The sequence below is a fragment of the Schistocerca piceifrons genome, chromosome 9, assembly GCF_021461385.2.
Source record: "Schistocerca piceifrons isolate TAMUIC-IGC-003096 chromosome 9, iqSchPice1.1, whole genome shotgun sequence".
Taxonomy (NCBI): Eukaryota; Metazoa; Arthropoda; class Insecta; order Orthoptera; family Acrididae; genus Schistocerca; species Schistocerca piceifrons.
In genome coordinates this window covers 193,786,104-193,930,282 of record NC_060146.1, presented here as the reverse complement: position 1 = coordinate 193,930,282, position 144,179 = coordinate 193,786,104, and the positions used below count along the sequence as shown (strand labels likewise).

The 144,179-nt window shown below is 42.7% G+C and overlaps 1 protein-coding gene across 1 annotated transcript; it reads left to right on the top strand.

Annotated features, from left to right (window-relative positions):
* The first annotated feature begins 38,479 nt into the window (after positions 1-38,479).
* LOC124716841 lies at positions 38,480-112,898 on the top strand. The gene is made up of 7 exons (XM_047243394.1): positions 38,480-38,651; positions 56,926-57,163; positions 79,076-79,248; positions 89,215-89,342; positions 96,150-96,325; positions 104,669-104,919; positions 111,344-112,898. The coding sequence occupies exons 1-7, from the start codon at positions 38,501-38,503 to the stop codon at positions 112,828-112,830; spliced, it is 2,604 nt and encodes an 867-aa protein (XP_047099350.1). The 5' UTR covers positions 38,480-38,500; the 3' UTR covers positions 112,831-112,898.
* The last annotated feature ends 31,281 nt before the right edge of the window (positions 112,899-144,179 follow it).

The window sequence follows — 144,179 nt, the reverse complement described above, 5'->3', positions numbered from 1 at the left end:
AAAAAGCCGCCAGACAAGCCGAATTTAGGATCAAAGCCGGATGGTTTTCTCTGGAATGACCTGGATATAGACGAGGATTTACTGTGGGAAAATAATGAAACAGTCGAGGACAAGTGTAGACAGATAGTAGTGTCTGTTAATATGCACGACCTACAACTAAACGTGTTGATTGACGCCGGTGCAGAATTGAGTGCTGTATCTGGGAAAATATTTGAGTTACTGAAAGACAGACCCGGCATCGTAGTTATGCCAGTAACAGGAGTGAAAATTATCGGTGCTACTGGGAAGGCCAGTAAACCGGTCACAAAACAGATTTTTGTCAACTTCGAGATATGTGGGGCACGATTTGAGCAAGAGTTTGTCGTCGTGCCAGACTTAACTACGGAAGTAATTATTGGGTTAGATTGGCTATTAAAGTACCGTGCAGTGATTAATTGCGAAAGCAAAACTTTGACATGTACGTCCCAAGATAAAACAATAGTAGTTAGTTTTGACGAGGCAGGAGACGGTGTGCATAGGCAATACCAGCCTATACACATTGTTAACTGGCCGAATGGTATTGACGTAGGTATGAATTTGAACTACTGTAATGTGAGGAATCTCGGCATTGACAATAGTGTAGAAAGTGAATTGGAAAGTATTGTAGACGGTGTGTCAAACGTAACACACGAACAAAGACGAGGCCTGTATGAAGTAATAACGAGGAATAAGAGTGTGTTTTCAGACAAACCGGGACTTGTGGAAGGATATAAATGCAAGTTGCATGTAATTCCGCACGAACCATTCTTCGTGAGACCATATGCTATACCGCTGTCCAAAAAGGAAGCAGTGCAACGGGAGATAGATAAGATGATCGAATGGGGAGTGATTGAAAGAAGTACGAGTCCATACAATAACGGTTTGGTCATTGTAGCAAAACGGGATGGTTGTGTGCGTATTGTGATTGACGCACGCACGTTGAATAGGGTCGTTCAACGCGAAACAGACAGACCAGAGAGTATGGAGGAGATTTTGCAACGTTTTCATGACGTTAAGTTCATGACTAGCCTCGATCTGACGGCTAGTTACTGGCAAATAGAACTCGAAGAAGAATCTAGGCCATACACCGCCTTCTTGTTTGCGGGCAGGTGTTATCAGTATAGAGTACTGCCGTTTGGACTTAATATATCTGTGTCCGTATTCATCAGGGCCCTAGATAAAGTGCTAGGACCGGCTTTGAGTTCAAGATTAACTGTATATGTTGACGACCTATTGTTGGCCAATGCCACTTGGCATGACCATTGTGACCTGTTAGATGAAGTTTTTAGAGCATTGCGCCGTGGCGGAATGACTCTAAAGCTAAAGAAATGCGAATTTGTGAAGCAGGAACTGAAATTTTTAGGGCATGTAATTACCACTGCTGGTATTACGAAAGACCCAGAGAAACTAGAAGCAATAAGGAATTGTCCTCCACCCAAGTCTAGGAAACAGTTAAAAAGTTTTCTAGGGCTCACAGGATTTTACCGTAAATTTGTAAAAGGACAAGTGTTTAATGATGAAAATTTGAATAACCTCTTACGCAAAAATGTTCCGTTTGTGTGGACTGACGGGTGTCAGACCGCTTTCAAGAGATTAAAAGACGAGTTGTTAAGATCTAACATACTATTTCATCCTGATTTATCGCTACCCTTCCATCTGGGAACGGATTCGTCGAATTACGGGGTGGGGGTAGAACTGTTCCAAGAAGTTGGTAAAGGAGAGGATAAGGAACACCGGACGATAGCGTTCGCGAGTCGAACTTTATCAAAAAGTGAGCGAAACTACACGATTTCTGAGAAAGAGTGTCTCGCTATCGTGTGGGGATTCAAGAAGTTCAAGGGTTACCTATGGGACCGTAAGGCGATTGTTCATACGGACCATAAGGCGCTCACTTATCTGAAGGATTGTAAACTACTTCACGAAAGACTGACTAGGTGGTCGTTGTATTTACAGCAATTTAACTATGACATCTGTTACGTAAAAGGGACCGACAATTGCGTAGCGGATGCGCTGTCGCGGTTGCCCGAGTCTAATCAAGGTCTATTGAAAGATGAGGCAGATGGAGTGGTCAAATTGTACTATTTTAAAGAAGTTGAGGGACGTAAATTAATAATGAACATCTGTAAGAATCTACGTCGTCATCAGAACGAGGATGGTTGTTTAAATATGATGAAAACCCGATATGATGAAAAGAGTCCAGAAGGAGAGAAATTAAGGAAGTATTACAAGATATACGATCATATCTTGTACATACGTAAGGGTGAAGATAGTAATATTTGGCGGGTATGCTGGCCCACCAAATACGTCACGGAAATAATAGACTACTACCATTTGGCGTATGGTCACTGTGGACCAAAGAAATGTGCGGAAAAGCTGAGTGAAGTAGTGCATTTTAACAACATGTTAAAACGAGGTACTGACAGAGTGAAAACTTGCGATTTATGTCAGAAGGTAAAGGTTACCAACTGTACGAGTCGTGGTCCTATGCAAAGTATAATGCCTAACGACACCTTTGAGTTACTGTGCGTGGACTTGTACGGACCTTTGCCCAAGTCATCAGGAAACTTTGCCTACATTTTAGTAGTGCTAGAAGCTTTTTCCAAGTTCATCAAACTATACCCGATTAGGAAAGCTACAGCCAAAGCGGTCTATAGCAAGCTTGTGAACGATTATTTTGTTCATATTGGTAAGCCCAAGGCGATTCTATCAGACAATGGGGCACAATTTACTTCTAAGTTGTGGAATGAAGGCATGGAAAGTAATGGGGTCGAGGTGATCCATATTTCAGCTTATTGTCCGACTGGGAATCCCGCTGAGAGGTATATGCGCGAGCTAGGCCGACTGTGCCGTACCTATTGCCATCACAACCATAGGGCATGGGGCAAATATGTAGCAGTATTTGAGAGAATTATGAACACCTTGAGACATGAATCTACGGGATTTTCTCCAGAGGAAATCCTGTTGGATGACAGAAGTAAAAGTTTAGTGGAAGAGATAATCAAATTCCCTCCACGGATTGACATTAGTATTGGTGTGAAAAAGGATCGTTTGCGAGAAGTAATGAAGCTAAAAGCCGATGCTCGCATACGTCGTCATGACGCTAAAGCGCGTTTTGCTAAGTTTGCAATCGGAGTCTTAGTACTTGTAAAAGCTCATGAGAAATCGAGCGAGTTAGACCATGAAATCTCTAAATTTAAGTTTGTTTATAATGGACCATATAAAGTCATTGGTATACCTCACACAAATGCTTATTGCTTAGAGTATCCAAGCTCTGGAAAACTATTAGGTATACGGAACATTGTAGACTTGAAATTGTACCAACCTAGGATCAATTAATACCACACAATGGGTAATTTATACAGTATGTAAAATAGAGTGTAAGATTTAACGATTTGCTAGATTGCCATGCTTTTGACTGACCAAGGTCATTAAAGAAGTTGTAATTAATAAGTAATTAATTTTGATTAATCAATTTAATTTTAATCAATTTAATCATGATCTAATCAACTGAAAAATCCCAGCTGCTAGTTTAAGTTTTCAGCTGAGTCACAGTAGATTAAGGAATGTAAATATGATTTTGTAAATAGCTGTAAGATTCCATAAATATGTGATTTACTAGTCATTGCCGATGTACTTAGACGCTGTTTTAAGTTTCAGGCTAGTACATGCGTGTGATGATGGACAGTGTTGAGTTATCCACTGTGATAGTGTTTATGGACTCCTTGAGATTACTCGGGAGTGAGTTTTTCCGAAAGAATTCAGTGAAACGGACGTTCTGGAAACGCCGTCACAAGGGCGAGTGAGATCAAGCGTGCCGGACACGCGGGCGCAACAATACTGGCGAGGCGAGCCGCTGTCGGCTCTTGTGCCCCTGTCGGCTCTTGTGCCGCTGTCGGCATTCTTTGTACTTGCGAGTACGGAAGGAGGAATTGTTTTTCTTCCTGGACAGCTGAAAGAACTCTGCTGTTAATATTTATGTTTTTGTCGAACTGCTGTACATTATTTTCTTGTTTAGCGTTAAATAGATTCTCGTGACGAGAATATTAATTATGAAAAGGTTATATAAAATGTGTAGTCTATTTAATTATTTATTTGCGTATTTTGATCTACCTGTTTTTATGACCATGCACACTAATTAATTTTGCAAATAGTATTTCATTTCTCATAGTGTTACGAATTTTAATGATTTTGGAATAGCTAAACCATTTCCTATATTTTCTATGAATTTTAATATGTTGTCAACCTGTTTTATTTTGTGCAAGATGACAGAGTGGAATAAGATTAGGAGTGTCTCCACTCAATTATTATGGTCTAAAAATTGATTTATGGTTAATTAGACGAATGCTAAATTTTGTTGATGTTTTGAGCATATGCATTTCCACTGTTTCTTTTTTGGGACATTTTCTGAGTCTGTTTACGTTACACGATCATCCTCAGACAATGTGGGGCACGTGTAACGCCGGAAATGCATATCCTCCTATTTCCATCTATTGTACTATTATTTTTTTTCCTTGTTTTGTTACCTCAAGATATGACATTTCTGTCTCTTTATATATTGTAATTGTTTTACTGTTTGTATATATATATTTATGCACTTATGTCGATGTATAATTGGTTTGTTTCGTAAATATTATTTGTATTTTTACGCTGGGTTTTGCCTAGGGAAAACTGCTATCGAACGATTACATCGATGGGTCGTGTGAAGAATCAAAGTGTAGTGTTAACTCTGCCGCGTGGAGCGCGGGCAGAGCAATAGAGAGTCTGGCTGGAGTAGCGAGTGGAGCTGGTGTGTTGTGTGACGCTCCCGCGAGTTGCCGCGCTTTCGGGGTTTGGCAGCATGTAACTGCGCTCGACTTGCGATAATAGTTTCAGACATGGTGTCGCGGACGGGAAGCATTGGCTGGCGCACATCAAGAGCCCGTTTCGTCTGGTGACCGTGTTGAGAAGAAGGCGCGGCAACATCCAGCTTCTGCAACAGCGACGGCCGACAATGAGTGACTGTCGCCACCTCCTCGATCGACGGCTTCAAACCTTCAATCAACCAACAAGGAAGACTGGAAGCACGTAAAGTTTTAGAACTGTATGGCAGACCTCAGCTTTTCAAATTGTTCCATTTGCATCGCAAAATTACAGCAACTTAGCATGAACCTTCGTTGCTCATTGTCTCAATTGCATTACCAAGCAGGGTCCCTTCCTTTTCCGAAATCAACCCGAGTGTCGTTGAAATTCAGATGCCAGCATTAAAGTACAATCATTCCATTTCACTGCTTTAATTTCAAAGTTCAGTTTAAGTATTCATAGCTGGCTACAGTATTTAGATTACGCAAGCACAAATTAAGAGTGCGAGTTTAGTTACCGTATTTTAGCTTACCTGTGACTGTAGCTCAGCTTGGTACGTACTAAATCTTACTATTGTTAATTGTTCAGAATCATTTAATTCAAGTTCAAAGCTAAATCTCTTATTTCTAAATTGCGTAGATTCAAGTAGCTTTTGAAATGATTGTTGAGGTAGTCCAAGACTAACCGTATTTTACTGAATTTCGATGTGCTTAAGAAAGAAAGCTTCTTATTAATTTCAGTCACTAAATTAACTTTCAGTTTTCCGGTTTTATTAATTCTTTTGCTAAATTAAGTCAGAGTGCAGCGAAAGTTATTACTTCTGACAAACTTTCAGTTTTCACACTACACGTGTCAACCTTCAGTTGCCACGCTCATAGTGCTAATTATATGTGTAATTACCTTTCTTTTTCAGTTACTATAGTAATTGTCCTTAGGACTGGCGACCGTAATTTCCCCCAAATCTCAAATATCTAATTACCGCTAGTTAATTGTTAACGTAACGGCCGCACATTTACTTTCTTCATTAACTTTACCCCTTTTCAAAATTAATTTCCACCAGTTTCATTTGCATTTTTCCTTTCATTTAGATGTAACCCTTTCCTACCTCTTTACCGACAGATTAACTTCGTTGACGATTGCTTTTTCCCAAATTTCCATTAGGTACACGCGGTTTAATTTTTCACTGTCGTTAAGGTCGATAAGTGAGGGGGAGGTTACATGTGGCGACCTGGTGACAGGACAATCTTCAGTTTTGAGGTTGTTCTGGACACGAATTTTGTATGGTGAAAATCTCGTAACAAAGTACTGGTTCCGTACAGGCCGTTACGTCAGCGAGAATAAGTAGTGGGAATAATCCTAATTATATTTGAGATTTGGCATTTATATTGAAAATTATTAAAATGAGTGAAGGCAACAATTGCCAAAACTTGGTAGACTTGGATACGGAACAATCGGTCGAACAGTGGGAAACGCGCACCGCGGTACCCATTGTTCAGGGGCAGGCGGCTAGCATGAAAGACGCGACCGCCGAAACGCAACATAGAGCAGAAATGGAATTCCAAACTTTAGAAAATGTTTCGGAATCGAAAGTGAAAATCAAATCTGAATCCCTTGATGACGAATACGGGGGGACAATTAAAGAGGAAGCCGCTACGGAAGTAAAACCGGTAGTTTCCGGGAATTTAACTGATTTATTGAATGTTTTGATTAACGAAATCAAGAGTCAATCGGCCAAGCAAGAAGATCAGGCTGCCAAGCAAGAAGCTCAGGCTGCCAAACAAGAAGCTCAGGCTGCCAAGCAAGAAGCTCAGTCTGAAAAATTTGAACGGATGCTAGACGATCAGAACAAAGCTATTAACGTTGTTATCAACAATGTTGGAGTTGTTAACACAAAAGTTGATAAAATCAAAGAAGATATTGTTGTAATTAATACCGAAATCGGTAATCTTAAACAGGAAATGATAGGCGTTCGGGCGGAAATTGCGAGCATAAACACTCGTTTTAATTCCGAAATTAGCAGAATCGAAAAAAGTGTAGGAGAATCAGTTGCTCCGATCATCGAGAATAAGGTGCCGGAACAAATTCAATTAGTGAAAAAAGAGGATCAAAAGGAGGTGGAAACTTTAAAGGCTTTAGTATCCGAAGTAGATACCAAAGTGACGAAGCAGGCTAATACCTGCGAAGAGAAAAAAGGGAAGTAGAACCGCTTGCGACAACCACTTGCCAAGTAATTACGAGAGTGTCGGAATTAGAAAAGAGACTTGACGAAAAACAGAGCTATGTGCCAATCTATGCACATAGTTCGGAATTGTTGACGAAAGAGGAGCGGTTCGACCCCTTGAAAAAAGGCGGTATACACGCGACGGATTTCATTAAGAATTGTGAAAGAGTTTTACCCAGATCATGGACTGATGAGAGAAAAATTAATGCGATTATTGATGTGTTGGCTGGTGATGCCAAGCGTTGGGGCTTAAACCTCAACATTACGAACCTGACTTTTGACGAATTTAAAAATTTGTTTCTGGCTGAATACTGGTCAGAGCAAAAACAGCAAAGTGTCTGGCGCGAATTTGTCGTATCGAGGCCTTTCGATGCGAATTCGCGCGGCTCGATGAAGGAGTTTTGTGAGGGCTGGATCCGCAAGTTGGAATATTTGCGTGATCGCTGCACGGAATCCGAAATAGTCTGGGAACTCTACATGAAGCTTCCAGATGATACAAAACGCTACGTAGGAAGCAATTACAGGACAATCAATGATTTCCTGGAAAGAGTTGAGGACGAGGACAATTGGCGCAATAATCGCGGTACTGGTAGAGGCCGTGGTAACAACAACGGGTACCACAGCAACCACAACAATGATAACTATGGGAATAATGCATACCGCAATCTTGACAGCGATAACAATAATGGTTCGGGCCGTAATGACAATCGGTACAATGCGAATAATAACAGGAATGACGGAAACCAGTATCACACTAGCATGATACGGGCTTCGCAGAATAGTAATAACGCCAGAGGGTGTGATCAGCCGCCTCGGCAGCATCCGGGGAGCGTATCTGCTGGGACGAGACAGGGAAACCATTAGCCGCGCCGGTGAGGGGCCGACCGGGCGTGGAGAAATTTTGGCGGCCCAATAACAGGAGAAAACTCAGGTGTCGTCGTTATGAAAATTCCGTATGGAATAATCAACGGCGGGAGAGTGTGCCAGTGTTAAGAGAAAGGAGTGCGCCCACAAGTAGTAGATAAGCTGTATACACGGCAGTAGAAAATACATTCACTGTCAGTGAGAACAATTTAAGTAGTGTTCCGGAAATCGATTATAAAGTGGCAGCTGTAATACCCACAGTGGAACTGGAGATTGAGTTTAAGAAAGATTCGCAAGTGTTGAGAGTAGATCAGATGTCGGATAAAACGTCCGTCATCGAGCGAGGGGATGCAGAGAGGGATGAGGTCTGGTTAAGGCAGTTCGGTCGCTTGTACGACGAACTAAGAGATTATAGGGGCCTGTATGGGAGAAGTGTTTATGGGGAGCGCGTGCAGGATTTTCCGCGTCTCGTCCCGCAGGAAGATAGTGTTTGTGAAATGATAGAAAGTTCTGGCCCTAACCGGCAGACTTTACTAGAAATAGTTGATGTTAATGGGGAGCACGAGCAAGATTCGTCGTGTCTCGTCCCGCAAGAGTTGGATGTTGAAGTAGTAACGGAAAGTTCTGGCCCTAACCGGCAGACCTTACCGAAGGTCGTAGTGGTAGAAGTAGCCGACCCATCCGACGCAAACCTCCAGTTTAAACATTGCGAGAGTATTAAGGAGAAAGATTACGAAAATTTTAGTGATAGCCGGACACGATTGGTAGAAAAGCACATAGATTACAGCGTGTATGAGGTTAGAGCTGACATTATACGGTCAGACGTTAACAGTGTGGGTTGCGCAGATCTAGAGGAAGTAATTGCAGATACTACTGGGCGCATTCCTCCAGGTAGATTGGCAGATGAGATCAATCTGACTAAAGAGGAATCAACGAAGGTGACAATTAGTGAATTGATAGCAAAGCAACACTCACTAGTTGACGAGTTAGAGGAAAAGGTTTCGGTATTGGAGGCGAAGCTACAGACTAAGCCTCAGGACAAACGTGTTGAAATTAAAACTGTATGTGAACAGAGGCTGAAAAAGCCGCCAGACAAGCCGAATTTAGGATCAAAGCCGGATGGTTTTCTCTGGAATGACCTGGATATAGACGAGGATTTACTGTGGGAAAATAATGAAACAGTCGAGGACAAGTGTAGACAGATAGTAGTGTCTGTTAATATGCACGACCTACAACTAAACGTGTTGATTGACGCCGGTGCAGAATTGAGTGCTGTATCTGGGAAAATATTTGAGTTACTGAAAGACAGACCCGGCATCGTAGTTATGCCAGTAACAGGAGTGAAAATTATCGGTGCTACTGGGAAGGCCAGTAAACCGGTCACAAAACAGATTTTTGTCAACTTCGAGATATGTGGGGCACGATTTGAGCAAGAGTTTGTCGTCGTGCCAGACTTAACTACGGAAGTAATTATTGGGTTAGATTGGCTATTAAAGTACCGTGCAGTGATTAATTGCGAAAGCAAAACTTTGACATGTACGTCCCAAGATAAAACAATAGTAGTTAGTTTTGACGAGGCAGGAGACGGTGTGCATAGGCAATACCAGCCTATACACATTGTTAACTGGCCGAATGGTATTGACGTAGGTATGAATTTGAACTACTGTAATGTGAGGAATCTCGGCATTGACAATAGTGTAGAAAGTGAATTGGAAAGTATTGTAGACGGTGTGTCAAACGTAACACACGAACAAAGACGAGGCCTGTATGAAGTAATAACGAGGAATAAGAGTGTGTTTTCAGACAAACCGGGACTTGTGGAAGGATATAAATGCAAGTTGCATGTAATTCCGCACGAACCATTCTTCGTGAGACCATATGCTATACCGCTGTCCAAAAAGGAAGCAGTGCAACGGGAGATAGATAAGATGATCGAATGGGGAGTGATTGAAAGAAGTACGAGTCCATACAATAACGGTTTGGTCATTGTAGCAAAACGGGATGGTTGTGTGCGTATTGTGATTGACGCACGCACGTTGAATAGGGTCGTTCAACGCGAAACAGACAGACCAGAGAGTATGGAGGAGATTTTGCAACGTTTTCATGACGTTAAGTTCATGACTAGCCTCGATCTGACGGCTAGTTACTGGCAAATAGAACTCGAAGAAGAATCTAGGCCATACACCGCCTTCTTGTTTGCGGGCAGGTGTTATCAGTATAGAGTACTGCCGTTTGGACTTAATATATCTGTGTCCGTATTCATCAGGGCCCTAGATAAAGTGCTAGGACCGGCTTTGAGTTCAAGATTAACTGTATATGTTGACGACCTATTGTTGGCCAATGCCACTTGGCATGACCATTGTGACCTGTTAGATGAAGTTTTTAGAGCATTGCGCCGTGGCGGAATGACTCTAAAGCTAAAGAAATGCGAATTTGTGAAGCAGGAACTGAAATTTTTAGGGCATGTAATTACCACTGCTGGTATTACGAAAGACCCAGAGAAACTAGAAGCAATAAGGAATTGTCCTCCACCCAAGTCTAGGAAACAGTTAAAAAGTTTTCTAGGGCTCACAGGATTTTACCGTAAATTTGTAAAAGGACAAGTGTTTAATGATGAAAATTTGAATAACCTCTTACGCAAAAATGTTCCGTTTGTGTGGACTGACGGGTGTCAGACCGCTTTCAAGAGATTAAAAGACGAGTTGTTAAGATCTAACATACTATTTCATCCTGATTTATCGCTACCCTTCCATCTGGGAACGGATTCGTCGAATTACGGGGTGGGGGTAGAACTGTTCCAAGAAGTTGGTAAAGGAGAGGATAAGGAACACCGGACGATAGCGTTCGCGAGTCGAACTTTATCAAAAAGTGAGCGAAACTACACGATTTCTGAGAAAGAGTGTCTCGCTATCGTGTGGGGATTCAAGAAGTTCAAGGGTTACCTATGGGACCGTAAGGCGATTGTTCATACGGACCATAAGGCGCTCACTTATCTGAAGGATTGTAAACTACTTCACGAAAGACTGACTAGGTGGTCGTTGTATTTACAGCAATTTAACTATGACATCTGTTACGTAAAAGGGACCGACAATTGCGTAGCGGATGCGCTGTCGCGGTTGCCCGAGTCTAATCAAGGTCTATTGAAAGATGAGGCAGATGGAGTGGTCAAATTGTACTATTTTAAAGAAGTTGAGGGACGTAAATTAATAATGAACATCTGTAAGAATCTACGTCGTCATCAGAACGAGGATGGTTGTTTAAATATGATGAAAACCCGATATGATGAAAAGAGTCCAGAAGGAGAGAAATTAAGGAAGTATTACAAGATATACGATCATATCTTGTACATACGTAAGGGTGAAGATAGTAATATTTGGCGGGTATGCTGGCCCACCAAATACGTCACGGAAATAATAGACTACTACCATTTGGCGTATGGTCACTGTGGACCAAAGAAATGTGCGGAAAAGCTGAGTGAAGTAGTGCATTTTAACAACATGTTAAAACGAGGTACTGACAGAGTGAAAACTTGCGATTTATGTCAGAAGGTAAAGGTTACCAACTGTACGAGTCGTGGTCCTATGCAAAGTATAATGCCTAACGACACCTTTGAGTTACTGTGCGTGGACGTGTACGGACCTTTGCCCAAGTCATCAGGAAACTTTGCCTACATTTTAGTAGTGCTAGAAGCTTTTTCCAAGTTCATCAAACTATACCCGATTAGGAAAGCTACAGCCAAAGCGGTCTATAGCAAGCTTGTGAACGATTATTTTGTTCATATTGGTAAGCCCAAGGCGATTCTATCAGACAATGGGGCACAATTTACTTCTAAGTTGTGGAATGAAGGCATGGAAAGTAATGGGGTCGAGGTGATCCATATTTCAGCTTATTGTCCGACTGGGAATCCCGCTGAGAGGTATATGCGCGAGCTAGGCCGACTGTGCCGTACCTATTGCCATCACAACCATAGGGCATGGGGCAAATATGTAGCAGTATTTGAGAGAATTATGAACACCTTGAGACATGAATCTACGGGATTTTCTCCAGAGGAAATCCTGTTGGATGACAGAAGTAAAAGTTTAGTGGAAGAGATAATCAAATTCCCTCCACGGATTGACATTAGTATTGGTGTGAAAAAGGATCGTTTGCGAGAAGTAATGAAGCTAAAAGCCGATGCTCGCATACGTCGTCATGACGCTAAAGCGCGTTTTGCTAAGTTTGCAATCGGAGTCTTAGTACTTGTAAAAGCTCATGAGAAATCGAGCGAGTTAGACCATGAAATCTCTAAATTTAAGTTTGTTTATAATGGACCATATAAAGTCATTGGTATACCTCACACAAATGCTTATTGCTTAGAGTATCCAAGCTCTGGAAAACTATTAGGTATACGCAACATTGTAGACTTGAAATTGTACCAACCTAGGATCAATTAATACCACACAATGGGTAATTTATACAGTATGTAAAATAGAGTGTAAGATTTAACGATTTGCTAGATTGCCATGCTTTTGACTGACCAAGGTCATTAAAGAAGTTGTAATTAATAAGTAATTAATTTTGATTAATCAATTTAATTTTAATCAATTTAATCATGATCTAATCAACTGAAAAATCCCAGCTGCTAGTTTAAGTTTTCAGCTGAGTCACAGTAGATTAAGGAATGTAAATATGATTTTGTAAATAGCTGTAAGATTCCATAAATATGTGATTTACTAGTCATTGCCGATGTACTTAGACGCTGTTTTAAGTTTCAGGCTAGTACATGCGTGTGATGATGGACAGTGTTGAGTTATCCACTGTGATAGTGTTTATGGACTCCTTGAGACTACTCGGGAGTGAGTTTTTCCGAAAGAATTCAGTGAAACGGACGTTCTGGAAACGCCGTCACAAGGGCGAGTGAGATCAAGCGTGCCGGACACGCGGGCGCAACAATACTGGCGAGGCGAGCCGCTGTCGGCTCTTGTGCCCCTGTCGGCTCTTGTGCCGCTGTCGGCATTCTTTGTACTTGCGAGTACGGAAGGAGGAATTGTTTTTCTTCCTGGACAGCTGAAAGAACTCTGCTGTTAATATTTATGTTTTTGCCGAACTGCTGTACATTATTTTCTTGTTTAGCGTTAAATAGATTCTCGTGACGAGAATATTAATTATGAAAAGGTTATATAAAATGTGTAGTCTATTTAATTATTTATTTGCGTATTTTGATCTACCTGTTTTTATGACCATGCACACTAATTAATTTTGCAAATAGTATTTCATTTCTCATAGTGTTACGAATTTTAATGATTTTGGAATAGCTAAACCATTTCCTATATTTTCTATGAATTTTAATATGTTGTCAACCTGTTTTATTTTGTGCAAGATGACAGAGTGGAATAAGATTAGGAGTGTCTCCACTCAATTATTATGGTCTAAAAATTGATTTATGGTTAATTAGACGAATGCTAAGTTTTGTTGATGTTTTGAGCATATGCATTTCCACTGTTTCTTTTTTGGGACATTTTCTGAGTCTGTTTACGTTACACGATCATCCTCAGACAATGTGGGGCACGTGTAACGCCGGAAATGCATATCCTCCTATTTCCATCTATTGTACTATTATTTTTTTTCCTTGTTTTGTTACCTCAAGATATGACATTTCTGTCTCTTTATATATTGTAATTGTTTTACTGTTTGTATATATATATTTATGCACTTATGTCGATGTATAATTGGTTTGTTTCGTAAATATTATTTGTATTTTTACGCTGGGTTTTGCCTAGGGAAAACTGCTATCGAACGATTACATCGATGGGTCGTGTGAAGAATCAAAGTGTAGTGTTAACTCTGCCGCGTGGAGCGCGGGCAGAGCAATAGAGAGTCTGGCTGGAGTAGCGAGTGGAGCTGGTGTGTTGTGTGACGCTCCCGCGAGTTGCCGCGCTTTCGGGGTTTGGCAGCATGTAACTGCGCTCGACTTGCGATAATAGTTTCAGACATGGTGTCGCGGACGGGAAGCATTGGCTGGCGCACATCAAGAGCCCGTTTCGTCTGGTGACCGTGTTGAGAAGAAGGCGCGGCAACATCCAGCTTCTGCAACAGCGACGGCCGACAATGAGTGACTGTCGCCACCTCCTCGATCGACGGCTTCAAACCTTCAATCAACCAACAAGGAAGACTGGAAGCACGTAAAGTTTTAGAACTGTATGGCAGACCTCAGCTTTTCAAATTGTTCCATTTGCATCGCAAAATTACAGCAACTTAGCATGAACCTTCGTTGCTCATTGTCTCAATTGCATTACCAAGCAGGGTCCCTTCCTTTTCCGAAATCAACCCGAGTGTCGTTGAAATTCAGATGCCAGCATTAAAGTACAATCATTCCATTTCACTGCTTTAATTTCAAAGTTCAGTTTAAGTATTCATAGCTGGCTACAGTATTTAGATTACGCAAGCACAAATTAAGAGTGCGAGTTTAGTTACCGTATTTTAGCTTACCTGTGACTGTAGCTCAGCTTGGTACGTACTAAATCTTACTATTGTTAATTGTTCAGAATCATTTAATTCAAGTTCAAAGCTAAATCTCTTATTTCTAAATTGCGTAGATTCAAGTAGCTTTTGAAATGATTGTTGAGGTAGTCCAAGACTAACCGTATTTTACTGAATTTCGATGTGCTTAAGAAAGAAAGCTTCTTATTAATTTCAGTCACTAAATTAACTTTCAGTTTTCCGGTTTTATTAATTCTTTTGCTAAATTAAGTCAGAGTGCAGCGAAAGTTATTACTTCTGACAAACTTTCAGTTTTCACACTACACGTGTCAACCTTCAGTTGCCACGCTCATAGTGCTAATTATATGTGTAATTACCTTTCTTTTTCAGTTACTATAGTAATTGTCCTTAGGACTGGCGACCGTAATTTCCCCCAAATCTCAAATATCTAATTACCGCTAGTTAATTGTTAACGTAACGGCCGCACATTTACTTTCTTCATTAACTTTACCCCTTTTCAAAATTAATTTCCACCAGTTTCATTTGCATTTTTCCTTTCATTTAGATGTAACCCTTTCCTACCTCTTTACCGACAGATTAACTTCGTTGACGATTGCTTTTTCCCAAATTTCCATTAGGTACACGCGGTTTAATTTTTCACTGTCGTTAAGGTCGATAAGTGAGGGGGAGGTTACATGTGGCGACCTGGTGACAGGACAATCTTCAGTTTTGAGGTTGTTCTGGACACGAATTTTGTATGGTGAAAATCTCGTAACAAAGTACTGGTTCCGTACAGGCCGTTACGTCAGCGAGAATAAGTAGTGGGAATAATCCTAATTATATTTGAGATTTGGCATTTATATTGAAAATTATTAAAATGAGTGAAGGCAACAATTGCCAAAACTTGGTAGACTTGGATACGGAACAATCGGTCGAACAGTGGGAAACGCGCACCGCGGTACCCATTGTTCAGGGGCAGGCGGCTAGCATGAAAGACGCGACCGCCGAAACGCAACATAGAGCAGAAATGGAATTCCAAACTTTAGAAAATGTTTCGGAATCGAAAGTGAAAATCAAATCTGAATCCCTTGATGACGAATACGGGGGGACAATTAAAGAGGAAGCCGCTACGGAAGTAAAACCGGTAGTTTCCGGGAATTTAACTGATTTATTGAATGTTTTGATTAACGAAATCAAGAGTCAATCGGCCAAGCAAGAAGATCAGGCTGCCAAGCAAGAAGCTCAGGCTGCCAAACAAGAAGCTCAGGCTGCCAAGCAAGAAGCTCAGTCTGAAAAATTTGAACGGATGCTAGACGATCAGAACAAAGCTATTAACGTTGTTATCAACAATGTTGGAGTTGTTAACACAAAAGTTGATAAAATCAAAGAAGATATTGTTGTAATTAATACCGAAATCGGTAATCTTAAACAGGAAATGATAGGCGTTCGGGCGGAAATTGCGAGCATAAACACTCGTTTTAATTCCGAAATTAGCAGAATCGAAAAAAGTGTAGGAGAATCAGTTGCTCCGATCATCGAGAATAAGGTGCCGGAACAAATTCAATTAGTGAAAAAAGAGGATCAAAAGGAGGTGGAAACTTTAAAGGCTTTAGTATCCGAAGTAGATACCAAAGTGACGAAGCAGGCTAATACCTGCGAAGAGAAAAAAGGGAAGTAGAACCGCTTGCGACAACCACTTGCCAAGTAATTACGAGAGTGTCGGAATTAGAAAAGAGACTTGACGAAAAACAGAGCTATGTGCCAATCTATGCACATAGTTCGGAATTGTTGACGAAAGAGGAGCGGTTCGACCCCTTGAAAAAAGGCGGTATACACGCGACGGATTTCATTAAGAATTGTGAAAGAGTTTTACCCAGATCATGGACTGATGAGAGAAAAATTAATGCGATTATTGATGTGTTGGCTGGTGATGCCAAGCGTTGGGGCTTAAACCTCAACATTACGAACCTGACTTTTGACGAATTTAAAAATTTGTTTCTGGCTGAATACTGGTCAGAGCAAAAACAGCAAAGTGTCTGGCGCGAATTTGTCGTATCGAGGCCTTTCGATGCGAATTCGCGCGGCTCGATGAAGGAGTTTTGTGAGGGCTGGATCCGCAAGTTGGAATATTTGCGTGATCGCTGCACGGAATCCGAAATAGTCTGGGAACTCTACATGAAGCTTCCAGATGATACAAAACGCTACGTAGGAAGCAATTACAGGACAATCAATGATTTCCTGGAAAGAGTTGAGGACGAGGACAATTGGCGCAATAATCGCGGTACTGGTAGAGGCCGTGGTAACAACAACGGGTACCACAGCAACCACAACAATGATAACTATGGGAATAATGCATACCGCAATCTTGACAGCGATAACAATAATGGTTCGGGCCGTAATGACAATCGGTACAATGCGAATAATAACAGGAATGACGGAAACCAGTATCACACTAGCATGATACGGGCTTCGCAGAATAGTAATAACGCCAGAGGGTGTGATCAGCCGCCTCGGCAGCATCCGGGGAGCGTATCTGCTGGGACGAGACAGGGAAACCATTAGCCGCGCCGGTGAGGGGCCGACCGGGCGTGGAGAAATTTTGGCGGCCCAATAACAGGAGAAAACTCAGGTGTCGTCGTTATGAAAATTCCGTATGGAATAATCAACGGCGGGAGAGTGTGCCAGTGTTAAGAGAAAGGAGTGCGCCCACAAGTAGTAGATAAGCTGTATACACGGCAGTAGAAAATACATTCACTGTCAGTGAGAACAATTTAAGTAGTGTTCCGGAAATCGATTATAAAGTGGCAGCTGTAATACCCACAGTGGAACTGGAGATTGAGTTTAAGAAAGATTCGCAAGTGTTGAGAGTAGATCAGATGTCGGATAAAACGTCCGTCATCGAGCGAGGGGATGCAGAGAGGGATGAGGTCTGGTTAAGGCAGTTCGGTCGCTTGTACGACGAACTAAGAGATTATAGGGGCCTGTATGGGAGAAGTGTTTATGGGGAGCGCGTGCAGGATTTTCCGCGTCTCGTCCCGCAGGAAGATAGTGTTTGTGAAATGATAGAAAGTTCTGGCCCTAACCGGCAGACTTTACTAGAAATAGTTGATGTTAATGGGGAGCACGAGCAAGATTCGTCGTGTCTCGTCCCGCAAGAGTTGGATGTTGAAGTAGTAACGGAAAGTTCTGGCCCTAACCGGCAGACCTTACCGAAGGTCGTAGTGGTAGAAGTAGCCGACCCATCCGACGCAAACCTCCAGTTTAAACATTGCGAGAGTATTAAGGAGAAAGATTACGAAAATTTTAGTGATAGCCGGACACGATTGGTAGAAAAGCACATAGATTACAGCGTGTATGAGGTTAGAGCTGACATTATACGGTCAGACGTTAACAGTGTGGGTTGCGCAGATCTAGAGGAAGTAATTGCAGATACTACTGGGCGCATTCCTCCAGGTAGATTGGCAGATGAGATCAATCTGACTAAAGAGGAATCAACGAAGGTGACAATTAGTGAATTGATAGCAAAGCAACACTCACTAGTTGACGAGTTAGAGGAAAAGGTTTCGGTATTGGAGGCGAAGCTACAGACTAAGCCTCAGGACAAACGTGTTGAAATTAAAACTGTATGTGAACAGAGGCTGAAAAAGCCGCCAGACAAGCCGAATTTAGGATCAAAGCCGGATGGTTTTCTCTGGAATGACCTGGATATAGACGAGGATTTACTGTGGGAAAATAATGAAACAGTCGAGGACAAGTGTAGACAGATAGTAGTGTCTGTTAATATGCACGACCTACAACTAAACGTGTTGATTGACGCCGGTGCAGAATTGAGTGCTGTATCTGGGAAAATATTTGAGTTACTGAAAGACAGACCCGGCATCGTAGTTATGCCAGTAACAGGAGTGAAAATTATCGGTGCTACTGGGAAGGCCAGTAAACCGGTCACAAAACAGATTTTTGTCAACTTCGAGATATGTGGGGCACGATTTGAGCAAGAGTTTGTCGTCGTGCCAGACTTAACTACGGAAGTAATTATTGGGTTAGATTGGCTATTAAAGTACCGTGCAGTGATTAATTGCGAAAGCAAAACTTTGACATGTACGTCCCAAGATAAAACAATAGTAGTTAGTTTTGACGAGGCAGGAGACGGTGTGCATAGGCAATACCAGCCTATACACATTGTTAACTGGCCGAATGGTATTGACGTAGGTATGAATTTGAACTACTGTAATGTGAGGAATCTCGGCATTGACAATAGTGTAGAAAGTGAATTGGAAAGTATTGTAGACGGTGTGTCAAACGTAACACACGAACAAAGACGAGGCCTGTATGAAGTAATAACGAGGAATAAGAGTGTGTTTTCAGACAAACCGGGACTTGTGGAAGGATATAAATGCAAGTTGCATGTAATTCCGCACGAACCATTCTTCGTGAGACCATATGCTATACCGCTGTCCAAAAAGGAAGCAGTGCAACGGGAGATAGATAAGATGATCGAATGGGGAGTGATTGAAAGAAGTACGAGTCCATACAATAACGGTTTGGTCATTGTAGCAAAACGGGATGGTTGTGTGCGTATTGTGATTGACGCACGCACGTTGAATAGGGTCGTTCAACGCGAAACAGACAGACCAGAGAGTATGGAGGAGATTTTGCAACGTTTTCATGACGTTAAGTTCATGACTAGCCTCGATCTGACGGCTAGTTACTGGCAAATAGAACTCGAAGAAGAATCTAGGCCATACACCGCCTTCTTGTTTGCGGGCAGGTGTTATCAGTATAGAGTACTGCCGTTTGGACTTAATATATCTGTGTCCGTATTCATCAGGGCCCTAGATAAAGTGCTAGGACCGGCTTTGAGTTCAAGATTAACTGTATATGTTGACGACCTATTGTTGGCCAATGCCACTTGGCATGACCATTGTGACCTGTTAGATGAAGTTTTTAGAGCATTGCGCCGTGGCGGAATGACTCTAAAGCTAAAGAAATGCGAATTTGTGAAGCAGGAACTGAAATTTTTAGGGCATGTAATTACCACTGCTGGTATTACGAAAGACCCAGAGAAACTAGAAGCAATAAGGAATTGTCCTCCACCCAAGTCTAGGAAACAGTTAAAAAGTTTTCTAGGGCTCACAGGATTTTACCGTAAATTTGTAAAAGGACAAGTGTTTAATGATGAAAATTTGAATAACCTCTTACGCAAAAATGTTCCGTTTGTGTGGACTGACGGGTGTCAGACCGCTTTCAAGAGATTAAAAGACGAGTTGTTAAGATCTAACATACTATTTCATCCTGATTTATCGCTACCCTTCCATCTGGGAACGGATTCGTCGAATTACGGGGTGGGGGTAGAACTGTTCCAAGAAGTTGGTAAAGGAGAGGATAAGGAACACCGGACGATAGCGTTCGCGAGTCGAACTTTATCAAAAAGTGAGCGAAACTACACGATTTCTGAGAAAGAGTGTCTCGCTATCGTGTGGGGATTCAAGAAGTTCAAGGGTTACCTATGGGACCGTAAGGCGATTGTTCATACGGACCATAAGGCGCTCACTTATCTGAAGGATTGTAAACTACTTCACGAAAGACTGACTAGGTGGTCGTTGTATTTACAGCAATTTAACTATGACATCTGTTACGTAAAAGGGACCGACAATTGCGTAGCGGATGCGCTGTCGCGGTTGCCCGAGTCTAATCAAGGTCTATTGAAAGATGAGGCAGATGGAGTGGTCAAATTGTACTATTTTAAAGAAGTTGAGGGACGTAAATTAATAATGAACATCTGTAAGAATCTACGTCGTCATCAGAACGAGGATGGTTGTTTAAATATGATGAAAACCCGATATGATGAAAAGAGTCCAGAAGGAGAGAAATTAAGGAAGTATTACAAGATATACGATCATATCTTGTACATACGTAAGGGTGAAGATAGTAATATTTGGCGGGTATGCTGGCCCACCAAATACGTCACGGAAATAATAGACTACTACCATTTGGCGTATGGTCACTGTGGACCAAAGAAATGTGCGGAAAAGCTGAGTGAAGTAGTGCATTTTAACAACATGTTAAAACGAGGTACTGACAGAGTGAAAACTTGCGATTTATGTCAGAAGGTAAAGGTTACCAACTGTACGAGTCGTGGTCCTATGCAAAGTATAATGCCTAACGACACCTTTGAGTTACTGTGCGTGGACGTGTACGGACCTTTGCCCAAGTCATCAGGAAACTTTGCCTACATTTTAGTAGTGCTAGAAGCTTTTTCCAAGTTCATCAAACTATACCCGATTAGGAAAGCTACAGCCAAAGCGGTCTATAGCAAGCTTGTGAACGATTATTTTGTTCATATTGGTAAGCCCAAGGCGATTCTATCAGACAATGGGGCACAATTTACTTCTAAGTTGTGGAATGAAGGCATGGAAAGTAATGGGGTCGAGGTGATCCATATTTCAGCTTATTGTCCGACTGGGAATCCCGCTGAGAGGTATATGCGCGAGCTAGGCCGACTGTGCCGTACCTATTGCCATCACAACCATAGGGCATGGGGCAAATATGTAGCAGTATTTGAGAGAATTATGAACACCTTGAGACATGAATCTACGGGATTTTCTCCAGAGGAAATCCTGTTGGATGACAGAAGTAAAAGTTTAGTGGAAGAGATAATCAAATTCCCTCCACGGATTGACATTAGTATTGGTGTGAAAAAGGATCGTTTGCGAGAAGTAATGAAGCTAAAAGCCGATGCTCGCATACGTCGTCATGACGCTAAAGCGCGTTTTGCTAAGTTTGCAATCGGAGTCTTAGTACTTGTAAAAGCTCATGAGAAATCGAGCGAGTTAGACCATGAAATCTCTAAATTTAAGTTTGTTTATAATGGACCATATAAAGTCATTGGTATACCTCACACAAATGCTTATTGCTTAGAGTATCCAAGCTCTGGAAAACTATTAGGTATACGCAACATTGTAGACTTGAAATTGTACCAACCTAGGATCAATTAATACCACACAATGGGTAATTTATACAGTATGTAAAATAGAGTGTAAGATTTAACGATTTGCTAGATTGCCATGCTTTTGACTGACCAAGGTCATTAAAGAAGTTGTAATTAATAAGTAATTAATTTTGATTAATCAATTTAATTTTAATCAATTTAATCATGATCTAATCAACTGAAAAATCCCAGCTGCTAGTTTAAGTTTTCAGCTGAGTCACAGTAGATTAAGGAATGTAAATATGATTTTGTAAATAGCTGTAAGATTCCATAAATATGTGATTTACTAGTCATTGCCGATGTACTTAGACGCTGTTTTAAGTTTCAGGCTAGTACATGCGTGTGATGATGGACAGTGTTGAGTTATCCACTGTGATAGTGTTTATGGACTCCTTGAGATTACTCGGGAGTGAGTTTTTCCGAAAGAATTCAGTGAAACGGACGTTCTGGAAACGCCGTCACAAGGGCGAGTGAGATCAAGCGTGCCGGACACGCGGGCGCAACAATACTGGCGAGGCGAGCCGCTGTCGGCTCTTGTGCCCCTGTCGGCTCTTGTGCCGCTGTCGGCATTCTTTGTACTTGCGAGTACGGAAGGAGGAATTGTTTTTCTTCCTGGACAGCTGAAAGAACTCTGCTGTTAATATTTATGTTTTTGTCGAACTGCTGTACATTATTTTCTTGTTTAGCGTTAAATAGATTCTCGTGACGAGAATATTAATTATGAAAAGGTTATATAAAATGTGTAGTCTATTTAATTATTTATTTGCGTATTTTGATCTACCTGTTTTTATGACCATGCACACTAATTAATTTTGCAAATAGTATTTCATTTCTCATAGTGTTACGAATTTTAATGATTTTGGAATAGCTAAACCATTTCCTATATTTTCTATGAATTTTAATATGTTGTCAACCTGTTTTATTTTGTGCAAGATGACAGAGTGGAATAAGATTAGGAGTGTCTCCACTCAATTATTATGGTCTAAAAATTGATTTATGGTTAATTAGACGAATGCTAAATTTTGTTGATGTTTTGAGCATATGCATTTCCACTGTTTCTTTTTTGGGACATTTTCTGAGTCTGTTTACGTTACACGATCATCCTCAGACAATGTGGGGCACGTGTAACGCCGGAAATGCATATCCTCCTATTTCCATCTATTGTACTATTATTTTTTTTCCTTGTTTTGTTACCTCAAGATATGACATTTCTGTCTCTTTATATATTGTAATTGTTTTACTGTTTGTATATATATATTTATGCACTTATGTCGATGTATAATTGGTTTGTTTCGTAAATATTATTTGTATTTTTACGCTGGGTTTTGCCTAGGGAAAACTGCTATCGAACGATTACATCGATGGGTCGTGTGAAGAATCAAAGTGTAGTGTTAACTCTGCCGCGTGGAGCGCGGGCAGAGCAATAGAGAGTCTGGCTGGAGTAGCGAGTGGAGCTGGTGTGTTGTGTGACGCTCCCGCGAGTTGCCGCGCTTTCGGGGTTTGGCAGCATGTAACTGCGCTCGACTTGCGATAATAGTTTCAGACATGGTGTCGCGGACGGGAAGCATTGGCTGGCGCACATCAAGAGCCCGTTTCGTCTGGTGACCGTGTTGAGAAGAAGGCGCGGCAACATCCAGCTTCTGCAACAGCGACGGCCGACAATGAGTGACTGTCGCCACCTCCTCGATCGACGGCTTCAAACCTTCAATCAACCAACAAGGAAGACTGGAAGCACGTAAAGTTTTAGAACTGTATGGCAGACCTCAGCTTTTCAAATTGTTCCATTTGCATCGCAAAATTACAGCAACTTAGCATGAACCTTCGTTGCTCATTGTCTCAATTGCATTACCAAGCAGGGTCCCTTCCTTTTCCGAAATCAACCCGAGTGTCGTTGAAATTCAGATGCCAGCATTAAAGTACAATCATTCCATTTCACTGCTTTAATTTCAAAGTTCAGTTTAAGTATTCATAGCTGGCTACAGTATTTAGATTACGCAAGCACAAATTAAGAGTGCGAGTTTAGTTACCGTATTTTAGCTTACCTGTGACTGTAGCTCAGCTTGGTACGTACTAAATCTTACTATTGTTAATTGTTCAGAATCATTTAATTCAAGTTCAAAGCTAAATCTCTTATTTCTAAATTGCGTAGATTCAAGTAGCTTTTGAAATGATTGTTGAGGTAGTCCAAGACTAACCGTATTTTACTGAATTTCGATGTGCTTAAGAAAGAAAGCTTCTTATTAATTTCAGTCACTAAATTAACTTTCAGTTTTCCGGTTTTATTAATTCTTTTGCTAAATTAAGTCAGAGTGCAGCGAAAGTTATTACTTCTGACAAACTTTCAGTTTTCACACTACACGTGTCAACCTTCAGTTGCCACGCTCATAGTGCTAATTATATGTGTAATTACCTTTCTTTTTCAGTTACTATAGTAATTGTCCTTAGGACTGGCGACCGTAATTTCCCCCAAATCTCAAATATCTAATTACCGCTAGTTAATTGTTAACGTAACGGCCGCACATTTACTTTCTTCATTAACTTTACCCCTTTTCAAAATTAATTTCCACCAGTTTCATTTGCATTTTTCCTTTCATTTAGATGTAACCCTTTCCTACCTCTTTACCGACAGATTAACTTCGTTGATGATTGCTTTTTACCAAATTTCCATTAGGTACACGCGGTTTAATTTTTCACTGTCGTTAAGGTCGATAAGTGAGGGGGAGGTTACATGTGGCGACCTGGTGACAGGACAATCTTCAGTTTTGAGGTTGTTCTGGACACGAATTTTGTATGGTGAAAATCTCGTAACAAAGTACTGGTTCCGTACAGGCCGTTACGTCAGCGAGAATAAGTAGTGGGAATAATCCTAATTATATTTGAGATTTGGCATTTATATTGAAAATTATTAAAATGAGTGAAGGCAACAATTGCCAAAACTTGGTAGACTTGGATACGGAACAATCGGTCGAACAGTGGGAAACGCGCACCGCGGTACCCATTGTTCAGGGGCAGGCGGCTAGCATGAAAGACGCGACCGCCGAAACGCAACATAGAGCAGAAATGGAATTCCAAACTTTAGAAAATGTTTCGGAATCGAAAGTGAAAATCAAATCTGAATCCCTTGATGACGAATACGGGGGGACAATTAAAGAGGAAGCCGCTACGGAAGTAAAACCGGTAGTTTCCGGGAATTTAACTGATTTATTGAATGTTTTGATTAACGAAATCAAGAGTCAATCGGCCAAGCAAGAAGATCAGGCTGCCAAGCAAGAAGCTCAGGCTGCCAAACAAGAAGCTCAGGCTGCCAAGCAAGAAGCTCAGTCTGAAAAATTTGAACGGATGCTAGACGATCAGAACAAAGCTATTAACGTTGTTATCAACAATGTTGGAGTTGTTAACACAAAAGTTGATAAAATCAAAGAAGATATTGTTGTAATTAATACCGAAATCGGTAATCTTAAACAGGAAATGATAGGCGTTCGGGCGGAAATTGCGAGCATAAACACTCGTTTTAATTCCGAAATTAGCAGAATCGAAAAAAGTGTAGGAGAATCAGTTGCTCCGATCATCGAGAATAAGGTGCCGGAACAAATTCAATTAGTGAAAAAAGAGGATCAAAAGGAGGTGGAAACTTTAAAGGCTTTAGTATCCGAAGTAGATACCAAAGTGACGAAGCAGGCTAATACCTGCGAAGAGAAAAAAGGGAAGTAGAACCGCTTGCGACAACCACTTGCCAAGTAATTACGAGAGTGTCGGAATTAGAAAAGAGACTTGACGAAACACAGAGCTATGTGCCAATCTATGCACATAGTTCGGAATTGTTGACGAAAGAGGAGCGGTTCGACCCCTTGAAAAAAGGCGGTATACACGCGACGGATTTCATTAAGAATTGTGAAAGAGTTTTACCCAGATCATGGACTGATGAGAGAAAAATTAATGCGATTATTGATGTGTTGGCTGGTGATGCCAAGCGTTGGGGCTTAAACCTCAACATTACGAACCTGACTTTTGACGAATTTAAAAATTTGTTTCTGGCTGAATACTGGTCAGAGCAAAAACAGCAAAGTGTCTGGCGCGAATTTGTCGTATCGAGGCCTTTCGATGCGAATTCGCGCGGCTCGATGAAGGAGTTTTGTGAGGGCTGGATCCGCAAGTTGGAATATTTGCGTGATCGCTGCACGGAATCCGAAATAGTCTGGGAACTCTACATGAAGCTTCCAGATGATACAAAACGCTACGTAGGAAGCAATTACAGGACAATCAATGATTTCCTGGAAAGAGTTGAGGACGAGGACAATTGGCGCAATAATCGCGGTACTGGTAGAGGCCGTGGTAACAACAACGGGTACCACAGCAACCACAACAATGATAACTATGGGAATAATGCATACCGCAATCTTGACAGCGATAACAATAATGGTTCGGGCCGTAATGACAATCGGTACAATGCGAATAATAACAGGAATGACGGAAACCAGTATCACACTAGCATGATACGGGCTTCGCAGAATAGTAATAACGCCAGAGGGTGTGATCAGCCGCCTCGGCAGCATCCGGGGAGCGTATCTGCTGGGACGAGACAGGGAAACCATTAGCCGCGCCGGTGAGGGGCCGACCGGGCGTGGAGAAATTTTGGCGGCCCAATAACAGGAGAAAACTCAGGTGTCGTCGTTATGAAAATTCCGTATGGAATAATCAACGGCGGGAGAGTGTGCCAGTGTTAAGAGAAAGGAGTGCGCCCACAAGTAGTAGATAAGCTGTATACACGGCAGTAGAAAATACATTCACTGTCAGTGAGAACAATTTAAGTAGTGTTCCGGAAATCGATTATAAAGTGGCAGCTGTAATACCCACAGTGGAACTGGAGATTGAGTTTAAGAAAGATTCGCAAGTGTTGAGAGTAGATCAGATGTCGGATAAAACGTCCGTCATCGAGCGAGGGGATGCAGAGAGGGATGAGGTCTGGTTAAGGCAGTTCGGTCGCTTGTACGACGAACTAAGAGATTATAGGGGCCTGTATGGGAGAAGTGTTTATGGGGAGCGCGTGCAGGATTTTCCGCGTCTCGTCCCGCAGGAAGATAGTGTTTGTGAAATGATAGAAAGTTCTGGCCCTAACCGGCAGACTTTACTAGAAATAGTTGATGTTAATGGGGAGCACGAGCAAGATTCGTCGTGTCTCGTCCCGCAAGAGTTGGATGTTGAAGTAGTAACGGAAAGTTCTGGCCCTAACCGGCAGACCTTACCGAAGGTCGTAGTGGTAGAAGTAGCCGACCCATCCGACGCAAACCTCCAGTTTAAACATTGCGAGAGTATTAAGGAGAAAGATTACGAAAATTTTAGTGATAGCCGGACACGATTGGTAGAAAAGCACATAGATTACAGCGTGTATGAGGTTAGAGCTGACATTATACGGTCAGACGTTAACAGTGTGGGTTGCGCAGATCTAGAGGAAGTAATTGCAGATACTACTGGGCGCATTCCTCCAGGTAGATTGGCAGATGAGATCAATCTGACTAAAGAGGAATCAACGAAGGTGACAATTAGTGAATTGATAGCAAAGCAACACTCACTAGTTGACGAGTTAGAGGAAAAGGTTTCGGTATTGGAGGCGAAGCTACAGACTAAGCCTCAGGACAAACGTGTTGAAATTAAAACTGTATGTGAACAGAGGCTGAAAAAGCCGCCAGACAAGCCGAATTTAGGATCAAAGCCGGATGGTTTTCTCTGGAATGACCTGGATATAGACGAGGATTTACTGTGGGAAAATAATGAAACAGTCGAGGACAAGTGTAGACAGATAGTAGTGTCTGTTAATATGCACGACCTACAACTAAACGTGTTGATTGACGCCGGTGCAGAATTGAGTGCTGTATCTGGGAAAATATTTGAGTTACTGAAAGACAGACCCGGCATCGTAGTTATGCCAGTAACAGGAGTGAAAATTATCGGTGCTACTGGGAAGGCCAGTAAACCGGTCACAAAACAGATTTTTGTCAACTTCGAGATATGTGGGGCACGATTTGAGCAAGAGTTTGTCGTCGTGCCAGACTTAACTACGGAAGTAATTATCGGGTTAGATTGGCTATTAAAGTACCGTGCAGTGATTAATTGCGAAAGCAAAACTTTGACATGTACGTCCCAAGATAAAACAATAGTAGTTAGTTTTGACGAGGCAGGAGACGGTGTGCATAGGCAATACCAGCCTATACACATTGTTAACTGGCCGAATGGTATTGACGTAGGTATGAATTTGAACTACTGTAATGTGAGGAATCTCGGCATTGACAATAGTGTAGAAAGTGAATTGGAAAGTATTGTAGACGGTGTGTCAAACGTAACACACGAACAAAGACGAGGCCTGTATGAAGTAATAACGAGGAATAAGAGTGTGTTTTCAGACAAACCGGGACTTGTGGAAGGATATAAATGCAAGTTGCATGTAATTCCGCACGAACTATTCTTCGTGAGACCATATGCTATACCGCTGTCCAAAAAGGAAGCAGTGCAACGGGAGATAGATAAGATGATCGAATGGGGAGTGATTGAAACAAGTACGAGTCCATACAATAACGGTTTGGTCATTGTAGCAAAACGGGATGGTTGTGTGCGTATTGTGATTGACGCACGCACGTTGAATAGGGTCGTTCAACGCGAAACAGACAGACCAGAGAGTATGGAGGAGATTTTGCAACGTTTTCATGACGTTAAGTTCATGACTAGCCTCGATCTGACGGCTAGTTACTGGCAAATAGAACTCGAAGAAGAATCTAGGCCATACACCGCCTTCTTGTTTGCGGGCAGGTGTTATCAGTATACAGTACTGCCGTTTGGACTTAATATATTTGTGTCCGTATTCATCAGGGCCCTAGATAAAGTGCTAGGACCGGCTTTGAGTTCAAGATTAACTGTATATGTTGACGACCTATTGTTGGCCAATGCCACTTGGCATGACCATTGTGACCTGTTAGATGAAGTTTTTAGAGCATTGCGCCGTGGCGGAATGACTCTAAAGCTAAAGAAATGCGAATTTGTGAAGCAGGAACTGAAATTTTTAGGGCATGTAATTACCACTGCTGGTATTACGAAAGACCCAGAGAAACTAGAAGCAATAAGGAATTGTCCACCACCCAAGTCTAGGAAACAGTTAAAAAGTTTTCTAGGGCTCACAGGATTTTACCGTAAATTTGTAAAAGGACAAGTGTTTAATGATGAAAATTTGAATAACCTCTTACGCAAAAATGTTCCGTTTGTGTGGACTGACGGGTGTCAGACCGCTTTCAAGAGATTAAAAGACGAGTTGTTAAGATCTAACATACTATTTCATCCTGATTTATCGCTACCCTTCCATCTGGGAACGGATTCGTCGAATTACGGGGTGGGGGTAGAACTGTTCCAAGAAGTTGGTAAAGGAGAGGATAAGGAACACCGGACGATAGCGTTCGCGAGTCGAACTTTATCAAAAAGTGAGCGAAACTACACGATTTCTGAGAAAGAGTGTCTCGCTATCGTGTGGGGATTCAAGAAGTTCAAGGGTTACCTATGGGACCGTAAGGTGATTGTTCATACGGACCATAAGGCGCTCACTTATCTGAAGGATTGTAAACTACTTCACGAAAGACTGACTAGGTGGTCGTTGTATTTACAGCAATTTAACTATGACATCTGTTACGTAAAAGGGACCGACAATTGCGTAGCGGATGCGCTGTCGCAGTTGCACGAGTCTAATCAAGGTCTATTGAAAGATGAGGCAGATGGAGTGGTCAAATTGTACTATTTTAAAGAAGTTGAGGGACGTAAATTAATAATGAACATCTGTAAGAATCTACGTCGTCATCAGAACGAGGATGGTTGTTTAAATATGATGAAAACCCGATATGATGAAAAGAGTCCAGAAGGTGAGAAATTAAGGAAGTATTACAAGATATACGATCATATCTTGTACATACGTAAGGGTGAAGATAGTAATATTTGGCGGGTATGCTGGCCCACCAAATACGTCACGGAAATAATAGACTACTACCATTTGGCGTATGGTCACTGTGGACCAAAGAAATGTGCGGAAAAGCTGAGTGAAGTAGTGCATTTTAACAACATGTTAAAACGAGGTACTGACAGAGTGAAAACTTGCGATTTATGTCAGAAGGTAAAGGTTACCAACTGTACGAGTCGTGGTCCTATGCAAAGTATAATGCCTAACGACACCTTTGAGTTACTGTGCGTGGACTTGTACGGACCTTTGCCCAAGTCATCAGGAAACTTTGCCTACATTTTAGTAGTGCTAGAAGCTTTTTCCAAGTTCATCAAACTATACCCGATTAGGAAAGCTACAGCCAAAGCGGTCTATAGCAAGCTTGTGAACGATTATTTTGTTCATATTGGTAAGCCCAAGGCGATTCTATCAGACAATGGGGCACAATTTACTTCTAAGTTGTGGAATGAAGGCATGGAAAGTAATGGGGTCGAGGTGATCCATATTTCAGCTTATTGTCCGGCTGGGAATCCCGCTGAGAGGTATATGCGCAATCTAGACCGACTGTGCCGTACCTATTGCCATCACAACCATAGGGCATGGGGCAAATATGTAGCAGTATTTGAGAGAATTATGAACACCTTGAGACATGAATCTACGGGATTTTCTCCAGAGGAAATCCTGTTGGATGACAGAAGTAAAAGTTTAGTGGAAGAGATAATCAAATTCCCTCCACGGATTGACATTAGTATTGGTGTGAAAAAGGATCGTTTGCGAGAAGTAATGAAGCTAAAAGCCGATGCTCGCATACGTCGTCATGACGCTAAAGCGCGTTTTGCTAAGTTTGCAATCGGAGTCTTAGTACTTGTAAAAGCTCATGAGAAATCGAGCGAGTTAGACCATGAAATCTCTAAATTTAAGTTTGTTTATAATGGACCATATAAAGTCATTGGTATACCTCACACAAATGCTTATTGCTTAGAGTATCCAAGCTCTGGAAAACTATTAGGTATACGGAACATTGTAGACTTGAAATTGTACCAACCTAGGATCAATTAATACCACACAATGGGTAATTTATACAGTATGTAAAATAGAGTGTAAGATTTAACGATTTGCTAGAATGCCATGCTTTTGACTGACCAAGGTCATTAAAGAAGTTGTAATTAATAAGTAATTAATTTTGATTAATCAATTTAATTTTAATCAATTTAATCATGATCTAATCAACTGAAAAATCCCAGCTGCTAGTTTAAGTTTTCAGCTGAGTCACAGTAGATTAAGGAATGTAAATATGATTTTGTAAATAGCTGTAAGATTCCATAAATATGTGATTTACTAGTCATTGCCGATGTACTTAGACGCTGTTTTAAGTTTCAGGCTAGTACATGCGTGTGATGATGGACAGTGTTGAGTTATCCACTGTGATAGTGTTTATGGACTCCTTGAGATTACTCGGGAGTGAGTTTTTCCGAAAGAATTCAGTGAAACGGACGTTCTGGAAACGCCGTCACAAGGGCGAGTGAGATCAAGCGTGCCGGACACGCGGGCGCAACAATACTGGCGAGGCGAGCCGCTGTCGGCTCTTGTGCCGCTGTCGGCATTCTTTGTACTTGCGAGTACGGAAGGAGGAATTGTTTTTCTTCCTGGACAGCTGAAAGAATTCTGCTGTTAATATTTATGTTTTTGTCGAACTGCTGTACATTATTTTCTTGTTTAGCGTTAAATAGATTCTCGTGACGAGAATATTAATTATGAAAAGGTTATATAAAATGTGTAGTCTATTTAATTATTTATTTGCGTATTTTGATCTACCTGTTTTTATGACCATGCACACTAATTAATTTTGCAAATAGTATTTCATTTCTCATAGTGTTACGAATTTTAATGATTTTGGAATAGCTAAACCATTTCCTATATTTTCTATGAATTTTAATATGTTGTCAACCTGTTTTATTTTGTGCAAGATGACAGAGTGGAATAAGATTAGGAGTGTCTCCACTCAATTATTATGGTCTAAAAATTGATTTATGGTTAATTAGACGAATGCTAAATTTTGTTGATGTTTTGAGCATATGCATTTCCACTGTTTCTTTTTTGGGACATTTTCTGAGTCTGTTTACGTTACACGATCATCCTCAGACAATGTGGGGCACGTGTAACGCTGGAAATGCATATCCTCCTATTTCCATCTATTGTACTATTATTTTTTTTCCTTGTTTTGTTACCTCAAGATATGACATTTCTGTCTCTTTATATATTGTAATTGTTTTACTGTTTGTATATATATATTTATGCACTTATGTCGATGTATAATTGGTTTGTTTCGTAAATATTATTTGTATTTTTACGCTGGGTTTTGCCTAGGGAAAACTGCTATCGAACGATTAAATCGATGGGTCGTGTGAAGAATCAAAGTGTAGTGTTAACTCTGCCGCGTGGAGCGCGGGCAGAGCAATAGAGAGTCTGGCTGGAGTAGCGAGTGGAGCTGGTGTGTTGTGTGACGCTCCCGCGAGTTGCCGCGCTTTCGGGGTTTGGCAGCATGTAACTGCGCTCGACTTGCGATAATAGTTTCAGACATGGTGTCGCGGACGGGAAGCATTGGCTGGCGCACATCAAGAGCCCGTTTCGTCTGGTGACCGTGTTGAGAAGAAGGCGCGGCAACATCCAGCTTCTGCAACAGCGACGGCCGACAATGAGTGACTGTCGCCACCTCCTCGATCGACGGCTTCAAACCTTCAATCAACCAACAAGGAAGACTGGAAGCACGTAAAGTTTTAGAACTGTATGGCAGACCTCAGCTTTTCAAATTGTTCCATTTGCCTCGCAAAATTACAGCAACTTAGCATGAACCTTCGTTGCTCATTGTCCCAATTGCATTACCAAGCAGGGTCCCTTCCTTTTCCGAAATCAACCCGAGTGTCGTTGAAATTCAGATGCCGGCATTAAAGTACAATCATTCCATTTCACTGCTTTAATTTCAAAGTTCAGTTTAAGTATTCATAGCTGGCTACAGTATTTAGATTACGCAAGCACAAATTAAGAGTGCGAGTTTAGTTACCGTATTTTAGCTTACCTGTGACTGTAGCTCAGCTTGGTACGTACTAAATCTTACTATTGTTAATTGTTCAGAATCATTTAATTCAAGTTCAAAGCTAAATCTCTTATTTCTAAATTGCGTAGATTCAAGTAGCTTTTGAAATGATTGTTGAGGTAGTCCAAGACTAACCGTATTTTACTGAATTTCGATGTGCTTAAGAAAGAAAGCTTCTTATTAATTTCAGTCACTAAATTAACTTTCAGTTTTCCGGTTTTATTAATTCTTTTGCTAAATTAAGTCAGAGTGCAGCGAAAATTATTACTTCTGACAAACTTTCAGTTTTCACACTACACGTGTCAACCTTCAGATGCCACGCTTATAGTGCTAATTATATGTGTAATTACCTTTCTTTTTCAGTTACTATAGTAATTGTCCTTAGGACTGGCGACCGTAATTTCCCCCAAATCTCAAATACCTAATTACCGCTAGTTAATTGTTAACGTAACGGCCGCACATTTACTTTCTTCATTAACTTTACCCCTTTTCAAAATTAATTTCCACCAGTTTCATTTGCATTTTTCCTTTCATTTAGATGTAACCCTTTCCTACCTCTTTACCGACAGATTAACTTCGGTGACGATTGCTTTTTCCCAAATTTCCATTAGGTACACGCGGTTTAATTTTTCACTGTCATTAAGGTCGACAAGTGAGGGGGAGCTTACATAACATTCCATTAGAATTTCTAAAATCATTGGGGAAAGTATCAACAAAACGAGTATTCAAATTGGTGTGTAGAATGTATGAGTCTGCGACATACCATCTGACTTTCGGAAAAATATCATCCACACTATTCCGAAGACTACAAGACCGCACATGTGCGAACAATATCGTACAATCAGCTTAACAGCTCGTGCGTCCAAGCTGCTGATGATAATAATATACAGAAGATAGGGCAAGAAAATTGAGGATGTGTTGCATGACGATCAGTTTGGCTTTAGGAAACATAAAGACACCTGAGAGGCAATTCCGACGTTGCGGTTGACAGTGGTAGCAAGACTAAAGAAAAATCAAGACACGTTTAAAGGATATGTCGACGTGGAAAAACTTTCGACTGTGTAAAATGGTGCAAGGTGTTCGAAATGCTGGGAAAAATAGGGGTAAGCTAATGGGAGTCACGGGTAATACACAACTTGTACAAGAGCCAAGAGGGACCAATAACAGTGGACGACCAAGGATGAAGTGATCGGATTAGGAAGGCTGTAAGGCAGGGACGTAGTCTTTCCTCCCTGCTCTTCAATCTCTACATCGAGGAAGCAATGATGGAAATAAAAGATAGGTTCAGGAGTGAAATAAAAATTCAAATTTAAAGGATACCAACGATACGACTCGCTGACGACGTTGGTACCCTGAGTGAAACTCAAGAAGAATTACAGGATCTGCTGAATGGAATGAACAGTCTAATGAGTACAGAATATGGATTGAGAGTAAATCGAAGCAGAAGTGGCAGAAATGAGAAAAGTGGGAAACATGACATCAGGATTGATGGCCACGAAGTAGATGGAGTTAAGGAATTACGCTAGCTAGTCAGCAAAATAACCAATGACAGACGGAGCAAGATCATCGAAAGCAGACTATCACTGACAAATAGGGCATTCCTGGCCAAAAGAAGTATACTAGTATCAAACATAGGCCTTAATTTGAGAAAGAAATTTCTTAGACTGTGCGTTTGGAGCACAGCGTTGTGCAGTAGTGAAACATGGACTGTGGGAAAACCGGAACAGCAGAGATTCGAAGCATTTGAGATGTGGTGCTACAGACTAATGTTGAAAATTAGGTGGACTGATAACGTAAGGAATGAGGAGGTTCTGCGCAAAATGGGAAAGGAATTTATGGAAACACTGACAAGGAGAAGGGACAGGACAATAGGACATCTGTCAAGACATCAGGAATGACTTCCACTGTAGTAGAGGGAGCTGTAGAGGACAAAAACTGTAGACAGAGTTTGCAGTAAATCCTGAAAATAATTGCGGACGTGGGTTCCAAGTGCTGCTCTGACAAGGGCAGTCCACGACGTTTGGAACGCGGATTTACTTCAAACTTCGCACACTCTGAGTACTCCATTAGGACAACAAAATGTGTAACCAGTAGCGCGTACTTCTCAAGCGTTACTGAGAAAATCGCAAGATAATTTCGGTCGTCAAGTATATACCTGTGTGTGGCCGTTTTAACCATGAAGCGGCGGCAGCCGAGTGGGTAGCGTTCAAGCCCCGTAATCACTGGATCGCTGGATCGAGTCCCGTTCGTCACTCTTTTTATTTCTAACACAATTTTCTTTACTAGTTACAATTGATATAATGGGAAAAATACAAGTAATCGGATGAACTTTTATTAAATTTACAATGTTATTTGGCAGTATACAAATTTTTATTATCACAAATAATATAATATTCATAACTATCGACTAGTAAACGACCAAACGCATAAAGTGATACTGAAAATATGTGCTTGTCCGTGTCTTCAAAACTGTTCGTATTTAATCGAAAATTGCCTCTTGAAGACGCTATTAAAATACACTCGATACTGCATGATCAGTTATCAGCGTTGATATTTGAGGAAATGCTACGTTATGCATGGTTTTCTTCCAAATTCTTGGCCGAAAGGGAGGTTTTTGAAAATTTTAACGAGGTTTGTTTTTCCACGTAAAGTCTCGCAAGACCTTGCGTATGCGGAAACAGCATTTATTCAATGCAGCTGGTGCCGTTTAACTTTGTTTTCCATGTTTTTACGAAAAATACCATTCTGCCATTGTACTCGTAATGTCGAAAGCGACGATTAATTGTACGTCTTTCGAAAGCCGTCTGTGCTGGTCAAATCTTGGAGGTGACAAGTAGTTTCGGGCTCCTTCGAGGTATAAGTGATTGCTCAAATCACGGACAAGCATACATTTTCAGTATCACTTTATGCGTTTGGTCGTTTACTAGTCGATAGTTATGAATATTATGTTACTTGTGATAATAAACATTTGTAGACTGCCAAATAACATTGTAAATTTAATAAAAGTTCATCCGATTACACGTATTTTTCCCATTATATCAATTGTAACGTAAATAATAAAGAAAACGACTGCGTTACAAATAAAAACAACTGACGAACGGGACTCGATCCAGCGATTACAGGGCTTGAACGCTACCCACTCGGCTGCCGCCGCTTCCTGGTAAAAACGGCCACGCACAGGTATATACATGACGACCGAAATTATCTTGCGATTTTCTCAATAACGCTTGAGAAGTACGCGCTACCGCTTCCACATTTTGTTGTCCTAATGGAGTACTAAGAGTGTGAGAAGTTTGAAGTAAATCCGCGTTCCAAACGTCGTGGACTGCCCTTGTGAGATGAAGAGGTTGGCACGGGAGAGGAGTTCCTGTTGGGTCGCATCAAATCAGTGATAAGACTGTGACAAAAAAAAAAAATCTGTGATATATGTGAATATTGCAGTCAAAATGTGCCGCGAACACAGATGGTAGTGAAGAAGTAATAAAATAAAGTGTTATGGTTTAGGCGCCAGTTTTCCTGAATGAACAACGAAAATTATGTAAGCGACGAACATCTTTCATCTTTTTGTGGGGGATGTCAGCGAGGAAAAGTTTCGTAAAGGTTTGAAATCACGTGTAAAGTCTGCAAAAAGTCACTAGTGCTCTCATTCACAGATGCTGGATGAATGAAGTATGGCTACTTCCGCGTCATGAGGTACACTTTTCTCCCGTACCCGAAACCCTTTGGTTTTTAGAATTATATAAGATAGCCTGTTTTAATTCAAGGTACAAACAACCCTCATTGCAAATTTTATCTATACACTTGCAGCCGTTTCAGCGTGAAGGGGTAACAGAGATACTACAACGCACAAAAACTTTCATTTTTATAATATATGTAAGATATAGAGTGACAATTGAACTATGTGAAAAAAAACTAAATTAGTTACTAACTACGGCGTACATACACTTTATTCAACATGTAAACGTCACTACCCCTTTTCGGATGTAGGTTGTGACATGTTCAATGTGCGTGCCATCATTGGCGATTATGTGACGCTGACGAATAGCGAAATTCTACACTAGCCGCTGAAGCGTCGGAATATCGATGTAGTCGATGACCTCCTGAATGCCTGTTTTCAGCTCAGCAATGGCTTTGGAGTTATTGCTGTACACATTGTCATCAATATAGCCTCACAAAGATTAGTCGCATGTCTTCAGATCCAGATATGGCGGCCAATCGAGACCGATGCCAGTGGCCTCTTGGTGCCCCTGAACACGAATGCGGTCCTCAAACTGCTCCTCCAGGGCATCAAACACTCTCCTGCTTCTATGGCGGTCGAGTTCCGCCTTTCATGAAGCACATATTGTCAAAATCAGGATGACTTTGGAAAATGGGGATGAAACCGTTTTCCACAACCTTCATGTACCGTTCGGTAGTTACCGTGCCATCAAGGTAAATATCGCACCGATTATTCCGTCATTGGATATTGCACACCAGACAGTCACCCGTTGAGCGTGAAGAGACTTCTCGGTCGCGAAATGCGGATTTTCAGTCCCCCAAATGCGCCAATTTTGCTTGTTGACGAACCCTCAAAAATGAAGGTGGGCTTCGTCGCTAAACCAAACTATGCCAGCTCATACTATTTCCCAGAGTGCCGCGTGGCCAGCAGTTTGAACATCCTAACACGATTTTATTGCACGTATTTCAATAATATTGTCTCCCTGTATAAGATAACAGGCATAGCGTCAATCACAGGGATGAACAAATTTATTGTTACAATGAGCGGAGTTACCTACAACCTCTCTCAGTTGGGGAATTAGTGTTAAAGAAGGTCAAGCCTCGCAATCCTTATGTCGGAAACTAAACCTTCACTTCTGGGTATCACCCGTTTATCCCTTAGTGGCTCTCTCTGTCGTCCTAAAAACGTGTGGCAGATGTACATCTACATCTACATCTACATCTATACTCCGCGAGCCACCTTACGGTGTGTGGCGGAGGGTACTTATTGTACCACTATCTGATCCCCCCTTCCCTGTTCCATTCACGAATTGTGCGTGGGAAGAACGACTGCTTGTAAGTCTCCGTATTTGCTCTAATTTCTCGGATCTTTTCGTTGTGATCATTACGCGAGATATATGTGGGCGGTAGTAATATGTTGCCCATCTCTTCCCGGAATGTGCTCTCTCGTAATTTCGATAATAAACCTCTCCGTATTGCGTAACGCCTTTCTTGAAGTGTCCGCCACTGGAGCTTGTTCAGCATCTCCGGAACGCTCTCGCGCTGACTAAATGTCCCCATGACGAATCGCGCTGCTTTTCGCTGGATCATGTCTATCTCTTCTATTAATCCAACCTGGTAAGGGTCCGATACTGATGAGCAATACTCAAGAAACGGACGAACAAGCGTTTTGTAAGCTACTTCTTTCGTCGATGAGTCACATTTTCTTAGAATTCTTCCTATGAACCTCAACCTGGCGCCTGCTTTTCCCACTATTTGTTTTATGTGATCATTCCACTTCAGATCGCTCCGGATAGTAACTCCTAAGTATTTTACGGTCGTTACTGCTTCCAATGATTTACCACCTATGGCATAATCGTACTGGAATGGATTTCTGCCCCTATGTATGCGCATTATATTACATTTATCTACGTTTAGGGAAAGCTGCCAGCTGTCGCACCATGCATTAATCCTCTGCAGGTCCTCCTGGAGTACGTACGAGTCTTCTGATGTTGCTACTTTCTTGTAGACAACCGTGTCATCTGCAAATAGCCTCACGGAGCTACCGATGTTGTCAACTAAGTCATTTATGTATATTGTAAACAATAAAGGTCCTATCACGCTTCCCTGCGGTAAACCTGCGTAAAACGAAGGAATATCTTTCTGAAACGACTGTGTGCTTGCAGGTTGTTACTGTGACAGGAAAAAAGAATAAGCACGGAAGTCGTCGTCCTTCCAGTGGTTTTCCCATCCTGCGGAAAGACTTCCGCTACGAGAATCCTTATAGTGGCCCCGCGGTGCCTGCGATGCTCACTGCGTTTGATTCCCTCTCGGTCTCAACAACAGCTGACAATGCATCCAGTGGGGGTAGCTGCTCCGTTGCTGGTTTTGCTGGCGGCGAACGGCACTACGGTGCTCGACTGTGTCTGCAATAAGATCTCCACATACAACTTCGAGGGCTACGGTGCAGACTGGATATATAACGCCTACTGTGGAGAATTCAGTGAGTACTTTCTCGTATAGCACTGATTCACACTACTTTAATCACCGTCCAGTTTTGAAGTACTCAGACTAGGCTTTGCTTGCATACATCGTTATCAAACAAGATAAAACATTCACAGTCTGACAGCAAATGACTGTGTCACTCACTACACATCAATCGACTTTGTCCAGCCTTTCGCGTGTGACCAGATGGTACGAAGTGCGGTTTGGAAGGCTGAAAATCAGTCTACATCTCTTCATTGAGCCCAAGACGTTTTCGAAATGTGTGAGAGTGCGTGTTAGACAGAGGTTGTGGAATGTGATGGGTAGGATGCATAATACTTCTTCGATGGTTTCCAACCATTGTTTCGTCCAACGTAATTCATTTTACGTTAACATCGACCACCTTATTCTCTTTTGGTCACCGCGTACTTACATCCTATGAATGCACTCTTATTTGCCCAGTATGTATAAGCTATTACTTTGATTCTGTTAAAGACCTTTTGGTACCATAACTTTGACCTCATAGTCCTACACATAGTATACTAGCTTGTGATGCTACACTACTGGACATTAAAATTGCTACACCACGAAGCTGACGTGTTACAGACGCGAAATTTAACCGACAGGAAGAAGATGGTGTGATATGCAAATGATTAGCTTTACAGAGCATTCACACAAGGTTGGCGCCGGTGGCTACACCTACAACGTGCTGACATCAGGAAAGTTTCCAACCGATTTCTCATACACAAACAGCAGTTGATCGGCGTTGCCTGGTGAAACGTTGTTGTGATGCCTCGTGTAAGGAGGAGAAATGTGTACCATCGCGTTACCGACTTTGATAAAGGTCGGATCGTAGCCTATCGTGATTGCGGTATATTATATCGCGACATTGCTGCTCGCTTTGGTCGAGATCTAATGACTGTTAACAGAATATGGAATCGGTGGGTTCAGGAGAGTAATACGGAACGCCGCATGGCTGTAACGGATCGTGCAGTCACGTCTCCATTCCTGAGTCAACAGACGGGGACGTTTGCAAGACAACAACCATCTGCACGAACAGTTCGACGACGTTTGAAGCAGCGTGGACTATCAGCTCGGAGACCATGGCTGCGGTTACACTTGGCGCTGCATCACAAGCAGGAGCGCCTGCGATGGTGTACTCAACGACGAACCTGGGTGCACGAATGGCAAAACGTCATTTTTTCGGATGAATCCAGGTTCTGTTTACAGCATCATGATGGTCGCACCCGTGTTTGGCGACATCGCGGTGAATGCACATTGCGAGCGTGTGTTCGTCATCGGCATACTGGCGTATCACCCGGCGTGATGGTATGGAGTGCCATTGGTTACACGTCTTGTGCGCATTGACGACACTTTGGACAGTGGACGTTACATTTCAGATCTGGTACGACCCGTAGCTCTACCCTTCATTCGATCCTTGCGAATCCCTACATTTCAGCAGGACAATGCACGACCGCATGTTGCAGGTCCTGTACGGGCCTTTCTGGATACAGAAAATGTTCAACTGCTGCCCTGACCAGCACATTCTCCAGATCTCTCACCAATTGAAAACGTCTGATCAATGGTGGCCGTGCAACTGGCTCGTCATAATACGCCAGTCAGCACTCTTGATGAACTGTGGTATCGTGTTGAAGCTGCATGGGCAGCTGTACCTGTACACGGCATCCAATCTCTGTTTGACTCAATGCCTAGGTGTATCAAGGCCGTTATTACGGCCAGAGGTGGTTGTTCTGGGTACTGATATCTCAGAATGTATGCACCCAAATTGCGTGAAAATGTAATCACATGTCAGTTCTAGTATAATATATTTGTCCAATGAATACCCGTTTATCAACTGCATTTCTTCCTGGTGTCGCAATTTTAATGGCCAGTAGTGTACTGTCATACTTAGTCCTGTTACATACAAGTTAAGTTTCCAAATCACCATATGCAACTTGGATATAGATGACTTTTGCAATACAGATGGTCAACGTTATCCCATTCAGTGAATGATTAGTTTACGTGTAACAGTTAAGAAAGGCACGTAGCTAAAGTATCACACTAACTTTCGTGCCTTGTCACTGCATATCGATTCCTGATACTTCGACGCTTAAGACTTAGAAATTCACCACGACATTTAGTGACGTTCAGTACTATGGTTTAATTAATATTCCTTACGGTATATATAGTTCTCGTTCCAACATAACTGACAATATGGTAGACAAACATACCAACGGTGCTGGCACACATTGCCTTTTCTTTCTACCCATAGGCATTAAGACTTATGCCCGCCTTTAATTCAAGCTGGCCGATGCTATTTCATGAGATCTTGACGCCAATTTAAGCTAACTTTAATATTTATGGAATACAGTGTAAAGTATTCTTCCCTAGGCAGGTAACTTTGACCTTGTTGCTCTAAAGAATCTTTTTTATGAGAGCTATAGCGTTGCCCGCTTAGTCACGCTGTATACAGTGTAACCTTTGAGTTATTATTCCTATCAAAGGTTAGTTTGCAGACAATATTCTGTAAATGCTTGACCTATCTCGGTCAACAGCACGTAAGCGTGATGATGGGGGCGTTGTGGGCCCAGTCACACCCTACTTTAAATACTAGGTTCTGATTTATGCTATTAACATACGTGAGACATTTACACTTTGCTCGCTATTAGACCATATCCGTAATTTATGTTCCCGTTCAATGGGGAAGAATACAGCTTATGTTCATAGTATTAACTTGACCTTTATCGGTCAATAGTACATAAGTGTGTTGGCAGTTGCGTTGTACGTCCTGACACACCCTATGAAACTTCCTGGCAGATTAAAACTGTGTGCCGGACCGAGACTCGAACTCGGGACCTTTGCCTTTCGCGGACAAGTGCTCTCCTGCGCAGGAGAGCTTCTGTAAAGTTTGGAAGGTAGGAGACGAGGTACTGGCAGAAGTGAAGCTGCGAAGAGGGTGCGTGAGGCGAGCTTGGGTAGCTCAGTTGGTAGAACACTTGTCCGCGAAAGGCAGAGGTCCCGAGTTCGAGTCTCGGCCCGGCACACAGTTTTAATCTGCCAGGAAGTTTCATATCAGCGCACACTCCGCTGCAGAGTGAAAAGCTCATTCTGACACACCCTACTTTAAATATTAGGTCCTTATTTCTTGGTAGTCTATGTGAGAATTCCAGGACGCTCACAATAATCCTCATCCTAAATAGTTAATAGCCTTGTAGGCAACATCCTAAATAGGTAATATCTGATACACTAGAGTGTGTATTTCGACAATTAGCGTGGCATAACCTATTTGAATACATAGGGTCTTGAACCCACTGCTAACTAATAATCAATCTTTTCCCTTAAGAGTTTTGTTCCACGTCACCCTTGTGACTACATATGAAACGTCCCCTTTGAACAATCTATACAGGACTGTGCTTAACCTGACACACAATATTTTTAGCGCAACGCAATCTGACTTTCAAAATTCCCTACAAAACAATGGCCCTGACTAACATTAAACTATACCTTTCACAAATCACTTACCTCACAAAAATCTTCGCTGCTCAAGCTACTGCAATACAGCGAGCGCCACTACTGCCAGCTAAATAAAAGATTCAAACTATGGAAGGCACTAACTACTGATAGGGATAGTTAGCAAATGAAAGATATTAATAGAGAACAAACAATGTATTTACCTTAATATCATCACAAGTCATAATATATATATCAGTTCATGACAAATTACAAAACTCCGCCATCTCTCTCCCCACATCCACCACTGCTGGCGGCTCACCTCCAACTGCGCAACGCTACGCGCTGTTCACAGCCAGCTGCCTAACACTACAATGGCGAGTATTACAACAATGCAAAGCAGACACAGACTGCCCACAGTACAGCCAGTGATTTTCATATTGAGCGCTACGTAACGTTGCCAATAAGAAAACATAAACAGCCTACTTACATAGAGAAAACATAAACAGCCTACTTACACATACAGTGGACGGTCGTACATATTATATTTATAGTTAGTGTATGTTGGGTTAAGTTATTACAGATTTCCTAAACAGAACGTTGACCACCTGTGTATAAAGCCATAAATGATGCCCTAAGCTTTACACACCCAGTCAGCCATAAATGCGTAGTAATGTAGTGCCATAATATAACAACCTTGGTCAAATTTCGCGTTAACAAAGTGACGTATTACTCCATGTATAATGGAAATTATTTTATTTGCACCTTCTCCTAACCCTGAGAAGTTCTCGCGCTACTGACATAGAACCTTGTTCATCCCCCGCATGAGATCGTGCGGAACCATACCAACATAGAGGTGATCATATGTGGTTTTTAATCTAACAACCTGAACGTAACGTCTAAGTAAATTTCGTATCAGTTAATAAGGTCTAGGTTTACAGTTAACGCTCATCGGGATTCTATCTACTTAGTGCCTTGTTCCCTCACAAATTTCTACATATACATCTACTTCTACGTGATGACTGTGCTATTGACAATAAAGTGCCTGGCAGAGGGTTCAGTGAACCACCTTCAAGCTGTCTCTCTACTGTTCCACTTTCGAACGGCACGCGGGAAAAACGAGCACTTAAATTTTTCTGTGCGAGCCCTTATGTCTCGTACTTTATCGTGTTGATCATTTCTCCCTATGCAGGTGGGTGGCAACAGAATGTTTTCGCAATCGGAGGAGAAAACTGGTGTTTCAAATTTCATGAGAAGATCCCATCGCAGCGAAAAACACCTTAGTTTTAATGATTGCCACTCCAAATCACGTATCATGTCTGTGGCACTATCTCCCCCATTTCACGATAATACAAAACGAGCTGCCCTTCTTTGTACTTTTTCGATGTCATCAGTCAGTCCCACCTGATGCCGATCCCACACCGCACAGCAGTACTCCAGAATAGGGCGGACAAGCGTGGTGTAAGCAGTCTCTTTAGTAGACCTGTTCCACCTTCTAAGTGTTCTGCCAATGAATCGCAGTCTTTGGTTTGCTCTACCCATAATATTATCTATGTCATCGTTCCAATTTAGGTATTTGTAATTGTAATCCCAAAGTATTTAGCTGAATTTACAGCGTTCAGATTTGTGTGACTTATCCCGTAATCGAAATTTAGCTGATTTGTTCTAGTACTCATGTGAATAACTTCACACTTTTCTTTATTCAGGGTCAATTGCCACTTTTCGCACCATACAAATATTTTATCTAAATCATTTTGCAAGTTATTTTGATCATCTGATGACTTTACAAGACGGTAAATGACAGCATAATCGGGAAACAATCTAAGACGTCTACTCAGATTGTCTCCTATGTCGTTAATAGAGATCAGGAACAATAGATCGCCTGCAACACTTCCCTTGGGGAACGCCGGATATCACTTCTGTTTTACTTGATGACTTTTCTTCTATGACTACGAACTGTGACCTTTCTGACAGGAAATCACGAATCCAGTCGCACAACTGAGGCGATATTCCATAGATAGTTGCCTTACGAGACGCTTGTGAGGAACAGTGTCGAAAACCTTTTGGAAATCTAACAATGTGGAATCAATTTGATAACCCGTGTCGATAGCACCCATTAGTTGTGTTTCGCAAGAATGGTATTTTCTAAATCAGTGCCGACTATGTGTCCATAAATCGTTTTCTTCGGTGTACTTTATGATGTTCAAATACAGTATACATTCCAAAACGCTACTGCAAATCGACATTACTGATACGGGCCTGTAATTCAGTTTATTATTCCCCCTTCCCTTTTTGGGTATTGGTGTGACTTGAGCAACTTTTCAGTCTTTAGGTACGGACCTTTCTGTGAGCGAGCGCCTGTATATAATTGCTAAATACGGAGCTATTATATGAGCATACTCTGAGAGGAACCTGACTGGTATACAATCTGGACCGAAGGCCTTTTCTTTATTAAGTGATTTAAGCTGCTTTGTTACACCGAGGATATCTACTTCTATGCTTCTCATCTTGGCAGTTGTTCGTGATTGGAATTCAGGAATAATTAGTTCGTCTTCTTCGGTGAAGGAGTTTCGGGAAACCGTTTTTAATAACTCTGCTTTAGTGGCACTGTTATCAGTGACTTGGCCGTTGTTGTCGCGCAGTGAAGGTATTGATTGCGTCTTGCCACTGGTGTGGTTTATGGTTTAAAGTTATAGGTAATTTCCCAGTACATAACATAAAGACAGGCAATGGCAGGCACCTTTGACTTTCCGTGATCCGCCATCTTGCTCGGCACATATCCGTGTGCCACGGTCGGTTCCAACGTAGCGTCCACGGCTAACCGACTGCTTTCCACGAAGGGGCTGTTCCTCAGCTAAGTAACGTAGGTTGACCTGGTACCACGGTACTTCAGCTTTTTATGTTTGACCGTGTCTTATTCTGGCATGTATTAGTTTATTTTATGCTTCTGAAGAAGGCTAGATTAACTGAAACCTGGGTAAAGACCAGTAACATTTCGCAACTGAGGCGGATTTTTGAAATATTAATTTATCACAGTTGCTGACTGGGCTGAAACATGTTAAAAATTCCTAGGTGTCTGTCACCATCGCAAAGATTTCGTGCAAATCTGTCCGATGCCCCGTGTGCGGCCCGCCCACAGTGCTGAAACGTGCGGACACTCTCATTCGAAGTGATCGACGCGTCACACGCACCTCGCTGCTCAACTGTCCGTTTCTTTTGTTAGTGCTGGCACACTCACCTACCCGTAGGGGTACACAGATGTGTGTGCCCACTGGGATCATCTCCACTTAAGAGAAGACCATAAAGATCAACGAAGGACCATCTGTGCGGACCTGTTTGCTTGCTACACGGCTGATAGTACCATTTCTTATCGAACATCGTCACGGGCGATAAAATGTTGGTTCACCACTTCGCACCGGAAACGCAACTGCAAGCCATGGTGTGGCGTCATATCACATCTCCTCCGTACAAAAAGCTTAAAACCGCAGCCACAGACGATAGAATCATGGTCTTCTGGGCCTCTGAAGGAGTTATTCTCTTTGATACTCTCCCTCATGGTTGCGGGCTTTCAAAGAAATTAATGGTGGCCTTCAGCTTAGAGTTGAAATATTAAAATTACAATGAAATGAACAGCCTGAGCTGCTTACAGGCGTTGACATACGTCAACGGGGACAGATGAAAATGTATACCCCGACCGGGACTCGAACCCGGGATCTCCTGCTTACATGGCAGATGCTCTATCCATCTTTTTTTTCTTTAACCACAGTTCTTTAACCACTTTTTTCCATTTTTTTGTTTTTTCTTCGCTCAAAATGGACTTTCTATTTTTCTTCCCACGGACGTATGTCGTTTTAAAGCTAAAACTTTAAAGACTAAGATACAACTAATTTTAATAGCTATAATTCATTGCTTCACCTCACAACTAAAAAAAAAAAGTAACAAAAAATCAAAATTTTCATTTTTTCTGTTTTAACACCACCGCCAAGTCAAAAATTGCGTTATATGGAATAATGAAAATAGTATGCCGGTAGAGAGCGTGTTTTAAGCTTCATTTACAAAAAAAAAAAAATTACACCCGTAAGTCAAACATAAGCGATGAAAGAAACCAAGGAATATGGAACCCGTACAGCGCCGCCGAATCGCTCCGCTTTGAGGAAACGCGCTCCGTCCCGAAAAGGTTAAAAGAAAAAAAAAATGTGTCGCATTATTTATTGAACGCCCCTCGTAGCAGTTCCGATTATGTGTTGTGTACCAACTAACACAACGCAGTCAGTAGCCCCAGGTAATGGGCATGTACGAGGAGAGCGACGAATGTAACCTAGTCACGTTCATACTCTTCCGAGTCTCCACACATGAGCATCACGATGCTCTTATCAGAACAGGGACTCGTCTGAAAAATCGATCTGCTGGAACTCCTGTGTAGAGTGTTGTCGTCATGCACGACCACTGTCGGCGCATCTCTCTCTGCTTCCGGACCAATGCAAGCCGCCACTAAGATCCTCGTACTGACTGTCAGTTGATACGCTAATTACTTCTGTGGCGAAGGACGCAGGACACCTCCAGCCATGTTGACGTGCACTAACTGCCGTCTCAGTGACCACCGCTGACGTAGACACACTGAGCTGATAAAAGCCATATCATACCACCTAGTATGGTGTCGGAATTATTGAGCCATGGTGCTTCCATAGCCGTCCACAATTGCGAAGGTGTTGCCGGTGCAAGGATTTTGTGCACGAGCTGACTTCTGGCGTCTGTCTGATAAATGTTCAATGGGATCCATGTCGGGCGATCTGGCTGGCCAAATCATTCTGTTGATCTGTCCGGGATATTCTGCAAACCAGTCGCAATCAGCTGTGGCCCCCTGACATGACTCCGTTGTTTCTAAACTTGGAGTTCATGAATGGCTGGGAGTGGTCTCCAAATACACTAACGTAACCATTTCCAGTCAATGACAGGTTCAGTTGGCTCAAAGGAGCCAATCACTCCATACAATCACAGCTCACACCATTATGGAGCAACACACTAGCTTGCACAGTACCTTGTTGACAACTGCGGTGCTTGAATAATATTGATAACAAACTGGGAGCTGTATTTAGATCCAAAAGTCATCTTCAGGCCCCATACGTAAACTGCCATGCACAACCGTTTTCATGAACAATGAACAAAAATGGTTCAAATGGCTTTAAGCACTATGGGACTTAACATCTGAGGTCATCAGTCCCCTACAATTTAGAACTACACTACTGCACAATAAAATTGCAACACCAAGAAGAAATGCAGATGATAACCGTGTATTCATTGGACAAATGTATTATACTAGAACTGACATGTGCTCACATTTCCATGCCGTTTGGGTGCATAGATTCTGAGATATCAGTACCCAGAACAACCACCTCTGGCCGTAATAACGGTCTCGATACGCCTGGGCATTGAGCCAAACAGAGCTTGGATGCCGTGTACAGGTACAGCTGCCCATCCAGCATCAACACGATACCACAGTTAATCAAGAGTAGCGACTGTCGTATTGTGACGAGCCAGTTGCTCGGCCACCATTGACCAGACGTTTTCAATTGGTGAGAGATTTGGAGAATGTGCTGGCCAGGGCAGCAGTCGAACATTTTCTGTATCCAGAAAGGCCCGTACAGGACCTGCAACATGCGGTCGTGCATTATCCTGCTGAAATGTAGGGTTTCGCAGGGATCGAATGAAGGGTAGAGCCACGGGTCCTAACACATCTGAAATGTAACGTTCTCTGTGGTGAAAGGTAGTGATTGATATCTGGCATTCTCAGCACACGGTCACTGTTGATCTCTAAATACTGAATTCCCCAGCGATATTCGAAACGGGATGTCCCACACTTGGAGCCCAAACTAACATTCTACGTTCAAAGTCTGTTAATCCGCATCACGTCGGAAAGCTTCTCACGTGAGTACGAATGACAGCTCCATCAACGCACTCGCCTTTTATACCTTGTGCAAGGGGATACTGATTTAATCTGTATACAGGGTGGTCCATTGAAAGTGACCAGGCCTAATATCTCACGAAATAAGCATCAAAAGAAAAAACTACAAAGAACGAAACTCGTCTAGCTTGAAGGGGAAAACCAGATGGCGCTATGGCTGGCCCGCGCTGCCATAAGTCAAAAGGATATCAACTGCGTTTTTTTTTCAATAGGAACCCCTATTACATATGAATTTATTACATATGAATTTTTATTACATATGAATGTTTTAGTTGGACCACTTTTTCGCTTTGTGATTGATGGCACTGTAATAGTCACAAACCCATAAGTACGTGATATCACGTAACATTCCACCAGTGCGGACGGTATTTGCTTCGTGATACATTACCTATGTTAAAATGGACCGTTTACCAATTGCGGAAAAGGTTGATATCGTGTTGATGTATGGCTTCTGTGATCAAAATGCCCGACGGGCGTGTGCTATGTATGCTGCTCGGTATCCTGGACGACATCATCCAAGTGTCCGTACCGTTCGCCGGATAGTTAGGTTATTTAAGGAAACAGGAAGTGTGCAGCCAGATGTGAAACGTCAATCACGGCCTGCAACAAATGATGATCCCCAAGTAGGTGTTTTAGCTGTTTTCGCGGCTAACTCGCACGTCAGTAGCAGAGAAATTGCGCTAGAATCGGGAATCTCAGAAACTTCGGTGTTGAGAATGCTACATCAACATCGATTGCACCCGTACCATGTTTCTATGCACCAGGAATTGCTTGACGACGACTTTGAACGTCGCGTACAGTTCTGCCACTGGGCACAAGAGAAATTACGGGACGATGACAGATTTTTTGCACGCGTTCTATTTAGCGACGAAACGTCATTCGCCAACAGCGGTAACGTAAACCGGCACAATATGCACTATTGGGCAACGGAAAATCCACGATGGCTGCGACAAGTGGAACAGCAGCGACCTTGGCGGGTTAGTGTATGTTGCGGCATTATGGGAGCAAGGATTATTTGCCCCCATTTTGTCGATGGCAAACTAAATGGTGCAATGTATGCTGATTTCCTACGTACTGTTCTACCGATGTTACTACAAGAAGTTTCACTGCATGACAGAATGGCGATGTACTTCCAACATGATGGATATCCGGCACATAGCTCGCGTGCTGTTGAAGCGGTATTGAATAGCATATTTCATGACAGGTGGATTGGTCGTCGAAGCACCATACCATGGCCCGCACGTTCACCGGATCTGACGTCCCCGGATTTCTTTCTGTGGGGAAAGATGAAGGATATTTGCTATCGTGATCCACCGACAACGCCTGACAACATGCGTCAGCGCATTGTCAATGCATGTGCGAACATTACGGAAGGCGAACTACTCGCCGTTGAGAGGAATGTCGTTACATATACTGCCAAATGCAGTGAGGTTGATGGACATCATTTTGAGCATTTATTGCATTAACGTGGTATTTACAAGTAATCACGCTGTAATAGCTTGCGTTCTCAGAAATGATAAGTGCAAAAAGGTACATGTGTCACATTGGAGCAAGTGAAATAAAATGTTCAAACGTACCTACGTTCTGTATTGTAATTTAAGAAACCTACCTGTCACCAACTGTTCGTCTAAAATTGTGAGCCACGTGTTTGTGAGTATTACAGCGCCATCTATTACAAAGCGAAAAAAGTGGTCCAACTAAAACATTCATATTTCTTTACATACTACACGAATATGTAATAAAAATAGGGGTTCCTGTTATAAAAAAACGCAGTTGATATCCGTTTGAGCTATAGCAGCGCCATCTAGCGGGCCAAACATAGCGCCATCTGGTTTCCCCCTTCAAGCTAGAGAAGTTTCGTTCTTTGTAGTTTTTTCGTTTGACGCTTATTTCGTGAGATATTTGGCCCGGTCACTGTCAATGGACCACCCTGTATATGCATATCGCCATCACCTCTGTGTAGTACTAGCTAATAAAATCTTGCCTGAATTGTGTACATGCATGAAGATGAGTGAAAACATTGAAGCATCTCTGTGAAGTCGTTTCATAAGTCGCTTGTCGAATTCTGTGCAACCTATTCATTTTACTACCTAATTTTAGCTCAATTCATGAACTCTTCCAGAAAGACTGAGCACTCAAACAAGGCCTATTGATTATCATATGTGTGTCTTAATGTGGGTTTCGGTTTTGTTTTGTGGGAATCGCTGAGTTGGTCATCGTCTGCTGGGAGCAGACGATGTTGTTTCTCGTTCAAAGTAAAGCTCAGGATGAGCAACTTAGGTCTCCAATTCCTGAACAGAGAGGTTTCCCCTTCTTAGTCGACGGCTGTGTCGAAAGCTGTATTTGTGTGTGAGGTTGGAGGGCTACCCCTCTGCTAGCTTCCACTGTACGAGGAGCTAGGTAAGAGAAAGGGGCACTCTTCGGTGAACGCTTGGTGAGCACGGATCGTAGCTGTTAAGGGGGCTTTCAAGTGATAGGAATCAGGTTGAGTTAGGACTTCGTTATGTTTCACTGGTGAAATACTTAAGAACTTAAGCTAAACCGAAGCGTGTGAAGCGAGTTGTCTTCTAAATTGATTTTTAGTCTTATATATTGTGGAAATTGCTTTTGTCTGTGTGTGCCGATTTTGTGCCACGTGTTTGGCAATCAATGACCCTTCTGGTTCACCACGACACCACAATAGGCTTTGTTTTAACAGTTTGCTTGTTTAATCAGCTACAATTTCTGCAAGAATATCTGTTCTTTCGTGCGCTTTTTACAAAGCAGCACAACAGTTTGAGTCAGAATGCACCACGTGCTCTAGTTCGGCCGTTTGCAAGCAGCAGACGCAGTTAGTATGTTAAATAATGATCGCACAGCCTTGTGTATTGGTTAAACCTCTGTCCAGAATAGAGCATGCGTATAATCGTAATGCAAATCTCACTTAAATATTTTTATGGTATTAATGCAAAGGAGATGATAGTATAATTGTGTCCCACCCCCGTCTGCTGTGTTTCTTCTTGCTGTAGTTAAATTATGCTCTGTTTCATTCTCACGTATTTCTTACTTAAGTGTAGTTAGGATGTGCAACCAAATATTTAGTTACAATAAATAATCTACGTTAAAGATAAATTCTTTGGCGTCGATCTTACCCCCTTACTCTGATTTCCAATCCTGTATTAATCAAGTTGCTTCATGAAACTTCCTGGCAGATTAAAACTGTGTGCCCGACCGAGACTCGAACTCGGGACCTTTGCCTTCCGCGGGCAAGCGCTCTACCATCAATTTTTTTTATTTAAAAACGGAGAGTACATACATATATACACAAAGCAACAGTTCTTCAAGGTACCAGTTAAACATATACCAATGAGTGTTAGGTAAACAAATCATTAGAATAACATTAAATACAACAAAATATAACATATTCTGTCTTCTTCCTTCTTTTTTTGGTCGGTGCATGAGAACGTGGATAAGGGTGTTGTATCATGTGACAGGTAGGCATGGTACACCCCAACTTTGAGGGGGGTGAAGGAAGACGCTGCGGAGATAACCGGCGAAAGTTTGTCGGTAAGATGGTTTTCGGGTGAGGGTATTATGCGCGGTCACAACTTTGTACCAGAAGTCTAGGACTGTATGTGGACCAGTCTGAAAGAGGTATTCTAAAGCCTGTCCTCGAAACCAGATGAGAGTATGGTGCTTAGCAAGAGGGTAGTGAAATGTCTGGGGCAACAACAAGAAATCTGGGGTTACCGTCGTTGGCGGGGCACGGAGGTAAAAGGCCACGATTCGTTGGATGAGGAGCCATACGTTTCGTTTCAGGGGCACGTAAGACGGTGCTCGTCGGTGTCTTCGAGCTGACAGTCAGGGCAGAGTGGGGAGGTGGCCAGTCCTATGCGATAAAGTCGACTATTAGTCGGGAGTTTTCCATATACTAAAATATACCAGAGTGCAGACACAGACGACGGTAAAAAGGGTGCATGCACACACTCCCAAACCGTGCGCCAGTGATTGTCAGGATGCTGTAGCAGCATGGGCTCGCAAGGGTTGGACAGCATAAACAAACGATAGTAATCTTTTGTACGGGGAGGACGGTTGACTGGAAGATCGGCCCGAACGTAGCTGAGTTCTATGAAACAATTGGCGACGTGGTACAATAATGGAGAAATAGGTGCCACATTGATCGGTGGGTCAAGAGAAGCTGGTCGGAGGATATCTAAGAGACTGCGTGTTAAGGACGGGACCGGCCCCTGCCAGTGTCGCAACAGAGTGTGGACAAAGAGTGCAGAAGATCGTGCCCGCACGTTGACGAGTCCGAGGCCACCTTTTGCAGGAGGCAGTGTTAGAGTGTTGTAGCGGACTCTGAAAAGTGCCCCTGCTGACACGAAATATCCAAAGGCTGATTGGATGCGGCGGCCAAGGAGTAACGGCACTGGGAGGATCTGGGCGACGTGTACCAGTTTAGGGGCGACATACATGTTGACATAGGACACACGTTGGAGTTGGTTTAAGTTACGGTGCACTTGACCGCGGACATGGTGCCGAATCGACTGCAAAAGCCGCCGGTAAGCCACGGCCACTGTGCGGTGTGTGGAGCTCGTAAATTCGATACCCAAGTAACGAAGGGTGGCACTGACTGGGAGTGGGGTCGGCACCATGGCCGGGAGGCCGCGCCCAATGTGCATCATAGTCGATTTACGGACATCAAGAATGCTACCAGAAAGACGTCCATACTGGTGGATCCATTGGATGGCGTCATTGAGTTCCGTGGAGGAGCAGGTGAGAAAGCGTCCGCATAAGCCCTACAGTGAAAGGTGTAGTCACGCAAAGTGAGGCCCTGCAGTCTAGAGGTAAGTCCAGTGATGAGGGGCTCAAGTGCAATGGCATATAGTAAAGTAGACATAGGGCATCCTTGACGCACAGAGCGGCGTATAGGAATCGGTCCTACAAGCCTCCCATTGACTTGTACCATCGAGACCGCGGGAAGTAGTAACCGGCGAATGGCATCGACAAAAAGTAATGGGAACCCCATACGTGTCGCCACCATGAGGAGGAATGGGTGTCGAACGCGATCAAAGGCACTCGTGATATCGACGGATACCAGTGCTGCACGAAGGCGACAAACCGACGCCAGTGCAATGAGGTCACGGCATTCTCCTAGGGCTGTTTGTAAGGTGGCCCCACAACCACGTGCAGTCTGCTCAGGTGAAAGGACCGTAGGTAAGACTGTGCGTATGCGCGCTGCTAAGAGGCGTGCGTAGATTTTATAGTCTGCATTCAGTAGTGTAAGGGGGCGATATGCAGAGACATGAGACCCTCCCTTCGGTTTAGGCACAGGTAGAAGAATGCCAGTGACGAATTCAGGTGGAATTGGGAAGGACGGAGTAAAGAGTTCCTGAATCATTTCCGTCCAGCGGGGAAGCATTAACGTGGTGAACGCCCGGTAAAACTCCACTGGGAGACCATCTGGTCCGGGTGATTTGTTCTTGGCCCCCTTGTTGATCGCATCTGCCACCTCTTCTGCGGTGACTGCAGACATCATGGACGTTGAGTCCGCTACGGTGAGGGTCCGATCAGGGGAAGGACGGAGATCACCAGAAATGGGCGTCGCCATCGGTTCATCATCATAAAATTGGCGATAATGTTCAGCAAAGGCAGACACCACTGCCGCCTGTGCTGTGTGGTGAACACCATCGGAGGTCGTGATGATGTTGGGGACGAAAAGTCGACGTCGACGACTATGGTCGGATGCGGCATGGATTGTGGATGGGGTTGCGTCGTGGAGGTGGTCTTGTCGTCGGGAACGCACCACGACACCATGCAGCCGTGCACGTTGAAGAGAGAGGAGACGAGTTTTAGTACGCAGTCGTTCCCTATGGGTGTCAGGTGATGGAGGGAGTGCATCGAGCTCACGGAGGACGGCGCAGTGAAAATTTGTGGTGTCTCGATGCCATGCTGCTGCTTCCTTGCTACATTGTATGAAGGCCTTTCTGATTGCAGGTTTGGCACATGTGAGCCACCAATGGAACGTGGATGTGTACTGCGGGAGGCGTCTTTCGCAAGACGCCCATGTAGTGGCAATACATTGTCGGCAGTATGGATCATTAAGGAGGGAGGTATTAAGCTTTCAGTAACCTCTGCTGCGCCACACTGACTGAGGTGGCAGAGCCAGGGAGCAAATGACGGCGCAGTGGTCCGAAAATGCAAGGGGCCATCGTTCAGCTTGGGCGACTTCATTGCCAAGGTGGGCAGAGACATAAAACCGGTCCAGTCTGCTCGCAGAATGTGCTGTATAATGGGTAAAACCGGGGGTATTGCCATGAATTTTGTCCCAAACGTCCACTAGATGAAAATCTTCGATTAAGGTGAGCAGCGCCGGGGTGGGCGAATAACCAGGCATTTGGTCCTGCGGATGGAGGACACAGTTGAAATCGCCTCGCATGATAAGGCGATCATAGCGTCCAGAAAACAGGGGCGCCACGTCATGTCCGAAGAAAGTGGACCGCTGCCGACGGTTCGTGGAGCCAGACGGAGCGTAGGTATTGATGACGCGCGTGTCGAAGATGGTAACAGCCATGCCTCTTCCACAGGGAAGGATTGTCGTGTCCTTGAGTGGGATTCCTTCGCGTATATAGAAAGCCACTCCACGCCCTGATTGATCACATGTGGACGTGTATGAGTCGTAGCCGTAGACTGGTGGTAGTGTGGCAACGCGTACTTCCTGAAGAAGGGCGACGTCGACGTCAGAGGCCCGAAGCATGTCACATAGGAGTTGCAGCTTGGGTGCAGTGCCGATCATGTTGATGTTCAGTGTGGCAAACCAGTACGTTTGTTTCAGTGGTGGTGGACCCGCATCTACCATCACCAAGGGAAGTAAGAGGAGGGCACCGACAGGAAGTCCCGTCCCATCAGCTGCAGTGCCTCGCTTTTGATGTTAACAGGCAGCCTCGTCCGGCGGAGGTAACTCATCCGGAGGAGGGGGCGTACCTTCCTCAGTGTCGTCGCCCCATGCTCCTGTGCCGTGGGTCTGTCCAATGTCCATGGGAATTGCGTCGTGGTGAGAGAGATCTGGAGTTGTCGGCGGGGAGACAGGCGTCTCAACCGGCGCACCGTTCGTTACATTGTGCGAGGCGACCTCCATAGTGGTCCCGTCCTGCGAAACGTTCATCGTAAAAGTTGTCCGCCGACCTCTGTGTGGAAATGTCGGCTGGTTGGGTGTCGTCTTCGTCGTCGCGGGTGGCGACGCTTTGACAGCCCGTGGGTGAACGGCGAGGGCGTTTGCGCCTACGTGGCGAGCGTTGTTTGCGCACGTGTTCCTCAGTGTCGGACGACGGCAAGGAGGAGCGTCGACCTGGTTCGAAGGCCTCGGTGGGTACAATGAAATTGTCAAACAGGTGTTGTGAAGAAGTACTGTTCTCCTCAGCGTCCTGTGCGGGAGCCTGTTCGGCGGCAAGGTTGTCAGGTGGGACGTCCGCACCGTCCATAGGTGACTGGGACGGTGGGACGTGCCGATCGGAAGGACCGGGCGACGGACTGGACGAAACTGTAGACGTGGCAAGAGCCGCTGCGTAAGTGACCGGCAGGGGGGTCATCGTGGGTGTGACGGACGCTTCCGACAACGGGAGCTGCGCGACACGTCGTTGAAGGCATTCAGACCGTAGGTGACCTTCTTTCCCGCAACCGGAACAGGTCCGAGGTTGGCCGTCGTACATTATAATGGCACGGCAGCCTCCGATACATAGATAGGAAGGCACGTGTTTCTGCAACTCGATGCGGACCTGTCTAACATCGTTTAAAACTGGATAGGTTTGAAATAGTACCCATCGTTCGGCAACATGTTCCAGAACGTTGCCATAGGGACGGAGCGCCTCGATGACGACGTCTGCAGGTAGTTCGAACAGCAGTTCGAAGATCCTTATCGTCCGTGTGCCGAGACCTGCGTGATCGACGGTTACGGGTCCGACGTTGCCGTCGGAATGACAGAAGCGCAGTCCACGTTTTGCCTCTCGAAGCACCTTGTCGCACGCCGCATCGTTGATCATTTTGACGTAGACGGTACTGGTAACTATGGACAAGTGGATACCAATTAGATCCGTTGGTGGTATTTTAACTTCATCGCGAATAAATCGTTCTACCTCCAGGGCCTTGGGTCGGGCGAAGTCGGAACAAAAGTTGAAACGTAATGTCTTCTTCCGATAGTTGTGCGCCATAGTGGTCTAGAAGGGAAAACGGCACTGACAGCGGCCGAAGTAAACACAAACACACCGTGCGCGCCTCGCCCGCAGCGCTCTGGCGCGTGACCGCCTCGCAGCACTGCCGGCGGCAGACGGTCCACCTGAGCTTTACTTCTGCCAGTACCTCGTCTCCTACCTTTCAAACTTTACAGCAGCTCTCCTGCGAATCTTGCAGAACCAGCACTCCTGAAAGAAAGGATACTGCGGAGACATGGCTTAGCCACAGCCTGGGGGATGTTTCCAGAATGAGATTTTCACTCTGCAGCGGAGTGTGCGCCGATACAAAATTTCCTGGCAGGTTAAAACTGTGAGTTCGAGTCTCGGTCGGGCACACAGTTTTAAGCTGCCACGAAGTTTCATATCAGCGCACACTCCGCTGCAGAGTGAAAATCTCATTCTGGAAGTTGCTTCATGCACGACACGGAGTGCTATTTATCTGACTACTTGAAGAAATTTGCGTACTTGTAATTAAATTATTAAAGTAATTAAACTAATATTTTCGAGCTCCGTTTTATTTTGTAAATGGTTAGGAAGGGCTTGGGATGGTGGCGATCCTGAATTAATGAATTTTTATCATTATTTGTGTGAGAAAAGCAGCTAGAAATGCAAGTAACGCATATGGCTCGACGAGAAACGTCGTAAAGATAGTAATACGTCACAACGTTTTGCAGAACACACTGACGTGCTGATAGCCTACAAGACCTACCAGTATCGGTCCATCGCGGTGGGTGCGATGCTTCGCCTGATAACGAGCTGGATGCTGGGACGCTATCGCCTCGGCTACGAGGGGTGCGACGCCGGCCTGGCTGTTCTCGCCCGCCTCACTGACGCCACGGCCAACAACCAGCTCGCTATGGACTTGGCGTGCTTCGTCGCTGCCGACTGCATAGACTCCTGCTCTGCGTCGGGGTACGTACGCCACTGAAAGCCCCAACCACTAATCTTACTTCTACTACCCTTGTACTCCTCTTACATTTGTTCCTACACTGCCATTCACTTTTCCTATACCTCGAGACAACATTCCATTAGAACTACTGACGGCCTTGGGAGAGCCAGTCATGACAAAACTCTACCATCTGGTGAGCAAGATGTATGAGACAGGCAAAATTCCCTACGACTTCAGTAAGAATATAATAATTTCAATCCCAAAGAAAGCAGGTGTTAACAGATGTGAAAATTACCGAACTATCAGTTTAATAGGTCACAGCTGCAAAATGCTAACGCGAATTCTTTACAGACGAATGGAAAAACTGGTAGAAGTCGACCTCGGGGAAGATCAGTTTGGATTCCGTAGAAATGTTGGAATGCGTGAGGCAATACTGACCTCACGACTTATCTTAGGCAAACCTACGTTTCTAGCATTTGTAGACTTAGAGAAAGCTTTTGACAATGTTGACTGGAATACTCTCATTCAAATTCTGAAGGTGGCAGGGGTAAAATACAAGGAGCGAAAGGCTATTTACAATTTGTACAGAAACCAGATGGCAGTTATAAGGGTCGAGGTGCATAAAAGGGAAGCAGTGGTTGGCAAGGGAGTGAGACAGGGTTTTAGCCCGTCCCCGATGTTATTCAGTCTGTATATTGAGCAAGCAGTAAAGGAAACAAAAGAAAAGTTGGGAGTAGGCATTAAAGTCCACGGAGAAGAAATAAAAACTTTGAGGTTCGCCGATGACATTGTAATTCTATGAGAGACAGCAAAGGACTTGGAAGAGTAGTTGAACAGAATGGACAGTGTCTTGAAAGGAGGGTATAAGATGAACATCAACAAAAGCAAAACGAGGATAATGGAATGTAGTCGAATTAAGTCGGGTGATGCTGAGGGAATTAGATTAGGAACTGAGACATTTAAAGTAGTAAAGGAGTTTTGGTATTTGGGGAGCAAAATAACTGATGATGGTCGAAGTAGAGAGGATATAAAATGTAGACTGGCAATGGCAAGGAAAGCATTTTTGAAGAAGAGAAATTTGTTAACATCGAGTATAGATTTAAGTGTCAGGAAGTCGTTTCTGAAAGTATTTGTATGGAGTGTAGCCATGTATGGAAGTGAAACATGGACGATAAATAGTTTGGACAGGTAGAGAATAGAAGCTTTCGAAATGTGGTGCTACAGAATAATGCTGAAGATTAGATGGGTAGATCACGTTACTAATGAGGAGGTATTGAATACAATAGCGGAGAAGAGGAGTTTGTGGCACAACTTGACAAGAAGAAGGGACCGGTTGGTAGGGCATCTTCTGAGGCATCAAGAGGTCGCAAATTTAGCATTGGAGGGCAGTGTGGAGGGCAAAAATCGTATAGGGAGACCAGGAGATGAATACATTAAGCAGATTCAGAAGGATGTAGGTTGCAGTAGGTACTGGGAGATGAAGAAGCTTGCACAGGATAGAGTAGCATGGAGAGCTGCATCAAACCAGTCTCAGGACTGAAGACCACAACAACAACAACAACAACATACCTCGAGACTAATATCTGTCATCAAACAGACACCCTAGGCGAGAGCATGCCAAAATCTTGTAGAACTGTCTCTAGAAAGTCTGTACGTGTTTGCTGCCGGATCCCAAAATCAACTTGACTCTATATTTCGGCGATCCAACTGTTCGCCATCTTCAGGAGAATGCTGCTTCTGCTGATGAGTCCCGCTGAGAACTGACGCCAGGCTGCAAATCGACGTCCTATATAGGCCACCGTTCAGTACACGGCGCATGCGCCGCCCGTCACCGTTTCTGCCTTCCAAAACAGGGGGAGGTGGCGCCGCCCTTGGTGGAACACTGCTGGCAGCGATATATCGCACTCAGGGTCGCACCGAAGAAGGTTCAATTTCGATGCGAGACAATAGGATTCCACGTCTTGCTAAGAGGCAACCCATTGTCTCTTTTGATTAAGGAGGGAGGACGTCAAACGGACCGACTTCGAGAAGGAGAGTCAACACAGGACATTTTAATTTGCACTGTCTATACTTATACAAATAAATTCATAAAACTATGTCAGCATGACCAGGAAGGATTCAGAATTCATACTCATAGCAGTGAAAGTTGAAAAACACGAAAAAATGTTTTTTAAATGTGTAACTTCATACTTTTTTTCACTTACTGTTGGCTGCATTTCTTGCTATAGGTACACTTTTATTCATAAGTAAGGGAGATTCTTCGATGAATTTTGCACAGCTTGAAACTCTTGAATTTAGGGAAAAATGAATGGGCTGTTACATTTTAAACTTAGTGTTTAGAGAAAACTCGAATTTTATACTTAATTATCTCAATTTTTACCACAGTTTTCAACAGATTTGGGAAATTCTAGAGTTTCATACACCTGTAAGTATGGTTTGTATTATGTGCAAAATTCATCGAAGAATCTCTCTTACTTACGAAGGAAAGTTTACCTACAGCAACAAATGCAGCCAATACCAAGTGAAAAAATGATGAAATTTCACATGTAAAAAAAATTTGTTTTGTTATGTTTGGAACTCCTCTGCTGTGAGTGTGAAACCTGAATCCTTCCTGGTCATCCTAACAAAGTTTTATGAATTTATTTGTAAACGTATAGACAGTGTATATTAAAATGTCCTGTGGAGCCTCTCCTGCTCCAAGTCGGCCCGTTTGACGTCCTACCCCCTTAAATTATCCGACAACCTAATTTCAATCGCCTCTTTATAGACACTGTTCCAAAAACCGGAAATGTTGGCAACAACGACAGTTTCATCAAATTTCACTCTGTGTCCCTCATTTAGGCAGTGTTCTGCTACTACCGATTTTACTGCCTCCAATGACGGCGATGTTCCACACACCTGTCATGCACTGTGTGAGTCGAACGGCCAATGTAAGCCTTCCCACATTGACACGGAATTTTTTACACACCAGGTTTCCTAAGCCCCAAATCATCTTTCACATGAAACCTCCCCTTAGAAAAATTTATGAATGATTGTGATGATAAACCCCTTACATTATTTGATTTTCAAACAGCTGAGCAGAAGTAAACGTACTCAGACATTTCACTCTTTACTTATTCTGATCAACACTAAAATGACACACAATATTTTTAGCGCAACGCAATCTGACTTTCAATAATACCTACAAAAGAATTGCCCTTACTAACAATAACCTATACCTTTCATGAATCACTTACCTCACAAAAATCTTCGTTACCCGAACTACTGCAATACAGCGAGCACCAATACTGCCAGCTAAATAAAACAAAGAAAGTCACTAACTACTGATAGGCATAGTTGGCAAATGAAAGATTTTGATAGAGAACAAACAATGTTGTTGTTGTTGTTTTTGTTGTGGTCTTCAGTCCTGAGACTGGTTTGATGCAGCTCTCCATGCTACTCTATCCTGTGCAAGCTTCTTCATCTTCCAGTACCTACTGCAACCTACATCCTTCTGTATCTGTTTAGTGTATTCATCTCTTGGTCTCCCTCTACGATGTTTACCCTCTACGCTGCCCTCCAATACTAAATTGGTGATTCCCTGATGCCTCAGAACATGTCCTACCAACCGATTCCTTTTTCTGGTCAAGTTGTGCCACAAACTTCTCTTCTCCCCAATCCTATTCAATAGTTCCTCATTAGTTATGTGATTTACCCATCTAGTCTTCAGCATTCTTCTGTAGCACCACATTTCGAAAGCTTCTATTCTCTTCTTGTCCAAACTATTTATCGTCCATGTTTCACTTCCATACATGGCTACACTCCATACAAATACTTTCAGAAATGACTTCCTGACACTTAAATCTATACTCGATGTTAGCAAATTTCTCTTCTTCAGAAACGCTTTCCTTGCCATTGCCAGTCTACATTTTATATCCTCTCTACTTCGACCATCATCCATTATTTTGCACCCCAAATAGCAAAACTCCTTTACTACTTTAAGAGTCTCATTTCCTAATCTAATTACGTCAGCATCACCCGATTTAATTACACTACAGTCCATGATCCTCGTTTTGCTTTTGTTGATGTTCATCAAGACACTGTCCATTCCGTTCAACTGCTCTTCCAAGTCCTTTGCTGTCTCTGACAGAATTACAATGTCATCGGCGAACCTCAAAGTTTTTATTTCTTCTCCATGGATTTTAATACCTACTCCGAACATTTCTTTTGTTTCCTTTACTGCTTGCTCAGTATACAGATTGAATAACATCGGGGAGAGGCTACAACCCTGTCTCACTCCTTTCCCAGCCATTGCTTCCCTTTCATGTCCCTCGACTCTTATAACTGCCATCTGGTTTCTGTACAAATTGTAAATAGCCTTTCGCTCCCTGTATTTTACCCTGCCACCTTTAGAATTTGAAAGAGAGTATTCCAATCAACATTGTCAAAAGCTTTCTCTAAGTCTACAAATGCTAGAAACGTAGGTTTGCCTTTCCTTAATCTTTCTTCTAAGATAAGTCGTAAGGTCAGTATTGCCTCACGTGTTCCAGTGCTTCTACGGAATCCAAACTGATCTTCCCTGAGGTCGGCTTCTACTAGTTTTTCCATTCGTCTGTAAAGAATTCGTGTTAGTATTTTGCAGCTGTGGCTTATTAAACTGATTGTTCGGTAATTTTCACATCTGTCAACACCTTCTTTCTTTGGGATTGGAATTATTATATTCTTCTTGAAGTCTCAGGGTATTTGGCCTGTTTCATACATCTTACTCACCAGATGGTAGAGTTTTGTCAGGACTGGCTCTCCCAAGGCCGTCAGTAGTTCCAATGGAATGTTGTCTACTCCGGGGGCCTTGTTTTCTCAGGTCTTTCAGTGCTCTGTCAAACTCTTCACGCAGTATCGCATCTCCCATTTCATCTTCATCTACACCCTTTTCCATTTCCATAATATTGTCCTCAAGTACATCGTCCTTGTATAGACCCTCTATATACTCCTTCCACCTTTCTGCTTTCCCTTCTTTGCTTAGAACTGGGTTTCCATCTGAGCTCTTGATGTTCATACAAGTGGTTCTCTTATCTCCAAAGGTCTCTTTAATTTTCCTGTAGGCAGTATCTATCTTACCCCTAGTGAGATAAGCCTCTACATCCTTACATTTGTCCTCTAGCCATCCATGCTTAGCTATTTTGCACTTCCTGTCGATCTCATTTTTGAGACGTTTGTATTCCTTTTTGCCTGCTTCATTTACTGCATTTTTATATTTTTTCCTTTCATCAATTAAATTCAATATTTCTTCTGTACCCAAGGATTTCTACCAGCCCTCGTCTTTTTACCTACTTGATCCTCTGCTGCCTTCACTACTTCATCTCTCAAAGCTACCCATTCTTCTTCTACGGTATTTCTTTCCCCCATTCCTGTCAATTGCTCCCTTATGCTCTCCCTGAATCTCTGTACAATCTCTGGTTCTTTTAGTTTATCCACGTCCCATCTCCTTAAATTCCCACCATTTTGCAGTGTCTTCAGTTTTAATCTACAGGTCATAACCAATAGATTGTGGTCAGAGTCCACATCTCCCCCTGGAAATGTCTTAAAATTTAAAACCTTGTTCCTAAATCTCTGTCTTACCATTATATAATCTATCTGATACCTTTCAGTATCTCCAGTGTTCTTCCATGTGTACAACCTTCTTTCGTGATTCTTAAACCAAGTGTTAGCTATGATTATGTTGTGCTCTGTGCAAAATTCTACGAGGCGGCTTCCTCTTTCATTTCTTAGCCCCAATCCATATTCACCTACATGTATTTACCTTGTATTCACCTTAATAGTGTCATAATATATATATCAGTTCATGACATCCAGTCTTACAAATTTACTGTCTCTGATCGTCTGCTCTCAAAATACCAGCAACAGACTGCACACAGCACAGCCAGTGATTTTCATACAGAGCGCTACGTGGCGTTACCAATATAAAAACCTAAACAGCCTACTGACACCTAAACAGCCTACTTACACACAGAGCCGAGTAATGCCCTAATCTTAGAAGCTGGACGGAACACACTCTAATGTGTGTGCTTAAATGAGGGACACAGTATGAAATTTGATGAAACTGTCGTAGTTGTCAACATTTCCAGTTTTGGGAACAGTGTCTATAAAGAGGCGATTAAAAATAAGGTTGGCGGATAATTTAATCAACAGTGACAATGAGTTCCCTCTTAGCAAGACGTGGAATCCTGTATTGTCTCGCATCGAAATTGAACCTTCTTCGTTGCAGCTCTGAGTGCGATATATCGCTGCCAGCAGTGTTCCACCAAGGGCGGCGCCACCTCCCTGTCTTTGAGGGCAGCGGGACTCATCAGCAGAAGCAGCATTCTCCTGAAGATGGCGACCAGTTGAACCGCCGAAATATCGAGTCAAGTTGATTTTGGGATCCGGCAGCAAACCCCAAGAGACTTTCAAGACTTATTACGCCGGGAAAGCCTACGTAATCAGAACTGACTCTAGCCGTGACGATGTCATCAATTCGAGCGAGGAAGAGCATGCAACAGGTTTCAGATACGTCACAGCCAGCTGAGGCCGTTGCCTGATGTTTTGAACCCTTAGAGGCACCGAACTGCAGGGGCGTTGAGTGGTATGTTTCAGCCGCTTTTCCAATTACTCCCAGAGATCGTCGATGGCAGTAGATCAGGTGATACTGTATGCCAGTCGAGATGAGATAGTGTACTTGAGTGTTTGTCAAACCAGCAACGTACTCCGCATTTCTCATCTTGCAAAATGGGACGCCATATCTCCCACGGGAAAGTGCTTGAGAAGCAATAATTGTGACCTGGTAGTCGAGGGAGGGCAGGATTCTTTTACGATTGTGGACGGGGATATAATCAGTCATTATTGGTTGCCCTTTACAGTTACACTCAATTTATTTTAAGTCAGCAATTCCCGGGTCAACAATAAATAAAAAAAATTCCACACGCTATTAATGAAGAAATAAACAACAGTGTAAATAATAGTGTTTTCAGTGAGTTACAATTTATCAAATCACCATTAAATACAGATACAACAGATGATTTAAAAGCAAGCCCCTGTGATCTGCACAGAAGGCCTTACTTGCCAGGAATGGCAATAAATTAAGAATTGTTTAAAACTCGCTGCAACTTGCAAATTACAGGTATTGAAATATTAAAGGCGAGTCGCCACAAAAACAGCAGACGGCATCAGACGCCAAGAATGGCAGTAAATAAGTTTTTAAGGGCTTACTGCGTAAATACAAATACCAAATTAGAATTTTAAAGCAAATAACCACAATCACAGCTGAATGCCTTACACGCCAGGAACGGCAATAATACAAAAAAATTGAAACCTGCTGTAAAACAGCAAATAGCAAAAGTTAATTAAAAAAAACAAGCAACTGATCCCGACGGTGCTCCAGGAATCAACCTCTGAGGAGGTCCGGCAACAAACACTTTCGCGAGCGATAAGATAGCCAGACAAGAGTTGCATACACTTTACAAGATGGTAACTCAGACTGTTGGCAGTCTAACGAATGACTAAAGATAATCTTGCTGAAGCTACCTGACGTCCGATAAATCAAATCCAATGATGGAACAATACGCAAAAGCCGGAACCGGTGGTGTGCACTACGACGAAATAGCGTGTTTAGAGCGCCCAGAAGGAGAAAGGAATCACTACCACCAGTGTAGAAGAATCGCCAACCGGCCTACAATCAAGAAAGCTGTCATAGCTACACGCCTTACCGGACAGCAGCGGCAAGGCGAGGAAACGTACACTGCCGTTACATACACTAAGCCCCAGGGCAGGTAACTAGGGCGTTAGAGGCCACCACACAAGAAAAATTGCCGTTGGTTGAACTTAACAAATTGTAAGAGTAAATAGTAATAAGAAGTCGAGGAAAGTTGATCAGATCCGCCTTCCCAAAGCACTCCACTCGCTGCTCCTCGTCTCGCCGACGCTAAGAGCAGCAACACGAATCCAAGTCTCTGGAGAATCGCGAGATGTCACAATGGTGGAGATTTCTCTACTTGGAATGAAATTCACTCATCTTAAAGCTTGCTGGATCCGGTTTACGACGAAGTCGTGCACTCTGGCGACCACAACCCTTCCATCCGGCAGTCTACATCTACATCTACATTTATGCTCCGCAAGCCACCCAACGGTGTGTGGCCACTGTCATTACCTCCCTTTCCTGTTCCAGTCGCGTATGGTTCGCGGGAAGAACGACTCCCGGAAAGCCTCCGTGCGCGCTCGAATCTCTCTAATTTTACATTCGTGATCTCCTCGGCAGGTATAAGTAGGGGGAAGCAATATATTCGATACCTCATCCAGAAACGGACCCTCTCGAAACCTGGACCGCGATGCAGAGCGCCTCTCTTGCAGAGTCTGCCACTTGAGTTTGCTAAACATCTCCTAACGCTATCACGCTCACCAAATAACTCTGTGACGAAACGCGCCGCTCTTCTTTGGATCTTGTCTATCTCCTCTGTCAACCCGACCTGGTACGGATCCCAGACTGATGAGCAATACTCAAGTATAGGTCAAACGAGTGTTTTGTAAGCCACCTCCTTTGTTGATGGACTACATTTTCTAAGAACTCTCCCAATGAATCTTAACCTGGCACCCGCCTTACCAACAATTAATTTTATATGATCATTCCACTTCCAAATCGTTCCGCACGCATACTCCCAGATATTTTACAGAAGTAACTGCTATCAGTGTTTGTTCCGCTATCATATAATCATAAAATAAAGGATCCTTCTTTCTATGTATTCGCAATACATTACATTTGTCTATGTTAAGGGTCAGTTGCCACTCCCTGCACCAAGTGCCTATCCGCTGCAGATCTTCCTGCATTTCGCTGCAATTTTCTAACGCTGCAACTTGTCTGTATACTACAGCATCATCCGCGAAAAGCCGCATGGAACTTCCGACACTATCTACTAGGTCATTTATATATATTGTGAAATGTCCATGCGTGCCGCCAGCGGCCCCAGCGTGTTCTGGCACTGCTCGGACCTGGCTCCTCCTGAGTCCCCAACCGAACTCGCCCACTCACACGACCCGGGAAAACAACGACGTCGCCCCAAAGATAGGGCTCAATAATAAAACGGAAGTAATCAAGAACAGGTGTTTATTCGGAAAACAGTAGAGAAATTTAATAACAAAGGAAAAATTCTCTTCAACAAAAAACTATTACAACCTCTGATACAGGCCTGGAACATTGCATAAACGTAGAGAGACATGAAGACTGTGCCACTGATAGTCGCTGAAGACAGAGCTGAGCGTTCGGCATTGTCGGCCGACAGGTACGTCTCGCCGTGTCGATGCAAAGTCGTTGGTCCCACTGTGACGGCTTCCGACCGGGCTCTGACTGATGGGCTGCTAAGAACCGGCGCAGTAACTGGCCCAGAGCTCCGGTGCAGCCGACTGCCGACTTGTTGGCTTGCGCCGGGCTGTATACCCGGGACACGGAAGATCCAGTTCCGCACACGTCACATGGCCGAGGAAATAGGTCCCTGGCTCGGAGGACCTCTGGCGACGATTTTCTTGCCGCCTGTCGTCCTTGTTCGACGCTGGCCGGGGAGGCTACGCCTTGCACGTATGGAACCCCGTAATGCTTCAGTGTCTAAGGGGTTGTCGGTCTCTTTAGGCGAACGTAGGGTACATGGCAGCATATTCGTCATTAACATGTAGGAGGTAGAACGCCTTCCGTAGAATGTGTAAGTATCGTGAAGCGCACTTTGAATGTATCCCGATGGCTGAAAGAGCCACGCGCACTTTTAATAAGAAAATGCTATCAGACATTGAAATCAGCGTAAAAGATTTAGTCGCCACCAACGCTAGCCATACAACAAATAAGAGGTTGCGGCTTCCGCCACCAGCCCAGCACCGGTAATTTTACCACACAAGGCTGGGGGGGGGGGGGGGGGGGGGAGGGCGGCAAACGTCTTTGCCTACCTGAAAACTACAGGGGTTGGCCACTTTGTACGACTACCGCTGATTCTCTGCAGCAGACTAAACTACCGTATAGTAAGATGAAACACTCCTACGTTCATTCACTCGCGCGCATGTCATAGAGCTCTGTATCAGTGAGGAGGGAAGAACTATACTGACGTGAGGTCTGGAGCATGACAAGGAATGAGAATTCAGAAAGCGGACGTAATTAGTTTGATACTTAACTTTACTCCATTAATGATGAACGTCGCTCTTGACGGTACATGATTCACAATATTATCTGTTCAGATTATAGTAACTGAATATGGCGCCTTGCTAGGTCGTAGCAAATGACGTAGCTGAAGGCTATGCTAAACTGTCGTCTCTGTAAATGAGAGCGTCTGTATACAGTGAACCATCGCTAGCAAAGTCGGTTGTACAACTGGGGCGAGTGCTGGGGAATCTCTCTAGACTAGACCTGCCGTGTGGCGGCGCTCGGTCTGCAATCACTGATAGTGGCGACACGCGGGTCCGACGTACACTAACGGACCGCGGCCGATTTAAAGGCTACCACCTAGCAAGTGTGGTGTCTGGCGGTGACACCACGCTGATTACGTAAGTAAATCTGGGTTGTCCTTTTCCGAATAATAGAAGTCTTTGCGTAATCGAAAACTAGTCTCCTTCTGACAACGATCAGGAGCCGACCAGATGACGGACGTCTTCGGCAGCTTTCGTGTTTCCTGTGTCAAAGCTGTGCCAAACTGGGAACACGACATTCTAGTATGAAAGACAATATATATATATATATATATATATATATATATATATATATATATATATATATATATATATATATATCAGACTAAAATTGAAAAAAATTGAAGTATATTTAACTTATTTTTTTTCTTTTATCACACTAGAAGCGTTAGTTACATCTGAGACACGTCATGGTGACTTGACGTTAGTGAAGCCTGCCTTTAGGGTGACTAAGGCCTGTTATCAACACCTCACTGAGTTTAAACGAGGTTGTTTAATAGGTATATGAGAAGCTGGATGTTCCTTCCGGATTTTGCAGAAAGACTTGGCAGGAACGTAGCCACTGTACATGGCTGCTGGCAGCTGTGATCACGAGAATGTACGGTAGCAAGAGGACCGGACTCGAGAAGGGAACGTGGCACTACCGAGAGGGAAGACCATCGTGTTGGGTGTGTGGCTCTGGCGCATCGTACTGCATCTGGGGCGACAATCTCAGCAGCCCTTGTCATGACAGTGACACAACCTACACTTACAGATTAGTTACTTCAAGGGCAGCTCACAGCCAGGTGCTCCGTATCGTACATTCCACTGACCCAAAAATACCGTCATTTGCGGCTTAAGTGGTGTCAGACAGAGCCCCACTTTCCTGTGCAAGTCTTATACAAATGAAACGCGGCAGGTTCCCTGGAGGTCGCCCGTTAACGACTGTTAATCATCAAAGATAACTATACAGCATTACCCACTTCTTTATATGATTAGTGGGTCCTAATTTGTAAGTTTGTCAGATATTAGTTGCAGCTAATTACAATTTAGTTGATTGTGAGCTACAGATATACTCTAATTACAATGGGCAGCTAATTCTTACAAGTATTGGTATTTAATTTCTAAGATCTTAACTAACTCTATTGCCTGCAGCGACACAGTTGTGTCATATATATATATATATATATATATATATATATATATATATATATATATATATATATATATATGGTGAGTTGACGTTAGTGAATCCTGCCTTTAGGGTGACAAAGGTACCGTTATCAACACCTCACTGAGTTTGAACGAGGTATATATATACAGGGTGAGTCACCTAGTTTTGCTAGTACATCTGAACATATAAACAAATACGTAATCAGTGCCGTTTGTTGCATTGTAAAATGTTAATTACATCCGGAGATATTGTAACCTAAAGTTGACGCTTGAGTACCACTCCTCCGCTGTTCGATCGTGTGTATCGGAGAGCACCGGATTACGTAGGGATCCAAAGGGAACGCTGATGGACCTTAAGTACAGAAGAGACTGGAACAGCACAATACGTCCACATGCTAACACATTTTTATTGGTCTTTTTCACTGACGCACATGTACATTGCCATGAGGGAGGTACACGTACACACGTGGTTTCCGTTTTCAATTACGGAGTGGAATAGTGTGTGTCCCCACATGTCAGGCCAATAAATGTTCAATGTGGTGGCCATCATTTGCTGCACACAATTGCAATCTCCTTTGACGTACCCCACAGAAAGACGTCCAGAGGTGTAAGATCAGGAGAACGGGCTGGGCAATTTATGCATCCTCCACGTCCTATGAAACGCCCGTCGAACATCCTGTCAAGGGTCAGCCTAGTGTTAATTGCGGAATGTGCAGGTGCACCATCATGCTGATACCACATACGTCGACGCGTTTCCAGTGGGACATTTTCGAGCAACGTTGGCAGGTCATTCTGTAGAAACGCGATGTATGTTGCAGCTGTTTGGGCCCCTGTAATGAAGTGAGCACCAATGAGGTGGTCGCCAATGATTCCGCACCATACATTTACAGTCCACGGTCGCTGTCGCTCTACCTGTCTGAGCCAGCGAGTATTGTCCACGGACCAGTAATGCATGATACGTAGATTCACTGCCCCGTGGTTTGTGAAACCCGCTTCATCGGTAAACAGGTAGAACTGCACCACATTCTCTGTTAATGCCCATTGAAAGAATTGCACTCGATGATTAAAGTCATCACCATGTAATTGCTGATGTAGCGACACATGAAACGGGTGAAAGCGGTGACGATGCAGTATGCGCATGACACTACTTTGACTCAGTCCACCGGCTCTCGCAATGTCCCGTGTACTCATGTGTGGGTTCATGGCAACAGCAGCTAACACACCAACTGCACCCGCTTCTCCTGTGACGGGCCTGTTACGGACCCGTTTGCGTGCTACGGCCATACCTGTTGCATACAGTTGGCGGTAGATGTTTTGCAATGTGCGGCACGTTGGATGCTCTCTGTCCGGGTACCGTTCTGCATACACCCTGCAGGCTTCAGCTGCATTTCGTCGACACTCGCCATAGATGAGTATCATCTCCGCCTTTTCAGAGTTCGAATACACCATGGTCACAGTTCCTACAACACTGCACTATCACAGACGTCTGGTAACACGGTGTACTACAGTTGGTGTGCGTGCGGAGACGAATGCAGAATAACAATAGCAGCAAGCGCTACATGCGGACACTGCGACAGCTAGACGAAACCACAACAGTGCACTACAGCCACACTCGTAAACACGCTCGTCATCGTAAAGATGTCCCAGCAGATGCTGCTCGCCGACCGTGGCCCGTGTTTGTTACAACACGCAACTGAACGTCGGAGGTTTCAAGCGTCAACTTTAGGCTACAATACCTCCGGATGTAATTAACATTTTACAATGCAACAAACGGCACTAATTACGTATTTGCTTATATGTTCAGATGTGCTAAAAAAACTAACGGGGTTCCATTTAAAAAACGTAGGTTTGTGTTAAAAAACATACTTCCGTGCATTTTTGTATTAACCAATTACACTAGCCCCTCTCCTCACGTTCGGTCTGTGGAATTGGTTCGTCAGTATTTGATGTGGTTTGCGAAATATATCCAGCGGTAACGTTAGGTGACTCACCCCGTATATATATATATATATATATATATATATATATATACACCTATTTTATTGCCTGCCCCATCGAGCTAAGCCCGATGGGCATGCCCCTGACACTGGGCAGGCCAGGATGCTATTCGCTGCAGGTTCCTAATACTAATTTCCTAATCTAATTCCTACTAACTAGTTCTAACCTAAGTCAATTCCGGTGATATTATTCCCCACTCCCCCTAGTCCCGCACGTGGCGGATCCCGGACTACTAAGGTCGGCCTATACACTCTCATGCGGTAGAGGAGTAGGGCGCGTGTTTGGTGTTAGAATATCTCCAGTTTTACTTTAATTTATGTTAATTTATTTCTCTCAGGTATTCCTTTAACACTTTTTGTGATACCTCGTCTACTAGTTTAAGAGTTTGAGAAGTGTTTTGTTGTCTTATGAGGTAGTATGCGTCATGGTCAGGTAGTTGGTCACGTAGTGTGGAAGCAAAAGGGGGCACTCGTAAATCCCATGATCGGGAGTACCCTCCAGTTCACCACATTCACATGCGGGTGTGGCCCTTTTCCCGAACCGACATAAGTATGTCGAGTATGGCCCATCTCTAGTCGGAAAATGGATCAGCCCTCTGGTGGGTTCAAAGTATTTCATTTATAATCGTTCCCTAATGTTCGGAATAAGTTCATATGTCCTACGTCCTGTTTCAACCGTCTCCCATAGTTCTTGCCACAGTTGTTCAACCCTTTGCCGAATCTCACCCTTGTCCCTAGCCCCAGTGCCTAAAATCTCCTCTATCTTCGTAACATTTCCTTTCTTGACCCAGAACCACGCAGCCTGCTTTCTAATTTTGATGTCCAAGGGGCAGAGCCCCATTCTGACCAATAAAGCTCCCCCTGGTGATGTCCTGTAAGCCCCCACAGACTGTTACACCTCAACAGCCATGCATCTCACCAGCATGCAGCACACCTCGAGATATAGGCTTTTTTATGGAGGCTTGTACCATCCTCGCGATCCGGGGAAATTAAACCAAGATCCCCATTCCCTGTGACGCACAACGTTCAACCACTCCACTGCCACGGTGGTCGCTGAAGCATTCCCCGGAGCCTGCGGTGACAGGGGACTGCCGGCGCTTACCAGTCCCCAGCTCAGAAAACCCGGGATCGCCAACCCATACCCAGCAAACGAATGTGGAGCCCCTGAAGGCCCTCACAATTCTACCTAATATTGCTCTTATTAATCTCAGAATCACGGCTGCCAACAAGCAAATTACTGAGAAGACACAATCTGATAATAAGTCATTTCTAAACAGTGCTTTCCAAAATCCACAGTATGGCGATAATGATCCTCATGTACTAGGGCATGTTCTTGTCCTGTTACATTCTTTGGAGCACAGGCATTGTCGTACAGGGTGTCCGAAAAGTCTTTCCCTGATTACATAAATTGATAACTCAGGCTAGAAGTAAGATACAAATACGAAACTGGTGTCTAATTGTTTATAAACTATCAAAGTTTTTTTACACATCAGTAAATTTCCACATGAGCGCCCTTGGTAGCACGTAGCACATCTAGGCCATATTCAATTTCCGTCCGCACATTAGCCAACATCACTGGAGGGATCGATTCAACGACTGTAGTTATGCATTGCCGCAGGGTTTCAAGATCTGGTACACGTGTTCGATAGACCTCGTCCTTGACATAACCCTATAAAATGAAGTCTAATGGGGTTATGTTAGGAGAGCGTGGAGGCCAAACCGTTGGCCCATCACCACCAATCCATCGCCCAGGAAAGGTCATATCGAGATAGGCACGGATGTCCAAACCCCAATGAGGTGGTGCACCGTCTTGCTGAAACAAGACATCGGGGTGATACTGAAGCAGCTGAGGAACAGCATACAGTTGCAACGTGTCCAGATACACTGCAGGTGTGATGGTAGCCTCAGCGAAGAAGAATGGCCCGATAATTCGATCGTGCAATAGCGCGCACCAAACATTCACCTTTGCACTGCCTCTGGTGCACTCCATGACCTCGCCAGGGGGTTGTGAACCCCAAATGCGCACATTATGGTGATTCACTACTCCACTGACAAAAAAGGTCGCTTCGTCGGAAAAGGCAATTCGTCTGAGATAACCATCATCGTCCTCAATACGTGATAGCATTTCGACCGCAAAGTCATATCGACGTGTACTGTCATTCGGCAACAAGGCCTGAACGATTTGCACTTTGTATGCACGAAACTATAAACGTTTGTCTAAAATGCCTCGGAGAGAGCTTTTTGGCATCTGTAATTCACGTGAGGCCCTGCGCACCGATTTCTTCGGACTTCGCAGATAAGACTGCCTTATAGCTTCGACCCTGTCTGCTGAGGTTCTTGGTCGACCAGACCTCGGAAGGTCAGCAACCGAACCTGTGTTCTTGAACCTCTCATACCAGACTTTAATGCTCCTGACATCAGGTGGATTCCTTCCACAAGTTTTCTGGAAGTGTCTCTGCACTGTGATGGGTGATCGTGTCTCATGGTACCACAGGACACACTGTGCCTTCTCCTGATTGGTTAACATGGCCTCTTTGGCACTTCCCCTCATCCACTACCTACGTGCTGCGATCCTAAAACAGAAAAAAAACACCGGCCGCGGTGGTCTAGCGGTTCTAGGCGCTCAGTCCGGAGCCGCGCGACTGCTACGGTCCCAGGTTCGAATCCTGCCTCGGGCATGGATGTGTGTGATGTCCTTAGGTTAGTTAGGTTTAAGTAGTTCTAAGTTCTAGGGGACTGATGACCATAGATGTTAAGTCCCATAGTGCTCAGAGCCATTTGAACCAGAAAAAAACTTTGATAGTTGTAAACAATTCGTCACAAGTTTCGTATTTGTTTCTTACTTCTAGCCTGAATTTATGTAATCAGGGAAAGACTTTTCGGACACCCTGTATTTCAACAGAGAACAGTCAGTTTTCGAAAATGTGTCAGCAGAACCGCATACCACCCTTAATTTACGCTGGAGGATGATGGTTCAATTGGCTCTGAGCACTATGGGACTTAATAGCTCTGGTCATCAGTCCCCTAGAACTTAGGACTACTTAAACCTAACTAACCTAAGGACATCACATACATCCATGCCAGAGGCAGGATTCGAACCTGCGACCGTAGCGGTCGCGCGGTTCCAGACTGTAGCGCCTAGAACCTCTCGGCCACTCTGGCCGGCTACGCTGGAGGAGCTCACTCTCAGTCATCCCTTATGACCTGGGCACCTGTAAAAGGAAAACATTAAAATTTGTGAAAGGACAATTCTGTTCCACAAAATACTGGGAGGTGCTGAAAAATAGCGTCTCGGAATTTTTTATGTGAAAATTCTTATAGCTTTTTGAATAAAAGAAAATTTAGTAACATTCTACATGTTTATTGTTCATGTCCGTATATTTCTTTCTCTACGTACTCGCCTCGCCTTGGCAATGGCCTTGCCGCAGTGGATACACCGGTTGCCGTGAGATCCCCGAAGTTAAGCGGTGTCGGGCGTGGTCGTGGTCGTGGGTGACCATCCAGGCTGCCATGCGCTGTTGCCATTTTTCGGGGTGCACTCAGCCTCGTGATGCCAACTGATGAGCTACTCGACCGAATAGTAGCGGCTTCGGTCAAGAATACCATCATAACGACCAGGAGAGCAGTGTGCTAGCCCCACGTCCCTCCTATCCGCACCTTTCACTGAGGATGACATGGCGGTCGGATGGTCCCGGTAGGCCACTCGTGGCCTGAAGACGGAGTGCTTTTTTTTTTACGTACTCGCCTTGGGAACGACCACATTTCTCTCCACGAGAGACCAGTTTGGTGTTACCGTCGCGAAAGTGTTCAACTTTCTGAAATAGATGAATATACGAGGCGTGTTTTTTAAGTAAGTACCGTTTTGAAATTAAGAAAAAAAGACGTGCTAAGATATCTCAATAATTTTATTTTTGCGTCAAAGCCTGTACATTAATCTACGCACTGACGCCATTACAGTCTGATTCTTCCTTGTTTACGTTGTGCGCTGAGTGTTTAAGATGCCTCCGATAATCGTGAGTCCCGCCGACTATGAAGTACGGGCTGTTATAAGATTTCTTAGTGCTAAAGGCCTAAAAGCGATCGATATTCATCGTGAGATCTGTGCAGTTTACGGAGAAAACATTATGAGTGATGGAATGGTAAGAAAGTGGGTGATAGCATTTAAAGATGGCCGCACAAATGTGCATGAAGAAGAACGGAGTGGGCGTCCTTCGGTCGTTAATGTAAGTTTGGTGCAGGAAGTGGATAATAAGGTGAGAGAAAACAGACGCTTTACGATTTCCTCCTTTCGGGATGACTTTCCTAACGTTTCTCGTAGTGTTTCGTATGGAACTGTGAGAGAGAGCTTGAATTACCGAAAATAGTGCGCACGTTGCGTACCAAAAATGTTGACGGATGTGCACAAAACCAAACGTTTAGACAGTGCATTGACTTTCCTTGAGCGGTACCACAACGACGGTGATGATTTCTTGAGCCAAATTGTTACGGGCGATGGAACGCGCGTGGCCTACGTCACACCAGAATCAAAGCAACAGTGCATGGAAGTTGAGGAAGGGCATCGTTTTGCTGCAAGACGATGCCCGTCCGCATGTGGCGAATCAGACCAAAGATCTCATCACATCTTTTCAATGGGAAACTCTAGATCATCCTCCGTACAGCCCCGATCTTCCTCCCAGTGGCTGCCATCTGTTCCTGCACTTGACCTCGACGGTCAGCGTCTTTATGACGATGACGAAGTCAAAACAGTGATGATGCAGTGGTTAACAAGTCGGGCAGCAGACTTCTATGAGGAGGGTTTTCAAAAACTGGTACAACATTATGACAAGTGCTTCAATATTGACGGAAATTATGTAGAAAAGTAGATTAAGGTACAGGATTTCATGTAGAAATAAAATTATTGAGATATCTTAGCACGTCTCTTTTAAATTTCAAAACGGTACTACTTAATAAACACGCCTCGTAGGATGGCGCAAAGTCCGGACTGTGTGGAGGATGATCGACGAGAGCGAACTGGAGGCGCTGGATCGCTTCAGCGTTCATGTGTGGTCTGTCAGGAGAGGTTGCCCTGTGTCTGGCCGATCTCTTAGAATCCGAGACGCGATTACAGCACTCTGTTTCTCGCGCACTGATAAAGTTCCGCCACACACCGCCGTCTTACACACTACAGTTGTGAGCCCTCTAGCGTCAGAGGGCTGCAAATATGTTGACGTGAAGTGTAAAGATGAAGAATGTTTTATTTTCAAAGCGTTGAGAGTTTCACACTAACAATCCGGAGGCATCACTTTTAAGCATGCTGCAACGTCGTGTTTACGTGCAAACCGGTGACAAGTGAAATAATAAGTACAGAGGGCTTGCAAGATATTACTGATCAACAGTTTAACCCAAAGGGCACAGTACTTACACAAAAATTTTGTACAAGTGTATCTTACTCACAAGTCAGAAAATACATTACACAATTCCTCTCTAATTGATTAGATGCAAACAAGAAATCATTGTAACTTCTCTACTAACTGTAAGCGCTTCAATAATAAAAGGTAAAATCAATTTCATTTTACAAGGGCACGTGAATAATAAAGGTAAAACAAGTTTCTTTTGAACAGGATACACAAGTCAAAAAAATACATTACACAAAAACCTTTCTGATTGAATTACTTGCAAAGAAGATCTTCTTATAACTTCTATACTAACTGTAACAACTTAAAAAAATAAAAGGTGAAATCAGTTTCATTTGACAAAGGGCACTTTAATAATAAAGGTGAAATAAGTTTCTTTTAAATAGGTCACCTGAGCAATCACAACAGGACAATTCACGTAATTTCCAATTTCCGCTTCCCATCAAGTATTTCTCTTTATCATGTACGTAAGTTCAACTCCCGCTGCACATACGGTATAATTCAGAACACTAGTCTCCTTCCTTTATGGTTTTGAAGGTAAATGTACTACTGGCCCTTAAAATTGCTACACCAAGAAGAAATGCAGATGATAAACGGGCATTCATTGGACAAATGTATTATAATAGAACTGACATGTGATTACATTTTCACGCAGTTTCGTTCTATAGATCCTGAGAAATCAGAACCCAGAACAACCACCTCTGGCCGTAATAACGGCTTTGATACATCTGGGCATTGAGTCAAACAGAGTCTGGATGGCGTGTACAGGTACAGCTGTCTATGCAGCTTCAACACGATACCACAGTTCACCAAGAGTAGTGACTGGCGTATTGTGACGAGCCAGTTGCTCGGCCACCCCCAGTGACCAGACGTTTTCAGTTGGTGAGAGATATAGAGAATGTGCTGGTCAGGGCAGCAGTCGAACATTTTCTGTATCCAGAAAGGCCCGTACAGGACATGGAACATGCGGTCGTGCATTATCCTGCTGAAATGTAGGGTCCCGGAGGGATCGAATGAAGCGTAGAGCCACGGGTCGTAACACATCTGAAATGTAACGTCCACTGTTCAAAGTGCCGTCAATGCGAACAAGAGGTGAGCGAGACGTGTAACCAATGGCACCCCATACCATCACGCCGGGTGATACGCCAGTATGCCGATGACGAATACACGCTTCCAATGTGCGTTCACCGCGATGTCGCCAAACACGGATGCGACCATCATGATTCCGTAAACAGTACCTGGATTCATCCGAAAAAAAAAGACGTTTTGCCATTCGTGCACCCAGGTTCGTCGTTGAGTACACCATCGCAGGCGCTCCTGTCTCAGCGTCCAGGGTAGCCGCAGCAATGGTCTCCGAGCTGATAGTCCATGCTGCTGCAAACATCGTCGAACTTTCGTGAAGATGGTTGTTTTCTTGCCAACGTCCGCATCTGTTGACTCAGGGATCGAGACGTGGCTGCACGATCCGTTACAGCAATGCGGATAAGATGCCCGTCATCTCGGCTGCTACTGATACGAGCCCGTAGGGATCCAGCACGGCGTTCCGTATTACCCTCCTGAATCCACCGATTCCATATTTTGCTAACAGTCATTCGATCTCGACCAACGCGAGCAGCAATGTCGCGATATGATAAATCGCAATCGTGATAGGCTACAATCCGACCTTTATCAAAGTCGGAAACGCGATGGTACGCATTTCTCCTCCTTACACGTGACGTCACAACAACGTTTCACCAGGCAACGCCGGTCAACTGCTGTTTGTGTATGAGAAGTCGGTTGGAAACTTTCCTCATGTCAGCACTTTGTAGGTGTCTCCACCGGCACCAACCTTGTGTGAATACTCTGAAAAGCTAATCATTTGCATATCACAGCATCTTCTCCTGTCGGTTAAATTTCGCGTCTGTAGCACGTCATCTTCGTGGTGTAGCAATTTTAATGGCCAGTAGTGTATATAAGGAGTATAGCAAACGGAACAGGCGCCTTGGCGTCCCAATGCAGAGGAAACTTAACTGAATGCAAGATCCCCACTCACTGCAACCCGAAGAACTCAGTGGCCGCCGTATCGGTTGCCATTTTCCCCGCGGCCAAAAGAACCTCCCGTTCCCTCTGGTATTGGTCGGCCAAGGCGTCGTACTCCGGACATCGATTTAGACATGGACTAGGTGGCCGCTGCAGTGCTGAAACAGAATAGCACAGCCACAGTGAAAATAAACATTGTTAACAGCCCCCAGAATATATTAAGATAAAATTCTGCAAAGAGAGATCACATCAAGACAAAGGCAAATTAAAAATGGTTAAGAGCATTATCTGTAGACTTCAAATTTCAAAATATGTAAAACTGCCCCAGCACAAACAGGCTAGTTTTAAAAGGGCAACGATGAGAGAAAGCATAATATTATTACACCAATACGTCGCAGTTCCAATACAATATTGACACTCAAAAGAAAGAAGCTAGTGAAAACACGGGTAAGTCCAATTGTAAAACTAGAAAGCTTGAATGTCTACTTCTTCAATAGACAGCTGCGTGGTACATACTTCAACTCCAATAGCCAAAATGAATAACACATTGCTCAGCGTCCTGTGTAGAAGACCATGGCCCAGTCACGCCTCAGGAACTTGCAATAACAGGCCCGCTTCCGCACTCCGAGCCACATACACCGATCAAATCCAGCTAACTCCACGCAAACACTAGTTTCACTCTCTGAGCAGCGACACGTACCGGCCGTTCCGAAGGCAAAACCCAGTCTGCCCGCCACCCCACCAGCACCACCACCGGCCAACGAGGTAAAGATAAGCAACGCCAGAGGGAAACAATCGATCCGGGTGAATCGAACGGAGAAAGCAACTGGCACTGGCGCCTCCCCACGTATCACATCTCCTCTTGCAATCAAATTTCAGGATTTCATTTGTTACACCAGCTGATTGCGTTTTGTTTTTAAAGGTCTAACATCACGGAGTGGAACGTGGAAACGCTGACCTCGGATGATCAGAGGGGTTCTGTCCTCTTCAAATTACTGCGCACCCTTCGGCACATCACAAAAGCCATACGCCTAGGCAGAATATGCGCCGGGCGCCGTAAATGGAATTTTCTCGAGCGGCGCTTGAACAAAACAGGTGAGATACATGCGATTGCAGTCTTTCTCGGCGTATTCCACGAATTATTCTCGGGTTATCAGCCGAGTGGTGGCGTCGTCTTGTCGCAACGTTTCAATGAGTTTCGTGCCCATCACCTTCTGGCGAAGAGGGGAGGGAGTTGACACACTTCGCCAGAACATGATGGGTACGAAACTCATTGAAACGTTGCCACAAGACAACGCCACCACTCGGCTGATAAACCGAGAAGAATTCATCAGCAAAACAGGTAAGTCCTTATTTGTAAGTAAGTTCTTTGGGAATGCAGGTTTTCTCGGTGAATTTCAGTGGCGGAAATTTTCGAGGTGTCAACCGAATCGCGGCGCCTTCGCTGGAAGATGACGAGTTAGAAATTCGCAATGTGCAAAAGTTTCATCTAATATGGTATCCATGGCCCGCCCGGTTGGCCGTGCGGTATAGCGCACGACTTTCCGGAGCGGGAAGGAGCGCCTGTTCCCGGCACGAATCCGCCCGGAGGATTTGTGTCGAGGTTTGGTGAACCGGCCAGTCTGTGGATGGTTTTTAGGCGGTTTTCCATCTGCCTCGGAGAATGCGGGCTGGTTCCCCTTATTCCGCCTCAGCGTCGGCGGTTGCTGCGCAAACAAGTTCTTCGCGTACGCTTACACCACCATTACTCTACCACGCAAACATAGGGGTTACACTCGTCTGGTGTGAGACGTTCCCTGGGGGATCCACCGGGGGCCGAACCGCACAATAACTCTGGGTTCGGTGTGGGGCGGCGGAGGGGTGAAGTGGACTGCGGTAGTCGTCGTGGGGCTGTGGACCACTGCGGCTGCGGCGGGGACGGAGCCTCTCTGTCGTTTCAAGGTCCCCGGTTAACATACAATACAATACATACAATGGTATCCATACATATTATAAAAAACTATGTGTAACTGTACGCATGTACACTGATCAGGCAGAACATTATGACCATATACTTAATAGCCAGTGTGTCCACATTATCACGGATAAAAGCCGCAACGCGTCGTCACATGGAAGCAATGAGGCCTTGGTAGGTCTCTGGAGGGAGTTGACACACATCTACACACACAAGTCACCTAATTCCCGTAATTTTCGGGAAAATGGGGGGGGGGGGGGCGGGGGCGATGAAATCTGACGCCACATTCAGTCATATACCAGATGTGTTCCATTGGGTTGAGATCTGGCGAGCTGGGGGACAGAACATCAATTATAACGCGCCACTGTATTCCTCAAACCACTCCATCACACTCCTCGACTTGTGACATGGCGCATTATCTTGCTGAAAAATGTCACTGGCATCATGAAGGGGTGTACATGGTATTTGTTGTATTCTCCAACAGTTTATTGAACGTAACTTCTTCAACAATACAATAGCTAGCTGCACAATAGATGTAGGCGTCCATCGATCTAGCCGGAGATGTGATTCCTCTCGGTCGGCTGGTACTTCGATCGGCGGTGCAGTACAGAGGCTTCGGTGATATCTTCTCGGAGACTCCGCTATAGCGGTTGCCATTAGCAGCGGACGAAGACTGGTCTGCCTTCGACCGGCCGGGCCTATATAGTGAGCTGGAGTCAATAGAAACCCGGTTTAGAAATCCGTGGCTGGATATGTCGCGGCGACCTCTGCAAGGAAAGGTTCCTATTAATCGACTCGAATCTTTGGCGTGTTTCCTGGTGTCTTCGCCTGTTTGGCTGTTGGTTTGTTTCCCTCATAGCGTGGCTGCTATGCGGTGCTGCCTGCCATTTAGGGGAACCCGATGGCAGACGGTACAGTATTGAACCAGCCTACGATACTTCTTGGCCACCATGGTGCCTTGCACGAGCACCACTGGAATCATGGGTGCCCATGTCAATGTTCCCGAAAGCATAATGGAATGGCCACCAACTTGTCTCTGCCCAGCAGTACAGGTGTCAGGAAGCTGTTCCTCTGGTAGACGAAGGATTCGCGCTCTCCTGTCGACATGATGAAGGAGGTATGCCGGCCGGAGTGGCCGTGCGGTTCTAGGCGCAACAGACTGAAACCGGGCGACCGCTACGGTCGCAGGTTCGAATTCTGCCTCGGGCATGGATGTGTGTGATGTCCTTAGGTTAGTAAGGTTTAATTAGTTCTAAGTTCTAGGTGACTGACGACCTCAGAAGTTAAGTCGCATAGTGCTCCTTGAACCATTTGAAGGAGGTATCGGGGTTCATCAGCCCATGCAAAGCTCTGCCACTGTGCTAATGAACAGTGCCGATGGTCACGAGCACATTTCACGCTTCCAACGTGCATTCACCGCGATGTCGCCAAACACTGATGCGACCATCATGATGCTGTAAACAGAACCTGGATTCATCCGAAAAAATGACGTTTTGCCATTCGTGCACCTAGGTTCGTCGTTGAGTACACCATCGCAGGCGCTCCTGTCTGTGATGCAGCGTCAAGGGTAACCGCAGCCACGGTCTCCGAGCTGATGGTTCATGCTGCTGCAAACGTCGTCGAACTGTTCGTGCAGATGGTTGTTGTCTTGCAAACGAACCCATCTGTTAACTCAGGGCTCGAGACGTGGCTGCACGATCCGTTACAGCCGTGCAGATAAGATGCCTGTCATCTTTACTGCTAGTGATACGAGGTCGTCGGAATCCAGCACGGCGATCCATATTACCCTCCTGAACCCATATTCTGCTAACAGTCATTGGATCTCGATCAACGCGAGCAGCAATGTCACGATACGATAAACCGCAATCGCGGTAGGCTACAATCCGACCTTTGTCAAAGTCGGTAACATAATGGTACGCATTTCTAATCCTTGCGCGAGGCATCACAACAACGTTTCACCAGGCAACGCCGGTCAACTGCTGTTTGTGTATGAGAAATCGGTTGGAAACTTTCCTCATGTCAGTACGTTGTAGATGTCGCCACCGGCGCCAAACTTGTGTGAATGCTCTGAAAAGTTAATCATTTGCATATCACAGCATCTTCTTCCTGTCGGTTAAATTTCGCGTCTGTAGCACGTCATCTTCGTGGTGTAGCAATTTTAATGGTCAGTAGTGTATATTCTCGAAGGGAATGGCGGAACCATTCTCGAACAGGCGATAAGTTCCTTTGAGCCAAGGGTAATTCCTTTCTTATACTGTGGTTGCGTTCTTTATTTTTGTTAGGGTTTGAGCTTTTTACCTTATATTAATTTTAGTTCCCGTTCTTTTGGCTGTGAGGTGGAATTTGGATCCATACTGTGGAAAAAACCTCCCTAAAAACTTCAGTAGGATTATTTGTATGTTAAACTAATCTATATTAATCTTCTTGCAAATTTTGATCCTGTAATTCCTGCGGCATAACTTGTACTTGATGGGGTCTGTCATAGTTGTGCAGTAGCACTTGGTGGGACGAATATTTATGTTTTGGAAAATTAAGCAGCATCGGTGGTTGTTTTAACGAGTGCGTTGTTTTTGATTCTGTTGTTAATCTAGATTCTCCGTATTTTGCTGTCACTTATATCAGTCTCTCCTCTAGTGGCTGTACATATGCTACATGGTATCTTGGCTCTTGGACTAGTATTTATCGCTGTTCGTATCATTATGTTAAATATTTTTGGTGTGTGAACGTTTGAAAAAAAAAAGGGCTCCAAGCACTATGGGACTTAACATCTGAGGTCGTCAGTCCCCTAGAACTTAGAACCACTTAATCCTAACCAACCTAAGGACATCACACACATCCATGCCCGAGGCAGCATTCGAACCTGCGACAGCAGCAGCAGCGCGGTTCCAGACTGAAGCGCCTAGAACCGCTCGGCCACAGCGGCCGGTTTGAACGTTTCATATCATCCATATTGGTGCAGCATGTTCCAGGGTTGGTATTATAAAACTGCGGTAGACATAAAGTAGATGTGGGGCTGTTGCTCCATAAATTTTTTTTATCAATTTTAAAAGTCCTAATCGTTTTCTTTCTTTCATTATTGGTTCTGTAATAGCTTGTCATCACGGTGGAATCAAATGTTAGTCCAAGATATTTTACGTCTTTTTTCGGCTCTATGGATGCTTTACAGCTTATTTCTCTGTGGTTCGTCAGTTTATAAACTACATTTTCACCTCTAACCGGATTTTAAGTGCATATTTGACACGTACATGAGAGGTAACTATGAACCTCAGTATCTCGTAGACGGATAAAGAAATCAGTAAAATTTTTTGGAGATCGGGATCTTAGGAATACATCGTAAGAATTTCAGCCATTTACTTGGAATCCGCGGCTCGGTTTTGGTACGAAGGAATGGGATAGAAAAAGGTTTATTTCGGGGGATGAGGGGTGGTTCCTAAGGGAACGCCCATTAACTAATTGTGTTTCCAAAAGGCACTTAAGACTCACCGTAGGCATCAAATGCAAAAAGACTCAACTGAGTCGCTCCGATTGCCTAAGCAGGAGGAAATTTGTAACATTGATACTTTGGCCCCATACTGTTGGATATCGACACTAAGAAGAGCCTTCTGTGGGGTATAGAAATGGTCCCCAGCCCAAGGACTATCCAAAACACTTGACCCTACATTTCTGTCAGCAATAGAACCCGAGGTATAAGCCCCGGAAGAATCCCGTTTTTATGTGCGACGTTTTGTAATATATCAGGTAGCGCATGCTTCCCGCACGCATTCCGATATGGGCGACGGCGTTGCTGCAGCGTGTACGCAACGTAGCGAGACTCCTATGCAGGTATATAAGCACCGACATGTAGGCAAGGGATTAGTATGGCATTCGCGTCTTCCCTCCGTGCGTGTACTATGGAGACGTTATTACCAACTGTGTCCGAGCAGTACCAACGTGCTGTTATTCTTCTCTTGGATGCCGAAGGACGAATACCGGGAGGCATCCATTGGAGAATGAAGAATGTGTGAGGTTAAGGCGAAACGGCCGGGGAAACTTCGACAGAGAATCCTACTGCTTCATGACAGCGCACGTCCACATATCGCGAATGTCGTAGCGCAGAAGTTACGCCAGCTCAAGTGGCGTCGGTGGAATGACAGCCCCATTGCTCACGGCGATTTTTTCTGACTGGCATACCGACTCTGGACAATATGGCCATCCGACTGTACCCCCGCCCCTTCTTATATCTTATGGTCAGGACAATATTAAGTGCTCACTGCTACGTTAGCAAGTTTGAGTAGAGCAACTGTAATTTATCGTTAAGGATCCTGTGAGTGGTGTTTTTGACAGACAGATTTCAAGTAACGTTAGTTTTATACCTTTACTCGCTCTGTAGAGGAGATCACTTTTATTGTGTCTCACTGTTTAGAGGCACAAAACGCGCGGGTGTTTTCAGCTCGTTACTAAATGCAAATAAGTAGGAGGCCGAGTTGATAGGAGCTGAAGGAGTCCAGGTTGCAATAATATGCGGTTCGGTACACTGTTAGAGAGAAGGATTACTATTCAGGAAAGACGTAGAACAATGAAATTACTTATCTTCAGTAGTTTGTAGGACTGCAGCTGCGGCTATGAACTGACAGTCTTATAACATGGAATACCATGAACTAATACAACATATTCTCATGGACTAAGCCTGATAGGCCATCCTCAGAGATGGCTGAGGGCCGATTATGAAAGTGCGTCTGCCTAGGTTGAAATCTCGCTAAGAAGTGCACGAGGCACACTCCAGTTCCGCCGAGCTGCACAGCCCGCTGGAGTGCGCTGTGCTCGGCAGACGAGGGGCTGCCGACCTTGCGTTGGCGCGGCGTTGTAGTAGTATATGTGGCAATGATACCACAACTTCCAATATCACCAGAACGATATTCATTCAGAGCTTGTTCACCAAAGTTGGAATCTCTCTTTTTCACTGTCCACATGTTTTCGTGTTAAGTCAGTCTAGCAGTTCTATCCTTTTCTGATTGGTCTTCATATACATTGTCACAAAAAAAGTAACATGAAGCAGTATACATTCCACTTTTTTCTAAAGATTGAATCTCGTCTTTAATTCTTGGATGTGAGGTCCGTCAGTTATGCAAAACACCGTTTTTTCTCAGTATCCAAACATGTTGCTGCACCACTGTGCCATCATCAGTGGCTTTTCGTTTTCATTTATTCCGCAATGTGAACATTTTTGTTACATGATTATAAAATTATGTGCATCTTTAGTTCAAACAACATATCGTTTCTTTTTGTAAATACCTTTACGTTTGGTGTGCATGAATTTTCTGGATCAATTGTGTGTTAGTTACTAGAGGTAGCTTGCCATCTGCAACCAAACGATGTTGATGAGAAAGTTTTCTGCTGGAAGTTAACCTATCTTCTAGAACGTAATTTAGTTAGTCGCAATGTTTCCGCGCCTATATTCGTTTTTACTTACGTTTTCGTGTGCCAAGCACTTCCATTCTCCGCATCATGCTGAGGTGTTGTGATGCACACGTAACTATAACAAGTATTTTTCACACATAACGTAGTAAAACACTCTTCACTTCAGCAAAACACAGTGTGATTGTGGTTTGTTGTGTGTCCCAGCGCAGTCACTGTTCATTTGTTCACCAGAGAGTTCGGCGCCAAATTTGAATTTTGTTTGCATTTTATCTTTGTGTGTGTGCGTGTGCGTATGTGTGTGTGTTTTCTGTGCGCTTCTTAGCTGTGTGTGTTCTCTTTTATATGGTATTCATTTTGTGTGTAAATGGTGCGTCTTTGCAGATTTTAGTGTATCATTTTTAAGCGCGCGCGCCGGTGTGTGTGTGTGTGTGTGTGTGTGTGTGTGTGTGTGTGTGTGCGTGTGTGCGTGTGTGTGTGCGCGTGTGAGTATTTACAAAAAGAAACGATCTGTTGTTTGAACTAAAGATGCACATAATTTTATAATCATTTAACAAAAATGTTCAAATTGCAGAATAAATAAAAACGAAAAGCAACTGATGATGGCACAGTGGTCCCGTAACATGTTTGGGTACTTACCTTCTGAGGTCAGTCCCCTAGAACTTAGAACTACTTAAACCGAACTAACCTAAGGACATCACACACATCCATGCCCGAGGCAGGATTCGAATCTGCGACCGCAGCGGTCACGCGGTTCCAGATTGTAGCGCCTAGAACCGCTCGGCCACACCGGCCGGCGGGTACTGAGAGAAAATGGTGTTTTGCATAACTGAAGGACCTCACTTCCAACAATTTTAACTTTAAACACGGCCAATACAAGGAGCTGTAAATCAAAATGATGAATATCTGGTCTTTAACGTTGAACACATTGCTGAAAGGAGTACAGTGGGTCGCACTTGTATGTGGCACCAGAATAAGATAAGAATATTAATAAATTAAAATGAAACTAGTATACTATAAACGACGAATGTCTCTGATAGGCTCGATAATGTGGATTGCTGACTGTGCGCGACCGTAGAGCCAGAGATACTGTTTCTGGCCTGAGAATGTAGTGTTGGAGAGAGCTGGGCGCACACTTGTAGGTAGCTGTGTGTGAGGGAAAGACGATGGGGTGGGCAGCTTCTGTGATGTGCTGTGTGAAGTCACCAAGAGTTAGATCAATGCAGGTATGTCGATATTGTTGAACATGGAAGCAGAAGTCTTCATGTATGCGAGGTAAAAATTCTCAATAATTACGATTTGTGTTTTTGCTATAGCGTTAGTATAGGTGAGTTGGCTGACAATTTGTTATTGTTGAGTAACCCCACGATGTACGTAAATGGTTTTCACAGAAAGTCTAGTTAGGTATTTCATTTTTGTAATGCTTTTAAGATTTGTTAACAGAGCTATGTGTAATTTGATGATTTGCATTTACGTTGGATTAATGAAGTTAGATAATACTTGCTGTTTAAATCTCATTGTTTGTGAATCAGTTGTGAGTGATGTAACTTCAATTGTCAGATGTTTTTGAAAAGACAAACTTAATTTGCAATATAATTTTGCTGTATGCAGTGAGTGCTAGTAATCCATCATAATAAGCAACGCCTCCCGGTCCAGGTCATATATTTTTCAAAGAATTTGGAATTTCTTAAATGTTCTAGTTTATCAGCCAAATGAATTTCATGTGCATTTCAAGTATTATGGCCAGCATTGCACACTGCTGAGCCTGTAGTTGGTATATTTATATTTTTTTTATGAGAGACCAGAATATACGCGTTCCACCGTTGCTGCTTTAGACGTAAGACCATTTAATTTAATTGTTACGTGTACAGGGAACAAACTTATTGGTTTTTTAACAGGGCTTTAGGATTCAGTGGTAAAGGGGGTGAATGTATTTTGCAGTGACTGTTTCTTTATTGGTATTGAGAGTTGCATTACCCAATCGATTCGTGTTAAGTTTTGCTAACAATTACACAGACTAAGAACACTACTTGCACTTACAAGACGCCACACGACAATTGGAGTTCAGTAGTCATTCCACAGATCACACATTCATTCAACTTAATCGTCAAGTCTATTATATCACTTTTTAAGGAACGTTACAACGTGGACATCTACATCTACTCCTACGTGATGACTGTGCTATTCACAATAAAGTGCCTGGAAGAGGGTTGAGTGATCCACCTTCAAACTGTCTCTCTACCGTTCCACTCTCCAACGGCGCGCGGGAAAAACGAGCACTTCAGTTTTTCTGTGTGAGCCCTGATTTCTCTTATTTTATCATGTTAATCATTTCTCTCTATGTAGGTGGGTGGCAACAGAATGTTTTCGCAACCGGAGGAGAAAACTGGTGATTGAAATTTTATGAGAAGATCCCGATCGCAACGAAAAACACCTTTGTTTTAATTATTGCCACTCCAATCATGTCTGTTGCACTATCTACACTATTTCGCGATAATACTGCCCTTCTTTGTACTTTTTCGATGTCATCCGTCAGTCCCTCCTGATGCGGATCCCACACCGCACAGCAATACTCCAGAAAAGGACGGACAAGCGTGGTGTAAGCAGTCTCTTTGGTAGACCTGTTGCACCTTCTAAGTGTTCTGCCAAGGAATCGCAGTCTTTGGTTTTTTCTATCCACAACATTATCTGTGTGATCGTTCCAATTTATTTTATTTGTAATTGTAACCCCTAAGTATTTAGTCGAATTTACAGCCCTCAGATTTGTGTGACAACGCGTAATCGAAATTTAGCTGATTTCTTTTAGTACTCAAGTGAATAACTTCAGGTTCAATTGCCACTTTTCGCACCATGTAGATATCTTATCTAAATAATTTTGCTATTCGTTTTGGTCTTCTGATGACTTTACAAGACGGTAAATGACAGCATCACCTGCAAACAATCTAAGACGGCTACTCAGATTGTCTCCTATATCGTTGATCTAGATCAGGGACAATAGAGGGCCTATAACACTTCCTTGTGGAACGCTGGATATTACTACTGTTTTTCTCGATGACTTTCCTTCTAGAACTACGAACTGTGACCTTTCTGACAGGAAATCACGAGTCCAGTCGCACAACTGAGGCGATACTCCGCAGGCACGCAGTTTGGTTAGAAGACGCTTGTGAGGAACGGTGTCGAAAGCCTTCTGGAAATCTAAAAATATGGAATCAATTTGACATCCCCTGTCGATAGCACTTATTACTTCATGACTACAAAGAGCCAGTTGTGTTTCACAAGAACGATATTTTCTGAATCCGTTCTATGTGTCAATAAATCGTTTTCTTCGAGGTACTTCATAATGTTCGAATACAGTGTACGTTCCAAAACCATACTGCAAATCCACATTAGTGATATTGGCCTGTAATTCAGCCGACTACTCCTAAATCCCTTTTTGGGTATTGGTGTGACTTGAGAAATTTTTCAGTCTTTAGGTACGGATCTTTCTGTGAGCGAGTGGTTGTACATAATTGCTAAATATGGAGCTATTGTATTCTAAGTTTTTTTTAATAAATTTGGTGTATATTTCCTGGATTTTGCTTTGGTGACAAGTACCACTGCAGTTTTGCCTAAATGTAGCATATTAACAGGTGAAGCCAGGAAGTGAAAGCTGTGTTTCTGACAGAAATCTGGTCAGTTGTTTAGTTCATTAGAATGTCGTCTGTTTTGTCGAGAACTGGAGGCCGAGGTGCCCGTCTACCTGGAACACGTCTCCAGCTACACACGGAATGTTGCCCAGTTGCTCTCGCATGGTGTGAGGCATATATCAGCAGCTTTGGTTCCGTTCGCATTCGACAACCTGGTAAGTGGCGTTTCCCTAACTCAGTTTGTTACACGTAAGATGGGTGAGAAAATGACACACACAGCCGCGTAAGTGGTCAGTTCTGAGCGTCTGCTTCCTATGTCTGATTCACACTGTCGTTATCTTTGCGTGTCCGATTGTGACGTTAATCATCTGTAAGAGTTCTGACTCTCCCGTACGTCTACGATACTTGTAGCGTTGTTAGAGAGAGAGAATGCAAGCCGAAAACGGATAAAGACGGTGAAAAAGTTCGACCCTTTCGTCTTCCTCGTAATGTGTTAGCAGTCCGCTGAGTCAGAAATTGAATTACTAGTGCAGACTTCACGAAGAATATAATAATTCCAATCCCAAAGAAAGCAGGTGTTGACAGATGTGAAAATTACCGAACTATCAGTTTAATAAGCCACGGCTGCAAAATCATAACACGAATTTATTACAGGCGAACGGAAAAACTGGTAGATATCGACCTCGGGGAAGATCAGTTTGGATTCCATAGAAATGTTGGAACACGTGGGGCTATACTGATCCTTCGACTTATCTTAGAAAATAGATTAAGCAAAGGCAAACCTACGTTTCTAGCATTTGTAGACTTAGAGAAGGCTCTTGACAATGTTGACTGGAATACTCTCTTTCAAATTGTGAACGTGGCAGGGGTAAAATACAGGGAGCGAAAGGCTATTTACAATTTGTACAGAAAGCAGATGACAGTTATAAGAGTCGAGGGGCATGAAAGGGAAGCAGGGGTTGGGAAGGAGTGAAACAGGGTTGTAGCCTCTCCCCGATGTTATTCAATCTGTTTATTGAGCAAGCAGAAAAGGAAACAAAAGAAAAATTCAGAGCAGGAATTAAAATCCATGGAAAAAAAAATAAAAACTTTGAGGTTCGCCGATGACATTGTAATTCTGTCAGACACAGCAAAGGACCCGGAGGAGCAGCTGAACGGAATGGACAGTGTCTTGAAAGGAGGATATAAGATGAACATCAACAAAAGCAAAACGAGGATAATGGAATGTAGTCGAATTAAATCGGGTGGTGCTACGGGAATTAGATTAGAAAATGAGACGCTTAATGTAGTAAATGAGTTTTGCTATTTGTGGAGCAAAATAACTGATGATGGACGAAGTAGAGAGGATATAAAATGTAGATAGCAATGGCAAGGAAAGCGTTTCTGAAGAAGAGAAATTTGTTAACATCGAGTATAGATTTAAGTGTCAGGAAGTCGTTTCTGAAAGTATTTGTATGGAGTGTAGCCTTGTATGGAAGTGAAACGTGGACGATAAACAGTTCGGACAAGAAGAGAAGAGAAGCTTTCGAAATGTGGTGGTGCTACAGAAGAATGCTGTAGATTAGATGGGTAGATCCCATAACTGACGACGAGGTATTGAATAGAATTGGAGAGAAGAGAAATTTGTGGCACAACTTGGCTAGAAGAAGGGATCGGTTGGTAGGGCAGATTCTGAGGCGTCAAGGGATCACCAATTTAGTATTGGAGGGCAGTGTGGGGAGGGTAAAAATCGTAGAGGGAGACCAAGAGATGAATACACTTAACAGATTCAGAAGGATGTAGGGTGCAGTAGGAACTGGGAGATGAAGAAACTTGGACAGGATAGAGTAGCATGGAGAGCTGCATCAAACCAGGCTCTGGAGTGAAGACCACACACACACATATATATATATAAAAAAAAAGAAGCAAAAGGTAGGCCCGAAGCCTAATGTCTCTGTTATTTCTAAAACACAGTAAATAATTCACCAGTTTCTTTATGAATAGCACATGTCGGATATTAACAAAGACATAGATGAATAAATATATTTATAAGCGCGCTGCAACCGTTTTTTCGTGTAACTGTGGAGTACTTATGGTCTGACGCCATCGATAGTAATCAGCCACTTTTACCTCCAATGACTCCTGTACTATTTACGTTACATGCCCGTAATTCGTACCAATTTAGGTTTACACTAATAGCTTTCTAAAGACATGGCGATAGAGAAAGTCGGATGAAGCTTTTATACTTTGGAAATTCGTTGCTGGGTGTTACTTGTATAATTGAGCGTCAGATACTAAACTTTAAACTAACAAAGGAATTGAAAAACTGATTACAACATCAGAATCTTAGCGCAAATAATGGTAATCTACATGTTTCTTTTTGAGAAATCATAGTTCATCTGGCTGCTATTAATTTCTGTACGAACTGTGAAATGTCTGCCATTAAGGTTTCTCCTTGGCACTCGAGGTCGCCACAACCCGCCCGTTACCTCACTACTTCTCGAGCTTGGACCGTTCACAGTTTCTATTTTGCTTTTCATTTCACTGTACAGTACACCTTCTTTCTGTTTTCGTGCTTGATCTATGTTCAGCTTTTGACAGTCTGTACACTGGGCCCCCTTACCACTGAATCTGAGGGGGATGCGGTGGGGAGTTTCCCATGTAAGAAGCAACGCGAACCATATGTTAATTAGTTGCTCTTCCGCGGTGCACGTAATACTGAGGGAAACAATTGTTTCACACCGACCACGGCACGCAGTACACCATCCTTCCCGTGGCACGACAAACACACTCTCGTGCTCAGTCCAGACTCTTCGTTGATGTTTTTTTCTCTGTCGATCTATCGGTATGTTTCTACAGCTCAAGATATCTCGCTTAAAATTACACTTTCAAAACTTGACGAATACATCGATTTACATTGTAACACAAAATTGCAACCTCACATTATTCTGTTCAAGGGAAAAATTTTAAATAACGTGTTAATAAACGTGCGAGTACACAGCACCAGAAAAAATGAAAATAGGAATTACATTCACGACGACTACATCTCGACCTAATGTTTGAAACCATGTATCCAGCCTCGCTTATCCGCAGAACAAACAGGCTATATTCAAGGAAAAGGAACTCGTGAACAGTTTCTCAACGTACGACAAGGAGTTGCGAGACCTTTGTGTTCTTGTCTTGTCTGCTTCCGTGACTATAGGAAAGTCTTTGACTGCATTGTGTGGGAAAAGTTGTGACAGGTACTCCAGAGTTTGGTGTCTCACCGCACTTGACAGTACTGATCAGAAGTTCACGCAATAATCACCTCGCAGCTTCGAAGACAAGTGCTGGTACATCTGATTTCTTCAGCGTATCAAAAAGAGTCAGAGATGGTTGAGTTCTATGCCCCAAACTGTACAATATTTATACAGAAAATTTTATAAGGAATGGTGGTGATGGCTGGACTAAAGCCATCTCAATTGCTGGTAGAATTTTTAACAAGCTCCGATTTTCTGTGGACACCATACCTGTACACAGCAGCGAAAATGAAGTTGCTGAGCTGTTAACAACAGTAAAGGACATTTGTCTATCATATGTGTTGGACCTCAATCTCAACAAGTCGAAACTCATAGTAAGTGACCGAGGAGTATAGGTCCAGCTCACAGGTCGATTAAAGGAACTGGAAGTCTTTTATCTATCTTTGGTCAAACATCTGTGACACAGCAAGGTGTGAAGATGAGATAAGGAGACGGATCACGCTAGAGCGAGTGACTACGAAGGAAATCACCGTGATTTCGCAGAACAGAACAATAACGAATACCTCAAACTTGCGACTTGTTCGAACACCTGCGTTTTCCCTTCAGTTTTATGGTTGCGCGTAGGGTTGTTGGCAGAATATTGATAATCCCAAATATCGATATACCTCCCAAAATGTTTCGATATATATCGGTGACATATCTTTCCCAGCTGTATCGATATCGCTATGACAATATGGAGTGGTGATATTTTTATCTATACACTACTGGCCATTAAAATTGCTACACCAGGAAGAAATGCAGTTGATAACCGGGTATTCATTGGACTAATATATTATACTAGAACTGACATGTGATTACATTTTCACGCAATTTGGGTGCATAGATTCTGAAATATCAGTGCCCAGAACAACCACCTCTGGCCGTAATAACGGCCTTGATACACCTAGGCATTGAGTCAAACAGAGATTGGACGCCGCGTACAGGTACAGCTGCCCATGCAGCTTCAACACGATACCACAGTTCATCAAGAGTAGTGACTGGCGTATTGTGACGACACAGTTGCTCGGCCAACGTTGACCAGACGTTTTCAATTGGTGAGACATCAGGAGAATGTGCTGGCCAGGGCAGCAGTCGAACATTTTCTGTATCCAGAAAGACTCGTACAGGACCTGCAACTTGCGGTCGTGCATTATCCTGCTGAAATGTAGGGTTTCGCAAGGATCGAATGAAGGGTAGAGCCACAGGTCGTAACATTATCTGAAATATAACGCCCGCTGTTCAAAGTGCCGTCAATACGAACAAGAGGTCACCGAGACGTGTAACCAATGGAACTCCATACCATCACGCCGGGTGATAACGCCAGTATGGCGATGACGAATACATGCTTCCAATGTGCGTTCACCACAATGTCGCCAAACACGGATGCGACCACCGTGATGCTGTAAACAGAACCTGGATTTATCCGAAAAAATGACGTATTACCATTCGTGCACCCAGGTTCGTTGCTGAGTACACCATCCCAGGCGCTCCTGTCTGTGATACAGCGTCAAGGGTAACCGCAGCCATGGTCTCCAAACTGATGGTCCATGCCGCTGAAAACGTCGTCGAACTGTTCGTGCAGATGGTTGTTGTCTTGCAAACGTACCCATCTGTTGACTGAGGGGTTGAGACGTGGCTGCACGATCCGTTACAGCCATGCGGATAAGATGCCTGTCATCCCGACTGTTAGTGATACTAGGTCGTTGGAATGCAGCACGGCGTTCCGCATTACCCTCCTGACCCCTACCAATTCCATATTGGATCTCTACCAACGCGAGCAGCAATGTCGCGATACGATAAACCGCAATCGCGATAGTCTACAATCCGACCTTCATCAAAGTCGGAAACGTGATGGTACGCATTTCTCCTCCTTACTCGAGGCATCACAACAACGTTTCACCAGACAACGCTGGTCATCTGCTGTTTGTGTATGAGAAATCGGTTGGAAACTTTCCTCATGTCAGCAGGTTGTAGGTGTCGCCACCGCTGCCAACCTTGTACGAATGGTCTGAAAAGCTAATAATTTGCATATCACAGCATCTTCTTCCTGTCGGTTAAATTTCGGGTGCGTAGCACGTCATCTTCGTGGTGTAGCAATTTTAATGGCCAGTAGTGTATGAAGCTGTTGTTTCCAAATTGTAGTAAAACATAATTTTACTTTCACTGTGTGAAGGAGTCTTACTACTTTTCGAGCTCCCATCACCTGCAGTATTTCTCTTTGACAAAGAGGAAGTCCGAATGCACTAGGTGATGGTTGGGACAATTAAACAACAAGATTTCCGATGTTGAGAGATAGCACACCAGCTGTGTGCTATTTCTTCACATCGGCATTATTAAAAACAGTTTGAAATAGATGACCACAATGTAAATGACGCGATTGGGCGGAGACGTGTGTGTGTGTTTGGGGGGGGGGGGGGGGTATGCTGACGTAATCGGCGCTCGGCGCTACCAACAGAAACTGCAACGTTTAACTTCATCACGCAAATTTGACACTGCAGCTGCTAGGGCGCTGGCGTTTGCAGAAATGGGAAAAAAACAGGGCAGTCGACAAGGAGTGTTCTGGGCAAATCCGATATGCGACGAAACCCAACGACGGACCCATCGGTCACCTTTTATTGTGCCTCTTACGTACAGTTAGCATAGTGGTTATCACCAAGCATGAACGTGCATCGTTTTCTTTTTAATTCTCGCTATAAGGGTGATAAGCTGGTAGCTAGCTTGATGATGTACAGAGTATCAAATTATAAATCAATACTTAAATATATAGATCTAAAACCGGCAATATTTTTACAATATGCACCCGATATATTTATAGGCCAGTACGTATCCACGTTTTCCGTCGATATATCGACACATTTTTCGATAAGTCGGTGGCCTGTAACGATATGTTTTTATCAATACATCGGCTTTCCGATATTTTTGAAAATATCAACACTCCTAGTTGCTAGACACGCACTCTTAAAGCGAGAGACTAACAGCGCATCGAAGCGTTTGAGCTTTGGTGTTGGCGCACGATGCCGCACATAAAACAGACCGAAAGAAGAACAAATGAGTACATTATAGACCAGCTCAGAATCTCCAGGTGCCTTTTTCTCGTGTCAACCAAAAAATTCTTTAGTTCTATGGCCAAATTGTGAGAAGAGATGGAGAAAGTCTCGAGAAAATAACCATGAAAGGTCTAGGGCACAAGACCGGAGGGAGGAGCAACGACCAGGATGAGAGATCAAATCAAGGACATCTCTGGTCTGCCTCCCCAGAAGGTTCTGAGAGAAGCTGGTAACTGGCCAGGGTGGAGACATATCGGTAGTCGGGTCACGACGCTCCGCAATCAGCACAACGATTTGTGATGGTGATGACATGAGGCAAACAGGATCATAGCTGTGGGAAAAAATAAATTTACAGTACTCATCCTGAAATAACTTTTTCGATTTATAAAGAAAGTAAAGTGGAAAACAAGGAAAAAGAAAGCACAGCAAAAAGGAAAAAAATCTAGATAGTGTTATCTTCACATACTGTTGCTACCTAGAAATAATTGGAACTCTCTTATCTGTTGTTATAGGCTGAAAATTGTCTGTATTTAATAAGACATCGCTAGACACTTATTTTGGATTCATGTTGCAATGGCTGTAGAAAATTGAGTGTTAGTCCATATGCCGGCCACAATTTCAATGTTACGTAATAGCGCTACCTGTAAATGTAAGTTAAGACTGGCTGCTGGTTGCGAATATTATGCCAGTAATTTGAATTATTCTCTGTGTTTCTCAGGATACGCACCCGAATGATGAGCTACTCAGTACCTGGATTAACCACGTGGAGCATATGAGGGACATGCTACACACGAAATTAAGGGGTTGGGTACAGGATATGCAATACGTCAGCGAGCAGACAGCGAATTACGAGGTGGAAGAAGATAAGAAGTCGCCTGGGAAGTATATAATAAGGTATAAACCAGTGTACATTGAAACCTATGTTAGACTCAATGTTGTGTTGTGCCGGACGCGGTGGCCGAGCGGTTCTAGGCATTACAGTCTGGAACCGCGCGACCGCTACGGTCGCAGGTTCGAATCCTGCCTCGGGCATGGTTGTTTGTGATGTCCTTAGGTTAGTTAGGTTTAATTAGTTCTAAGTTTTAGGGTGATTACCTCAGAAGTTAAGTCTCATACTGCTCAGAGCCACTTTTTTTTTGTGGTGTGGTCTTCAGTCCAGGGACTGGTTTGATGCACCTCTCCAAGCTACTCAATCCTGTGCAAGCTTCTTCATCTCTGAATAACTAATGCAACCTATATCCCTTTGAATCTGCTTAGTGTATTCATCTCTTGGTCTCCCTCTATGAATTTCACCCTCCGCGCTTCCCTGCAGTACTAAATTGGAGATCCCTTGATGACTTAGAACGTGTCCTACCAACCGATCCCTTCCAGTCAAGTTGTGCCACAATTCTATTCAGTACCTCATTAATTACGTGATATACCCATCTGATCTTCAGCATTCTTCCTTAGCGCCATATTTGGAATGCTTCTATTCTCTTCATGTCTAAACTACTTATCTAAACTATTTTATCAAACTATCTAAACTATTTTATCATACTCATTATGATTCTTGAATCAATTTTTGCTTAACTGTTACACAAACTGCTGAGATTATTTAATTCAGGATAGAGCAAACAAACGTTAGTAATGGACGATATTGAAGGAGACGGTTACAGCAACTGGTCATTACGGGATTCCGTTTGGTCTTCAATTTTTGATATTGTATTTTGTCTTCAAATGGGTCACATGATACGCAACAGATGAGCAGAGCAAACTATTATAGTGAACGGTGTTACTACTTTTACTAGAGGGAGTACTGTAGCATTCGTGTACTACCTATGTTTTTATAATTCATCTAAACAATGATATCTTGGGCAAACCTCTGGCTACACTGGCAGTCGTAGTTAGGTCAACAGTAGAGAGGAATCGACGTTGCTTGGCTGCTAATGTTGGTCATTTTAAACACGTAAAATAACCCTCCACTCGTGCAAGAATTGTAACGGAATGTCATTTTGTTTTGTTAATACTGACTATCGACGAGTGTCTACATTTTTCTGGACCACTCTGTACACATTTAAAATCAGTTCAGACTATACAGTGAGTCACTAACTGTTGCCACCAAGAATAACTCCGAAAGTATGATAGGAGCTGGAAACTTTGTGGGACAAATGTTGCATGGGACAACGGGGGCCGTACTATGACGTTAGTTTTTTGTTGCTAGGTGCGGCTGCTATGGAGGTATGAAGATCCACTGTGTTTTTTTGTTTTTTGTTTTTTTTTAATGGAATGCCACAGTCCGGTACTTATTTTCTGACAGCGGCTATCGAGACGAATCCAGTGATGTGTAACAGTAAGGTTCTTGAAAGTCAACGAAGGTCACAAAGGGGGCATGATCCTCCATTTACAGAAGGTGTTCGAAGTGATGACCATTGGTATCAGTGCAGTGCTGCAATCTTCTTATCGTGTATTGAGTGGTATTCCTTATCACATCGGGACTTACCGAAGCACATGCTCTGACAATTCTCTCTCGCATATCTTCATCTGTAGTTGGAACGTATTTATAAACAATGTGTTTTACGATTCCCCACAAGTAAAAATCCAGAGGCGTCAAGTATGGCGAACGAGCTGGCCACGACACATCTCCTCCGCGTGCAATCCAAAAGTTTCGGAATTCTCTCTGCAAATCATTTCTAGCCGTCAGCGAAAATGTGCCGGACACCCATCATGTTGATACAACTTTCTGTTCTTAAAGGTATTTCTTCCAATAACAGACGTAACACTTCTAGCAGGAATGTGGTGTACTTCCTACCATCAAGATTACCTTCGTTGAAATAAGTCTGTCGTCCAGAATCCCACGCCATGCATTCACTGACCATGGTTTTTGGTGTGCAGCTTGTCGCAGCCAACATGGATTTTCAGTTTCCCAATAAGGCATGTTATGCAAATTATCATTTCTAAGGTTCGTGAATGTAGCCTCGCGAGTAAATAAAAGCAGTTTAATAAATGTGTCATCCCTCTGAATCTGAAGTTGATTCCATCGGCAGAATTCAATGTGACGCATACAATCTGTAGCAGTTAATTCTTGGTGGAGACTGATATGGTAAGGTTGATATTTATGGCGATGCAGAACATGAACAACACTACTCTGGCTCATGCCACATTCCCTTGCGATTTGACGCGAACTAACACAAGGATCTCGAAACCACAGTTGCAAGAGTACCAATTTCCGTTCCCTCGTTAGTAACTACCCTTTGCCGGATATGTTCCTGATGCGTTGAAGAACCAGTTGCATGTGGCCGTGCGGTTCTAGGCGCTTCAGTCTGGAACCGCGCCACCGCTATGGTCGCAGGTTCGAATCCTGACTCGGGCATGGATTTGTGTGATGTCCTTAGGTTAGTTAGGTTTAAGTAGTTGTAAGTTCTAGGGGACTGACGTCCTCAGATGTTAAGTCCCATAGTGCTCGGATCCATTTTTGATCCAGTTGTTCTCAATTTATCATACACACGTGTAGGGTGAGTACGTTGGGGATATCTTTCAGCGAATAACTCTCTAGATCTCACTGAATTTAGTTGGCATTCTCTGTAAATGAGAAGCATAACGACTTGTTCTTCGAAGGAATACATCTTTCAGATTCGCTTCATTCGACGATACTAGTCATGTCGTTCCCATTAGTGATGTATTGTGAAACCGTCGAATGGTGTTTACATATCGATGGCACGTTAGATGGATACGCCGTATTCGGCGAATATTTACTATTTGCATGATATACGAGAGAGAATTGTCAGAGCATGTGCTTCGATAAGTGCCGAAGTGATAAGGAATATCGCTCAATACATGGTAAGAAGATTGCAGCACTGCATAGTTACCAATGGTCATCACTTCGAACATCTTCTGTAAATGGTCGCTCATATCACATACACGTGAGGCAATACTGACCCTACGACTTATCTTAGAAGAAAGATTAAGGAAAGGCAAACCTACGTTTCTAGCATTTTTAGACTTAGAGAAAGCTTTTGACAATGTTGACTAGAATACTCTCTTTCAAATTCTAAGGGCGGCAGGTGTAAAATACAGGGAGCGAGAGGCTATTTACAATTTGTACAGAAACCAGATGGCAGTTATAAGAGTCGAGGAGCATGAAAGGGAAGCAGTGGTCGAGAAGGGAGTAAGACAGGGTTGTAGCCTCTCCCCGATGTTATTCAATCTGTATACTGAGCAAGCAGTAAAGGAAACAAAAGAAAAGTTCGGAGTAGGTATTAAAATCCATGGAGAAGAAATAAAAACTTTGAGGTTCGCCGATGACATTGTAATTCTGTCAGAGACAGCAATGGACTTGGAAGAGCAGTTGAACGGAATGGACAGTGTCTTGAAAGAAGGATATAAGATGAACATTAACAAAAGCAAAACGAGGATCACGGAATGTAGTCGAATTAAATCGGGTGATGCTGACGTAATTAGATTAGGAAATGAGACTCTTAAAGTAGTAAAGGAGTTTTGCTACTTGGGGAGCAAAATAATGGATGATGGTCGAAGCAGAGAGGATATAAAATGTAGACTGGCAATGGCAAGGAAAGCGTTTCTGAAGAAGAGAAATTTGTTAACACCGAGTATTGATTTAAGTGTCAGGAAGTCGTTTCTGAAAGTATTTGTATGGAGTGTAGCCATGTATGGAAGTGAAACATGGACGATAAATAGTTTAGACATGCAGAGAATAGAAGCTTTCGAAATGTGGTGCTACAGAAGAATGATGAAGTTTAGATGGGTAGATCACATAACTAATGAGGAGGTATTGAATAGAATTGGGGACAAGAGGTGTTTGTGGCACAACTTGACAAGAAGAAGGGATCGGTTGGTAGGACATGTTCTGAGGCATCAAGGGATCACCAATTTAGTACTGGAGGGCAGTGTGGAGGGTAAAAATCTTAGAGGGAGACCAAGAGATGAATACACTAAGCAGATTCAGAAGGATGTAGGGTGCAGTTGGTACTGGGAGATGAAGAAGCTTGCACAGGATAGAGTAGCATGGAGAGCTGCATCAAACCAGTCTCAGGACTGAAAACCACAACAACAACAACCACATTTTTGATCTTCGTTGACCTTCAAAGACCTTACTGTTACACATCATTGGATTCGTCTCGATAGTCGCCGTCAAAAACAAAAGCCAAACTATAGCATCCCATTTAAAAAACGAAGGTGAGCTTCATATCTCTAAAGCGACCCCACCGAGCAACAGAAAACCAACGTCATATTGTGACCCCTGTTTTCTCATGCAACATATGTCCCACAAACGTTTCAGCTACTATCGTACTTTCGGCTTTATTCTAGCTGGTAGTACTTAGTGACTCACCCTGTACACAGGGTGGTCAGGAAAAGTCTGAAAAGCGTCTAAGGGTGTTACAGGGCAGGTTGCACTCAGAAATAAATGTCACAAAGAAAATTAGACACATTGCGCTGTTTCTGAGTTAATTAGCACTGAAGTAATCCAGTGAAGTTACTGAGTGTGCAGCTTCAAGAAACTGGGTCGCCGATCGTGTTCTTGGTTTGCTTTCCCAAAAACAAAGAAAATCATATAAAAATGGGACACCGACTCAATATCGAACAGACTCAAAGGTTGAGCAGTTTCGTGTACTGTCATCTACGGTGACACCAACTGACAGTAATTGTTCCTGGCGGCGAGCTTGAAATTTGATCACGAAACGGTCTGATTTGTTAAATTCAGTGCTATTTATCTCGGAAACGTCGCTAGGTGTCGAATTTTTTTTTTAAGAATTATTTCTCACGACAATATACCTTGCAACACCATCACAAACTTTTCAGACTATTTCTGACCACCCTGTGTAATAGCACAGAAGGAATAGACATAATTTACATAATGGCGGGTAATAAAACAGAAGACACATAAATACAAAACCACGGAGCCGTTCACACTCGACCATTATCCACACTACAAACTGTTGACACGACGCACTGACGCTGATGATGTCGATGGCACATGTGAACGATGGAGTGTGATGGTGAACACTGAACACAAAACACGACGGCACACACGAGAGACGGATGGCGATGACTTCCGGCACGCAAATGTTCACGTAACGTGTGCGAGTCCGCGGACCTGCCAAGAGGGAGAGAAGGGGGACGGGGAGGGAGATGGGAGACCGAAGATGCCAATGGCAGAGGATATGGGACGAGGAGTAGAGGGACAGGGGTAGGGGAAGCCCGGGGGAGGAGTGGGGAGAAAGGGAGGAGGGAGGGAAGGGGGAGAGAAGGGAAGGAGGGTGCCCAGAGGACAAACACAGGAAGAGGGGGGGAGGACCAAATTTGGTAGGAGGGGGAGCTGGCGGAAGCCACCTTGGGAGAGGGTAAAGAGGGTGGAGAGATGGAGAGCAGGTGGTTCGTGGGAATACAGGCGCGGCAGCGGACAGGGGTGGGAGAGGATAGGTGAGACAAGCGGGTGAGGAGGATCGAGTTTATGGAAGGTGTAGAGGATCCGTATCTGTTCGAGGAAAAGTAGGAGGTGGGGGAACGCGTGGGGGAGGGGAGACGGATGCGATAGGCGAGGCGGAGGGCATGGCGTTCAAGGATCTGAAGGTGGGGGGGGCGGAGATCCAGGCCAGATGGGCGTAACAGAGGATAGGGCGGATGAGGGATTTATAGGTGTGGAGTATGGTGGAGGGGTCCAGACCCGACGTACTGCCGGAAAGGAGCTTGAGGAGACAGAGTCGGGAGCGTTCCTTGGCTTGAATTGTCCGGAGATGGGGGGAATAACACAGAACATAGACATTTGTGTACGTCTTCTGCGGATGAAAAATGTATGCTGCTATTGTCGTTCGTTAAAGTTCCATGCTTTATGTAGATAAATAGCAGAACCTGTTGGCAAAGATAAAAAATTACATCAACATTTGTTTAACGTTATACAGGGTGCTCCATTGATAATGACTGGGCCAAATATCTCACGAAATAAGCGTCAAACGAAAAAACTACAAAGAACGAAACTTGTCGCTTGAAGGGGGAAAGGCGGCCGCAGTGGCTGAGTGGTTCTAGGCGCTATAGTCTAGAACCGCGCGACCTCTACAGTCGCAGGTTCGAATCCTGCCTCGGGCGTGGATGTGTGTGATGTCTTTAGGTTAGTTAGGTTTAACTAGTTCTAAGTTCTAGGGGACTGATGACCTGAGAAGTTAAGTCCCATAGTGCTCAGAGCCATTTGAACCATTTTTTTGAAGGGGGAAATCAGATGGCGCTATGGTTGGCCCGCTGGATGGCGCTGCCATAGGTCCATCGGATATCAACTGCATTTCTTAAAACAGGAACCCCCATTTATTATTACATATTCGTGTAGTACGTAAAGAAATATGAATGTTTTAGTTGGACCACTTTTTTCGCTTTGTGATAGATGGCGCTGTAATAGTCACAAACGTATACGTACGTGGTATCACGTAATATTCCACCAGTGCGGAAGGCATTTGCTTCGTGATACATTACCCGTGTTAAAATGGACCGTTTACCAACTGCAGAAAAGGTCGATACTGTGTTGATGTATGGCTATTGTAATCAAAATGCCCAACGGGCGTGTGCTATGTATGCTGCTCGGTACCCTGGACGACATCGTCTAAGTGTCCGGATAGTTACGTTATTTAAGGAAACAGGAAGCGTTCAGTCACATGTGAAACGTCAACCACGACCTGTAACAAATGATGATGCCCAAGTAGGTGTTAAAGCTGCAGTCGCGGCTAATCCGCACATCAGTAGCAGTCAAATTGCGCGAGAATTGGGAATCAAAACGTCGGTGTTGAGAATCCAACATCAACATCGATTGCACCCGTCCAATATTTCTATGCACCAGGATTTGCATGGCGACGACTTTGAACGTCGTGTACAATTCTGCCACTGGGAACAAGAGAAATTACGGGACGATTACAGATTTTTTGCACGCGTTCTATTTAGCGACGAAGCATCATTCACCAACAGCGGTAACGTAAACAGGCATAATATGCACTATTGGGCAACCGGAAAATTCACGATGGCTCCGACAAGTGAAATATCAGGGACCTTGGTGGGTTAATGTATGGTGCGGCATTATGGGAGCAAGGATAATGGGCCCCCATTTTATCGATGGCAATCTAAATGGTGCAATGTATGCTGATTTCCTGCGTAATGTTCTACCGATGTTGCTACAAGATGTTTCACTGCATGACAGAATCCTGATGTACTTCCAACATGATGGATGTCCGGCACATAGCTCGCGTGCGGTTGAAGCGGTATTCAATAGCATATTTCATAACAGGTGGATTGGTCGTCGAAGCACCATACCATGGCCCGCACGTTCACCGGATCTGACGTCCCCGGATTTCTTTCTGTGGGGAAAGTTGAAGGATATTTGCTATCGTGATCCACCGACAACGCCTGACAACATGTCTCAGCGCATTGACAATGCATGTGCGAACATTACGGAAGGCGAACTACTCGTTGTTGAGAGGAATGTCGTTACACGCAGTGCCAAATGCATTGAGGTTGACGGACATAATTTTGAGCATTGATTGCATTAATGCGGTATTTACAGGTAATCACGCTGTAACAGCATGCGTCTCAGAAATGATAAGTTCACGAAGGTACATGTATCACATTGGAACAACCGAAATAAAATGTTCAAACGTACCTACGTTCTGTATTTTAATTTAAAAAACCGAACTGTTACCAACTGTTCGTCTAAAATTGTGAGCCATATGCTTGTGACTATTACAGCGCCATCTATCACAAACCGAAAAGAGTGGTCCATCTAAAACATTCATATTTCTTTACGTACTACGCGAATATGTAATAAAAAGTGGGGGTTCCTATTTTTAAAAAACGCAGTTGATATCCGTTTGACCTACGGCAGCGCGATCTAGCGGGCCAACCATAGCGCCATCTGGTTTCCCCCTTCAATCTAGACAAATTTCGTTCTTTGTAGTTTTTTTTCGTTTGACGCTTATTTTGTGAGATATTTGGTCCGGTCACGATGAATGGACCACCATGTTTATCACTGTAGCTCATCACAAGGAAATACCTTTACTTAAAAAAAAAAAAAACACACGACGGTTCTAGTCGCAGTCCAGTAAGCAATTTTAATCTGCCAGGTAGTTTCAAATAAGCGCACACATTCCACTGCAGAGCGAAAATTCCATCATGCACATTTTTACGTTCTTGCTTGCACTGTTCATGATTTGGCGTGTTTGTTTTATTTGCTTTTAACGTTCAACCTCGCCGCTCGTGCGTCAACAGGCTGCCGCTGTTGAATGACCGCCTGCTGTCGTATCACGGGCAGTACCTCGCCTTTCGCGACGACTTCAGCGCGCAGTGTGAGAAACAACAGCCAGAGGCGGCGCCAATGTTCGCTCTCACCGACGTGCTCCACAGTTTCTACTACCACGTGTGGTTCAACGAAGCTGCTATTTTCCTGCCGCTTTACGAAGTTCGTTACTCTACGTTCAGCTATAGTGGACTACCAAATGAACCTCCTATCGACATCAAAGGTAAGTTTGATTCTGGGATACACGCGCTTCACGTTTATGCACCGAAGGCTGTTGACTCTGGTGTCATTCGAGGAATCAGGTAAAAAAAAAAAACACCTATAGATATTCACTTTTAGATCTTCCGTGATTTTCTACACCACGTAAGATAATTGCGATAGTTGCTCGTGTACTTTCCATCTTCGATCTTTCGACTGGCTGGCACCTCTCCATCTCTATTTGTCTCTAGCCTACACTTCATTTCGACGTGACGTAGGTTAGAAAATTTAAAAAGGGAAATGGGTAGGTTAAAGTTGGATATAGTGGGAATTAGTGAAGTTCGGTGGCAGGAGGAACAAGACTTTTGGTCAGGTGAATACAGGGTTATAAATACAGAATCAAATAGGGGTAATGCAGGAGTAGGTTTAATAATGAATAAAAAAAATAGGAGTGCGGGTAAGCTACTACAAACAGCACAGTGAACGCATTATTGTGGCCAAGATAGACACGAAGCTCACGCCTACTGCAGTAGTACAAGTTTATATGCCAATTAGCTCTGCATATGATGATGAAATTGATGAAATGTATGATGAGATAAAAGAAATTATTCATGTAGTGAAGGGAGACGAAAATTTAATAGTCATGGGTGACTGTAATTCGAGAGTAGGAAAAGGGAGAGAAGGAAACATAGTAGGTGAATATGGATTGGGGGTAAGAAATGACAGAGGAAGCCGTCTGGTAGAATTTTTCACAGAGCATAACTTAATCATAGTTAACACTTTGTTCAAGATTCATAAAAGAGAGTTGTAGACATGGAAGAATCCTGGAGATACTAGAAGGTATCAGATAGATTAAATAATGGTAAGACAGAGATTTAGGAGCCAGGTTTTCAACTGTAAGACATTTCCAGGGGCAGATGTGGACTTTGATCACAATCTATTGGTTATGAACTGTAGATTAAAACTGAAGAAACTGCAAAAAGGTGGGAATTTAAGGAGATGGGACCTGGATTAACTGACTAAACCAGAGGTTTAACATTAACAGTAGAAATCCATTATTCTTTCGGAAAATATCATGTAAGTGTAAAAAAGTTGTGGAATGTTTTCAAAGAGATAGTATCGACAGCATTTGAGAGATATATACCACATAGATTAATAAGTGGTGGTACCGACCCCCCACGGTACACAAAACGGGTCAGATCGTTGTTGCAGTAGCAACGAATAAAGCATGCCAAATTTAAAAGAACGCAAAATCCCCAAGATTGGCCAAGTTCTACAGAAGTTCGAAATACATCGCGTATTTCAATGCGAGATGCTTTTAATAATTTCCACAACGAAATTCTGTCTCGAAATCTTGCAGAAAACCCAAAGAGATTCTGGTCATATGTAAAGCACCAGTGGCAAGACGCAATCAATACCTTCACTGCTCGATAACAACGGTGAAGTCATTAATGACAGTGCCACCAAAGCAGAGTTATTAAACACGGTTTTCCGAAACTCTTTCACCAAATAAGGCAAAGTAAATATTCCTGAATTCCAATCAAGAACAACTGCCAAGATGAGAAACATAGAAGTAGATATCCTCGTTGTAACAAAGCAGCTTAAATCACTCAATAAAGGCAAGGCCTCCGGTCCAGATTGTATACCAGTCAGGTTTCCATCTGAGTTCTTGATATTCATACAAGTGGTTCTCTTCTCTCCAAAGGTCTCTTTAATTTTCCTGTAGGCAGTATCTTTCTTACCCCTAGTGAGACAAGCCTCTACATCCTTACATTTGTCCTCTAGCCATCCCTGCTTAGCCATTTTGCACTTCCTGTCGATCTCATTTTTGAGGCGTTTGTATTCGTTTTTGCCTGCTTCATTTACTGCATTTTTATATTTCCTCCTTTCATCAATTAAATTCAATATTTCTTCTGTTACCCAAGGATTTCTATTAGCCCTCGTCTTTTTACCTACTTGATCGTCTGCTGCCTTCACTACTTCATCCCTCAGAGCTACCCATTCTTCTTCTACTGTATTTCTTTCCCCCATTCCTGTCAATTGTTCCCTTATGCTCTCCCTCAAACTCTGTACAACCTCTGGTTGTTTCAGTTTATCCAGGTCCCAACTCCTTAAATTCCCACCTTTTTGCAGTTTCTTCAGTTTCAATCTGCAGTTCATAATCAATAGATTGTGGTCAGAATCCACATCTGCCCCTGGAAATGTCTTACAATTTAAAACCTGGTTCCTAAATCTCTGTCTTACCATTAAATAATCTATCTGATACCTTTTAGTATCTCCAGGATTCTTCCAGGTATACAACCTTCTTTTATGATTCTTGAACCAAGTGTTAGTTATGATTAAGTCATGCTCTGTGCAAAATTCTACAAGGCGGCTTCCTCTTTCATTTCTTCCCCCCAATCCATATTCTCCTACTATGTTTCCTTCTCTCCCTTTTCCTACTGACGAATTCCAGTCACCCATGACTATTAAATTTTCGTCTCCCTCCACTACCTGAATAATTTCTTTTATCTCGTCATACATTTCATCTATTTCTTCATCATCTGCAGAGCTAGTTGGCATATATACTTGTACTACTGTAGTAGGCATGGGCTTTGTGTCTATCTTGGCCACAATAATGCGTTCACTATGCTGTTTGTAGTAGCTAACCCGCACTCCTATTTTTTATTCATTATTAAACCTACTCCTGCATTACCCCTATTTGAATTTGTATTTATAACCCTGTATTCACCTGACCAAAAGTCTTGTTCCTCCTGCCACCGAACTTCACTAATTCCCACTATATCTAACTTTAGCCTATCCATTTCCCTTTTTAAATTTTCTAACCTACCTGCCCGATTAAGGGATCTGACATTCCACGCTCCGATCTGCAGAACGCCAGTTTTCTTTCTCCTGATAACGACGTCCTGTTGAGTAGTCCCCGCCCGGAGATCCGAATGAGGGACTATTTTACCTCCGGAATATTTTACCCAAGAGGACGCCATCATCATTTAATCATACAGTAAAGCCGCATTTCCTCGAGAAAAATTACGGCTGTAGTTTCCCCTTGCATTCAGCTGTTCGCAGTACCAGCACAGCAAGGCCGTTTTGGTTAACGTTACAAGGCCAGATCAGTCCATCATCCAGACTGTTGCCCCTGCAACTACTGAAAAGGTTCATTGAACCCTCTGCCAGGCACTTTATTGTGAATAGCAGAGTAATCACGTAGATGTAGAAATAGAGGGTGTCCCACTCAAATCTCTCTGATTTCAAAGACCCAGGAAGAGAAGACACATTAGATACAATGAAAAATGCACCACATTGTAGAGCATCTCAAATAATTTATTTGTTTATCATGAATACACCTCTACATGTGAACCACTTGTAGCACGAAGAATATCGAGTCTACATTCAATTTCTTGCCGAGTTCTTTGTAACATTTCCTCTGTTACTGTCACAATCGCATTAGTGATACAATGTCGCAACGCAGGAATGTCGTCCGCTTTGGTCGCATACACTCGGTCCTTCACGAACCCTCACATGAACAAACCAAGTGGCGTAATGTCGGGTGGACGTGGTGGCCAGGCATTGGGTCCTCCATGTCCGATCCAACGATTGGGAAATTTATTATCCAGGAACTTGTGAACAACCGTTGACCAATGCGGCAGAGTTCCATGTTGTTGAAAAATGATGTTGAGTTGCAAGTCTTGTATCAGAGGGTATACAAACTGCTCTAGCATGTCCATATACAGTGACTCATTCAGTGTTTGTTCCGCAAAGAACAACGGTCCAACAATGCTGTGGTGCATTGGCCAGCACCAGATGTTTAGTTTAGGGCTATCACGAACATGTTCAATGACAATGTGCGAATTTGCAAACCCCAAATCCGAACATTATGCCTATTAACCCTTCTTGATAGATGAAAGGTTGCCTCATCTGATAATAAACATTTTTCCAGGAAGCTGGCATCCATATCAATAAGCGGCAGTATATCCACAGCAAATTGTTATCGGCATGATTTGTCGTTCAGCGTCAGATGTTGCAGAATTTGCACTCAGTAAGCACACATACGAAGACGCTGGTGAACTACACGATGCAATGTTGATCGAGGTACATCAAGTTGCCTAGATGACGAATTGACTTATGTGGGCTTCTGAGAAATGTTTGTCTGATGTCCTCCACCGTCTCTTCTGAAACTCCGTAACGTGCACCGCCAGGATGATTCCGAACACCTCCTGTTTCCAGAAACTTCCTATACCATTCCTTAACAGTTTTCACATCAGGTGGATCACATTCATACGCACGACGATAATTTCTTTACACAGTAATCGGCGATTTTGTTTCTGCAAACCACACTACTGCTTCCGCGCGCTGCTGTGGAGTCGCCATTTTCACTTCATGCGACCATGCTGCACTCTGGCGACGATACTTTGCACTTCTGACGCGGGAATACAAATTCTTTGAGATGCTCTACAATGTGGTGCATTTTTCACTGTCGTATCTACTGTGGTTTATCTCTCCTGGGGCCTTCAAGTCAGGGAGGTTTGAGTAGGACACCCTGTGCATCAAGTACTCGTAAATTAGCAAAAATTTAAATTACAGATTCTGTAACAGGACACAAAATTCCATTTGTCTTTTAACTAAAACCAAACGAATTCTTTGAACTCTATAAACATTATAAATCACCCCAGAGGCACTTACTGGATTCGACAGTAGTTTTGTCTACCCAGAAATCGGTATTACAATAAGAATAGCACTTCAAGCGTCAAAAGTCTCTCTATATACACTGAGGCGATGAAAGTCATGGGGTGCCTCCTAATCTCTTAGTGCGGCAACTCGATGCGCCATGAACACAACTATTCTTTGGGAGTCCCCTGCAGAAATATTGAGCCATTCTGCCTCTGTAGCCGTCCATAATTGCTAAATTATGTGCAGAATTTGCAGAATTTTGTGAAAGAACTGATCTCAAGGTTACGCCCCACAAATGTTCGATGTGATTCGTGCTGGGTAATCTGGGTGCCCATATATGCACTCCAGTTGTCTTGAAAGTTCTTTAAACCAAGGGCCAACAGTTGTAGTCTGGCGACATGGCACATTGTCATCCATAAAAACTGCATGATGTCCATAAGTAGCTGCAAATGGTCTCCAACTAGCTGAGCATAACCAGGACCCAGTGCATTCCATGTAAACACAGCCCATACAATTATGTAGCCACCACCAGATTTCACAGTGCTTTCATCTATTTCATCTACATCTACATCCATACTCCGCAAGCCACCTGACGGTGTGTGGCGGAGGGTACCCTGAGTACCTCTATCGGTTCTCCCTTCTATTCCAGTCTCGTATTGTTCGTGGAAAGAAGGATTGTCGGTATGCCTCTGTGTGGGATGTAATCTTTCTGATTTTATCCTCATGGTCTCTTCACGAGATATACGTAGGAGGGAGCAATATACTGCTTGACTCCTCGGTGAAGGTATGTTCTCGAAACTTCAACAAAAGCCAGTAGCTTGCTACTGAGCGTCTCTCGTGCAGAGTCTTCCACTGGAGTTTATCTATCATCTCCGTAACACTTTCGCGATTTCTAAATGATCCTGTAACAAAGCGCGCTGCTCTCCGTTGGATCTTCTCTATCTCTTCTATCAACGCATGTGACTATCATCTCTTTGGGAAACTGAAAGACTCTCTTCGTAGAACAAGGTTTCAAGATGATGACTCCCTTGTGCACGCTGTCAAACAGTGGCTCCAACAGGTTGGTCCAGAATAAGCGCTGGTTCCAAGATGACGTAAGGCAGTTGAGAGGGATGTAAATTATGTAGAGAAATGAAAATATTGTTCCTAAAGAATGTATCTCCACACTGTGAAACTTTCAGACATGTAGAATAAAAGATGAATTTAAAAAAAAAGTAGTGTGCATTTGTTTTGGAGTGACCCTCATATTAGGAACACTACGAATGTAGGTTGTGGACAGTTGGGAATATGGGTCTCAAGGGAAGCGTGCAAGGGATACGTCCCTGCATTCGCACTATCCTCTGTGCCCTCGGTGGCTCAAACGGATAGAGCATCTGCAATGTAAGCAGGACATCCCGGGTTTGACTCCTGGTCGGAGCACATATCTTCAGGTGTCCCCATTGATGTAGATCAACAACACCTATCGACAGCTAAGGGTTTCGATTTAATTATCATTTTATTCTAGAGAAGCTGCACGGTCATCAGTGGTAACTGTTCTTTCGGGAACAGATACCAGCTTCATATAATCATCGTAAGTGTCTGAGAATACTGAAGAACACTTATTCAATTCACACCAGCTGGCAGTGTAAGAATGACGTGCTTTGTTGAGATACTCATATATGGGATTGTTTGGTAGCGACATGCATAATACGAAACCGTTTATGGTGGAAAGTTGTCCGCATTTGTGGCACATTCAGCGTACGACGAGAACCACCACCCAACTGCTGTCATTGATCTTGCAGGCGAGGAGTGGCAGCTGGAGGACAAAAGCAACGCTACGCTGTCCGTGGACACTGGCTGCATGCAGCTGTTGGCCAACGCCCTGGACCACCCCACGTGCCCACTGGAAGACCTGCCTCTGGAAACCACTAAGCGGCGCGAGCAGTGCCGTGTGCAGCTGTGGCACGACCTGTCGCAGGGGTCGCCCCACATACCCGTCACCAGCTACCTGGCCTACACGCAGAGGGCCAACGTCAACCTCTGCCTCTTCGCCTGGATGACTGTCAACTCGATCAGCATTTGCCAGGACGTCCCCTTCAGTATGATTCAGTCTGTGCGCGATGCCCGCTGCGTTTTCGGTGGTCCTGACGACCAACCCTGCCCGCAACTCAACGCAACCGACGCCGTCTGCTCTGTTTGCAGGGCTATTCTCCTGCTGAAGTGTCGCGATTTTGCTTCCACAAGTTATCTCGAGGCATGTCGCGCCCCCATGGATCACCGTGGATTTTACTCACCATACTGTGGATATTATATACAGGGCAAAGACAAGCCGACAAACAGAATACTGACCTACAAAGACAGTCTAAACAGTGGCACCTTGAAGTACAAGGATTTTAAAATCGAGGGCTTAGAACCTTTAGAAATAACATTTGTAGCAGTGAATATTCTCTTCCGATTTTTGACTGCCGCAGTGTACGTGTACCTTCCCAATTTACGTAACTTGCCCGGAAAGATATTCTTGTCCTTTCAGATAACAGGTATGGTCCAGATCTTGTTTTCTGAGGTCTTGTATCGTATGGCAGGTGTCCCCGACTTATCTACAACGGTGCAGATTGATAGCGCACTAACTCTTCTGAACTGTATCTGGCTCAACTCATTCTGCTACCAAATGTACGCATGCGTTCGTCACCTCAGGCTACCTAGCGACCTAGAACGTGCTGAAGTAAGGAAGGTATTCTGCCGTCAGTTGTTGTGTTCGCTAATACCCTGGAGCGTAGTACTGGTGGCAACCATTGCTTTGGAAAGAACGAGCGAATATTACCTGTTGCACAGTCGTATAATATTCATCGTGGGAATTTCTCTGTCAGTAACTTACAATATGGTTTGTCTTGGACTGGTGGGATACATGTACCGACGTACTCGTAATTCCATGCGGCAGCTCAAAATTTATAGTAAAGAGACGTTTGGCTCAAAGACACTTATTCTTTACATGTCAGCTAAGACTGTCACTTTAAGTGGCATAGGCACGATTGTTAGAATTGGCTTCCACCAGGCACAAGGCATAGCGCAGTACGTGTACTATGTCCATATAGCTACGATGTTACAGGGTCCACTGCTTTTCGTTTTATTCGTTTGCAACAATGCAACTCTCCCTCTGCTCAGGGAGAGACTATTAGCACGGTGGAACCCCGATGTCATCGGTCCAGGACAAGAATTGTGTTCATCTGCCGAGAGAAATCTGGCAAAGAGAGTCAATGTACAGGCCGCGGCTGCGGAATCCACATTGTAATCTCCACGAGTGTTTTTTTTTCCAAGGATTGTCTTCGTTGCGCTAAACCCTGTCATAAGTTATCAATGTAGAAGCTAGCTGGTTTGACAAAATTACTGTCATTCATGTAAAACTGCTTCCCTATTTTCTAATACGATCTTCATTTCTGCAATGACATTAAATAATTAATAAATAAAATTAAATCTATATGAAAATAAGATGTAAGTCTCTATTTCTTCTACCCAACAGGTGAAAGATTTACACATATATACCTCCTTAACGTGCACTTCACAAATTAAACTAGAAAAATTTTGTGATATTAGACTATGTCAAAGACGAAGATAGTACAATAACTTAATGTTAACCGCGAATTACTTTAAGTGCCGTTCTATAAAGTGAAGGCAACAGAATCTACTCTTAGTATACACTTACAAGAACTTCGTCCTCTCTGCAGATTCTTGCGAAGCTTTTAACGCACGCCTATTTTTATCTTATGTTTAAAATTACATTGAAGCTTTGTAAATAACTGATTTCCCAGTCATGGCTCACCTGATTTCTCTCACTGTATATGGAGAAACTTGAGATTCTGTCTTCGACTGTCTAGAAATTACCCTTTCTGTCAGTTTCTTATAAATGTTGTGTGAGATGAAAATCCAACTTGAAACGAAATTATTCTTTGCGTCCCTGCTTGCACTGATATGAGAAAAATCATGGGATACCTTCTAACACCGTATCGGGCGTCTCGATATAATGCAGCCACACGACCTGGCATGGACTCAACAAGTCGTTTGAAGTCCCCGCAGGAATACTGAGCCATACCGTCCTACATCTGCCGATGACATTGTAATTCTGTCGGAGAGAGCAAAGGACCCGGAAGAGCAGTTGAACTGAACAGTGTCTTGAAAGGAGGATATAAGATAAACATCAACAAAAGCAAATCGTGGATATTGGAATGTGGTTGAATTAAATCAGGTGATGCTGAGGGAATTACATTAGGAAATGGGACACTTAAAGGAGTAAATGAGTTTTGCTATTTGGGAAGCAAAATAACCGCTGATGATGGTTGACGTTGAGAGAATATAAAATGTAGACTGGCAATGACAAGGAAAGCGTTCCTGAAGAAAAGAAGTTTCTTAACATCGAGTACAGTTTTAAGTGTGAGGAAGTCTTTTCTGGTAGTGTTTGTATGGAGTGCAGCCATGAAAATGAAACATGGATGATAAATAGTTTAGACAAGAAGAGAATAGAAATTTTCCAAATGTGGTGCTATAGAAGAATGTTGAAGATTAAAGGGGTAGATCACGTAACTAATGAGGAAGTACTGAACGGAATTGGGGAGAGGAATTTGTGGCACAATTTGACTAGATGAAAGGATCGGTAGGTAGGACATGCTCTGAGGCATCAAGGGATCACCAGTTAGTATTGGACGGCAGCGTGGAGGGAGACCAAGAGATGAATACACTAAGCAGATTCATAAGGATGATGGAAGATGATTGCACAGAATAGAGTAGCATGGAGAGCTGAATCAAACCAGTTTCTGGACTGAAGACCAAAACAACGACAACAGTCTCTATAACAGTCCATATTTGCGAGAGTATTACCGCTGCAGGATTTTGTGCACGCACTGACCTTTCAATTATGTCCAACAAATGTTCAATGGGATTCGTGTCGGGCGATCTAGGTGGCCAAACCATATTCTCGAATTGTCCAGAATGTTCTTCAAACCAATCGCCAACAGTTGTGGCCCGGTGACACTGTGCATCATTGTTTGGGGACATGAGGTCCAAGTACGGTTGTAAGTGGCCTCCAAGTAGCCGAACATGACCATTTCCAGTTAATGATGGGTTCAGTTGGACCAGAGGACCCAGTTCATTCCTTGTAAACACAGCCCACACCATTTTGGGGGCACCACCAGCTTGTCTAGTGCCTTGTTGACAACTTGTGTCCATGGGTTCGTGAGAATTGGGCCACATTGTAATCCCACCATCAGCTCTTACCAACTGAAACCGGGACTCATCTGACCAGGCCACAGTTTTCTAGTCGTCTAGGATCCAACTGATATACCCAAAAGCCCAGGAGAAGCATGCTATTACCAAAGGCACGTGGGATGGCCGTCTGCTGCCATAGCCCATTAACACTTTCAGACACGCTATCGTAATGGGTCGTTAAGTAAAGACATTCTGCGTTCAAAGTCTATTAATAACCGTCGCGCGCCCTAATCACGTCGGAAACCATACGAATTGCCTGAGTACACACGATAGCTCCGCCAGTTCACCGTCCTTTTATACCTCGTGAACGCGATACTACAGCCAAATGTATATGTGCATATTTCTACCACATGAGGTTTGTCACCTTAGTGTACTTACGTATTTTTTAAATTTAATTTACTGATGTTATCTGAAAGGAGCAACGGCCCTGCCGCAGTGGATGCACTGGTTCCCGTGAGATCACCGAAGCTAAGCGCTGTAGGGCGTGGACGGCACTTGGATGGGTGACCATCCAGCCACCATGCGCTGTTGCCATTTTTCGGGGTGAACTCAGCCTCGTGATGACAACTGAGGAGCTACTCGAGCGAATAGTCGCGGCTTCGGTCAGGAATACCATCATAACGACCGGGAGAGCAGTGTGCTGACCCCACGCCCCTCCTATCTGCATTTTCCTTGGCGGATGACACGGCGGTCGGATGGTCCCGGTAGGCCACCCGTCGTCTGAAGGGGGAGTGTTTTTTCTTTTTATCTGAAAGAGGTGCATTTTACACATGTCTGAAGAAGTTGTACCTGTCGATGTTTTTCATTTTAAATGCTGAGTCCAGAGAAATTAATATCATTGCAAAATGAGAGGTACAGGGAAGCGGAGACAATTAGTCGGTAGTGTGTTGAGGAAGGTGTAAAAGCTTGACCTGCTTGAGCTGGTTAGTGGTTCGATTCGAAAAGCAGACGCACTTCGTCCCTTCCTCTCCCATTTAAAAATAAATTGTGTGAAACCTTTTACGTTTTTATGTTGTGTACGACATTCCAGCAACTTGACAAGCGCCATTCTTATCTTTTAAAGAATCAAGGTATGTCGGATACAATAAAGAAAAAGAATCTGCTGCTAATTTCCAAGTCAGTGCTTGAAATAACCTAGGAAGAACCTTAAGATAAGAACGACAAACAGGACTTTTAAATAAAACGGAAGCTACGGTGATAATTTTAAGTCAGTGTGTGAGATACGATAACTTGATGGAAAAAACTGCTTTTTGTAATTCCGTTTAAAGTGGTATATCTAAAATATAGCATCCTAGCATCAAAATGGTTTTCTAAGAACGAGCGGGATACTCACCTTGCACTCTCAATACACCCTGGGTCATCATACGCACCGACACATCACAGACACTTTAGGGATTATGATGACAGAAGGTGCCACCAATTATGGATGTGGAGAATGGCGTTAGGTGGAACATTGAATGATTTACAGGAGATGACATGTCAGTAGCATGCAAACAGGGAGACCAAGAGATGAATACACTAAGCAGATTCAGGAGGATGTAGGTTGAAGTAGTAACTTGGAATGACAGTCTATCAGCCAACTACTTGAAGTTAGATGTATTCAAATGTGCCAATGGCATAGGAGTCTCTGTTCTTAGTTGATGTCTTGTTTTGACAGTTCCAGGCTGTTCATCACAAGGATGTAACTGGTTCATCTCTGACTCCTAAATGGCTGGGGATGTCACTACAGAGGCAACTTGTTATCCAAACTAGGCTGCGCATAATGCCGTACACTGAAGACATGTAACTCTGTGAAGTCAAGTTCCAGTAACACAGCTTGATGATCGCCTGGGAGTGGACTTGTATCTAGACTCGCCATCAGGCAATCTACCTGTTATCATTCTTATACCTGGAATGGAGCTTCGCTAAGGAATACCTGTCCATCAGCTATTTACTGTTCTCAGTTTGTTAACGTACCTTGTGGTTGTGCGTTTGTTCGTTCTCAGTTCTTCATTTCCCTTCGTTCTCCTCTTCCACATATCGTGCAACAAAGAAACAGAACTATTAAGAGCAATTACTCAGTTCTAGTAATAATAATGTTGTCCCAATACTTCACACTAGTATATTTTAATAAATGGTCAATAGAAATAAAGTAAAATACAAGTGAAGGTAGGACTGTGCCTGGCACTACCACTGAACGTGCACGTCCCAACTGTCTCACAAGTTTCACTGTAATGATTCGTTCCTGTTGTACCCAAATAAAAACTGGAAGGTAATAACAGCTTAAATATTACACGTGGAGCGAGCATTACGTGCCACTTATTGTAAACATGCTTACAACACAGCTAACAAGAGGCCATTACCCAGAGCAATCTGAGGTGATTCAAAATATTCAAACTAACCAATGGTGGAGCACAGCTAACTACATAATTATTTACATAAAACAATTTCAGTATCATTGTTCACCCTTCTAACACCCATTGTTACTCACTGTAGCCTCTAGAACGATCAGGGCCGGTAAAGAAAAATCTGTATCTGGTATAGTAAAGTAGAACAAATTAAACGAGTCATTCCTCGATCTGTCGGGAAGAAAACAATCATTGAGCACATAGTATACATAAAAAAAATGTCACCACCCATCTATGACTCTTAGTCGTAATAAGAGAGTGTCAAGCGATATCAGAGTACCATAGTACTCGCTGGGTATGTCAACAAAATGTGTTCTTAGTAACAAAATAATTTATATAACACCATATATAGGTGACACATGTATCATCTATATTTTGATAGCCATAGAAAACAAACTCCACTGCTAAAAAACTTATTACTTACGCATAAACCTACAAAATTGTAGCATTATCATTTCAGTACACCCGATTATTATATAGCTGGTAAATGGAGGAACGCAATTTGACATCACTGTGAAGATAAGTATCAGGAAACTAATCAAGATCAGCAAAATATCTATCATCACCTTTGATTTCAAATCATTAATTAAACACTCGAAATTTCAGTAAACTAGCTCATATTCAAGGAAGGAGCAAACTTAGTCCAAGCAATTTACTCACTCAATTTACTGCACTCATCAAAACATTGCACACCTTCACTTGTCTTCTACCCACATGTTGGTACTTTAAAGTGGTGGCTCACAGTGGGTGATCACTTATGTAAGGAATCTTTATAATTTATACATTTTCTCAGTGCTCCAGCTTCTGCCTTTTGCTTGTCTTCAAACACAATACTGATCACCAAAATTCTCGCTAGCCTCGCTTCATCTCAACTAATTCATTTGCCTTACGACTTCAAAACAATCAATTTATAGTGCACCTCCTAACATTTTTAAAGTAAAATAATATGCTTCCACTCATACTGGGTTACATGATGTAAATATCTTATCATGACCAGTATTAGGGAATGTATTTTGTTTATCATTATTAGGCTATCAGTGTCTTTCCTTTTACTGATCCCAATTAACCAAATGTGGGCCCACTCTCACGCATCATCAAATCACAATACCTCATCTAATGGCTCGGTGCTCTTCTTCTAGAAACTGGAAAATCGCAATGTCCTCATAACCATCGTCAATGACTTCATTTCAGTGATATCCATATAAACAGGTCCTGACGTAACATGGTGCTCCCTCACGTCAAACAATCCCATACTGTTCGAAGAAGGATGTTACTTCCACCACTAGTTTCACGCACTGCCAATTCTCAACTGCATCTAAAAATATAGCAACACACCATACTAAGGTAAGAGAGCTACATGAACGTACTACAACGACATCAGATGTAGTGTTAAACAAACACAGTAGTTAGCTAAGATACAGACGTGGATACATCATCATCGCTGCATTAAAAGATCGCATGCTATGCATACTTGTGCACAGCACCGTCGTCAGTGGTCATTATCTCTAACATAAGGTACGTGACATGAAAGTGATTTCGAGTGCAACAGCGCTACTGCGTTATTAAAATGTCACATACGGACAAAACACCAAAGAAACGAACCTTGTAATGTTGAAGAAGAATGCCTTGCCAATCAGAATAAATTTCAGAATAAATTTAAATGTTGGTTAACCTTTTCTTTTCAAGCGCCCCACTTCATCAATTACAACCATAACAAGAAAATTACTCTGCAACAGCAGCCATCTGAAGGCTACCAAAGTATAAGAGAGCGCACTTCTAAACAGTTTACAAGTAATTACACACTACAGCCTGGAGAATTCAACCATGATGAGTAAACATAAGAACTTCAAAGAATCTGTGTGATAAAACATTGCTTCCATGATATTCATTAACGTTATTCACCCATTATAGTTCATAACGAATCTTCATATCGTTTAACCATTTAAACAAGCACTGATAGTAGAATGGCTGTGGCAAAGCTGTCCAACAGTTCAAGCAACCACCAATAGCGAAATCGCCAAAAAAATATGAGATGGCAGTAGTATGAAATTCAAAAATATTAAGTGGCATTATGGGAAATTTAATAAAATTGCAATACGGCACGGCAGGTAATTAAAAAACAGATAATGGTGAGATGGGAAATTCAAAAAATTGCAATATGGCAGAACTAGCTCAATTGTGCTTGTGGGAAATTAAAAAAAATCTAAGGCAGTGAGAACAACAACATGTCTGCCAGTCATTATGATTACATGCTCAAAAGTACATAAACGATCTGAATTTAGCACCATGTTCAAAAGTACCTAAGCGATCTGAATTATTTACTAAAACTATGTAAAGGGTGTTACTTAATAATATTTCATCCAAATTATGCATCTAAAATATGTAAATTTCATCTGAATTGTGCACCATGGCGTCATGCTGAAAAATATTGGAACAGCTTTTAGTGCAATGATTAAAAGTATCCAAACAAGTGGCATTTTGTCCCATGTTCAAAAGCATAATTATCAGAAACATTGTAAAAATATTGACAATACATCTGCATTTTGGCGCTAGTGATCTAACTTTAAAGTTAATCACCATCTGTCAACAAGCTTATTTCAATCCTTTGTACCACACTTGATGTAAGGTGTAATGGAGCCCTCAAATTAAATATATTCATAACAAATTGTCCCTATTATTTATCAAAAATATGTAAGTGCACACACACACACACACACACACACACACACACACACACACACACACACACACATGTACACAGTGTTGTCAAGTGTTACAATTTTCATTCCACATCTAAAGTGTATGTCAAAATATATGACAGCAACACACATACGCAGTGTATGCGTCAGTCAGGTCTCACAAAGTTTTTTCCACATCTAAAATACATAAAGGGCGTAACTTGCAGTAATTCCACGTCGAAGACATATGTGAAGAATCCATCAGCAACACAATATTTATGTCAAGAACACGATGTGTAACTTTTATGTCTAAAATATCTCTGATAACATGTAGTGTCTAACTTACATTATTTCTACCAGTGCATGTATGTACAACTGTACAAAACACATGTGTTTTACTTAAATAAGATACTAAGCACACAGCTGATGTTTCATCTTATGCCTAAATGGCACTACGCACAAAAGTAAACATGATCATAAATAAATTTAGCAGTAAAGAAGATAAAGACACACACAATGTCTATGTCAAGCGTCAAAGTGTTATTTTCACGTTTAAAATGGCCATCAAAAATGTAAACAGTGTAACTGTCAGTATTTCCATGCCTAAAATATGTATAAGAAACTACATTAATAACACACACAATGTTTATGTCAAGTTCCAGTGAGGAATCTCACAGTAACTGTTATGATGCGGAATGTATCAAGTGCATAAGAAATGCACACATGAATCAAGTTTCTTTTTTTTTAAGCTTAAAACTTTTATTACCTAACCCATTCTGTTAAATGGCACAAAAAGCGTATATTATACCTATAGATTTATTTATTCCTGTTCAAGAATTCATCTATGGTATAGGAGGAGTTGTCAGAGAGACAAGATTTTTGAAACTATTACTGCTGTCTGTCAGATATTTTATTTTAACTGGTAATTTATGGAAAAGTTTTGCAGCAGCATGTTTTTACCTTTTTCGTGTCAAAGATAGGTTAAGTAGAGGACAGTGTAAATCTTCTTTCTTCTGGTATTATAATCATGAATATCACTGTTGTTTTTAAACTGGTTCATGTTATTGAGAACAAATTTCATTACTGAGTAAATGTACTGTGAGTCTATTGTAATAATTCCTAATCTTTTAAACATATGCCTAAAAGATGTGCGACTATGAGCCGCAAACATTATTCAAAGCACTTTCTTTTGAGCAGTGAATACTTTTTGCTTGAGTGTTGAGTTGCTCCAAAATATTATTCCATTTGATATCACAGAGTGAAAGTATGCAAAATATCTTAGCTTACTAATTTCTATGCACTCAAAATTAGTAATTATTCTGATTGCAAAAGTTGCTGAAAATAGTCGCATTTTTATTGTTGTTGTGGTCTTCAGTCCTGAGACTGGTTTGATGCAGCTCTCTATGCTACTCTATCCTGTGCAAGCTTCTTCATCTCCCAGTACCTACTGCAACCTACATCCTTCTGAATCTGCTTAGTGTATTCATCTCTTGGTCTCCCTCTACGATTTTTACCCTCCACGCTGCCCTCCAATGCTAAATTTGTGATCCCTTGATGCCTCAAAACATGTCATAACAACCGATCTCTTCTTATAGTCAAGTTGTGCCACAAACTTCTCTTCTCCCCAATCCTATTCATACCTCCTCATTAGTTACGTGATCTACCCACCTTATCTTCAGCATTCTTCTGTAGCACCACAGTTCGAAAGCTTCTATTCTCTTCTTGTCCAAACTTGTTATCGTCCATATTTCACTTCCATACATGGCTACACTCAATACAAACACTTTCAGAAACGACTTCCTGACATTTAAATCTATACTCGATGTTAACAAATTTCTCTTCTTCAGAAACGATTTCCTTGCCACTGCCAGTCTACATTTTATATCCTCTCTACTTCGACCATCATCAGTTATTTTACTCCCTAAATAGCAAAACTCCTTTACTACTTTAAGTGTCTCATTTCCTAATCTAATTCCCTCAGCATCACCCGATTTCATTTGACTACATTCCATTATCCTCGCTTTGCTTTTGTTGATGTTCATCTTATATCCTCCTTTCAAGACACTGTCCATTCCGTTCAACAGCTCTTCCAAGTCCTTTGCTGTCTCTGACAGAATTATAATGTCATCGGCGAACCTCAAAGTTTTTACTTCTTCTCCATGAATTTTAATACTTACTCCGAATTTTTCTTTTGTTTCCTTTACTGCTTGCTCAATATACAGATTGAATAACATCGGGGAGAGGCTACAACCCTGTCTCACTCCTCTCCCAACCACTGCTTCCCTTTCATGCCCCTCAACTCTTATAACTGCCATCTGCTTTCTGTAAAATTGTAAATAGCCTTTCGCTCCCTGTATTTTACCCCTGCCACCTTCAGAATTTGAAAGAGAGTATTCCAGTTAACATTGTCAAAAGCTTTCTCTAAGTCTACTAATGCTAGAAATGTAGGTTTGCCTTTTCTTAATCTTTCTTCTAAGATAAGTCGTAAGGTTACTATTGCCTCACGTGTTCCAACATTTCTACGGAATCCAAACTGATCTTCCCCGAGGTCCGCTTCTACCAGTTTTTCCATTTGTCTGTAAAGAATTCGCGTTAGTATTTAGCAGCTGTGACTTATTAAACTGATAGTTCGGTAATTTTCACATCTGTCAACACCTGCTTTCTTTGGGATTGGAATTATTATATTCTTCTTGAAGTCTGAGGGTATTTCGCCTGTCTCATACATCTTGCTCACCAAATGGTAGAGTTTTGTCAGGACTGGCTCTCCCGAGGCCATCAATAGTTCTAATGGAATGTTGTCTACTCCCGGGGCCTTGTTTCGACTCAGGTCTTTCAGTGCTCTGTCAAACTCTTCACGCAGTATCTCATCTCCCATTTCGTCTTCATCTACATCCTCTTCCATTTCCATAATATTCTCCTCAAGCACATCGCCCTTATATAAACCCTCTATATACTCCTTCCACCTTTCTGCCTTTCCTTCTTTGCTTAGAACTGGGTTGGCATCTGAGCTCTTGATATTCATACAAGTGGTTCTCTTCTCTCCAAAGGTCTCTTTAATTTTCCTGTAGGCAGTATCTATCTTACCCCTAGTGAGACAAGCCTCTACATCCTTACATTTGTCCTCTAGCCATCCCTGCTTAGCCATTTTGCACTTCCTGTCGATCTCATTTTTGAGACGTTTGTATTCCTTTTTGCCTGCTTCATTTACTGCATTTTTATATTTTCTCCTTTCATCAATTACATTCAATATTTCTTCTGTTACCCAAGGATTTCTATTAGCCCTCGTCTTTTTACCTACTTGATCGTCTGCTGCCTTCACTACTTCATCCCTCAGAGCTACCCATTCTTCTTCTACTGTATTTCTTTCCCCCATTCCTGTCAATTGTTCCCTTATTCTCTCCCTCAAACTCTCTACAACCTCTGGTTCTTTCAGTTTTTCCAGGTCCCAACTCCTTAAATTCCCACCTTTTTGCAGTTTCTTCAGTTTCAATCTGCAGTTCGTAACCAATAGATTGTGGTCAGAATCCACATCTGCCCCTGGAATTGTCTTACAATTTAAAACCTGGTTCCTATATCTCTGTCTTACCATTATATAATCTATCTGATACCTTTTAGTATCTCCAGGATTCTTCCAGGTATACAACCTTCTTTTATGATTCTTGAACCAAGTGTTAGTCATGATTAAGTTATGCTCTGTGCAAAATTCTACAAGGCGGCTTCCTCTTTCATTTCTTCCCCCCAATCCATATTCACCTACTATGTTTCCTTCTCTCCCTTTTCCTATTGACGAATTCCAGTCACCCATGACTATTAAATTTTCGTCTCCCTTCACTACCTGAATAATTTCTTTTATCTCGTCATACATTTCATCTATTTCTTCATCATCTGCAGAGCTAGTTGGCATATAAACTTGTACTACTGTAGTAGGCATGGGCTTTGTGTCTATCTTGGCCACAATAATGCGTTCACTATGCTGTTTGTAGTAGCTAACCCGCACTCCTATTTTTTTATTCATTATTAAACCTACTCCTTCATTACCCCTATTTGATTTTGTATTTATAACCCTGTAATCACCAGACCAAAAGTCTTGTTCCTCCTGCCACCGAACTTCACTAGTTCACACTATATCTAACTTTAACCTATCCATTTCCCTTTTTAAATTTTCTAACCTTCCTGCCCGATTAAGGGATCTGACATTCCTTGCTCCGATCGGTAGAACGCCAGTTTTCTTTCTCCTGATAACGACGTCCTCTTGAGTAGTCCCCGCCCGGAGATCCGAACGGGGGACTATTTTACCTCCGGAATATTTTACCCAACAGGACGCCATCATCATTTAATCATACAGTAAAGTTGCATGTCCTCGGGAAAAAATACAGCTGTAGTTTCCCCTTGCTTTCAGCCGTTCACAGTACCAGCACAGCAAGGCCGTTTTGGTTAATGTTACAAGGCCAGATCTGTCAATCATCCAGACTGTTGCCCTTGCAACTACTGAAAAGGCTGCTGCCCCTCTTCAGGAACCACATTTTTGTCGGGCCTCTCAACAGATACCCCTCCGTTGTGGTTGCACCTACAGTACGGCCATCTGTATCGCTGAGGCACGCAAGCCTCCCCATCAATGGCAAGGTCGATGGTTCATGGGGGGGGATAGTTGTATTAGGAGACCCAAAATATTAATTTCCCATTTAAGGCTCTCATCTATATGTACACCAAAAAAACTTAGTATGCTCTACCCTGGATACTGACTTCTGTTGATGTGTTACATTTACTGAAAAAACTGTACTCCTCGCAGAAGAAAATTGAATGTGCTGTGTTTTTCGATGTTGAGAACAAGCCCATTCACAGAAAACCAATTAACAACTTTTCCGAAGATATTATGTGTATCATTTCCTTGTGGAGTTTCTTTTACTCGATTAATAGTGATGCTTGGATCATCAGCAGACAGTGACAGTTTAGCTTATAGCTTCTTGTTTCAGATAAGAAGGGAGGCCATTCACATATATCAAGAACAGATGGGGACCCATGATCGAACTGTGTGGCACAGCTACTGTAATTTCACCCCAATTAGATGAAGTGGGAAACTTCCTTATGTCACTTAAGCCATATAAAGAAACTTTTTGGTTCCTGCTCTGTGGATATGACTTAAAAGACTCATTTGCTGTTCCATTTATACCATAGAATCGTAATTTCTGTAACATAATCTCATGGTTCTCATAACCAAATGCTTTGGATAATTAACAGAAAATTCCTATTGCTGACATTTAATTATTTAAAAACTCTGCTATGTGGGCAGTGAAATTGTATGTATCTGTTTCAGTAGAACAGCATTTTTGAAATCCGAACTGTGATTTACTAAATATCCGATTTCTGTTGAGATGGCTAACAACGCTTGAGTACATTACTTTCTCAACGATTTTTTAAAATTCTGTAAGCAAGGATACGAGCCAGTAGTTACTGACATCTGTGGTGTCCCCGTTTTTGTAGAGAGGCTTTAGTTAGTGTCTAAAATATGTGTCCCAGTATGTAAAATGTGCTGGCATTTCGATCAATGTCTTACTTGAGAGTATGTTTTACTCCATGTACATTGATCAAACTATCGTCAATTGATATTCTTAGAAGTTTTTCAGTAATGTTTCACCTTACCAAGTACTATTTTATGGGGGAAGAAGAAAATAGATCATGTTCTACTATAGGAAAACATACTAACTGGATAATATAGGTTCTTTAATTATGTTTTGATCTTCAACACAATTGTGCTTACATACAACATGTGCTCTGTACACCGACGTCACATTTTAAAACACTTTATAACAATAACCCAAAATAAAAAAGCTGTTTTGGTGAAATGTTTAATGGACTGTGTCACTTAAACTACATATTTTCATAATAAGCAAGGATAACTTCATAATACATGAAACATGATTGTAAACACAACAGAACATTGCCAAAGACAATGATGGAACAAGCTTCCTCACAGACAGGAACGTTGTATATGTTGAATATATTATCTTCGCACCAAAATAGAACTATTTATCAAAATTCATAAAGATTTCAAGTACAAAACACATGTAGGTTGTGTATTGTAGTACATAGGTGTAATTACAGAGTTTTATTATAAATGAAACTTGTATCTTTACACCAATATGAAATTACTTATCACAAATTAATTATCAAAATATACAAAGATTACGAATATAGAACACACATGACACACATTCACTACAGCTATAAGTTACTGTTCTGTAGCACTAAAAGTATATAAGGCAAGAATAGTGGCATAGTGGCACTGTTGATCTAAATAAGGGCTTAAGTAGCATGTGAACATATCAATGAGCTAGATTGTTCCTTGTACGACACATTAAAGAAACCAAAGTTGTTTGTATTATTCATCAAAATATGTAATGGCTTGTCCTATAACACTACAAAATACATGTAGCACTATTGTTAATCTAACTTACACTTACACTTATCAATAAGAAAAGTTTTATCTTTGTGCCAAAGTAAACAATGTTATTCTCAGGTCTAAACTGTATGTATTATTGGTCAAAAACTCGTCTTACGTTGCCTATAACTGATGCCATAGTCACCTAAACTTTATAGTGACCCTATCTTGGGACACTGACATTACCTTGCAGTACACAACGTTTTATCTTCTGCTGATAATGCAGTGTAGACTACATGTACGTCACCATCTCACAGCAAAATTCTAAAAAAGTGCTCCGTACATCGAAATGTTACAGCCAAACCATAACAAATCATCTCATACAACACCATGTCCCAGAAAAATTGTAATAAACTGGTCCATACATCACCATGTTAAAGCAAAATGCGAGGGTTGGAACATAAACAGTGGCGAATATTTTTTCACAACGGATGCAAAAGAGTTACATGTTTGCTCCTGTTAGTGTCCTTCAAAGTAGTCACCAGCGTTGTGTAGAACCCGTTGCCAGCGATGTGGGAGGCGTAGTACACTGTTAGCAGAGCCTGTTCTGTTGACGGTGCGAACGGTGTGGTCTACAGCCTGTTGAATATCTGGAACAGTTCTGAAGCGAATACCACGAAGTGGTTACTTCATCTTCGGAATCAAATCAAAGTCACAAGGACTTAAGTCCGGATGGTAGAGTACTTCCCAGTTCTATCGACCGAACAGAGAAGCCACAGCTTGCGCTGTATGCGCCGCGCATTGTGGTGCAAAATGATGGGAGGGTGGCGCAGAACGTGTCCCTGTAAAAATCGTCGGATAGTTCCAGACCAAATGAGGGAGCATTATGGTCTGCAGAATGTTATCTTGGAATTCCCTGGATGATGTCGTCATTCTGGAAGGCACGCTGGATCAACATAGGTATGCGTGTGTCCTTGTGTCCACTCCTATATGCAGTTTGTTTCTCCCTCACCTCGATGCCAGCTACAAGCAGGACAACGCAATGTGAAAAATCGCTTGCAGTGTACATGCGTGGTTCTACACACAGGATATGTTTACTCCCCTACACATCGAACTGCCGAACTTAAACCCAATCGAGAATCTAGGCCCCCGGTTAACATACAACATACATACAAAAATCCACTCTGAAGTGTTGTAGTAATCCACACTGACAATTACGAAATCCAAAGTATTATAACTTCTTGGCTGAATATATACGATGCCAAATCAGAAGATTTCTGATGCAGAAACTGATAGGTGGATTTATGACGGAATACAGCTTGTACAGGAACGTGGAGCAATGTGCAAGCTGATAACCTGGCTAACAGAACAGCCAAATCGTGGAAAACAATAAGATGCAACAAAACACCTTACATGGAATAAAGGAAATCTGACAGACGGGTTCAGCATCAAATAGCAGATTTAGTGGAAAAGGAGGGAAATACGAAACCGAGTTTTCCAAGGATCCTCCGACGTTTAACGATTAAGCTACCACAATCAGCGAACTTTGGAGTCATCTAATGGGTAATGGAAAACTAAAACTCTATTGTAAATGGTGCTACATAATTGATGACGCACTGTGCGCCTGTAATGGAGGAAACAACCAAAATATTGACCATATGCTTATAGACTGCAGTAATTTTATGACAGACAGGACACTATCAGAAAGCAAATTACTGAAAAGTGTGAACGACGACCGATCAATAAATCAGACTTAGTTAGTAAATTCATAAGATACACTTACAACTTTTGTAATTCAATCAGATTCTCAGTTATATTGATCCTCTTTGGTATCAATTGTAATTTTATACATATCTTTAAACACCCGAATGTATGCTAGATGGCTTACAGATTGCGAGTCATAAGTCAAGATGAAGATCTGTACAAGCAAATATAATTTGACATTTCAGTAAACTGTTCAGTCTTGATGTAATCTTATTTTGTATTTGCATGAGCTGAGTTGTCTTATTTTTGTTAATCTAAAATTCACAGATTTGATATTACAATGTAATGGAACATGTGAAATAAATAAATAAGATGGTAAGATGAAAAGATAAGCATTTAAGAGCACATACTTTCCTCAAGGTGGTGGGATCGCGCACTCAGTGTGAGGTATTGTGTTATACTGCTGGAATATGCCATGCAATTCAAAAGGCGTTGTGATGTGGACTGCAGTGTGGGCTATTATGTTATACTGCTGGAATTTTCAACACATTCTACAAGGTAGTATGGTGTGAACTGCATTGTGGGTAACTGCATTATACTGCTGGATTATGCCACACATTCCATGAGGCGGCGTGGTGCGAACCGCAGTTTGGGCTATTGCTTTATAGCGCTGGAATATTCCCTATATTCCACATGGCAGTGTGGCACGAACTGCAGTGTGAGTTAGTGCATTATACTGCTGGATTCTGCTGTAAATTCAACAAGTCGGTGTGGTGCCAACTGCAGTGTACATTACTGCGATATACTGCTATAATGTGCCATACATTCGTCGAGGTGCAGTGGCGGAAACTGAAGTGTGAGGTAATGTATTCCTGGAATATGCCATACATCCCTCAAGGAGTTATGAAGTGAACTGCAGTATGGAATATCGTGTTATACATTACTCAAGACGTTGCAGTGCGAACTGCTGTGTGAGGTGTGTATCAGTCATGGATTTGAAAATAAAATTAATCGTTTATAGAGACTGTTGTCCTAGATAAGAAAAGAAGTGGAATTTGCGTAAGGTTAACATAGTTTTTCTTCTAGCATTGTGAATGGAATTCAGCCATATTTCATCTTGCACAATGTCTAATGAGTTTTACGTCACAAGTTCACCTCTGATATAATTATAGCTACATGACTGCTCTGCAAATCGCACTTGCTTGCAGGTGTGGGAATTATATCTATACCATTCCAGTGTCGAAAAGGGTGTGGCAGGAGTGAATACCTAAATCATTCCGTGCGAACCCTGATTACGCTATTATCGTCCTTCCATGCTGCATAAGTGTTTGGCGGAAAAATATTTTGACATTGGGAAAAGAAAGTCGTTGACTGAAATTTGGTACAAAGATTTATAGGCAAAGAAACACGCCTTCACTTTTATGACTACCATGCCAGTACACTTACTATATCCGTGACTCTCTCTTCCCTATTTAGCGATAACACAAAAGTACCAAATTATGCAATAAATTGGAGAGGGCCTTCGAAGTTGCAGTATTAATTTAATTCATTACCTGGTGACTACTTTCGAACCTAAGCTCGTTAGCAAATCCTCCACTAAGCTACGCAATAACAAACATTACAACAGCCACAAGACTCATCATTCCAGTTATACATATTTTTCAAAGTAGTGCAGGAAAGAACTTCATGCACCCCATACGTTTTTTCGCAGCACTGACTGAAAATGTGATTTCTTGTCAGAAGGGTCACACTATGTATTAACAAATGGAATCTCATCAAGTGGAATTTAATATTTGACATTCCCCAATGACACATGACTGACCCTTTCCTATTTTTGATGTTTATAAATAATTTAGAAACATCTGAGCAACGCTCTCAGATTTCTTACATTTAACTCCTTCTTTCAAAACTTGTTGAAGTCTACACAAGATCAAAACGAACTGCAAAATAATTGACAGCATATCCAAACATCTGAAAAAACAAGGACTCTAAAATGCATACCCTAAGAGCTATGAACACTTGTTCAGTTGAAGATGAACGACATAGCTCCTCGGGTATATACACTCGTGGAAATTGAAATACGAACACCGTGAATTCATTGTCCCAGGAAGGGGAAATCTTACTGACACATTCCTGGGGTCAGATACATCACATGATCACACTGACAGAACCACAGGCACATAGACACAGGCAACAGAGCATGCACAATGTCGGCACTAGTACAGTGTATATCCACATTTCGCAGCAATGCAGGCTGCTATTCTCCCATGGAGGCGATCGTAGAGATGCTGGATGTAGTCCTGTGGAACGGCTTGCCATGCCATTTCCACCTGGCGCCTCAGTTGGACCAGCGTTCGTGCTGGACGTGCAGACCGCGTGAGACGACGCTTCATCCAGTCCCAAACATGCTCAATGGGGGACAGATCCGGAGATCTTGCTGGCCAGGGTAGTTGACGTACACCTTCTAGAGCACGTTGGGTGGCACGGGGTACATGCGGACGTGCATTGTCCTGTTGGAACAGCAAGTTCCCTTGCCGGTCTAGGAATGGTAGAACGATGGGTTCGATGACGGTTTGGATGTACCGTGCACTATTCAGTGTCCCCTCGACGATCACCAGTGGTGTACGGCCAGTGTAGGAGATCGCTCCCCACACCATGATGCCGGGTGTTGGCCCTGTGTGCCTCGGTCGTATGCAGTCCTGATTGTGGCGCTCACCTGCACGGCGCCAAACGCGCATACGACCATCATTGGCACCAAGGCAGAAGCGACTCTCATCGCTGAAGACGACACGTCTCCATTCGTCCCTCCATTCACGCCTGTCGCGACACCACTGGAGGCGGGCTGCACGATGTTGGGGCGTGAGCGGAAGACGGCCTAACGGTGTGCGGGACCGTAGCCCAGCTTCATGGAGACGGTTGCGAATGGTCCTCGCCGATACCCCAGGAGCAACAGTGTCCCTAATTTGCTGGGAAGTGGCGGTGCGGTCCCCTACGGCACTGCGTAGGATCCTACGGTCTTGGTGTGCATCCGTGCGTCGCTGCGGTCCGCTCCCAGGTAGACGGGCACGTGCACCTTCCGCCGACCACTGGCGACAACATCGATGTACTGTGGAGACCTCACGCCCCACGTGTTGAGCAATTCGGCGGTACGTCCACCCGGCCTCCCGCATGCCCACTATACGCCCTCGCTCAAAGTCCGTCAACTGCACATACGGTTCACGTCCACGCTGTCGCGGCATGCTACCAGTGTTAAAGACTGCGATGGAGTTCCGTATGCCACGGCAAACTGGCTGACACTAACGGCGGCGGTGCACAAATGCTGCGCAGCTAGCGCCATTCGACGGCCAACACCGCGGTTCCTGGTGTGTCCGCTGTGCCGTGCGTGTGATCATTGCTTGTACAGCCCTCTCGCAGTGTCCGGAGCAAGTATGGTGGGTCTGACACACCGGTGTCAATGTGTTCTTTTTTCCATTTCCAGGAGTGTATTTCAGAGCCCCTGTTTAACAAACTTATTTTCATGTTTTGGTCCAGCACTGAAAAGTGTCTACCATACAAACTCCCCAAAAAAGTCATGATACACAAATGCGGACTTTATTTACATATTATTCCGACCGGTTTCGGCCATAAACCATGTTCATGGTCCTGTATGAAATACGAAGCAAAAATCATGTCAATTGCAGAAAGGAAATGACCTACAAGGTTACAAGATTATTTCGAATGTAACAACAGAAAAATTACTAATATCGAAAAATTAATCTGCAGCAAACATTACACGTAAAAACTAAAAGTATAGTTCATTTCCAACACTACAAGTATGATATCAGTGTGAAGAGCAACAAACTGAAGAGAACCAAAACGAGACAGTACAGGGCCAAAACTTATAGTAAACAACACGAAGATTAAGGACTACAAAGATAATACATTTGTAGCCAGGATGAAGATAACACTAATCATACATCTCGCAACAAAACTGTATCCAGACAAACATTTTCAACAAAACAAAGCAATAAAAATTTAAATTATATTACATAAGTGTTTTCTTTACACACGATAACAACACTCTTTATTGTAAAGACTAAAGGGTCACATCTTTACAATATAATATAAACTTATCAAAATTGGGTAAATAACATACTGCAAATATCCAATTCGTGCTGACATGTATATCTAAAAGGTATTACTTCAGTTTACATATTTTTATGGAAAAAAGTACCATCTAGCAACACAGTAGTTATTAAACCCAATATCTGATACATCTACAGCAAAGGTAATCAGAAACTGTCACAGTCAAACTCATGAAAAACGATCAGAACAGATGAGACCCGTTAGTGGGCTACGCCATGGCATACTTAGGATCAAATCCTTCAGAAGTGATATACTAATAGCATACCAAATCAACAGAGAGTATACGTTCACAATATCATATGTGACAACTTTCAAGGATACAAAGAATTGTCATAATGTTTCTGTCAAGAGTTCCTTACTAACAATGCCTTTTTCGCAAAAAAAGTGTACGAAAATGAAGCACAAATACAATTTGCTAAGTGTAAAGTATAAAAATACTAGCTTAGGATAACATAGAGTGTAATTAATTATTTCATGCTGACATGCTAAGCTAGAAATTAGAAGACCTACACATAGAGCAATAAAATTTAAGTACCTTCAATCAACGTATTTGCCACTTAAACAAAAAGTCAAATACCTACATCTAAGGCAATCAGAGAATATCACATGAGGATCAATAGCAAAGTATGACCATTCGAAATAATCTTGTGACCTCTTGGCCATTTCTTCGTGTAATTGGCACGATTTTTGTTTTGTTTCGTACGGTGCTGTGAACACAGTTTATGTCAGAAACCTGTCAGAGTAAAATATAAATAAAACCAGAATTGGTGTGTCATGGATTTTATAAACTATTTACGAGCTGATAAGTACCTTAACAAGATATTTACCCTAAAATCTTTGTTATAATAGTAAAGGTATATGTATTCCACTGTCAGAGGTATCAGAACGATTATCACTTATAACTCTTGACCCAATCGTTTTGGGACCAGGGTCTGTTACCTCAAAGACTGAAACATGTCCTCTTCTCCATCATTCCTGGAAGTCACTAAAATCATCACAGAATGTCCTTGAATACTATGTTTTCTACATACAAGTGGTGACAGCAGCTCGTGATATTAAGGCAGTTTCACAGGATATTAACACAGTCGCTCTTTGCGAACTGCCATGTCTTCATAAAAATGTTGCTCGATTCTGTAAGTTACTGAAGGAATTATTCCGGTGCACTAAGTCAAAAAGATTCACTAGTTGGAGTGAATAGACAGTTGCGTTTCACCTGAATGCTTTTGGCCGGCCGGAGTGGCCGAGCGGTTCTAGACGCTACAGTCTGGAACCGCGCGACCGCTATGGTCGCAGGTTCGAATCCTGCCTCGGTCATGTGTGTGATGTCCTTAGGTTAGTTAGGTATAAGTAGTTCTAAGTTCTAGGGGACTGATGACCTCAGAAGTTAAGTTCCATAGTGCTCAGAGCCATTTGAACCATTTGAACCATTTGAAGAACGCCTTTTCTTAATTCTTGTCAGATGTGTGTCAACAGACTTTTCTTCAAGGTATCTATGACCATACGTTCCAAAATCCTACAATAAATAGATTTTAATGAGATAGGTTTATAATTTTGCGGATTGCTTGTTTGTTAAAGTTTTCTACATAACTTTCCGATCTTAACATATGTGTCTTTCGTTGAGAGGAAGTTTTTATACGACTGCTAAAATGGAGACATTTTGTCGTATTATTTCGGAAAGCATCCTAATTGTTGTACAGTCTAGAGCAAAAGACAGTCCTGTATAAAATAATCGAAGGGGATCTGCTTTTAAATTACTAGTATTTATCTTCGCAGTTACTCTTGATTCAATTTGTGGATTATTTACTTTAACATCTTTGATCGAAGAAATATATAAATATGTGATACCTAGACGACACTAACGGAGTCAAAACCTTGCGACGTGAATGCCACAAATTATTTAGCTTTATTTCTCAGCTGTAATTCTACTACGCTTGCCACATTTTCTAGCATGCGAGGAATGGTTCACGTAATGCACCCATACCAACTTTTACCACGGGCTGATATGACTGAAAAGAACGTTTAGAACCAATTACTGGACTCATGAATCTCACAATTTTTAGTGCTTAAGAAAACTTTTTGCTCGTACTTGTGAGTCTACATCTACATCTACACGGATACTCTGCTAATCACATTTAAGTGCCTGGCAGAGGGTTCATCGAACCACCTTCACAACTCTCCATTATTCCAATCTCGTATAGTGCGCGGAGAGAATGAGCAACTATATCTTTCCGTACGAGCTCTGATTTCCCTTATTTTATCGTGGTGATCGTTCCTCCCTATGTAGGTCAGCGTTCTTAGGTGAAAGTTGGTGATTGGAATTTCGTGAGAAGATTCCGTCGCAACGAAAAACGCCTTTCTTTTAATGATGTCCAGCCCAAATCCTGTATCATTTCTGTGACACTTTCTCCCATATTTCGCGATAATACAAAACATGCTACCTTTCTTTGAACTTTTTCGACGTATTCCGTCAGTCCTATCTGGTAAGAACTCTATACCGCGCAGCAGTATTCTAAAAGAGGACGGACAAGCATAGGGTACGCAGTCTCCTTAGTAGGTCTATTACATTTTCTAAGTGTCCTGCCAATAAAACGCAGTCTTTGGTTAGCCTTCCCCGCAACATTTTCTATGTGTTCCTTCCAATTTACGTTTTTATCCCGCTTCCGGCCATCCTGATTTAGGCTTACCGTGATTTCCCTAAATCGCTCCAGGCAAATGTCGGGATGGTTCCTTTGAAAGGGCACGCTCGACTTCCTTCCCCGTCCTTCCCTAATCCAATCCATCCCATTTAAGCTGATGGTAATTGTAATACCTATGTGCTTAGTTGAATTTACGGCTTTTAGATTAGACTGATTTATCGTGTAACCGAAGTTTAACGAGTTTCTTCTAGTACTCATGTGGATGACCTCACTCTTTTCGTTATTTAAGGTCAACTGCCACTTTTCGCACCATTTCGATATTTCTTCTTAATCGTTTTGCAGTTTGTTTTATCTTCTGATGATTTTATTAGTCGATAAACGACAGCGTCATCTGCAAAGAACCGAAGACGGCTGCTCAGATTGTCTCCCAAATCGTTTATACAGATAAGGAACAGCAAAGGGCCTATAACACTACCTTGGGGAACGCCAGAAATCACTTCTGTTTTGCTCGATGACTTTCCGTCAATTACTACCAACTGTGACCTCTCTGACAGGAAATCACAAATCCAGTCACATAACTGAGACGATATTCCTTAAGCACGCAATTTGACTAAGAGCCGCTTGTGTGGTACAGTGTCAAAAGCTTTCCGGAGATCCAGAAGTACGGAATCTATCTGAAATCCCTTGTCAATAGCGCTCAACGCTTCATGTGAATAAAGAGATAGTTGTGTTTCACAGGAACGATGTTTCCTAAACCCATGTTGGCTATGTGTCAAGCACTGCTCGATCTGGAGGCGTTGGTTTTGGTCGTCACTGATCCTTTCCATTTCTCTTGGACAAATACAAAGTAAAGGCCCTCTCTGTCCTTGGCAGATGTCACCAGTGTTTGATATTGTCCTCGTGGGGAAGCACCGCTCCAGATACTGACAGCGTAACGCTGCTGATACACTCGGAACGTTTTCCTCTGACACACTAAGGACGACCCTGACATTACCCAGTAAGTGATAAGCTTTGAAGGTTTGCAGATCGGATTACTTCCTCGACCCGGCTCTGCCTCCTACTGGCTGCGCTATTTATTTGCCATTCGCTGTCTCCTCTTTTGTTTCTCAAAAGCTTCGACAGTTTCAAACACCCCTACGCTTTTACGGCCAACAACATTAACAGGAGGACATGAAACGTATTCCCATCTGTATAATGGAATGACGACAGTACAAATTTGTGCCGGACCGGTGACTCGAACATGGATTTTCCACTTATTGCGAGCATTCGCCTTACCATTAGGCTACCCGCGCACTACTTTGGGCCAGACACAACTTCCGTATGTCATATGCGTTAACAGAAAAGGTGGCAACACACTTCCCTGGAACACGCCTGCAGTTACTTCTACCGATGACTCCCCGTCCGAGATAACGTGCTGCGCCCTACCTACCGAAATACCCTCAGTGCAAACTTTATTTGTAACAAATATGATTGCACTTTAGTTAATTAGATTTTTCTGGAGATTACATCACAAATGTTTGAAGCGAAGATGACCTACCTAAATTTCATCGTCACCATAAGATGTTCTGCCCATTAGAAGGTTCCTAACACCGCTGCCGTCCCCATGTGGCCCGTTCCAAGCCAACTTCTTCGTACATGGTATCTTCCTCTTTTCGCTTCATCCTTCCTCATCCTTCATCCTTCTTCCACCTTCTTCCTATTTTCTTCTGTCCTGCCACTGTACGTTTGACAAGCTGTTTCCTCCCAGTATGTCCTACCCATTCAGCTTTCCTTTTCTTAACTATATTTAAGAGAGTTCTTGACTCCTTTATCATTCCCAGTACTTTAGTGTTCTGCAGTTTATCCACGCATTTTATTTTCTCCATTCTACTCCAAAATTGCATCTCTAATGCTTCAATTTTCTCCTTTTCTTATCATTTTCAATGCCCAGCTTTAACAGCCGTACAGAAAAGCACTCCACATGAAGCATTTAATCAACCAATTTCTTTACCTCTAATTTCAGTTTGGTGCATATCAAGCATAACTTTTGCTTCCAATCTCGCCTTGCCACTACAATGGAAATGATGCCCTTACACACAGCTGGTTTGGTTCATACTTAACAAATAGAATGCAAGATGTTGTGCAGAATAATTCAAACAATGTTGGAAGGATAGAAAATTTTAGTGATTGGGGGAAAGCACAAAGGGAATCTCACAGTGTTCAATTTTGGATACAGTCCTACTTCTTATATATGTGAATGACCTTCCACTCAACATTCAACAAACAGAAATGATACTATTTGCTGACGATACTAGTGTTACGATAAGTGTCATTTGAGAGAAAGTGCAAGGAATTATCAAGTGTTTGTCAGAAAATGTACTCTCCAGAAAGTTTGGAAAAAAAAAGAAAAAGAAATACACATTGCATTAAGTTCTGCACAGCGAATAACATTATATCAAAAACTGTAGAACATGGACAGGAGTCAGTAAATAGCGTAGAATTCTCCAAGTTTTTTGGTCTATATATTGGTGAAACCTTGAACTGGAACAAGCATATTACTGAGCTTCGTATGATTGCTAATCTTGGAAATAAATGAATTAAGCTCCTCACATTTTTTGCATTTTTCCACTCAGTGACGCCTTATGAAACAATTTTCTGCACCAGCCCATCACTTAGAGATAAAGTACTGATTTTACAACAGCAAACGGTAAGTATAATATGCGGTGTTATTCTACCTAAATTATTTAGGTACCTCTTCAAGAAGGAAGGCATTTTAACTGTGCAATCACAGTACATATATTCGCTAAAATATATTCGCAATTCGTCACAAATAATCCATCACAATTTGAGAAGAAGAGTGACGTCGATACCTACAGCACTAGGGGGTAAAATTACTGTTATTATACATTTTTAAAGCCGTCAGTGCTTCAGAACGGAGTTCAAGATGCAGCAATAAAAATTTTTTATCACGAGGCCAGTATCATAAAATGTCTTCCTGGAAGCAATGCAAGTTTTAAATCTAAAATAATTTCTGCTGGTCAACCCCTTCTATTCAACAGACTAATTTATACCAAAAAACTGGTAACCAGGTAAATAAAGTAAAGGGTGTTTTATGTGTAAGTGAATAAGTCGTACTGAAAAAATAATGTGTTCGTTAATGTTAACACCAATCATGTATATATTGCCCGTAAAGTGACTCGTTCTACATCATTTCAATAAGATATTCGTTCAAATGATGTATGGAAGATGTAACTAACTAAACCTTGAAATTGTTTATTCTTCACTCATCCAGTTACCAGTTAGCATGCTCCTGTAATATCTGTACCGTAAAAACAGTTTAATTTGACTTTCTGTTGCTTTCAGTTTTATGCCTTCTTCCTCATGTACTGTCTTCTACATTAATTACACATGTTCCCACATTGTGGTAACTTAATATTCGAAAGAATGAGAGTAGTTGGAAAACGAATAAATTAACGCAACTACTGGATAAAAAAAATCTCCAGCAGGTAATGTAATAATCCTGTACTGTATTACCTAACTAGGGTAGATTTGTTAAGGGTAGATATAAAGATCGATAAGCATTTCTCGCTCAATAAGCCATGAAATATTACAGGAAAATGTAAAAATCGTGCGTTTAGAGAGTATTATCAGATGACATCACTTCGGCGTGTCATCATGTTCCGACATAAGTAATTCCAACACCAGGAAAATGTCAGTATTTCAATTACATACGTGATGATGTTTCCCTAAGCTTTATCAGCGTCCGGGTGTTTCCCGATTCCCACCGAAATTGTAGGTCATAATGCCGCTGATATCGCTGCAACAGTAAGTCTTGGGTTGGACGCTTTTTTGCGGTGCAATATAGATTACGAGCAACAGTCAATAAATAACTGATGTGTGATGACTTACGTATATGGTAGGTTGATAGTAGCGTTTCAGCGCTGCATGTAGAACATGCAGTGTGGTTACCAGAGCGGTCATACTGCTGTGGCGAAACTTATCTCTTATTTTTTAGTAAAAATCTAAACACCTAGATGATAAATTAGCATTTCTGCTCGCTAATCAGCCACAGCTTGAGCAGTAACCTACGCTGTAGTATGTAATTTCAGTAACAAAATTTAAAGAAAAGTTTTATAGACTTTGCCAAAAGCGTATTGTAGCAAACCGAATTCTTCATTTTTCTCTTCTGTAGATTATTCTTTTTTATGTTACTAATCAAACATTTTAGACGCAAATTACGTAGCACGGAAAAAAATCACATTGAGTACACAGTGACCTAAGGTTTAAAATTTTTAAAATTCAAAACAGTCTTTTAAAGCAAATTTTTTGCTTTACTTTATGACCGGCTTAGGTTTGTGAGAGTATCATCAGATGCGTCTGTCTTCCTAAACTAGAAAACAAAACATAAAATAACTTTCAGCCAAGGTCTGCAGCGTCAAAAGACTTAAAAACGTCACGAAACTAAGAGATAGACAGGTGATCCATAGTGTCTGGTCAACGTCAGTAGACCTGTCATTGTGAAATTATGAACGCCATCTTTGTCCAGGCGAATACTCTATGAGTAAAGAATGGTGAAAACAGAAATTACGAATGGGGAAAGAAGTGCAAAAGCAGCCGATTAATCTGCAGCTCTCTGGATGGATAAGTACCTTTTCATTATCGTACTCGACTGAAGGAAACATAAAATAGCTTCTTCTCACTGAATTACATTCTACTGAAGCACCACATCTCAGAAGCTTCTATTCTCTTCTTGTCTGAGGACCTATTTATCATTCATGTTTCAATTCCCTACAGGCCTACACCCCAGGCAAATACTTTCAGAAAATAGTCCCTGACATTGAAATTTGCGTTACAGGGTAACGTATTTACAATTTTAAGAAAGGTTTTTAACTGATATTGGCAGTTTGCAATTTATATCCTCTCTACTTCAGCCATCATTAGTCATTTTGCTGTCCAAAGAGCAAACCCCATCTCCTATTTTTAGTGTCTCATTTCTTAATCTAATTTCTATTTCTCTCAGCATTACTTGATTTCTGCGTTTCATTTCCCTTGTCTTACTTTAGTGATATTCACAACGTCTACGCAATACGCTATCCATTCCATTCAACTTATATTTCAAATCCTTTGCCAACTCCGAGAATTGAAAGGTGCCCTCTCGGTAGAGAAAATTCAGCAGTCGACCAAGCCCCAGCGAAATTACATTACGAAATGCGAATGATTCAAAGTCGCGTCAAGAAGGCACATTCCAATGGCGATGGGATTTTCTTAGTGTCTATAATAGGCCTTAACACCACCTGAAATCAACTCGTCGTACTCTGAAAATAATAAAACGTACCATTAATAGTGCCCATCGGTGAAAGAAACATATGATAAAGTTTCACGCCCACATCTTTTGGCTGTTTGCCGTCATTGTTTAGTGACACTCGACCATGAAAGTTTAACAAACTTCCTATACCGAAACAGTGTAGGAATTAAGGTAGCCAGAATTCCAGAGATTAATTAACAAAATAGCACACATAAAGCTCGAATAGTTTGGTGAATGAACAGTTCCTCTCCAACCTTTTGAAAAGGGTCTCTGTGAAGATAAATAATAAATCTACTGCAGGAAATATTATTTCATATAAGGTACAGGGTATGTCATCTGATCACAAATTATTTCGTAAGGGATAGTACAAGAAACTTACATATTTCCTCTGCAAGGGCCCGGAAAAGAAAGAGAAGTGAGTGGCGAAGAAATAATTAAAGGTAAATCATTAGCTTTAAAAAACAAGATAACGTGGAAGATGGGAAACTTCTCACGTTAGACGTATTACTAATATACATTCCTGATTTGTAAACATTGGACTACGGTATTTTTATTTTTTTGACTTTGAATATCGTGTTTTCAGAAAAAAGAAAATTTTGTCACATAATATCGTTTTGTGATAAAAAGTAAAGAATTACAGTATCATCGGTAAATCTCGAAGGTTTTATTTCTCCCCCGTGAATTTTAATTCCTTTCTAAATTTGTTTTTGGTTTCATTGACTGCTTGCCCAACGTTCACATTGAATGACATCGGGGAGAGGCTAAACCCCTGTCTCACTCCATTCTCGACCAGTGCCGCCTTTTCACGTCTTCGAACTCTTTATACCTGCAGTTTTGTTTCTGGACAAGTTGTAGATAGAGTCTGACTCGCTGAAAACGTTAGAATTATTAGTATTACACTTCGGACGAGAGAAGTCAAATAATCAATTACATTAACAGTAAAATAAGGAAAGTTTACGATAAGCGCATGTCAGCAGGCTTCACTTTCGACAGTTAATGATAAGATCGTAAAAAAGCTAAGGCTTGTGCAGCCAGAAATGGAGAGATGCATGTCAGTTATTATTGGGATATACAAGGAAGCAAGCGAATGAACAGGGAACGGATCGGTGAGGAAAACGTAATTGTGAGTGTAATGAAAGTGATACGGAAGTGGATGGATGTCATGATATGGGGGCCTCTAAGGCACTTCTACTAAATGAGACTACAGTGTATAATGCAATCACAACGTAAATCTTGTCTAATACTTTACATGTTGCGTAAAATGTGCTTCTTGTAGAGAAAGTCACAAATGTCGTACGCCGTCGATGATTCAATTAGCAGATTAGACGTCGTACGAACTGCTGTATCTGACGTAGCACCTGTATTGCCTTCTGTACCTCTGATGTTCTTACCTATTCGTAATTATGGAGGTTCGTTCATCCGAGCGTACATAAGGTAGTACTGCATTAAGCTTTGCTTCAACATGAGAGACGTTTGTAATAGGATACGAACGCAGTAGTATGTACTAACAAAGCAAACAGGTATAAGTTAACCTACTTCCTGCCAAATACTGGCAACGAACTACTTTTCACTAGCTTATAGTGATTACTTTACGCAGTAATGAAACGTGTTTATTACACTATGTAGAGCATCAATCAGGTGGCCCTAAAACTAAGGTTGTGTTCAACAGCACTTTTAAAATCGTTATCGAATATTTATTCTCTCTGTAACGTCAGTTTTATTCACTGCCTAATGATGAAGCTCTGCATTGGGCTGATCACGGTTTGCATATAGGGACCGCGACACTGGGATTGCTTAGATAAGGTACTTAAAGCCAAACTTTTAAGGGCGCATAAATCTGAAAAGCAGATTACTTAAGTTTTACACTAACTTTCACTGTTGATCAATAGAAACAAAATGATTCAAATGGCTCTAAGCACTATTGGACTTAACATCTGAGGTCATTAGTCCCCTACACTTAGAACTACTTAAACCTAACTAACCTAAGGACATCACACACATCCATGCCCGAGGCAGGATTTGAACCTGCAACCGTAGCAGCAACGCGGTTCCGGACTGAAGCGCCTAGAACCGCTCGACCACAGCGGCCGGCTGATCAATAGATACCCTCAAACTTTTATGTGCATAGTGTTTCACAATCCATGTTACACACGCATGTAGAGGTTGTAGAGGGGACTTAGTAGATGAAGCTTTACGTAGTAAACCATACCCTGAAACGTCACCCAACGACGCTAGAGAGCGTCAAAGTTATAGGCACCGGTGCCTGTAAATATATATCTGCACAGGGTTACAAACTTTATTATATTTTATTTTCTACATATATAATTAAGCCTATGTGGAACCCTCAAAGCGTGACTTCGACTCTCACTTGCCTGGTATTTTCCGTAACGCTTTGTTTTGTTTCAGGTGCTCGGTCATGAGCAAGAACTGACTACACCTCAGGAGAAAGCCAAATGCGTCGCGCAGTAACCGGACACGAAATCACCCACTGCTGCCCAAAGAAATTTCCTACATAAATTTGAAAGGGAGCCACACGACGTTAAGACGATTAGGCCTCGATATGACAGTGTAAAACATCAGGTTCGACAGAAAACGCACATCTAATGAAATGGTTGAGGAGATCGGCGAAACCTCCCAAAGAAGCCCAGCAACGTCAATTCAGGAGCATCACGAGTTCTAATATCCCTCGCACAACAGTTCTCACGGTGCTGCATGCACAGTTTCACATGCAAACATACAAAGTTAAAATTGTACATACATTGAAGCGGAACAAACTGCAGCTTCGCCACGAATTTGCTACTGATTTGTTGGACTGGATCGGCCAAAACCGTAGCTACCTAGAAAACGTCGTCTTCTCTGACGAAGTGCGAAGGTTAATCGGCACGTTATTCGCATCTCCGGCTCCTAAAACCGCGGCTGTTTTCGGGTACATGTCAGAGACAGTGAAGAGATGAGTGTGGGGTGTGTGCTGAAGAAATACAGCACTGCTGGACCATTTTTGTTCATCAAGCAAACAGGAACAGTAATCGTTTATCTGGACAAGCTCTAGCAATTTGCTGTCCCTCAGTTTCTTCCCCTTCAGCCGAACGTCATCTTTCGGTAGGATACTGCACCGCCGAAACGGGATTTATATGGACGTGACTTCCAGAACCGAACATTTCCGCTCAGATGGATGTAAGGAGTTGTGGCGTGGTAGATTGGTGTTGCACAATTTTGGACAAGACTACAAAAAAATCAGTTACATATTATTAGCGTAACATGAGGTTCTATTTAATCGCTGCTTCTCCCGGCTAATAATCTTTATTTTGTTAAAGAAATCTCGACCTGGGATCGTGTAGCAATGTTGTCAGTCAAGCAGTGTAGATGGCACTAAGTTCGTGCACAAAAGTGATCTTACAGGACCAGCAAACAAGCTACATGCACATTAAATAATCTCAACAATACCAGAGTAAGGATTTTTAGCAATCTTTGGTGCTGTTTGCGTGCTTTCAAACAGTAAGAAAATGAATGATGGTGTGGCCTCTAACTACGTACCCTCCAACTCAATGTTGAAATACTAAAAGTTTTGGCTGGTTTCGTTGTCCAGGGGCTGCGACACCTAGCTGCCGCATTACAGGCCAAATACTGCTGAGTCTACAGCGTAAGGTAAGAACACACACATGAATCGAATGGTCGAAGGTTTCTATCACTTGGCAATTGCGAATTATGAATGTAACATATAAATTTACAAATGAAATATTGCAGTTAAATAAAATCTGCAGGTACTATCTTAACGACTTTAAATGATGAGTAAGATAGTAGAAGTACTTTTGAGAATGTGGTACATTTCTGCAAAACACTTATAAGTGTCGATGGCCCAGCAATTGAATAAAATATAAGTTGAATAACAGGGAAACAGTAGACTGCTACTGCTCGTAATTAGTTATGAACGACAACATATCTCGCGAGATATTCACTTCTAAACGCACACTACTTCTTCACTGTAGAAGCCACGGAAATCTCACAAGTGCACGAGCCGGCAGTCCAAAGTGTTTCTATCTGCCGCTCCACTCTCTCCAAGTCTCTCTCGCGACCGTACGTCTGCCACGCCGTCGCGCCCAGCACTTTTCGTGTCCTCTGCCGTATGTGACGTCCGTTTGTGACGTCGGTGGGGATTCGTTATTCGTTATATACAAAGGGAAATTACACA

Bases quoted from the DNA above. Each gene is read 5' to 3' on its own strand.
- LOC124716841 (XM_047243394.1), top strand. From the start codon at position 38,501: ATGCATCCAGTGGGGGTAGCTGCTCCGTTGCTGGTTTTGCTGGCGGCG. The intron at 57,164-79,075 runs GTACGTACGCCA...TTGTTTTTAAAG, and splicing joins GACTCCTGCTCTGCGTCGGG to GTCTAACATCACGGAGTGGA. The intron at 104,920-111,343 runs GTAAGTTTGATT...TTGATCTTGCAG, and splicing joins ACCTCCTATCGACATCAAAG to GCGAGGAGTGGCAGCTGGAG.